The 106,021-nt window shown below is 60.3% G+C and overlaps 13 protein-coding genes across 23 annotated transcripts; 5 read left to right on the top strand and 8 right to left on the bottom strand.

The window, feature by feature from the left end:
- The first annotated feature begins 7,573 nt into the window (after nucleotides 1–7,573).
- LOC115337810 lies at nucleotides 7,574–12,654 on the top strand. 7 transcript variants are annotated; one of them, XM_041121769.1, is made up of 6 exons: nucleotides 7,574–8,222; nucleotides 8,691–8,867; nucleotides 9,593–9,748; nucleotides 11,241–11,300; nucleotides 11,901–11,984; nucleotides 12,223–12,654. In XM_041121769.1, exons 1-6 carry the CDS (start codon nucleotides 7,997–7,999, stop codon nucleotides 12,267–12,269), a joined length of 750 nt encoding a protein of 249 aa, XP_040977703.1. In that variant the 5' UTR covers nucleotides 7,574–7,996; the 3' UTR covers nucleotides 12,270–12,654. The 7 variants fall into 7 exon arrangements, with proteins under 7 accessions (XP_040977703.1, XP_029862078.2, XP_029862077.2 ...); XM_030006217.2 differs by having other exon boundaries at nucleotides 7,583–8,222; nucleotides 9,593–9,886; XM_030006219.2 differs by having other exon boundaries at nucleotides 7,734–8,222; nucleotides 8,829–8,867; nucleotides 9,593–9,886.
- A 1,482-nt stretch (nucleotides 12,655–14,136) lies between these two features.
- LOC115337813 lies at nucleotides 14,137–16,691 on the bottom strand. The gene is made up of 2 exons (XM_030006227.2): nucleotides 14,876–16,691; nucleotides 14,137–14,690 (listed from the first exon to the last, which is right to left on the bottom strand). Exons 1-2 carry the CDS (start codon nucleotides 14,965–14,967, stop codon nucleotides 14,237–14,239), a joined length of 546 nt encoding a protein of 181 aa, XP_029862087.1. The 5' UTR covers nucleotides 14,968–16,691; the 3' UTR covers nucleotides 14,137–14,236.
- Nucleotides 16,692–18,109: 1,418 nt separating this feature from the next.
- LOC115337806 lies at nucleotides 18,110–21,487 on the bottom strand. Its single transcript, XM_030006210.2, has 2 exons — nucleotides 21,267–21,487; nucleotides 18,110–20,058 (listed from the first exon to the last, which is right to left on the bottom strand). The coding sequence occupies exon 2, from the start codon at nucleotides 20,032–20,034 to the stop codon at nucleotides 18,328–18,330; it is 1,707 nt and encodes a 568-aa protein (XP_029862070.1). The 5' UTR covers nucleotides 20,035–20,058; nucleotides 21,267–21,487; the 3' UTR covers nucleotides 18,110–18,327.
- Nucleotides 21,488–22,267: 780 nt separating this feature from the next.
- Nucleotides 22,268–27,954, top strand: LOC115337807 (zinc finger protein 696-like). Of its 2 annotated transcripts, none has more exons than XM_030006211.2 (4): nucleotides 22,268–22,384; nucleotides 24,033–24,640; nucleotides 24,872–25,061; nucleotides 26,012–27,954. In XM_030006211.2, exons 2-4 carry the CDS (start codon nucleotides 24,140–24,142, stop codon nucleotides 26,788–26,790), a joined length of 1,470 nt encoding a protein of 489 aa, XP_029862071.1. In that variant the 5' UTR covers nucleotides 22,268–22,384; nucleotides 24,033–24,139; the 3' UTR covers nucleotides 26,791–27,954. The 2 variants fall into 2 exon arrangements, with proteins under 2 accessions (XP_029862071.1, XP_029862073.1); XM_030006213.2 differs by having other exon boundaries at nucleotides 22,269–22,384; nucleotides 26,015–27,954.
- A 2,080-nt stretch (nucleotides 27,955–30,034) lies between these two features.
- Nucleotides 30,035–35,065, bottom strand: LOC115337809 (natterin-4-like). Its single transcript, XM_030006216.2, has 4 exons — nucleotides 33,761–35,065; nucleotides 33,447–33,482; nucleotides 32,959–33,070; nucleotides 30,035–31,683 (listed from the first exon to the last, which is right to left on the bottom strand). The coding sequence occupies exons 2-4, from the start codon at nucleotides 33,459–33,461 to the stop codon at nucleotides 30,674–30,676; spliced, it is 1,137 nt and encodes a 378-aa protein (XP_029862076.1). The 5' UTR covers nucleotides 33,462–33,482; nucleotides 33,761–35,065; the 3' UTR covers nucleotides 30,035–30,673.
- A 171-nt stretch (nucleotides 35,066–35,236) lies between these two features.
- Nucleotides 35,237–41,968, bottom strand: CHMP2A (charged multivesicular body protein 2A). 2 transcript variants are annotated; one of them, XM_030006224.2, is made up of 6 exons: nucleotides 41,838–41,968; nucleotides 39,124–39,305; nucleotides 38,304–38,483; nucleotides 37,692–37,822; nucleotides 36,857–36,918; nucleotides 35,237–36,456 (listed from the first exon to the last, which is right to left on the bottom strand). In XM_030006224.2, the coding sequence occupies exons 2-6, from the start codon at nucleotides 39,289–39,291 to the stop codon at nucleotides 36,335–36,337; spliced, it is 663 nt and encodes a 220-aa protein (XP_029862084.1). In that variant the 5' UTR covers nucleotides 39,292–39,305; nucleotides 41,838–41,968; the 3' UTR covers nucleotides 35,237–36,334. The 2 variants fall into 2 exon arrangements, with proteins under 2 accessions (XP_029862084.1, XP_029862085.1); XM_030006225.2 differs by lacking the exon at nucleotides 41,838–41,968 and adding an exon at nucleotides 41,777–41,812.
- A 941-nt stretch (nucleotides 41,969–42,909) lies between these two features.
- Nucleotides 42,910–49,055, bottom strand: UBE2M (ubiquitin conjugating enzyme E2 M). The gene is made up of 6 exons (XM_030006226.2): nucleotides 48,293–49,055; nucleotides 47,141–47,235; nucleotides 46,637–46,675; nucleotides 45,722–45,825; nucleotides 45,410–45,473; nucleotides 42,910–43,240 (listed from the first exon to the last, which is right to left on the bottom strand). The coding sequence occupies exons 1-6, from the start codon at nucleotides 48,399–48,401 to the stop codon at nucleotides 43,100–43,102; spliced, it is 552 nt and encodes a 183-aa protein (XP_029862086.1). The 5' UTR covers nucleotides 48,402–49,055; the 3' UTR covers nucleotides 42,910–43,099.
- A 565-nt stretch (nucleotides 49,056–49,620) lies between these two features.
- On the bottom strand, nucleotides 49,621–59,698 carry TRIM28 (tripartite motif containing 28). The gene is given in 18 exon segments (XM_041121773.1): nucleotides 49,621–49,983; nucleotides 50,080–50,214; nucleotides 50,336–50,410; nucleotides 50,507–50,615; nucleotides 51,994–52,247; nucleotides 52,319–52,520; nucleotides 53,201–53,263; nucleotides 53,778–53,820; nucleotides 53,922–54,186; nucleotides 54,284–54,384; nucleotides 54,457–54,571; nucleotides 55,807–55,953; nucleotides 56,041–56,155; nucleotides 56,248–56,364; nucleotides 57,432–57,567; nucleotides 57,766–57,898; nucleotides 58,001–58,113; nucleotides 59,416–59,698. Coding segments are annotated over 18 exon segments (2,508 nt in total). The 5' UTR covers nucleotides 59,630–59,698; the 3' UTR covers nucleotides 49,621–49,812.
- Nucleotides 59,628–68,119, top strand: LOC115337805 (zinc finger protein 271-like). Its single transcript, XM_030006209.2, has 6 exons — nucleotides 59,628–59,684; nucleotides 62,916–63,375; nucleotides 64,815–65,425; nucleotides 65,604–65,960; nucleotides 66,723–66,795; nucleotides 67,312–68,119. Exons 1-6 carry the CDS (start codon nucleotides 59,628–59,630, stop codon nucleotides 67,893–67,895), a joined length of 2,142 nt encoding a protein of 713 aa, XP_029862069.1. The 3' UTR covers nucleotides 67,896–68,119.
- A 926-nt stretch (nucleotides 68,120–69,045) lies between these two features.
- ZBTB45 (zinc finger and BTB domain containing 45) lies at nucleotides 69,046–73,650 on the bottom strand. Of its 2 annotated transcripts, XM_030006215.2 has the most exons (4): nucleotides 73,346–73,650; nucleotides 72,241–72,539; nucleotides 71,466–72,159; nucleotides 69,046–69,709 (listed from the first exon to the last, which is right to left on the bottom strand). In XM_030006215.2, exons 2-4 carry the CDS (start codon nucleotides 72,481–72,483, stop codon nucleotides 69,354–69,356), a joined length of 1,293 nt encoding a protein of 430 aa, XP_029862075.1. In that variant the 5' UTR covers nucleotides 72,484–72,539; nucleotides 73,346–73,650; the 3' UTR covers nucleotides 69,046–69,353. The 2 variants fall into 2 exon arrangements, with proteins under 2 accessions (XP_029862075.1, XP_029862074.1); XM_030006214.2 differs by having other exon boundaries at nucleotides 71,466–72,538; nucleotides 73,344–73,648.
- Nucleotides 73,651–77,741: 4,091 nt separating this feature from the next.
- On the top strand, nucleotides 77,742–90,174 carry LOC115337821 (myosin heavy chain, embryonic smooth muscle isoform-like). Of its 2 annotated transcripts, none has more exons than XM_030006231.1 (11): nucleotides 77,742–77,846; nucleotides 78,038–78,113; nucleotides 78,765–78,815; nucleotides 79,435–79,596; nucleotides 79,920–80,045; nucleotides 80,317–80,405; nucleotides 81,235–81,331; nucleotides 83,685–83,881; nucleotides 85,595–85,703; nucleotides 88,334–88,506; nucleotides 89,895–90,174. In XM_030006231.1, exons 2-11 carry the CDS (start codon nucleotides 78,063–78,065, stop codon nucleotides 90,133–90,135), a joined length of 1,296 nt encoding a protein of 431 aa, XP_029862091.1. In that variant the 5' UTR covers nucleotides 77,742–77,846; nucleotides 78,038–78,062; the 3' UTR covers nucleotides 90,136–90,174. The 2 variants fall into 2 exon arrangements, with proteins under 2 accessions (XP_029862091.1, XP_029862090.1); XM_030006230.1 differs by having other exon boundaries at nucleotides 77,746–77,846; nucleotides 79,917–80,045.
- Nucleotides 90,175–91,073: 899 nt separating this feature from the next.
- On the top strand, nucleotides 91,074–95,541 carry LOC115337803 (THAP domain-containing protein 7-like). The gene is given in 6 exon segments (XM_030006208.2): nucleotides 91,074–91,183; nucleotides 91,901–91,980; nucleotides 93,715–93,870; nucleotides 94,651–94,791; nucleotides 94,902–94,929; nucleotides 94,931–95,541. Coding segments are annotated over 5 exon segments (918 nt in total). The 5' UTR covers nucleotides 91,074–91,183; the 3' UTR covers nucleotides 95,444–95,541.
- Nucleotides 95,542–96,079: 538 nt separating this feature from the next.
- SLC27A5 (solute carrier family 27 member 5) lies at nucleotides 96,080–104,943 on the bottom strand. Its single transcript, XM_030006207.2, has 10 exons — nucleotides 104,340–104,943; nucleotides 101,317–101,526; nucleotides 100,621–100,779; nucleotides 99,888–100,012; nucleotides 99,590–99,784; nucleotides 98,783–98,873; nucleotides 98,343–98,541; nucleotides 98,155–98,252; nucleotides 97,077–97,207; nucleotides 96,080–96,484 (listed from the first exon to the last, which is right to left on the bottom strand). The coding sequence occupies exons 1-10, from the start codon at nucleotides 104,830–104,832 to the stop codon at nucleotides 96,308–96,310; spliced, it is 1,878 nt and encodes a 625-aa protein (XP_029862067.1). The 5' UTR covers nucleotides 104,833–104,943; the 3' UTR covers nucleotides 96,080–96,307.
- Between the last annotated feature and the right edge of the window lie 1,078 nt (nucleotides 104,944–106,021).

Here is a 106,021-nt window from a genome sequence, read left to right as displayed (position 1 = left end):
TGCAAGCGAGGACAGCACAGCAGAAAGACATTGCTTCTGGTGCCAAGAGGGGAAGGGTGCAGGGAGAATTGGCACTTAGAGTAACTCCAGTTGTCAGCAGAAGAGTCCTCAGCACTACCAGCACCACCGAGCAGTGTGGAGACAGCAGGGAGAAAAGGTGTTGAAGGTCTGCGGCCCCACTTCCACCCTGCAGCAATAGGGCCTTTTGAGTCATTCCCATGGATGATGCTTTCTGGCATTGGGATGCATTTGGTCTCTCCCTCCCCAGTTTGGCATTCAAGTGCAATCACCCTGGAGGTAAAGTTGTCCCCATCTCAGCACCTTTGCTCCCCCCACGGTGATGTTCAGCAGCACAAAGTAGCTCAGCTTCCCCCGTTGGGCTTTCAGGCTGTAATTCTCCACCACATCCTTGCAGAAGACGATTCAGGTAGCAGGTGACCCCGTCAGGATGGAGCACCAGGCCAGAACTGCATCACCAGGCTGAGCAGAAGGTAAGTCGAGGCTCAGATGAGGAGCCCAGAGGGAAGGCAGTGATGCAGGGATGCTATGGGCCATAATTAGTGATGGCTGGGCTGCAAAATGACAAGGATTGAGGAAGGAAGAGTCTATCCTCCAAGGGTTTGTACCTGGGAAACAAAACCCCTCTCCTTTGTCATCTCCACCTGCTGCACACCTCCATTTCTGGACCCATCCCTGTGCTCAACATCACCTGGGGAGCTGCAGATGCCCTGGGCAGTCAGGCTGGCACCTGCACCATGGGGCACGGAGGGTTTTGGTTAGACGGGCCGCAATCTGGCTCGTCTAGATGCCGCTGCCCAGGTCCCCACTGCTGGGTCCTTGCTGGGTGAGCACCTTCCCACCCATGCCTCTCCATCCTGCATCTCCTCGGTCTTCTTGACAACCCCCCAAGCCCATTTTGGGTGGGATTGTCATTCCAGGTGGGTGACCCTGGCTCACCCACAACCCCACATTCTCACAGTGTCAGGCAGGGCATCTCTTCTGGACTCTCCCCAGATTCACCAGGTGTCTTTGCCGCTTTGCCCCACCTTACCCATTTCAGAGCTCAGCATCCCAGCAGTGAAGGGCTCTCACTGAAAAGCCACCCAAGGTCCCAAGTGCCACCTCTCTGTCTGCACCACTTGCAGAGCACCGCAGGCAGAAAGCTTCTTTGCAGCCAACATGACAGTTGCCATCACCACAAGGAAAGGAATTTTCATTTCAATGACCGATGATAAAAATGACAAAGCTCTCTTTGTCCCGCTTTCCCACCCACGTGTTCCACAAGACTGTTTCTCTGGGTGCTCAATAGAGAACATGAGCAGTAATTCAGTAAAAATAAAATGGAGACAAAGCAGCCATACATCCCCGTTCATCTGTTGCAACGTAGGGGATGTGAATATGGGATTTGGGTCTGCTAAAAGGGAATGTGGAGCCGGTGGTCTTTTCAAGCTGGTTATCTACCCCAAAAGGGGTAAACGCACAAGGGTTTTATGCACAGCTTCTCTGCATCAAATTAAGGTTAGACAGGTCTGTGCACAGATCTTCCTGTGACTTCCCATTAGAGGACAGTGGATCCCTCCGTGTAGGATGAGCTCAGCTAGGTTCAGCACCATCTCAGCTCAGCCCACCCACTGCTCCTTGCTGCAGCTGCTGGCCCTCGAGCAACCTTGCTCTAAAAAAAGCCTTCTCTTCCCCATATCTGCTCTCTCAGCAGCGAGGTATTCGCCTCCTGCTCACTCTGCATGCTTACAAGTCAACCACGCAACTGCTTGGCGTGACAACCCCTTCGTGTGTGCAGCAGTGGCTCTTATATTTAGAAATGAGATTTCCCTCCCACTCACCAACATCAACCCAACCGCTCCTTCAGAAAGACGTGTCCCCATGATGCTTTTCTGGGGTCGTGCTGGGCTTGAAGCAAAATTGAAAACAGCAGCAGCAGCAGCTGCAAATCTCTAAGCCAGGGGCCAAAAAAAGGTGGTGGGGGGTAGAGGACTGGAGGTCTAGAAACTGGACCAGCTCTTTGCATGGCTATGACCCCAGTTGCCTGTGTTCTGGACTGGATGATGAAGAAGACAAACTGCATCTTTCCACCCTGCTTAGGAAGGCATTTTCAGCACAGCCTATGAGGCTTTGGAGTGCCAGCACCCAAATTAGCGCATCTCAATCACCAAGCCCTGTGGACACCCTGCATGGATGAGATGCAGGTGAAGGTGGCCACACCGCTCACCCATACCATCCCCTCGGGCTTCTCTGCTAGTGAGGGATGCCACAGCAGGATTTGTTGTGCCTGGAGACCTCCTTGCCCTACATCAGCACCCTGGGACGTTTGCTGAAGCCTTACATGCAATAGCTCTGCTCAGACTGATGTTCCTTGGGGCTTTACATCGGTGGAAGAGGTCTGCCCTTGCTCTTCTCCACCTCTTGCCTGGTTTTGTGATGAAGGGTGCTGAAATGGTGTCTGGCCAGCCAATCCAACAGTGGCTTTTCTCACGGGCAAGGTTTTGCTCCTCTGAGTGCCCCCACTGCCTGCATGCACCTCCAAGATGCAGGCAGGAGGCATCAAATCCAGCCCTGCCTCTAAGCTTCTGATCATGAGGTTGGCTCCAACCCTCCTTCCCCCTTTCCTGACCTGACCATGGAGCCATGATGCCTTGTGCCTCTTCGCTTGACATCACCCCAAGCCCATTTTGGGTGGGTTTGTTGTTCCAGGTGGGTGACCCTGGAAGTGCTGAACTTCTCCTAAATCTCACATATTGATCCAAAGCCAATTAGGAGAGCACTGTGGCCCAAGGCCACCTGCTCAAGTTTGAAAATCAATCACTACTCCATCCTCTTTTTATTTCTCCCCATTATTTTGACTCCTTCAATCCAGGAGTCCTTCTCCATCCTTTCCACCCATGCCCTAAGTGTTCGCACGTCTCTGGGGCCAGCATAGTGATGATTCACCCCACCCTTCCCACCTTCCTCCTGGATCTCTGTGTCCAACCCCCCCCCCCCTTCTCCAGACTTACAAAGCACCCACAACAGGATGGTGGGGATGTCAGGACAGGAGCTTTGACGCCCCCACACATTGTCCCAAAGCAGCTTCATCCTCATGCACAAATCCTCCATCCCTGACAGGGAGGCAGTCCAGCTAACCACTCATCCCCCTGCCAGGTAAGGCAAGGATTGATGGGGTCAACAGCACCCTCTGGAGAGAGGGATGGAGCCAGAAGAGAACAAATTACAGTTGAGGTGCCTGCACCCCACCAGGTTCCACCTTCCCAGCTAAGCCCCAAGCTGCAATGATCCCCCAAACTCCTCCCTAAAAGAGGGGGACGCCCCCTTCAAGCACCACGAGAGCACAGGGGCTTTAAGGTTGCATCACTAAACCCTCCTCAAGCCCTGAGACACTGGAGGTGCGTGACTCCACAGCAAACCCCAGCCCACTGTTACGCTACTTCTAGAAGACAGACAAGCCCTGGCCTTTCTTCTTTGGTTTTACTGGGTTGAAAAAAAAAATAGCTGTGGTAGGAAACAAGCCACCCCTTCATAATGCAGTGTTTGAGTGGGCTGCTCTGCTCCCCTCAAATGCTCTCTCTTGAATCAGTTTGGGTGCATCTAGGGAAAATTAGCTTAAAAATTATTCTGGCTTATTGTTGATGGCATTTTTCTTTCAAGCTGCCATGTTTTCCCACATCAACTATGCTCTGGGATGAACTGTAGCTGTTTTCTGTTGTTTAAAGCCTTTTATTTTAATTTTCTCTCTGACATTCCACACTTTACTCAAGGCTAGAGAAGATGCAGACCACTGGAAAGCCTTGCAGAAGCTCTGGGACCTCACTCCATGCTCTACCCAACATCAAGCCTAAGCCCTCCCCAGTTCATGTTTCACCTTTGGCTTACCAGAGAAGAAAAACATCACAGACCAGGAAATACAAATGTATATTTGAAAAGGAAACTGAAAAGTGAGCAGCATGCAGAAGAAACATGCAGGAGAGGAGAGAAAGGGGAGAAAGAAGTTTATTTCTGTTGATTTTCCAGCAGGTGCACTCCTTTGGCTTCAGAGCCAAAGATGCTTCTCCTTATAGAATCATAGAATCATTTAGGTTGGAAAAGACCTTTAAGATCATCGACTCCAACCATCAGCCATGCCCACTAAACCATGTCCTGGGGTACCTTGTCTACCTCCAGGGATGGTGACTCAACCACTTCCCTGGGCAGCCTATTCCAATGTCTGACAACCCTCTCAGTAAAGAAATTTTTCCTAATATCTAACCTAAATCTCCCTTGCCTCAACTTGAGACCATTTCCTCTTGTCCTATCTCCAGCCACCTGACAGAAGAGACCAACACCCACCTCACTACAATCCCCTTCAGGTAGTTGTAGAGAGCTAGAAGGTCTCCCCTCAGCCTCCTCGTTTCTAGACTGAACAGCCCCAGCTCCCTCAGCCGCTCCTCATAAGACTTGTGCTCCAGGCCCCTCACCAACGTGGTTGCCCTTCTCTGGACACGCTCCAGCAACTCAATGTCTTTCCTGTAGTGAGGGGCCCAAAACTGAACACAGGACTCGAGGTGCGGCCTCACCAGTGCCGAGTACAGGGGAACAACCACCACCCTGCTCCTGCTGGCCACAACACTATTTCTGATACAGGCCAGGATGCCGTTGGCCGCCTTGGCCACCTGGGCACACTGCTGGCTCATATTCAACTGGCTGTCAACCAGCACCCCCAGGTCTTTCTCTGCCAGGCAGCTTTCCAGCCACTCTTCCCCAAGCCTGTAGCGCTGCATGGGGTTGCCGTGACCGAAGTGCAGGACCCGGCACTTGGCCTTGTTGAACTTCATACGATTGGCCTCAGCCCATCGATCCAGCCTGTCCAGATCCCTCTGTAGAGCCTCCCTACCCTCAAGCAGATCAACCCTCCCTCCCAACTTGGTGTCATCTGCAAACTTACTGAGGGTGCACTCGATCCCCTTGTCCAGATCATTAAAAAAGATACTAAACAGAACTGGCCCCCATATAGAGCCCTAGGGAACACCACTTGTGACCCGCCGCCAATTGGATTTAACCCCATTCACCACAACCCTTTGGGCTCATCCAGCCAGCTAGTTTTTCACCCAGTGAAGAGTACACTTGTCTAAGCCATGAGCTGCCAGCTTCTCAAGGAGTATGCCATGAGAGACAGTGTCAAAGGCCTTGCTGAAGTCAGGGTAGACAACATCCACAGCCTTTTCCTCATCCACTAGGCGGGTCACCTGGTCGTAGAAGGAGATCAGGTTGGTCAAGCAGGACCTGCCTTTCATAAACCCATGCTGACTGGGCCCGATCCCCTGCTTATCCTGGACTTGCCATGTGAGTGCACTCAAGACAAACCGTTCCATAATCTTCCCCAGTACCGAGGTCAAGCTGACAGGCCTGTAGATCCCCAGATTCTCCCTCCGACCCTTCTTGTAAATGGGCGTCACATTGGCAAGCCTCCAGTTGTCTGGGACCTCCCCTGTTGACCAGGATTACTGATAAATGATGGAGAGTGGCTTGGCAAGCTCCTCTGCCAGTTCCCTCAATACTCTTGGATGGATCCCATCTGGTCCCATAGATTTGTGAGTGTCCAGATGGCATAGTAGGTCACTAATTACTTCCTCCTGGGTTAAGGGGGGTATATTCTGCTCTCCGTCCTTGCCTTCCAGCTCAGGGGGCGGAGTACTCTGAAGATAACTGGTCTCCCTATTAAAGACTGAAGCAAAGAAGGCATTAAGTACCTCAGCCTTTTCCTCATCTCTGGTGGCAATGTTCCCTTCTGTATCCATTAAAGGATAAATATTCTCCTTGGGCTTCTTTTTGCTGTTAACATATTTGTGAAAACATTTTTTGTTGTCTCTTACAATAGTGGCCAGATTGAGTTCTAGATGAGCTTTTGCCTTTCTAATTTCCTCTCTGCATGACCTAACAAGATCCCTGTACTCCTCCAGAGTTGCCTGCCCTTTCTTCCAAAGATGATAAACTCTCCTTTTTTTCTTGACTCCTAGCAAAAGCTCCCTATTCAGCCAGGCCGGTTGTCTTCCTCAGCGGTTCATCTTGCGGCGCATGGGAATAGCCTGGTCCTGAGCCATTAAGATTTCCTTCTTGAAGAATCTCCAGCCTTCCTGGACCCCTTTGCCCTTCAGGACTGTCTCCCAAGGGACTCTCAACCAGTGTCCTGAAAAGGCCAAAGTTTGCCCTCCGCAAGTCCATAGTGGTGGTTTTGCTGACCACCTTCCTTGCCTCACCAAAAATTGAGAATTCTATCATTTCACGGTCGCTAAGCCCAAGACGGCCTCCAACCATCACACCTCCCACCAGTCCTTCCTTGTTTGTAAACAGTAGGTCTAGCAAGGCTCCTCCCCTGTTTGGCTCACCTACCAGCTGTGTCAAGAAGTTATCTTCCACACACTCCAGGAACCTCCTAGACTGCTTGCTCTCTGCCATGTTGTATTTCCAGCAGACGTCTAGAAAGTTAAAGTCCCCCATGAGAACAAGGGCACACGATTCTGAGACTACTGCCAGCCGCTTGTAGAATGATTCATCTGTCTCTTCAACCTGGTCGGGTGGTCTGTAACAGACTCCCAGCACCAGATCTGCCTCGTTGGCCTTCCCTCTCATCCTCACCCATAAGCACTCCACCTTGTCATCACACTCCTGTAGCTCTGTACAATCCAAACACTCCCTAACACAGAGAGCCACCCCACCGCCTCTCCTTCCTTGCCCATCCCTTCTGAAGAGCTTATAGCCATCCATTGCAGCACTCCAGTCATGGGAGTCGTCCCACCATGTTTCCGTGATGGCGACTAAGTCATATCTATCCTGCTGCACGATGGCTTCCAGCTCCTTCTGTTTATTGCCCGTGCTGCGTGCATTGGCATAGATGCACTTGAGCTGGGCTATTGAATCCACCCCCAGCATCGGCATGCTGCCCCCAGGCTCCTCTCTGGTGAGCCTAGTTTTATCCCATTCCCCCTTCAAACCTAGTTTAAAGCCCTCTCTGCGATCCCCGCCATCTCATGAGCAACAATCCTTTGCTCCCTTTGAGATAGCTGGACTCCATCTGTCGCCAGCAAGCCTGGTGCCATGTAAACCTCCCCATGATCAAAAACCCCAAAATTCCACTGATGGCACCAGCCTCTGAGCCACATATTAATCAGGTGTGTTTTCCTGTTCCTTTCAGTATGTTTCCCTGACACTGAAGGGATTGTCCTTGGTGGACATCATCTCCATGCCCACCCCACAGAGATGGCTTGACCCACCAGGAAATGATGGATCCCAACGAGGTGAATCCAGCACCCCTGGAGTTGGAGCACAGGCACTAATCCCAGTGATTGTGGAGATAACTGGGAGGATATACAGGGACCAAGGAAGGATGCGCACAGGATGACGTAGACACATTTCCACCCATGCAAGCTCAGAGAAGACTGGACTGAAGACCCTTCTCCCACTGCACAGTGGGCAGATGGGGGTTTTACAAGCCTCAGCTCCACGCTAGCCAAGTCTCTGAGCTCCTGCCAGTGGAGTTCCAAGGTTGGTTTAATCAGGCAAAGGTATCTAGTAACTCTGGAGATCCCCTCGGTTTCCCTCAGAAGCCCAGGGCATTTGAAACAGCACGTCCGCAGCAGCAGCTGGGTTGCATGTCAGTCTAGTGTCTGAGAGACACACAAAAAAGGAGAAATTAGGAAACTCTTCTTCCCAGTGACGTTGAAAGGATATTGCATATTTGTATTGCACGGCACGGGAACTTCAGGGCTGAGGCTGTAGAGAAAACTGCAGGGAGCTGTTTTTGCCCCGGGGATGCTGGAAACCTGCTGGGAGATGGTGTGTCCCACTGGGGACAGTTGTGACATACCCCTAGCCACCCAAAAACAGGCTCCCACAAACATGGCGCAAAACACTATGATGAAGCAGCCACTTTTGGGGTCCTTTTTGGGGTGGGGGAGGAAGGCACCAGGTGCTGCTGCATGGTTTGCAAGTCCATGTGCGTGCACCCAACATGGCAATACCCATCCTGCCTGTCCCATCCTCTCGCTCTCTCCTCCCCGAGAAGATGCTGTGTCATGCACTGGGGGATGTGTCACAGGGAGGAAACCAGCCTCAGCTTCCCCCTTCCCCTGAGGCTTGGTCCTGGGGAGCTCAGAACTGCCCGCAGATGAGCATGGTGAGAAGAAGCTGGCTGGCCAAGGCTGCAGGTACCCTGCTCTTGCTGGGGTGGCTGGCAGGTAGGTGGCCGGGCAGGGTGTTTGGGGAGCAATTTGGAGTCACACGGGAGGGGGGGAAAAGGGGAGTGGAAGGATGGATTGACGTGGGTTGGATTTTAAGTGGTTCCCTTGGGAAATCTCCAGAGGGAGAATAGGTCAAAGCCAAAATTGTGAGTTTCTGGAGTGATTTCTACGGAGTCCAACTGCCTGAAAACACAGGATGGGCTTTCTAGAGGGTGTAAAGGTCCATCTCTGCTGTGGCAGGTTGCAGACAACCCTTGCCCAATGACTTATTTTGCTGAGAGAGACATAAGGTTGCAGCTCCCACAGAGGGAATCGCATCCTTGCACTGATCCATGAGCATGGGGTTGGTCCCTCTTGGGGTCCAGGCGTGGTGTGGCTGTCCCTGGCTGGGCAGGAAAGGACAAGGCATCACCCAAAAGTCCCTTTTGCTCCTCACTGGTGATTTCTGACCTCCTTTGTGCTGAGGTCTGCAGGAAACTCTCCCCACCTTCTGCAAGCTTTCCCAAGGTTGCATCTCCAAACTCAAAGAGATGTCCTCTGCAAGGTGTCCTCTTCTAGACCAGCAGACCATCTCAGACCAGCCCCTTCTGCTGTCCCACACAGGTGCTGGTGGGATGAAGCCAGAGACCTGCAGGTCCCCAGGTGAGTGCAGACAAAAGGGGTATTTGGAGAAACCCTCCAGGTCCTTGTTGTAATGTTGCTTATGTCCTTTGGATTGTGTCTCCTGATCCTGGGGTGTCCAAAAAGGCAGCTTTGATCCTGGGACTGGTGTTTCCTTTCAAGGTGGAAGGCAAACCAAAAGGAGGAAAAAGAAATCCACCATATGTATGGTCTTTTGGTAGGGTGCGGTATGAAACATATCAGTTTGGCTAGGGTGGATTTTGGCAGAGGAAGCTGCAATTTTTAATTTTATGATGGAGTGGGAAATATTGGCTTGAAATTAAAGAAAATGAAAACATTCCCCTTTTGAAATACCAGAGTGAAGCCCTTTGTTGTCCCAGAATTTAGGTATTTCGTCTGAGTCTTTTCTGAAATACTCAGCTTGGATGGAAAAAATCATTTTGGTCACTAGAAACAGTACTTTTCAGTGTATTTACCCTCCTGTTTTTCTCCCACTGTGTTTACCTGTATCAGTGCCAGCTCCTGAAATGAGCAGAGCTTTTGCTTTCCTATAGTCAAAGTATTCTGAGTCATCAGATGACTGAAAAGCAGGCTCTTCCAATCTCTTCACCTTTTTTTCCTTTTGCTATTTCCACCAAAAAAGCAGCTACAAGGTCAACGCTGCGGTTGGAGAGCTGAAAATCCATTACACACCAGTGCTCATCTCCGCATCATCACACCACTACTGCGTCTCTTTACTCTTCCAGGTGATTTTCCCCCACCAGCACTCTTCCCAAACTTCTCCTCAGCTCAGGAAGGTGACTTGATTCTTGCCCGGTGCCTCGTTTTTTCCCATGTCCCCATCACCCACATCTTCTTCTGCAAGAATGGGGTGGAGCTGGCAAACCACCTGGTGGGAAAAGGCGAGTTCACCTCCACGCTCACTATCCAGCTCTCTGCAAAGACCAGCGGCACCTACTCCTGTGGGTACCAGCGCCGGAGCAGACTCGGACAGGTCGTGCTTTCAAGGCTGAGTATCCCTTGGCTCCTGACCACTGGAGGTGAGTGGAGAAGGGCATGGGAAGGTTGATCCTGCCCTATATCAGGGACAGCCCTTGAGAAACCCCAGAAGTGATTGCCCCTGCTTGCATGGACTCAAGGTCCCTGCAGTGCCAACACAGCTGGGTCTTGACCAGCAAGGCCAGTCCACTGCAGAGATGGTCCCAGTTAACCCCAGGTCCCTGCAGTGCCAACACAGTTGGGTCTTGACCAGCAAGACCCGTTCAGTGAAGGGATGCTCGCAGTTAACCCCACCAGAGTGTCCTGGTTTCGGCTGGGATAGAGCTAATTTTCTTCCTAATAGCTGGTATAGTGTTATGTTTTGGATTTACGATCAGAGTAATCTTGATAACACACTGATGTTTCAGTTGTTGCTAAGTAATGTTTACACCAAGTCAAGGATTTTCCAGCTTCTCATGCCCAGCCAGCAAGTAGGCTGGAGGGGCACAAGAAGTTGGGAGGGGACACAGCCAAGGCAGCTGACCCAAACTGGCCAAAATTATATTCCATACCATATGACATCATACCTACTACATAAACTGGGGGGAGTTGGCCTGGGGCGTGGGGGATCATTGCTCGGGAACTAACTGGGCATCGGTCAGCAAGTGGTGAGCAATTGCATTGTGCATCACTTGTTTTGTATATTCTAATTCTATTATCATTATTATTGTTGTTGTTATTATTTTCCCTTCCTTTTCTGTCCTGTTAAACGGTCTTTATCTCAGCCCATGAATTTTACTTTTTTTTTCCTTCCGATTCTCTCCCCCATCCCACTGTCGAGCAGGGCAGGGAGCGAGCGAGCAGCTGTGTGGTGTTTAGCTGCCTGCCAGGTTAAACCACGACAGTCCTTTTTGGCACCTAGCATGGGGTACAAAGGGTTGAGATAGCAACAGATGTGACCAGAGCATGTTAAAATGAATTTGTTATAAGCATTCACTATATTAGTTTAATAGTTGCTGGTCACAATGTTGATTTATTTGCTCACAGAGTTGTTGCACTCTTTCTCAGCATTGTGCTATGTAACGTCTCGCTTGCTGTGTATGTTCCCTGTTGTGCTGTTTATCACCTCTGGGGGCTGGGTCAAGGTTATCATTTTGTTGTACTTTGTAATACAGGCTTATGGTATGATAAAATTACTGGTCATGAGACTAATCTGGTACTTGTACTCAGCATTGCCATCATCTCCATACTTCAGGAGCCATCTATTGGAAACTATTAATAATTACACCTTTTACCTTCTCGGTAAAGAACGCCACCCAAAAGCACCACTGCTTGGCCACGCTTTGACAACCCCCACAGCATGGGAAGGAATGGGCAGATTTGGGGTGACCCTTTCTCCACGTATTTCTTGCCTAGGTGGGAAGGATGATCTGAGGAACAGCAGCATTGCTACCAGCCCGGAGCTGCCATTTGGAGGTAAGCATCCCTGGTCTTGTGGAGGGAGTTCAGCCAAACCTCCTGGTTTCCAAGCTCCAAGGTGCCACCAATGATGCTACCAAATTCAGCTTGGCCAGACCCTGCAAATGGAAATTCCTAATTTTTCCTTCCTGGGGCAGCATAGACCTTTACCACAAAGCAGATGAGATATTTGCTGCAGTTCACTTCACCTTCCCATCACTCCCTGATGTGTGCTTGGAGCAAACCAGCTGAGAAAGGGACCAATATTCCCAATCGTCTCCCAAGACCTGGAGGTCCCTGGATTGACTGTATCCCAAGACCTGGAGGTCCCTGGGTTCAGTACAAGCAGCCGTGAGGTCTCCTTGCAGGGAAAGGAAAGTGAATATGAGGCTTCATAAGGAGGAGCGTGGCCAGGAGATTAAGGGGAGCTTTTATGTCAGTGCTCTGCAGATCCCTTCCCACTGACACAGAGGTGGCTCTGCAGGTTTCCTAACACGACCAAAAATGAACCATGCAGCCCAGGATGTGGTGGGGATGGTCTGGGTCCTGGCTTTAACCCCCCTTGGCCCTGTGGGACCCAGTGCTCCTCCTTACCACCATCTGCTTGCTTTCCCCCAGGGCTGGGAGTCTCCATCAGCCTGGCTTTTGCACTCCTCTCCCTCCTCGCACTGGCTTTGGGCATCCATCTTCTCCTCCAGATCGGTAAGAGAACCACTGGCCCCATTGCGTGGTGCCCATTAACCATGCTGCTGATTGGGGATTCATGGGTGCACGTGCTAAAATCAAGCAAGATTAGGAAGCACTAAGTGAGCTTTGGGCCATCTAGGGGACCTTTGGAAGCCCCCATCAAGGCCTGGAGCTGTGTGCATGACATGGAGGCTCCTCTCTGCAGAGGTGGTCCAACAACACCTATTGATCCATCACTATGTCTTGCCTGCAGGAAAGCGAGTCCAGCTGGCCAGGCTGAAGAGCTTCATGCCCCAGTAGAAGACCTCAGCATTTCACAAGTGCTGCGAAGGAAGAGATGTCCAGGAGCCCTCACAGTTTGAGGACCTGTTGGCAGACCAGAGAAATACTCCAAGGTGCTGGGGGGTCCGTGGCAAGGACCACAGTGAATTGTCAGTTCCCCATGGCCGTGGAAGGGGGGAATTGGACCAAGATGGTGTCCCTTGACTCAATGCCACCTGTACTGCATCTCCAGCCACTGAAAGCTCTCCAGCACCCTGGGGACCCAACTTCTTCATCTGCAGCCCCAGAGATACACCCCTCGGCTAAAACACGCTGTCCAAGTGAGTTGCAGAACACTTTGCCCCAGCTGTGAACATCATGGTGGCTCTTGGGCATAAGTTAATTAAAAGGTCCATTAATTAAACAGGTGTTTTGTCCCTGATTGTTGGCCCTTTGCATTGGTCTCTGAAGGTCTCATAGATGCTTAATCCTCCACCAAATGGAGGTAGGAGCCTGAGTCTCGTGCAAGCCTTGGCTGTAGACCTCATCTCACAGGGTTGGAGCCCATCAAGATGTTGCCCAAAGGCACGTCCAGCACCAGAACCTGAGGCCAGCAGCTCCCAAATATGAGGATAAATCTGGCAGGTCTTCCCATCAGGAAGGTCCACCAAAGGTCCCATCTGATCCACCAGACATTCAAGAAGGGCCAAGGGGCAAAGGGAAAGGGGACAGTTTGTGTTTGGTCTTGTGTCACCCACCCCCTGCCTGGAGGGAGGGAGGGAGGCAGAGGGGGTGTTAGGTCATTGGAGAGGGGTGATGGAGACATCTCCACATGGCTTTGCCCCGTCCCACCTCTCAGCTGCACCTAACCCTTCAGCCAGCAACCAAAAAGGCTTCAATTTGCATTTCAAGGCTCCCTTATATCCTTCTTCCCCACATAACCCAGCAGACCTCATCCTGCCCTCATCACTGCCTCAGCTAAAGTACAGCCCCAGTGACCCCCCCATCCACTTCTGCTACCCCACCACATTGATTTTTTATTGCTGGTTTGACTGCTGCTGCCACTTCCAGCCACAAAGCAGAACAAATTAAAAGAAAAAAAAGCCCCAAGTGAAATCTGTTCACTTGCAGTGAAACGTGACACAGCTCATGGGTAACCACCAACCTCTCATCAGATAATATGGCACATGAAGAAGCCCAGAGCTGTTTTCTCCTCCTTCACTGCATAGGAAGGAAAGCAGAACAAAATAAAAGAGATTTTTTTGGCCCAGAAGAGATCTGCCCCACTAATTCAGTGCTTGGCTAGAGGTGGTCCAGCTACACCAGGTTTTATCTCCAAAACTGTACCCCTCTAGATGGAGGGACAGAGAGGCAGATGGATGGAGGGTGCAGAGATAAGTTGCATTAGGAGAGAGATGACTCATAGACTGGCACGATCACCATAGGAACATAGGGAATGGAAATGGAGGGATAGATACAGGGTCTGATAGATGTAGGGTTAGGTTAGATGTTTTGAACCCAACCTCCAGGTAGAAAATGGAGTCCAAGGGGCTGGAGAAGAGGATGGCCAACAGGAAGGTGTCTGCCCCCTACACTAGGACCGCCAGGTGGATACCAGCTGGACAAACATCAAAACTAAACCCAAGCTAAAATTCAAATCAGAAAGAGTACCTTCAGGAGAGCAGGTTTGCACCAAGCATTGCACCCAAGCAAGCTCCCAACCCCCAGGTGCAGCACAACCCACCCACAAGGACCTTCAAACCATGCTCCCCTTCCTTACTGCTCAACAGGGAGTCCTCCAAGCTGATAAGAAGGGGGATTAGGATATAAAAGCACCATCTTCGATCCTACCTGGGCTTTTTCCTCTCCTGTCTTAGGACAACACAGCACAAGTTTAGATGCACAATTGCTTTGCTCAACCATTTATTGAAGGCAGCAGATTCTGCCTGATGTTTACAGCAACACGGACAAGGTTTGTCCATCCCTCCAGCTGATGCTGCCCAAGGCTAATACGTGGTGCCACCTTTGAATTCAGAGGAGAAACTATCTTGATACTCCACAATTATTTTGATGACTGACTTTGCAGCACTGGACATGGTGGCCGTGACCCTCACATGGCCAGCAAAGACCACGGCAGCCTCCTGGCACGCGCCTAGCTTGACTCGGTGGAACACAGTGTCTTTGCCGGTGCTGGCGGATTGACTCCTAGACATCCTGGTGTAGATGTTCTCCAAGTTGCCAAGGTGGGCTTTGCGGAAGGAGATCTCCATGGCAAGCTCCACAGAGAAAATATTGTAGTCGAAGGGGTTGGAGAAGAGGATGGCCAAGGTGAAGGCGTCTGCCTCGTACACCAGGAGTCCCATGCTATCCCGAAAACAGATCACGGAGTTGGTGAATTCGCAACTCTCCGTGACACCCAGTGGGATCCGCATGGAGCTATAGCCGCTGTAGCAGTAGCTCCTGGAAGGAGAGCACAGGAGAGGAGGAAAAGGGATGGGGAGACCACTTGGGCTTACAAGGGAGATGGTCCCACCACTGGGAGATGGTCCGACCACTGGGAGATGGTCCATCTTGGACCTTCTGCCTGAATCCTGCAGGCATCCCCTCCGGCAAGGGGTCTTCCACCCCCCTCCTCGTGGCATTACCTGGGGTTGTACAAAGTGACATCCTCAGGTTCACTGGTGATCTGGATCTCCACACTCTGCTTAAAGGATTTCCACATGAAATTCCCATTCATCTCCGCAGCTCCAGGCAGGTCTCCAGTTGGAAGGGTTTGGAGCAGAAAAATCAAGGGGCTGTCAAGAAAAACAACTTTCTGATAACAACTGTGCAAAGTCCTTGGCCTTGATGATCCTTGTGGGTCCAAAGTCCTTGCCTGGGCAGGGCACGCTTGTGTCAGGATTACAATGTGACAGTGCTGGATCTAAGGGAAAGGCATTTTTGGGGTATCCAGTGCTGCTCTTCCGATCACAGGAGGAAAACTCCAAGGGAGGAGGACACACGTGTGGACATTGACAAAATACTTGGGCAGGAGGTGAATATTAATGCAAATGTTTATTTTCTGCCAACTGGGCACCTTATCTCTGCTGCATCTCCTGGCACAGGCAATAAATGCCTCAAGGTGCTGTGAGATAAATCCTCTTGCGGATGATGGGGTGGTGGGGAGCATCAGGAGGAGGGTAGGACTCTCTTCATGGCAGTTTCTTCCTGATGGTCAGCCTTGGCAGGGCCCTTCACACATTCCAAAGGAGATATAGGGCCATCAGTCTTACTTCAGTCCCTGGGAAAGTTACGGAACGAATCCTCCTGGGGGGCTATCACAAGTCAAATGAAGCACATGACTGGGAAAAGCCAGCACAGATTCACCACAGGCAAATCATGCTTGACAAACCTGATCACCTTCTACGACAAAGTAAACTGCTCGGTTGATGTGGGACGAGTGGTGGACATCGTCTACCTGGATTTCTCCAAGGTTTCCAATATGGTTTCCCACAGCCTCCTCCTACAGAAACTGATGCATTACGGTCTAGACAACCAGTCGGTGCGTTGGGTGGGGAACTGGCTGACAGGTTGCACCCAGAGGGTGGTAGTGAATAGCTCCTTCTCAAAATGGCAACCTGGCACAAGTGGGGTCCCCCAGGGATCAATATTTGGCCCAACGCTGTTTAATATCTTCAGAAGTGATCTCGATGATGGGATCAAGTGTACCCTGATGGAAGTTTGTCGATGATACCAAACTGAGCAGGGAAGTGGACACTTCGGAAGGGAGAGCCACCCTGCAGGGAGACCTGGATAGGATGGAACAGTGGGCTAACAAGAATCTTACGAAGTTCAACAAATGTACAAATGTTTGTAGGGTCTTACACCTACATTATTATGGGAAAACATAATGCAGGAGTGCAGCATAGGCTGGGAGCAGCTCTGTGGAAAGGGACCTGGGGGGTCCTGCTGGACAACAAGCTCAGTATGCACGAACAGTGTGCTGCTGCGGCAAAGCAAGCCAACAGGGTGCTGGGTTGCATCAACGAGGGCATCACTAGCAGAGATAAAGAAGTCATTATCCCACTCTACTCAGCGCTCGTCAGGCCACACCTGGAATACTGTGTTCAGTTGTGGTCCCCGCGGTACAAAAAAGGCTGGAGAAGGTCCAGAGATGGGTCACAAAGATGATTAAAGGACTGAGAAGTTTGCCATCTGAGGAAAGGCTGAGAACTGGGTTTGTTCAGACTTGAGAAAAGAGGGCTCAGGGGAGACCTTATCACCATGTTGCAGTATTGAAAGGGTGCTTACAAAGAAGATTTTACAAGGCAACACATGGAAAAGATGAGGGATACTGGGTACAAGTTATTCCTGGGGAGATTCCGATTGGACACAAGAGGAAAACTTCTCACAATTAGAACAATCAGCCACTGGAATAATCTCCCCAGGAAAGTGGTGGATTCCCCAACACTGGACACTTTTAAGATTGAGTTGGACAGGGTGCTGGGCCATCTTTGCTAGACCATGCTTTTGCCAAGAAAGGTTGGACCAGATGATCCTTGAGATCCCTTCCAACCTGATATTCTATGATTCCATGATCCCTGGGGAATTTGAGAGGGGCAGGCAGGTGACAAAACCTCCCCAGCTGGAAAAGCTCAGGCATCTCCAGGTGCCTCCATGATGCTGCAAGAGCTTTCTCCACCCCTTAGCTAGAGCCAGGGCAGGTGGGTGCACAAGCTTGAGGACTGGTTTTGAGGTCCAAGCTTGGAGACCCCTAGTGCATGGACAAAACCTCACATTCCCTCTCTCCAACCCAAGAAAGAAGTCCATTGAATCCTAGTTGACTTTCACACCTGTTTTAGGTTTGTGTGGTGGGGTTTTTGGTAGCAGGGGAGGGGCTGCAGGGGCGGCTCCTGTGAGAAGCTGCTAGAAGCTTCCCCGGCTCCAAGCTGGACCCACCTTTGGCCAAGGCTGAGCTCATCAGCAATGGCGGTAGCACCTCTGGGAGAACATATTTAAGAAGGGGAAACCTGCAGCGGGGGAGGAGATTGGAATGTGAGAGGAACCCCTATGCAGATACCGAGGTCAGTGAAGAAGGAGGGGGAGGAGGTGCGTCGGAGGAGGGGATGCCCCTGCAGTCCATGGTGAGACGGCAGGCTGTCCCCCCCAGCCCATGGAGGTGAGCGGGGGAGCAGATGCCCACCTGCAGCCTGGGGAGGAGCCCACACCGGAGCAGGGGGATGCCCCCAAAGATGGCCATGACTCCATCGGAAAGCCCACGCTAGAGCAGCCTGTGCCTGAAGGACTGCAGCATCTGGAAAGGACCCACGCTGAAGCAGTTTGTGAAGGACTGCAGCCCATGGAAAGGACTAACGTTGGAGAAGATCGTGAAGGACTGTCTCCCGTGGGAGGGACCCCACGCCGGAGCAGGGGAAGAGTGAGGCGTCCTCCCCCTGAGGAGGAAGGAGCAGCAGAGACAATGTGTGATGAACTGACCGTAAACCCCATTCCCCATCCCCCTGCACTGCTAGGGGGGAGGAGGTGGAGAATTCGGGAGTGAAGCTGTGCCCAGGAAGAAGGGAGGGGTGGGGGGAAGGTATTTTAAGATTTGGTTTTATTTCTCAGTATCCTTGTTTTGATTTGAGTGGTAGTAAATTAAATTGATTTTGTTTCTTCCCCAAGTTGAGCCTGCCTTTTCCCTGTGACCATAAGTGGTGAGTGATCCCTCCCTGTCCTTGTCTCAGCCCATCAGCTTTTCTTTATATTTTGTCCTCATCCCACCGCAGCTGTGGGGGGAAGAGGGAGCAAGCGGCTTCGTGCTGCTTTGTTACTGGCTGGTTTTAAACCATGACAACCCCAAAAGCCATCTGACCCCCAACTATCCCTCCAGTACCCACAGATGACCAGAGCCCGTAGTGGTATTTATTTGCACAAGAGCAAGCCACCTCTCCTGCAGACAGCGTACAGCCCTTAAAAATCCCATTAACAAATCCTCCCCGGTGGGCTGATGTACAAAAATAGGAATCAATAGGTCTATCATTGCAAAAAAGAAGTCTTGAAATGCCGCATGTTTCGTGGTAGCCTGGCCACGACGAATCCACACCTGATCCCACTGGCTTCACATCAGGAAAAGCCCCCTTGGAAAATCGGCCCCGCAGGAGGGGATGGCAAAGAAAACCTGAGCCATTCTGAGAAGCTCTGAGTGGCCGGCCAAGCTGCGGGAGCTGCCAAAGAAACGCACCCATTTCTGGTGCGTCTGCAGGGCGCCGAAGTCGCTGTCGCTCCTGCAGTCCTTCAAGAAGGTGGTCAGCTGGCAGAACTGGTCAAAGCACTTGCTGTCATCCACCATGACCCCGTGGCCCGCCAGGTACTTGATGCATGCCTCCACCTCCGCCCACATTGGTGGTACCCGTAGCTGCATCCACTGGAAACGGAAAAGCTCCCCAAACGGCCTCATCCGGGCATCCAGGTAGTCGAGGAACGCCACGTAGAGGGTCTGGACGTGGCGGCAGAAGGTGTCGCACTCACCAACCCTCCCAGCCGCCCGCTGCTCCGCCAGCAGCTCCTTCACCCGCAGCGACATGAAGCCATGGGCTTTGCGCTCCAGGAGGGTGCGGCGGACGGAGGAGAGGACGCCCAGCACCTCACAGGGCGAGTTGTCCTCCCTCGCCAAGGTCCTGAGGTGCATGTCGAAGACAGCCACCTGCGAAGCCATGTGCTGCAGGTAGATCTCGCTGAAGTCATCCTCAAAAAAGGTCCGGATGGCAAAGGGGGGGTGGCTGAGGGAGAGGAAGAAGGACTTCAAGGCTGGGAAGACTTGCAGCAAGCGGGTGATGGCCGGCAGCAGGAGTAACCAGGGTATCCTGGTGTGGTGGAGCAGCCGCCGGTACTCCCTCTTGGCAAACTCCAAGAAGTCCTTGAGCGGTTCGGCGCAGACGGCGTAGACAGAGATGTAGGCGTAAATCTTCCAGACGAGGGACTGCAGGTCTACCTCCAGGCTGTCCGCCCCGTGCTGGATGCAGTTGCTGAGGAGGTGCGCAGGGCAGTCGGTGGCAACGAAGACCCCTTCCAGCAGCTCCCGCAAGCCGGACACCTCAGCCGGACCCTGGGTACAGCACCCCAGCCCTCCCAGCATGGCATTAGGGCTTTCACCTACAACGGCCACGCACCGCTGCCGCAGCCCGTGATTCTCCAAGGCCTCCCACACCAGCGCAGCGGCACCAGGGGACAGTTCAGCCGGTGGGGGTTCCACACCGATCACCCTGCTCTGCACACCACCCCGCTTCCAGTCAAAATAGCGGATCTGGATGGGGAAGGGGGTCCCCGCCTCGCCCGCACCCAGGGCCACCCCACAATAGGGGACACCATCGAGTGGGTCCATCCCATGGTCCAACGCAAAGGGGGCCAGCGCCTCATCCAGCCTCACCTCCGTCTTGATTTGCAAGCCCAAGACGTCTAAGACGGGGTCAGGAGTTTTGGGCAAGCCAGCCAGGGGCTCACAGCAGTCCTTGAGAACGGCAGCATGGAAGCCCAAAGGTGTTTCGGCGGCGGCGGCGGTGGTGGCGGCGGCAGCATCGAAAGGCTGGCAGTCGGCAGGGAGGAAGCAGCCCGGCAGCTTGGCCACCGAGGCATCCCCCAGCACGTTCCTCTTGTGTTTCATGGACTGCACGTGGGCCTCCAGGTCGAGAGAGCCCTTGTTGGCCACAGAGACGTAGGTGCCCTCCTGGCAGACCAAGCATTCGGCCTCCCATCTCTCCCGGCCCACGCGGAAGCAGGGGTACTTTGCCTGGAGCTCGTCGGTGAATTTGCATTTCCGTTTCGGCATGGTACAGGGCAGATGGGGCTCGGCCTGTGGGGGAAAACAGAGGGGAGAGGAAATTTGAACAATTTTTATGCCGTGCCAAAGATGCAGATCTCCCACAAGAGCTCCTTTCCTGTCTTCTACTTGTTGCCCAGGTGGGGATTCTCGGATGCCCAGCAGCACCGCAAATGCACCCCAGATCCTGAAAAATCCCGAACATAAGAGGCTGTCCCGCAAGAGCCGTCCCTGAACATACACGGGGTGCGCGAAGCTGGGGTGAAATAGGGAGCGCAGCACAGTGTTCGCAATATTCCCCCTGAAACGAGCAGCATGGCTCAGAGCTCATAACATTGCTTCCCAAATGAGGAGCAAGGCTCAGTGGTCATGATATTCCCACGAAAATGGGGAGCACAGCTCAGTGGCCATGCTATTCCCCCCAAAATGGGGATCACGGTTCAGAGCTCACAATATTCCCCCCAAAATGGGCAGCATGGTTCAGAGCTCGCAATATTCTCCCCAAAATGGGGAGCACAGCAACATTCCCCTCAAAACGGAGCATGGCTCAGCGCTCAGGATAAAAGAAGAAAAGAGGGGGGGGAATGAAAATAGTGGGAAAAGAAGGAAAGAAAGGGGAAAGGAAGAAGAAAGGGGGGAAAGATGGAAGGAAGGAAAGAAGGAAGGGGGGAAGACAGAAGGAAGGAAGGAAGGGGAAGAAGGAAGGAATGGGGGGAAGAAGGAAGGAATGGGGGGAAGAAAGAGAGAATGGGGGGAGAAGGAAGAGAATGGGGGGAAGAAGGAAGGAATGGGGGGAGAAGGAAGGAATGGGGGGAAAGAAGGAAGGAATGGGGGGAAAGAAGGAAGGAATGCGGGGAAGAAGGACAGAATGGAGGGGGGAAGAAGGAATGGAGGAAGGGGAAAGAAAGAAAATAGGGGGAAAAGAAATAAAATGGGAGAAAGATGGAAGGAAGGGGGAAAAGAAGGGGGAAAAAGAGAAAATGGGGGGAAAGGAGGAGGAGGAAAAGAAAGAAAATAGGGGGAAAGATGGAAGGACGGGGAAAAGAAGGGGGGAAAAGAGAAAACGGGGGAAAAGGAGGAGGATGAAAAGAAAGAAAATAGGGGGAAAGACGGAAGGAAGGGGGGAAAGACGGAAAATCCGGGGAAAAAAGAAGGGAAGTAAGGAGGGAAAGAGAGGAGCAAAGAGGAACGGGAGCCAGGGCGGAGGAAGCCGCGGCGCTGCCGCCCCCGTCCCCACGCACCTCTGGGGGCCGCCGGCGGTGCCGGGGTGAGGCCCCGTTCCCCGTTCCCCGTTCCCGTTCCCGTTCCCGTTCCCGTTCCCCGTTCCCCGGCAGCCCGGGTGCTGGCGGTGCCGCCGGGCCCGGCCTAGGCCCGGCCCCGCCATTGGCCCGCCGCGCTGTCACTCCCGCCCCCCTCCCGCTGCCAGAAGGCGAGCGGGGAGGGCGGTGTTCCAAAAGGGGCGGGGAGTTCCCGCCCTCCTTCACCCAAGCCTCGCTGCCGTTGGCCCGCTGCGCTGTCACTCTCCTCCACCCCGCCGCAGGGGAGGGGGTTCCCCCGGCTCCAGCTTGGCGGTGGGGCGGGGCGGTCTCATCATGATTGACAGCGCGTTCGCCCAATGGAGCGCTACGAAGGGGTTTCCCTCGCTGCCTCCCCCCCTCCCCTCACTGTACGGCGGCTGAAAGGGGCCATGGGGGGGTTGCGGGGGGGGGGGGGGGCAGCAAGGGGGGGGGGTCGGACCCCGAAGAGGGGTGCACAGGGCTGGGGGTGCAATGAGGGGGTGCATGGGGGGGGTGCAATGGAAAAGGGAGGGGAATGCAATGGAAAAGGGGGGTGCAAAAGTGTGGGGGGGTGCAAAAGTGTGGGGGGTGCAAAAGTGTGGGGGGGTGCAAAAGTGTGGGGGGGTCCATGGGGTGCAGAGTTTTGGGGGGGGGGTGTGCGATGGGGTGCACAGAGCTGGAGCGCGCAGTTTGGGGGGGTGCAATGGAAAGGGGGGGGCAATGGGGGGCAATGGGGGAAGGGGGGCACTGGGCACCCGCACGGGGGGGGGGGCATTTTGCGGGGGGGGGTGCACAGGGAGGGGGAGGGGGAGGAGTTTGGGGGTGTCAAGGCTTGCCCCCCCCCCCGTGTTAACCCTTTCCCCTCCGCCACCGGCTCCGGGCAGCGGAGGGTTAAAGCCGGTCCCGGCGCTGAGTGACGGCGGCGACGGCCATCGGGGGGGGGGGGGGCGAGGACAAGGGGAGGAGGTTGGGGGGGGGGGGACACCGGGTTGGGGGGGGGGGGCGGTGGGGCCGGGCCCGGCCGCTCCGGCCCTTTGTGTCGGCGAGAGGGGAGCGGCGGGGCTGCAGCGCCGGGACCCCAGGTCCGGGGGGGGGGGGGCAAGACTCGGGGGGGGGGGGTGGTAAAAGGTTGGGGGGGGGGCGCAGGAACATATTGGAAGGTTGGCGGGGGGGGGGGGGGGTGTTTGCATGGTCCTGGGGGGGTTGCATGGCCGAGGGAGGGTGCTTTGTATTGTCCTGGGGGGGGGTTGAATGGCCGGGGGGGGGGGTCTTTGCATGGTCCTGGGGGGGGTTGAATGGCCGGGGGGGGTCTTGCTTTGCTTGGTCCTGGGGGCGTTGAATGGCTGGGAGGGTTGAATGGCCGGGGGGGGGGGGGGTCTTTGCATGGTCCTGGGGGGGGTTGAATGGCTGGGGGGGGGGGGTCTTTGCATGGTCCTGGGGGGGTTGAATGGCCGGGGGGGGTCTTTGCATGGTTCTGGGGGGGGGTTGAATGGGGGGGGTCTTTGCATGGTCCTGGGGGGGTTGATGGGGGGGGGGTCTTTGCATGGTCCTGGGGGGTGGGGGGGGTTCCTTTGCATTGTCCTGGGGGGGATTGCTTGGCCGGGGGGGGGGGGGGGCGTTGCATGGCTGGGGGGGGGCTTGCAAAGCTCCCAGGGCTTTTGCAAAGATATAAGGCGGGGGGGGGGGGGGGGGATCATTGCATGGGGGGGTTGCAAGTTGGGGGAAGATGGAGGGGGGTATTGCAGGGTCCGGGGGGGGGGGGGGGTTGTAAGGCTCCCGGAGCTTCTGCAGAGAGGAAAAGGGGGGGGGGGGGCTTTGCACGATTCTGGGGGTGATTGCAAGGCTGGGGGGGGGGGGGGGTGGAGCGGCGGGGGGGGGTTGCAAGGTTCCCGGAGCTTTTGCAAGGCTGGAGGGAGGGGGCTTGGCAAGATTGGGAGGGGGGCGACATTGCAAGGGCCTGGGGGCTTTGTAAACTGGGTGATGGCGGGGGGGGGGGGCATCTTGCATGGGTGGGGGGGGGTTGCAAGGCTGGGGAGTCTTTGCGAGCTTCTCAGAGCTTTGCCGGGGGGGGGGCACATTGCATGGTCCTGGGGGCTTGGAAAGGCCCGGAGTTGGGGGGAGGCATGTGGCAAGACCTGGGGGGCTTTGCAAGGACCTGGGGGGGGAGGAAGGGGTGTTGCAAGGCGGGGGCATATTACATGATGCTGGGGGCAGTTTGCAAAGCTGGGGGGGGGCACATTGCAAGGGGGGGCTTTGCAAGCTGGGGGATGGGATATTGCATGGGCTGGGGGGGGGATAGGCTGGGGGGGCACGTGGGATTGCAAGATTTGCGGGACTTTTGCAAGGTTGGGAGTCAATTGGGGGGGGGGGGGGGGGGGGGGGGGGGGATGACATGTTGCAGTACCCAGGGGCTTTGCAAAAGCCTGGGGGCTTTGAAAGCTGGGGGGGGGGGGGGAATATTGCATGGTCCTGGGGGGCGGATTTGCAAAGCTGGGGGGCTGGGTGAGGGTCTTTGCAAGCTTTGCACAGCTCTTGCAAGGGTAGGGGTTGGGGCGGGGGGGGTCACATTGCAGGGTCCTGGGGGGCTCTGCAAGGTGGGGGGCACATTGCATGGTCCTGGGGGGCTCTGCAAGGCTAGGGGGTGGGGGGGGGCACATTGTATAGTTCTTGGGGGGGGGGGGTGTCTTTGCAAAGCCATGCCCTGCTCTCTCCCCCCCCCCCCACCTGCAGAGCCCACCCCACCGGCTGCTTTGCAAAGCCCCCCCCCCAACATCACAACCCCCCCCCCCCCCGGGAGAGTCGTGGGGGGACGCACAGCAACAACGGAGCCCGGCAGCATGGAGACCCCGACGACGCGACCTCGCTGGCGGCTACAACCGGAGGGGGGCCGCCGGCGTCCCCCGGCCCCTCGCCCCCCCTCGCCGTGCCCGGAGGAGGACACGGAGGGGTCCCCGATGTCCTTGGAACGGGTGACCGAGAGACGTCGCTGGCCCCGGGGGGAGTGGGCGCGACGGTTGGTACCGGCGCTGCACGGCGGCGGTGCCGGCACGGAGATGCGTCGCTTGCGTTTCCGGCAATTCCGGTACCAGGAGGCATCGGGCCCGCGGGACGTTTGCCGGCGGTTGCGGGAACTGTCGCAGGGTTGGTTACGGCCGGAGGTGCGGAGTAAGGAGCAGATCATGGAGTTGCTGGTGCTGGAGCAATTCCTCAGCATCCTTCCCGAGGAAATCCAGAGCTGGGTCTGGGTACGACATCCCGAATCCTGCGCCCAAGCCGTCGCCTTGGCCGAGAGCTTCCAGTTGGGACAGGGAGATCCCGATGGGATTTGGGAGCAGCAGGTGAGAGCAGCGGCCGGATCCTGCCCTGGGGTGGAGGTTTGCGAGGAGCTTCTACCCTCCTGTTCCCCAAAACTGGGTATAACCCCCCCCCCGCTCCAGCAGTTGCTTCCGAGCTCGTTCCCACGGGACGCCCCCAAAATTGACCCTGGAAAAGCAGGAGGGATGGGGGTCCCCGGCACCCAACTCCCCTCTGCAGCCCTTTGGGTGCCTCTTTTTCCTTGGGTCCCACAGGTGACGGTGCGCGTGAAGGTGGAGGAGGTGGCCCCGGGGGACGCAGAGGACCCTGAAGTGTCAGGGGACCCACCGAGCCCCCCGTCGGTGTCACCCCAGTTCCCCTCTGGGGACGACTGGCGGGAGGAGGTGGCCCGGGGCAAGGTCAAGTTTGTCCCCGAGGAAGAGGAGCGGCGCCTGCAGGAAGCAGGTAATGCGTTCGAGGAAAAAGACCCTTCACCCCCCTCAAAAAAAAAAAAAAAAAAAAGAAAAAGGGGGTGAAGAAGCTGCTGTAGGAGCCAGGGGAGCTCGGTGGTGGTAGGGTGTCTCCTGCGATGGGCTTGGTCCGGTCTGGTCCTCCCCACAAATGTCCCCATGGTGTCATTGTTCTTTTTTGGGGTGGTTTTGTTGCTCTCGAGGGAGGACGCGTGAGAGCGAAGGAGGGGAAAGGGTCAAAAATGAGGTCCTGGTGCTGGGAAAACTCTTGGGGTATTGAGGAAGGAGATGGACGTGACCCCAAGAAGAATCCAGACAGAGACTCTCACAGCGGTGCCACCACCTGTGATCTTGAGCCCTCTTGCGGTGTGAGAAGAAAGGTCTTGGGCTCAAAAGCCAAACTGAAGCGAGAAGAAGGGCTGGGAGACGTAACTGAGATGTCCACGCCAGTGTGGGAAGCTGGAAGACGGCCGTCTCCTCCCGAGTTGTGGAGAAGGATGGAGATCTTGGAGTGAAGCTCATGAGCATCCGTAGAGAGCCCTTGTTCTCCCCGTTTGTCCTCTGGAAACTATGAGCCCCAAAATCTTGTTCCCTTCCTTCAGCATCAGCTTCTCCTTCATGGTGACGCTGGAAACACTGCTTTGAGGAGTTGTGGTGTTTTGGGGATGATGGCTGGAGCATGGTGGCCTTCTCTCCGAGTCGTCCTGCAGCCGTCCTTGCCCCTCGGACCGGCTGGGCTGTTCTGCTGAGGTGGCTTCAACTTCATCCCTCTCCTGGCATGGCCTGATGGCCATCGTGGATGGATTTGGGGTTTCGCTCAACGGTGGGAGCTGGACCATCTCCGCCGTTGCTGGAGGAGATCGAGGGTGGTGGGGTCAGAGGAGAAGGGTGGTGTCCTCCATTGAGAACCAAGTCATGAAGCATCTTCTCCTTCCCCCTCCCCAGCAGGTCCCACCATGGCGAGCAGAGACCCGGAGGCGTCCGTTTTGCAACGGCAAGACCCCCCGCACCCAGCCAGCACCCTTCAGGGTGTCCCGACAGCCAGGACCGCTGCCCAGAGGGGGACGCACCGGCGACAGATCCCACGGGATCCCACCACCTTCCCACAGCCCCTCACCCAAGGTCCGCCCAGACCGGCAGAGGACAACAGGAGCCCGGAGAAGCCCTGGGTGAAGCGGGAGCCATCGGTGCAGGGGAAGGACCGCCCATACCCCTGCGGCGAGTGCGGCAAGAGCTTCGGCCGGTTGACCCACCTGAAGACCCACCAGCGAACCCACACGGGAGTGAAGCCCTACGCCTGCGGGGCTTGCGGCAAGAGCTTCGGCCACCTCTCCACCCTCACCACGCACCAACGGCTTCACACAGGCGAGCGTCCCTACGCCTGCGGCTCCTGCGGCAAGACCTTCACCAACCCGTCGGACCTCAACAAGCACCAACGGTCGCACACGGGCGAGCGACCCTACCCTTGCGCCGCCTGCGGCAAGCGCTTCAGCCAGCAGTCCAACCTCACCATGCACCAACGGAGCCACACCGAGGAGCGACCTTACCCCTGCGGCGCCTGCGGCAAGAGCTTCAAGTACTTAGCGGACCTGACGGTGCACGAGCGCTCGCACACGGGCGAGAGACCCTTCCCCTGTCCCCACTGCGGAAAGAGCTTCAGCAACAAGTCCTCCCTCGCCCGGCACACGCGCATCCACGCCCGGGCGGCCGCCAGGGACAAGTGATGGGGTTTGGCGGTGGGGAGGATGAGGAAGGTGACGCCACTTCATCCCGGTGGAGGAGGTGGTGATGGGTGGGGGACGGTTGAGGTTGGGTGGGTGGGGTGGACCTGGTGGATGCCCCGGATGGCCGGTGCTGGTTTCCTTGCCGGCCGGTGCCATACGGCTGCTGCGGATGGACTGGTTTGCCCGGAGGAGATGCGACATGGATGGGGGGGATGATGAGCCGATGCTTGATGTCCCCCACAAACCCAGCGGCTCCAAGACTTGGCTCCCTGATCCCAGAGATGTGACACAGATAGGGGTGAAGTTGAGCGGATGACTGATGTCCCCCACGAGCCTGGTGGCTCCAGGACGCTGCGTCCCAGAGATGTAACACGGCCGGGGGTGAAGACAAGTTGATGATTGATGACCGCCCCCCATGAGCCTGGTGGCTCCATGATACGGCTCCCTGGGCCCAGAGGAGATGCAACACGGATGGTGGGATGAGGAGCTGGTGACTGATGTCCTCCACAAGCCTGGTGGCTCCAGGATGTGTCTCCCTGGTCCTGGAGGAGATGCAACACAGTCGGGGGTGAAGACGACCTGATGATTGATGTCCCCCATGAACCTGGTGGCTCCAGGACATGTCTCCCTGGTCCTGGAGAAGATGCGACATGGCTGGGGGTGAAGACCAGCTGATGACTGATGTCCCGCATGAGCCTGGTGACTCCAGGACAGTGTCCCAAAGGAGATGTAACACAGATGGGGGATGAAGACGAACTGATGATTGATGTCCCCCATGAGCTTGGTGCCTCCCTGGTCCCTCACTCATCTCCTCAGGGCACTTCCATCTCCCCTCCACCCTAACCCCACCACCGGGACGCCCCCTTCTTCCCTTTCAATTGCAACTCACCTTTCCCCCCACCCTCCGCCCCCTTTTTGGTATTTATTCATCGCAGCGAGCGCCGTCCCCCTCCCTCAAGCCCCGCGCGTGCCGGGCCTTAAATTTCGAGAGATCGACCTACCTCACCAGCCGCTTGCCTGGTTGCCCACGGCTCAAAATGGGTGCCGGGGTGGCTTGGGCAAACCTTCGCGGTTCTGCTTCCCTCCTCCGGGCCGGTTCGCGCAAACACACCCCCCCCCCCAATTTTTGCCCCCCCTTTTGCTGTAACGATGGTTTTAGCCACCTCTCTGCGCTGCTTTGTGGTTTTTTTATTGCGGCGTGCGAGCGCATTTGAGATGGGAGGTTGCAACCGAAACGCATCCCGGGGCTGTCGAGCAGCCTGGCATGCGTGGTGCAGCGCAGCGGTGGCAGCGCCGAGCGACGGGGTGTCGCGCTTGCAGAGGAGCCCCGGGGAATGCGGCGCTGCGGCGGTGGGACCTCGCAGTGCTGCTTGCAGCTGTGCCCTGCGGCGTCGCACGTTGCGCTTGCGGCGATGCAAGGCGGTTCGTGCGGTGCGGCGCGTTCGCGGCGCGCCGCCGTGCGACGTGGCTTTTTGCCACGCGCGGCGAAGGTTGTGCTGCATCCGCAACGGGGCGCTGCAGCCGCGGCGGTGCCTCCAGTGCGGCGTTGCGCTTGCGCTGCCTGCAGCCTCGCGCTGCATTTTGTTATCCACGGCCCAGTGCATGGTGCTCGCGCTGCGGCGTTGCATGTGCACTGCAGTGTAGCGCTTGCACTGCAGCATTGCAAGTGCATTGCAGTGTAGCACCTGCACTGCAGCGTTGCGTTTGCATTGCAGCGCCAGGCTTGCGCTGCAGCGTTGCATTGGCATTGCCGTGCCAGGCTTGCACTGCAGCGTTGCATTTGCATTGCAGTGCTGCACATATTGCACTGCAGCGTGTTGCAGTGCAGCGTGTTGCGTCGCAGTGCAGTGCTTGCAATCCCCAAGATTTGGGGAGACCCCCCCCAACCCTCTAGGGGACCACCCCCTGCCCCCCCAGGCCATCTGGGGTCTCCCCAAATCTCTGCCCCTCCCAGCCCCCTGGACACCCCCCCCAAGCTTTTTGCCCCCCCCCCCAGCCCGCATTCCAGGACCCCCAACCCCTCTGTAGCCCCCCCCAGCTCTTCTGGACTCCCCCAACTCTCAGCTCCCCCCCCAGACCCCCGGGACCCCCAAAGTCCTCCGGGCTCCCCCCCCCCCCCCGTCGGTGCCCGGTGGGCGGAGCGGCCGCCCTAGCCGAGCATCGATTGGTCGGCTTCGCTGTCGCTCCTGCCTTGGCGGGAAGTGGGGGGGGGGGGGGAGGCGACGAGGGGGTTAACCCCTTGGGCGCCGAGGGGGCGGCTTTGGTCCACCATCACCCCGAGATGGTGCCACCTCCATGAGCGTCCTCCAAGGACACAGCCTCCACCATCACACCAAGATGGTACCTCATCCAAGGACACAGCCTCCACCATCACCCCGAGATGGTGCCACCTCCATGAGCGTCCTCCAAGGACACAGCCTCCACCATCACACCAAGATGGTACCTCATCCAAGGACACAGCCTCCACCATCACCCCGAGATGGTGTCACCTCCATCAGCGTCCTCCAAGGACACAGCCTCCACCATCACCCTGAGATGGTACCTCGTCCAAGGACACAGCCTCCACCATCACCCCGAGATGGTGTCACCTCCATCAGCATCCTCCAAGGACACAGCCTCCACCATCACACCAAGATGGTGTCACCTCCATGAGCATCCTCCAAGGACACAACCTCCACCATCACCCTGAGATGGTGCCACCTCCATGAGTGTCCTCCAAGGGCACAATCTCTACCATCACCCCAAGATGGTGTCACCTCCATCAGCATCCTCCAAGGACACAGCCTCCACCATCACACCAAGGTGGTGCCACCTCCATGAGTGTCCTCCAAGGACACAATCTCTACCATCACCCTGAGATGGTACCTCGTCCAAGGACACAGCCTCCACCATCACACCAAGATGGTGTCACCTCCATGAGTGTCTTCCAAGGACACAACCTCCATCGTCATCCCGAGATGGTGCCACCTCCATCCCGAGATGGTGCCACCTCCATGAGTGTCCTCCAAGGACACAATCTCTACCATCACCCTGAGATGGTACCTCCTCCACGGACACAACCTCCACCATCACCCCAAGATGGTGCCACCTCCATGAGCGTCCTCCAAGGACACAGCCTCCACCGTCACCCTGAGATGAGTGGTTGCCTTTGTATCCCTTATTTTGGCTTTTTTTTCCTTCTTTGTCACCCCTTTGCTTACAAAATTACTTTTTGGGGAGCATTCTAATGAACCACACACCTGAATTTGTTTGCCTTGCAAGCATTTTTCATCAAACGCAAGAGGAAAAGATAACGCAGGTGTCGCAGCAGGAAATTATGTCCATCCAGCTCTGGGTGGAGAGAGGTTCCTCAACAGGCGGCTGCTCTGCCGGGTTGGAGAGAGACGATTGATGAAATTTATGGTGGAAAAAAGGAAAAATAGAGACCGTAAGAAATGCATTTTTCTGCATCCTATGCTGGTACCGTCCTGTTTCAGGGAGAGATGGAGGTTATTAGGGAAAAAAATAGAAAATGCAGACTGCAAAATCCAGCATTTTTCTATATTCCACATTGTTGCTGTGTCTTTTTGGGGAGAGATGGAGCTTATTTTGGAGAAAATAGAAAATAAAGACGGAAAACCCCACGTTTTTCTGCATTCTGTGTTGTTGCTGTGTCGTTTCAGAGAGGGATGAAGGTTATGCCATGAAAATGAAAAATATGGAAGGCCAAAAAAAATACATTTTTCTGCATTCCAAGTTGCTGCCATCCTGTTTTGGGGTGAGATGGTAGTTATGGGGGGAAAAACAAACAAACCCAGAAAAAAGATTGCAAAAAAAATCACATGGCATTGCATTCTGTGTCACAGTAGAACGTGCCAGATGCACCAACCCACCTCACCATCCTCTATGCCCGGCATGGTGAGACATCAGTGATGGGCCAGCACTGCTTGACACTGGCCCTGACACCCACCACCGCCCGGCTGCGAGCCCACCCCGTCACAGCCACATGGTGCACTTGACCGTCGCCAAAATTACGGGTCAGCTGCGCGGTGAAAGGGACACGGACGTCCAACTGGCGTCCCTCCAGGGCCACCGTGCACACCATCCGGGGCTGCACCTCCTCCTCAACCACACGGGTATGGACAACATACTCGCTGGTGCTGGCTCCCCCCACCCAGGGGATGTTGTTGACATTGGTGACCTCCCAGCCCGTCCCATTGAAGGCCAAGACGGCGGCTCGCAACACCCCACGGATGGTGGCGAAGACCCTCTGGTCTATCTCCCAGTCGTGCTCCATCTCAGTGGCCTCCTCCAAGGTGACAGCTTTCCGCACCACTTGGCAGCCCTCATTCTTCAACGTGGTCTTCGTCAGGGTGACGTCCTCCCCGTGCTCCACTGCCCCACTGAAGTTGTAGCGGACATCGGAGATGGTGATGTCTGCTGGGCCCTTCTTGACCACCAAGACTTGGTACCACTTGTACCAAACCTCCTCACCATCCACCACTACGAAGATAGCCCTCTGCTCTTTGGTGACCTTGCCCAAGCCGTAGCGGTTCCTCCCAACGAAGACATCAACGGATGGGCAGCCCTCCACGGCGTTTTTGGGCACGCTGCCGAAGGAGGCGTCCACCCAGTCCAGCGCCTCAAAGTCTCCCACGTTGACTAACACCTTGAACATGGGGGTGCTCTGCTCCTCTTCTGCAAACGGGAAGAAGCAGAAGGGACCTCGGTCGGGGACGTAGGCACCAGTGTTGCAGCCGAGCACTCCTGTTGAGCAGACATACTCCATCCTCTTGGCATAGTCGTTCCAGTTGGAGACGGCATTGGCGGGCAGCTTGCCTTCAAAAGCCACCCACTTCAGGTATGAAGGTGGCTCCACATCTCGCTTCCTCCGGGGAAAGCTCCAGCTGGCGGCTGCGGGGAGGAAATGGGGGATTTGGGTGAAATGAGATGCCTCCATCCTGCCCCACCGGCTCAAAGCTGCTGGAGCAATGTCCTGCAGAGATCCACCCCATTGGGGAAGGTGCTGACAACGCAACACCTCACACTTGCCCGAGCATGGATGGCCAAGAAAACCGTAAGTAAGACATCTCAACAAACCCTTCTTAAATTTTGGGGGGCAAAGCAGGGGGCAATCCTGCTAAAAATCAGAAGAGCAGAGACCTTCACACATTGGAGGACAGAGGGATGGATGAGACCATGTACTGGATTTACATGGCAAGGTTTTGGGCGGGAGGGGGCTGCAGCAGTGACCTCTGTGACAAGAGTCATTGGGCTGCCCCACATTGGACACAGGTAGGTCCAGCTGGCTTCAAAATGGAAACACCGCTGGCCAAATCTGAGCCCATCAGTGATGCTGGTGGTGCCTCTCTGGTAACGTATTTAAGAAAGGCTAAAAAATGCTGTGAGAGAGAGGAATGAAGAAAAATGTGAGAGAAACAACCCTGCAGACACCAAGGTCAGTGAAGAAGGAGGGCGAGGAGGTACTTCAGGGGCTGGAGAAGAGGTTTCCCTTACAGCCCATGGAGAGTCCATGCTGAAACAGGTTGAACCTGAAGGACTCCAGCCCATGGGAAGGACCCACGCTGGAGCAGGTTCATCCCGAAGGACTCCAGCCCGTGGAGAGCCCACGCTGGAGCAGGTTCATCCCGAAGGACTCCAGCCCATGGAGACCCACCCTGGAGCAGGTTCATCCCGAAGGACTCCAGCCCATGGAGAGCCCACCCTGGAGCAGGTTCATCCCGAAGGACTCCAGCCCGTGGAGAGCCCACGCTGGAGCAGGTTCATCCCAAAGGACTCCAGCCCATGGGAAGAACCCAGTTCACGAAGGACTAGATCCCATAGTTGTTATGAACTGACCACAGCCCCCATTCCCCTACGCCTTCTCAGGGGAGAAGAAGGTAGAAGAGTCAGGAGTGAAGCTGAGGCTGGGGAGGAAGGTGTTTCTAGTTTTCTCTGTTTCTCTCCATCCTACTCTATTTTTAATTACCAATAAATTTAATTAATCGCCTCCAAGTCGCGTCTGCTTTGCCCACGACAGTAAAGGGTCCGTGATCTCCCTGACTTTATCTCAACCCACGAGCTTTTTTCATCTTATTTTCTCCCCCTTCCAGCCAAGGAAGGGGAGAGAGCAGCTGGGTGGGCGTCTGCCAGCCAGCCAAGGTCAACCCACCAGAGAGCAAGACTCACCCGGGGGCTGCAGAAGTCTCCTTCCCATCACTCCCACCGACGAGATTTTGGCAGGTCCATCAGCCCCGCTGCTTCCACGGCCGAGGAAGAGGAGGGTGGCGGCGAGGAATAACTGTGGAGGAGACCAGGGGAGCTGTGACCCCTTCAAGCACCACCTCACCATCCCGCACCCCAACGGCAACTCCTGACTAGGAGATGGGTCATGGCTGTATCCTGACATCCCTTTGTCCATCCGGTTTTTGGGGTGAAATCCTGTCTGGTCACAGGACACAGCTTTAATTTTTAACCAGCCCAGGGGGAAAAAGGAGAGGCTGGTTAATGCTACATGGCACCCACTCATAATAACTCTTTTTCTTTTATTTCTTTTTTTATTTCATTTAAATTTTTAAATAATTCTTTTCTAGGAGTTAGGAAGTATCCCTTTTTTCCCCTGAAGCAGTTAAAAATCCCCTAAATAACCCAAAACAGTGCCCCGCAAAGCGCCATACCTCACACCTCAGCATCCTGCCGGCCACCTCCGGAGGCTGCGATTTAAATATACATTTTTAATACAGAAACATATTCATTTCAGCAGCCCCACAGTCACATCGTCCTCCCGACCCAACAAACCATCCGCAACTGTCCCATCTTTGCTGGGAACAAGCGCTTCCTCCTGTGGGCTCCCAAATGCCCAGCTCCACATTTTGGGGCTAAAACCAACCGTTTTGGGTTCTGCTGGATATTTTGCCCATGAGCCGCAGGCTCGATGCAAATCCCAACCGGCGCTCGCCCCTGTTTTGCTGCCCCATGCCGCACTCCCTACCTCGCCTCTGCTCCCGCTTTGATGTAAATCCCTTTTTTTGGGGTGGTTTTAGTCCTTTTTGGGTCACTTCTAGCCCTGAGCGGTGTTTTCCTGCACGGCTTGAGCTCGCCTGGAGACACACGAGCCCTGGGAAAGGCCAAAGTCTGAACAGGAAAAGAAGTGCAAATAAATGCAAAAAAAAAAAAGGGGGGGGGGGGGGGGGGGGGGACTATTATTAGAAATTTGGCAATTTGTCTGCGTTTTGCAGAAAGTTAGCACTTCTTCTTTTTTTTTTTTGCCATCAGGGAAAATGCGTTAGTGATGCACAAAAAGCACCCACAAGCAGCACAAAACGCCCATGGTCAGGCGCCCGGGATGTTTCATGTCCTCAAAGCAGTTCCTCTCACCCCAAAACATCGCTCTCAGAAATCAGTATTTCTGGAAAAATCACATAAACCCCTATTTTTCCCCATGCTGGGGAAAAAAAAAAATCCCTTTTTAAAAAAATAATCTACATTTCCTGCTTCGAACCTGTAAATCAAAGGGAATTCAAGCCACCTTGGATCACGCACACATCTCTAGGACACAAAAAAATCAGCCAACAGACCCAAAATCCGCATGGGTGCTAAAAATGGGGATTTTCCGCCAAAAAGAGAAGTTTTTGCAGTGAGGACACAGCAATTTGGGGAGTTTTTGCCCCAAAAGATGGTGGTGGCTGCCGGGCCCATGCGGTGTTTTCTCATCTGCCCCAAAATGCCGTTTTTTTAGCGCAGAAATGGGATGTCGTCTGGTTTGGTGTCGAACCGAGCCTCGGTGGTGGGGAAGGGGAGGGGAGAGGCAGTTGGGAGGGTCCCAGGTGTCCGGGCACCCAAACCAGCCCCCCCAGCTCCCACCCCAAACTGGGGAGGGTCCCAGGTGTCCTGCACCCCAAACCAACCCCCACCCCCTTCCCAGTATCCAGAGCCCTGAACCAGACCCCAAAATGGGGAGGAACCCAGGCATCTGGGATGCCCACCCAGGAAGGACCCAGAAGTCCGGGACCCCCACCCGGGAAGGACCCGGGCGTCCCGGACCCCCACCAGGAAGATCCCAGAAGTCTGGGACCCCCACCTGGGAAGGACCCAGAAGTCCAGGACCCCCACCCAGGCAGGACCTGGGTGTCCTGGACCCCCACCCAGGAAGATCCCAGATGTCCGGGACCCCCACCCGGGAAGGACCCAGGTGTCCTGGACCCCCACCCAGGAAGGACCCAGAAGTCCGGGACCCCCACCCGGGAAGGTCCCGGGTGTCCCTGACCCCCACCCGGGAAGGACCCAGAAGTCCGGGACCCCCACCCAGGAAGGTCCCCGGTGCCCGGGACCACCCTCCCCTACCAGCACCCCAACCCTATAGCAGCCGCCAGTGAACACCCCCCCCTTCACCCTCCCCCAGTGCTCCCAGTCCCATACTGGGTGGCACTGGGCACCCCCCAGGAAGAAGCCGGGGGGAGGCAGCAAATACCAACGTGCGGCCTTTATTGCCCCGGTTCAACTGCCCCGGGGGGGGGGGGCAAATACCCCCAAAAGGGGCAAATACCCCGGGGGGGGGGAGTGCAAATACCCCAAGAGGGGGCAAATAATGGAAAGATGGAGGCAAATACCCCCGGGGGGGGATAAATACCCCAAGAGAGAGTCAATAACACAGATAAAGGGGGCAAATACCCCCCGGGGGGGGGGGCAAATATCCCCAGGGGGGGCAAATACCCCAAAAGAGAGTCAATGACCCAGATAAAGGGGGCAAATATGCTGGGGGGGGGGGGGGGCAAATACCCCAAGAGTCAATAACCCAGATAAAGGGGGCAAATATGCTGGGGGGGGGGGGGGGGGGGGGCAAATACCCCAAGAGTCAATAACCCAGATAAAGGGGGCAAATATGCTGGGGGGGGGGGGCAAATACCCCAAGAGTCAATGACCCAGATAAAGGGGGCAAATACCGCCGGGGGGGGGAAAAATACCCCAAGAGAGAGTCAATAACACAGATAAAGGGGGTAAATACCCCCGGGGGGGGGGGGCAAATATCTCGGGGGGGGGGGGCAAATACCCCAATAAAGGGTCAATAATCCAGATTAAAGGGGCAAATACCCCCGGGGGGGATGGTTCCAGGGGGGGGCCAAGGTCCTGTAGTGTGTCTGAGAGACCCCCCCCAGGCCACGGAGGGTGGGGCAAGGGTCAAAGGTCACCGGGGTTTATCCCCGGGAGGGGTCATAGGTCACCAGAGGTCAACGCCAGAGGTCAAGGGTCAGCCCTAGGGGCAAGAGTCACCACACAGGGATCGGGGGCAGGCGGGGTCACTGTTGGCCAAGTTCAAAGGTCACCGCAGGGGTCACGGCGGTGACCGTGGGTCGCACGGGGTCAGAGGTCACCACGGGGCAGCTCCAGGGTCGCGGGTTCGCTGAGGTCAACCCCGGGGGGTCGTGGGGTCAACCCCGGGGTCGCGGAGCAGCAGGGGTCAACCCCGGAGTCTGAGGGGTGGCGAAAAAGGGGGGGTGGGGGTGGGGGGGTTGGGGGGGTGTCGGGTCATCCAGCTTTGGGGGGGTCAGGGGTCGGAGGTCAAGGGTCAGTCCCGGCGCAGGTTCTTGAGCCGCTCCTCCAGGTCGGCGTCGGCGTCGGCCAGCGCGGCCGCGGCCTCGGGCGCCCGGCCCTCCCCCGCCGCCAGCGACCCCCCCGGCGGGGGCAGGGCTGGGGGGGGCAAAGGGCAGAGGTCAGGGGGTCACCACCTTCCAGCACCCCTCCCCTCAAACACCCCCCAAGCCGCTGAAATAACCCCCCCCAGACCCTCATCTGCCCCCCAAACATCCCTCCAAATAGCCCCCAGACTCCCTAAATACCCCCGTGCCCCCCTAAATGCCCCCCCCCAGACCTGTATCTACCACCCAATGCCCCCCCCGATCCCCCAAATCTCCCCCCAGACCCCTCAAATACCCCTTACCTCCAAAATGCACCCCCTCCCCTGCTCCCCGGTGCCCCTCACGGCCCCTTAAATACCCCCCAAAATGCCCCCCCCTCCGTGGATGTTCAACTACACCCCCCCCCAAATACCCCCCTAGCCCCCCCAAAATGCCCCCCCCCCCCCACTCACTGGCCAGCTCGTCGGTCAGGTTCAGCCCCAGCTCATCCAGCACCTGTGACACCACCGCGTCGCTGCGGGGGACAAGGGGGGTCAGCGGTGACACCAGGGGGGACCCCCCCATGCCCCCCCAAGTGTCCCCTGACCCGCTCTGTCCCCACCCAAGGTGTCCTCAACCTTCCCGGCATTCCATATCTGTCCCCCCCCCTTCCTCCGCCATGTCCCCTCCATGTCCCCAACCCTTCCCGGGCGTCCCCAAGTGTCCCCCCCATGTCCTCAGCCCTGCGTCCCCCCACTGCCATGTCCCTGTCTTCCAGTTCTCCGTGTCCCCCATATCCCCGTTCCACCACCATGTCCCCTCCATCTCCCCCAAATCTCCGTCTCCACGAACCCAATGTCCCCTCCACGTCCCCCAAATCCCCGTCTCCACGACCCCAATGTCCCCTCCACGTCCCCCAAATCCCCGCCTCCACGACCCCAATGTCCCCTCCACGTCCCCCAAATCCCCGTCTCCACGACCCCAATGTCCCCTCCATCTCCCCCAAATCCCCGTCTCCACGACCCCAATGTCCCCTCCATCTCCCCCAAATCCCCGTCTCCACGACCCCTATGTCCCCTCCATCTCCCCCAAATCCCCGTCTCCACGACCCCAATGTCCCCTCCACGTCCCCCAAATCCCCATCTCCATGACCCCAATGTCCCCTCCACGTCCCCCAAATCCCCCCGTCTCCACGACCCCCAATTCCCCTCCACGTCCCCCAAATCCCCGTCTCCACGTCCCCAATGTCCCCTCCACGTCCCCCAAATCCCCGTCTCCACGACCCCAATGTCCCCTCCACGTCCCCACCTCTCCTCCTCATCGTCCTCGTCCCCCATGGCGTCATCGATGGCGTCGTTCATCAGCTCCTCTTTCATGTCCATAATCTCCGCCTGCTTCTCAAACTCCATCATGATCTTCTGGATCTGGGGCAGCTTCAGCTGCGGGGGGGGACACAGGAACACAGCACGTGGCACACAGGGACACGGGGATGTCCCCGCAGCCGTGTCGGTGGCAGTTCATGGTGGCTACAGCCTTGGGTAGGTCCCCAGGACCATTTTGGGTGGTTTGTGGTGGCTACGGTCTTGGGGATGTCCCCATGGCCACCTCGAGGGGTTTTTGGTGGCCGTGGCCTTGGGCACATCCCCTGAGGAAGCTCACGGTTGCCACAGTCTTACGGACATCCTCACAAGCAGCTTGTGGTGGCCGTGGCCCACAGGGACGTCCCCCTGAAGCAGCTGGTGATAGCCATGGTCTTGGGGACATCTTCGCGGGCAGCCCAGGGCAACCTGTGGTGGCCACAGCCTTGGGGATCTCCCCTGGGGCAGCTTGTGGTGGCCACATTCTCAAGGACATCCCCGTGGCCACCCCAGGGCAGCTTACGGTGGTCACAGCCTTACGGACGTCCCCACGGGCACCCACCTGCCGGTTCATAGTGGCCATGGCCTTGGTGACACCCTTCATGGCCTGGGCCATGGAGTTGTTGGACTTGAGGGTCTGGATCTTGAGGGACACAGCCTGGACGTTGGCCCTCATGGTGATGAACTTCTTCACGTAACGCCGCGTCCGCACCAAGTCCTTCGCCATAATCTTCACCGCATCCTGAAGGCCACAGGGGGAACATCGAGTGGCCACGAGGTCCCCCAAGAAGGGGTCCCCCAAGATCTCCAGGGATCCCTCTGTGTCCCTCAGGGCCCACCATGGTCCCCACCGCCATCTCAACGGTCTCCTGGTCCCCTTGCACCCACTTTGGTCACGTGGGGACTTCCATGGTGTCCCCCCCTCCAATCCCCACCGTGTCACCTCGTCCTCTCCATGCACCCATGTCCCAGCCGCATCCCCTAGTCCCACCATGGTCCCCGGTCACCCCCCCAGCATTCAAGTCCCCTCCATGGTCCCCTGGTCACCACTATGGTCCACCACTGTCCCCCAGGTCCCCTCCACGATCCCCTGGTCTCCCCCCGAGTGTCCCAACACCCTCCATGTCCCCACCCGTGGTCCCCTCCAAGAGTCCTGGATCCCTCCATGTCCCCTGGTCCCCTCCGTGTCCCCTAGTCCCGTCTACATCCCCATGTCCCCACTGCAGTCCCTTGGTCCCCTCCGTGTCCTCGTGTCCCCTCTGCGTTCACCCGTCCCCACCATGTCCCCCACAACAGTCCCGTGGTCCCCTCCGTATTGTCCCATCCCCTCTGCAGTCTCCCGGTGCTCTCCATGTCCCCCCCCCGCCGTGGTGTCCCCTCACCATCTGGCCCTGCTTGGCCATCTTCTTGATGTCGACGATGATCTTCTTCTCCTGCGCCTCGAGCTTCTGGCGCTCGCGGTCGAGTTCCCGCATGGCGCGGGCCAGCGCCCGCTGGTTCTGCCGCAGCAACTCTTCCGGCGTTTTCCGGCGCCCGAACAGCAGGTCCATGGTGGCAGCGGCGCCTGGGGAGACGGACGGGGGGACATGGGACATGGGGGACACGGATGGGGCACAGATGGGAGGGCAAGGACACGGGGGGACACGGAAATGGGGGACACGGGGACATGGATATGGAGGATACGGGGGACGCGGGGACATGGTGGGACACAGGGATGCGATGGGACATGGATATGGGGCACATGGGGACATGTGGGACATGGGGACGCGGTGGGAGATGGATATGGGGCACATGGGGACATGGTGGGACACGGGGACGTGGTGGGAGATGGATATGGGGCACATGGGGACATGGTGGGACACGGGGACGCGGTGGGAGATGGATATGGGGCACATGGGGACATGGTGGGACACGGGGACGCAATGGGACATGGATATGGGGCACATGGGGACATGGTGGGACATGGGGACGTGGTGGGAGATGGATATGGGGCACATGGGGACATGGTGGGACACGGGGACGTGGTGGGAGATGGATATGGGGCACATGGGGACATGGTGGGGACATGGGGACGTGGTGGGAGATGGATATGGGGCACACAGGGACATGGTGGGACACGGGGACGCAATGGGACATGGATATGGGGCACATGGGGACATGGTGGGACACGGGGACGTGGTGGGACACGGGGACGTGGATATGGAGGGTATGGGGGGCACGGATAGGGTGACGTGGACATGGGGGATGCGGACATTATGGGGACACAGATATGGGGGACATGGGGGACAGATGTGGGGGACATGGGTGTTTGGGGCACATGGACGTGGAGGGGACACGGGCATGGGGGACGTGATTATTGGGGTACACGGACATTGGGGACATGGAGGGGACGGGGGGGGACGGGACACAGTCATGGGAGACATGGACACGAGGGACAGAGGCCAAAGACACGGGGACCATGAACACGGTGGGGACACCGACACGGGGGGACACGGAGGTGGCAGGGACCCACAGGGGACATGGGGGGGGACAGATGGGGGGGGGGGGACACACACAGAAAACAGGGGGGAACACGGGGGGGGTGGGGACAGAAAGAAACAGGGGTGGAGAATGGGGGGACGTGGCGGGTGGGGACAGGGGACACAAATAGGGGGGCAGAGATAGGACAAGGGGGGGGACACACGAAGCTCTGTTGGGTCTGTCCCAGGCACCCCACTGCCCCCCAAAGCCACTGACACCCCCCAGGGGCATTTATTACCCCCTATGGAGCATTTATTACACCCCCTGGGGCATTTATTCCCCCCCCCCAAAGCCACTGACAACCCCCAGGGGCATTTATTACCCCCCCAGGGTATTATTACCCCCCGGGGCATTTATTACCCCCCTAAAGCCACTGATAACCCCAAGGGCATTTATTACCCCCCTATGGGGCATTTATTACCCCCCCAAAGCCACTGACACCCCCCAGGGGCATTTATTACCCCCCCAAGGGCATTTATTACCCCCTGAAGAGCATTTATTATCTCCTATGGAATATTTCTGACCCACCCAGGGGCACTTATTACCCCCCCCCCAAACCACTGACACCCCCCAGGGGCACTTAGTACCCCCTATGGGGCATTTATTACCCCCCCCCAAAGCCACTGACACCCCTCCCAAGGGCATTTATTACCCCCATGTGGTATTTATTACACCCCCCCGGGGCATTTATTACCCCTCCAAAGCCACTGACACCCCCCAGGGGTATTTATTACCCCCCACCAAGGGCATTAATTACCCCCCTAAAGCCACTGACACCCCCAAGGGCATTTATTACTCGCTATGGGGCATTTATTAACCCCCCCAAAGCCACTGACACCCCCCAGGGGCATTTATTACCCCCTATGGGGCATTTATTACCCCCCCAAGGGCAGTTATTACCCCCCCAAGGGCAGTTATTACCCGCCCTGGGCCCAGCTGCCCCCCAATACCCCCTCCAGCTGATTTAGGCCCCCCCCAGGTCCCGCCCCTTCACCATGGCAACAGGAAGCGCAGCCAATCAGCAGGAGAGGAGGACACCGCCCCCCCCGCCCCATTCCTCTCTGTGGTTCGTCTCCTCCCAGAGTGTCCCCACGAGTCCTCCCGCCTCCAACTCTATGTTGCAGGCCTAGAGCGGCCCCCGCCGGGCTTTCTGCACGGTTTAAGCCGCTCTCTATGGTCTCGGGGGGCCTCTCCCGCTCCCGGAGGACCCATGACTCTATGGTCTCCCCCCCCCCGGCGCCGACGGCGGCCCCTCCACGGGAGTCCCTTCTAGCCCCCTCCCGGAGGGGCTTCTCTATGGTCCCGAGCCCCGCTCACTCCCCCATGTCACCCCGGTACCGGCCGCTCTGGCCCGCTCCTCTCTGTGGTATTACCGGTACCGGACCCCTCTAGCCCACCCGACACACCCCCCTGAGCTCTATGATCCCCGGGTCCCTCTGCTCCCGCCCCCCGCTCTATGGTTCCCCGGTACTGGGCCCCTCTAGCCCACTCCCCCGTCTCTATGACCCCCGGTACCGGGCCCCTCTGTCCCCCCGCCGCTCTCTATGACCCCCGGTGGCCTGTCCGGGCCCCTCACCCGGGATCCTTCCGCGTCTCCCGGTCTCTCCCGCGCACTTCCGCAAACCTCGTGACGTCGCCCGGGTTTCGGTCACGTGACGGTGGGAAAACCACGCGCGCCGGGCGCCACGGCCCCGCCCTCCCGGTGGTAAACCATCGAGATGAAGCGGCTGGAGCGGCCACTTCCTTTACGGTGGGAGGGGAATCGAGAGGGGACGGCCAGAGCGTCGGCTCCGGCGGTGATGGCGACCCCTGGCGGCGCGGGTGTACTGGGACAGAGTGGGGTCAACTGGGAGGCAGTGGGGGAGCTGATACTGGGCATACTGGGGAGTACGGGGGACAGGAGAAACCGTGCACACAGGGAGCCCTGGGACCAGGAGCTGGGTATACTGGGCACACTGGGATTAGGAACTGGGCATAGTGGGAGGCCTGGGAGAGGGAGCTGATTGTACTGGGCACACTGGGATTAGGAACTGGGCATAGTGGGAGCCCTGGGGCAGGCAACTGGGCATACTGGGAGTGAGACCTGGCCATACTGGAAGCCATGAGGAAGGGAACTGGGCAAACTGGGAACTGAGCACACTGGGAGCCCTAGGGAGGGGAGCCAGGCATACTGGGCACACTGGGACTGGGAACCGGGCACACTGGGAGCCCTAAGGCAGGCAACTGGGCATACTGGGAGCCCTAGAAAAGGGAACTGGGCATACTGGGCACACTGGAGACTGGGAACTGGGCATACTAGGCACACTGGGACTGGGAACTGAGCACACTGGGAGCCCCAGGGAAGGCAACCAGTCATACTGAGCACACTGGGATTGGGAACTGGGCATAGTGGGAGCCCTACAGCAGGCAACTGGGCACACTGGGGCCCTAAGGAAGGGAACTGGGGATACTGGGCACACTGGGATTAGGAATTGGCCATACTGGGAACCATGACACCAGTAACTGGAAACACCAACCTCCCTGGAGCAGGAATGGGGCGCACCAGCCAAACTGGGCCCAACTGGAAACACCCCCCCCATCCCAGTTTAACCAGTAAGACCACCCCCCCCACACAGAGAAGTAATGAGGGGGGGGGGGGGTCTCCACCGCTCGTTACCGTCGCCCTTTAATCACCCGCAAGAGCAGCTCGGGGGGGGGGGGGGGGGGGGGGGCCAGAAAAAGGAGGGGGGGGGCCCCCCCCGCCCCCGGGGGGGGCAATAAATAGGGGGGGGCGGGGAAGGAAAAAGGGGGAGGGGGGGTCAGGGTGGGGGGGGGGTCAGGGTGGGGGTCAGGGTGGGGCTACTTGAGGCAACGCTCGAAGTAGGTGGCCCCCACGTAGCCCCCCCGCAGGGAACGCTGGACGTTCTGCTCGAAGAGACGCCGGTTGCTCTGCAGCACCTCCGCCGCCTCCTTGTTCAGGGGGTCCTCGGGGTTCGGCTCCTGGGGGGGGGGGAATGACACAGGACCCCCCCAATTTATTATTTTGGGGGGGGGCGGGTGCTATTATCCTTTAAGTGTCGCCCGCCCCCCCCAGTGTCGGAAGTTTTCGGGCATTTCCAGGGGGGGAGATTAGTAGCGACCACGCTGGGATGGGGATTTGGGGGCTTCCTGGGTGGTGCTGGGGGGCCTTAGTTTGCCCCCCCCCCCCCCCCCCAAACTTCCTGGGACTCCTTAGTGCCCCCCCCCGTACTCCTAAGTGCCCCCCCCCATACTCCTAAGTGCCCCCCCCAATATCCCTGGGACTCCTTAATGCCCCCCGAATACTCTCTGGGACTCCTTTCTGCCCCCCCCATATCCCTTAATGCCCCCCCCCCAACACCCCCCAGGACTCCTTTCTGCCCCCCCAGGACTCCTTTCTGCCCCCCCCATATCCCTTAATGCCTCCCCCAACACCCCCCAGGACTCCTTTCTGCCCCCCATATCCCTTAATGCCCCCCCCCAACACCCCCCAGGACTCCTTTCTGCCCCCCCAGGACTCCTTTCTGCCCCCCCATATCCCTTAATGCCCCCCCCAATACCCCCCAGGACTCCTTTCTGCCCCCCCATATCCCTTAATGCCCCCCCCAACACCCCCCAGGACTCCTTTCTGCCCCCCCCTACACCTTAACACCCCCCCAATACCCCCCTGGGGCTCTTTACCTGCCCCGGGGTCTCCCCAACAGCCCCCTGGTACCCCTTGGGGCTCCTTAATGCCCCCCCCCAGCACCCCAATACCCCCCCCAGCACAAATTAACCCCCCAACAACTGCCCCGATACCCCCCCCAATACCTCCTGATGCCCCCCCGGACCCCTAAGCCCCCCCCATATCCCCTTTGACACCCCCACATACCCCCCCAGGGCAGAAAACCGCCCCCTTATCCCACCCCCTCTGGGGTATTAAAGGCGGGGGGGGGGGGGGGGGTCCCCATGGTGGCACTGGGGTTGGGGACAGTCTGGGATGACCTAGAACCACCCGGTGTCCCCGTGAAGTGACCAAGTGTCCTCATGGGACAGGCCATGGGGGGGCCACCATGGGCCACCTCAGGGTGTGCCTGGACCACAGGGTGCCACCTCGGGGTGTCATCAGGTCACTGGGGGCCCCTTTGGGGTGATTAAGCATCACTGGGTGCCCCCAAAAGGTGTCCCAAGGCCACCGGGTGCGCCCAGGAGGTGTCCCAAGGTCACCAGGTGCCACCTTGGGTTCTCCCAAGGCCACCAAGGGCACCCAGGACATGTCCCAAGGCCACTGGGTGCCTCCTCAGGGTGTCCCAAGGCCACCGGGTGCCTTGGACGTGTCCCAAGGCCACCGGGTTCCTCCTCAGATTGTCCCAGGGCCACCAAAGGTGCCTTGGACGTGTCCCAAGGCCACCGGGTGCACCCAGGACATGTCCCAAGGCCACTGGGTGCCCCCTCAGGTTGTCCCAAGGCCACCAGGTGGACCCAGGACATGTCCCAAGGCCACCGGGTGCCCCCTCAGGTTGTCCCAAGGCCACCGGGTGCACCCAGGACATGTCCCAAGGCCACTGGGTGCCTCCTCAGATTGTCCCAGGGCCACCAAAGGTGCCTTGGACGTGTCCCAAGGCCACCGGGTGCACCCAGGACATGTCCCAAGGCCACCGGGTGCTTCCTCAGGTTGTCCCAAGGCCACTGGGTGCACCCAGGACATGTCCCAAGGCCACTGGGTGCCTCCTCAGGTTGTCCCAGGGCCACCAAAGGTGCCTTGGATGTGTCCCAAGGCCACCGGGTGCACCCAGGACATGTCCCAAGGCCACCGGGTGCCCCCTCAGGTTGTCCCAAAGCCACCGGGTGCACCCAGGACATGTCCCAAGGCCACCAGGTGCCTCCTCAGATTGTCCCAGGGCCACCAAAGGTGCCTTGGACGTGTCCCAAGGCCACCGGGTGCACCCAGGACATGTCCCAAGGCCACCAGGTGCTTCCTCAGGTTGTCCCAAGGCCACCGGGTGCACCCAGGACATGTCCCAAGGCCACCGGGTGCCTTCTCAGGGTGTCCCAAGGCCACCAAGGGCCCCCAGGATGTGTCCCAAGGCCACCGGCTGCCCCCCAAGGGCCACCCCAGAGCCACGATGGGTGCCCCCCACCCACAGGGGCTTGTACCCCAGCGGTACTCACCAGGAAGAGGTACTGCAGGCCGTAGATGATGGAGTTTATCGTCAGGACGGGCTTCCAGTCCTCTCTGGGGACAGAGCCGGGTGTCAGGGGGGACACTGGGGACACCACAGCAGTGGCCGTGGCCACCCCAAGGTGACTGGGGCCACCCTGTGCCCACACTCAAGGTGCACAGGGCAACCGTTTGCCCCCTTGTCCCACCCTGCCGGGTATCCGGGGGCAGATGGGGACCTAGATCCAACTGTGGCCACCCCAGATACGGCAGTGGCCACCTTGGATGGGGCAGTGGCCACCTCGGAGGTGGCAGTGGCCCACCTGAGGATGTTGAGGCAGACGTTGCCCTCCAGGTCGATGTTGGGGTGATAAACCATCGTCTCACACTTCACCTTCGGTGGGTCGTGGGGGTAGCCCTGGCCGACCTGGGAAGGGGTGGGGGGAGTGGGGACAGTGTCACGGCTCGGCCCCCCCCCCTTGTGGCCACCGGCCACGTCTTGGTGGCCACTAGCCCCCACCCCAATCCACAGTGTGGACACCTGGTTTCTAGTCATGTCTTGGTGGTCACTGGTTTCACGGTGCTGGCCTGTGGCCACCAGCCTCTAGACCCTGCCCCCAACCCTCAATGAGGACACATGGCTGCTTGTCACGTCTCGGTGGCCACAGGTCACATCTTGGTGGCCACCAGTTTCTTGTCCCTACCTCAAATCACACAACAGATGCAGCCAACAGTCACATCTTAGTGGTCACCAACCCCCAGGTCCCATCATCAAGCCACAGAGACAGACATGCAGCCTGGTCATGTCTTGGTGGCCAAGTCCCCCCACCCCACCTCCAATACAGAGCAGACACATGGCCACTAGTCATGTCTTGGTGGCCACCAGCCCCTACCCCAACCCACAGGGTGGACACTTGGCTACCGGTCACATCTTGGTGGCCACCAACCCCTGATCCCAATCCCAACCCATATGGTGGCCACAAGTCATGGCTGGTCATCTTCTAGTGGCCACAGGTCAGGTTTCAGCGGCCGCCTGCCTCCTGCTCCCACCCATAAGACAAGTTCATGACTGTGGGTCCCACCCTGGTGGCTGCATGTCCCACCTTGGTGGCCACCACCCCACTGCTGCCACCCCCAGCCCCGGGAGCAGCCACGTGGCCATCGGTCCCATCTCGGTGGCCCCAGGATGGGTGTCAGTGGCCACGGAATTCCCCCCCTACTCCAGGTGCAGGACTGACCTTAAAACTGAAGACGAATTTCCCTCCCTTGTAGAAGCCCTGTGGGAGAGACAGACGTCACCAGGGGTGGGGACACGGAGGGGACACAAGGGACATCGGGGGGACCCCAAGGGACAAGTAGGGACAAAGAGGGGGACAGGGGAAGGATGGGGAAATGGGCAAGACCCGTAGGGAAAGAGGGGGGGGGGCACAGGGGAACCCCAAAGGACACGAAGGTCTTCGGAGGGGACACAGGGGTGACAGAGGGGAACGGGAGGCCCCAGTGGGGACACGAGGACAGCGCAGGGATGGGTAGGGACCCCGAAATGACATGAGGGGACAGGGAGAAGAGACAGGGAGCAGGTGGGGGATGCGGAGAGCCAGGAGGACACACGGGGACAGGAGGGGACAAAAGGAACGGGGGATTCCAGGGTGGGACATAGGCCCCTGGGGGCAGGATTTGGGAAGTGGGGGGGACACCCAAGAGGGTGACAAGGGGACAGGGGGGGTGACAGGGGACCCCACCTCGTCAGGGCAGATGAGGAGGCGGAAGTGCAGCAGGTCGTCCTGGTCGGAGAAGTCGATCTCACACGTCTTGGGCAGGTTCAGCTCGTTGATGTCTGGGGGGGGGGACACACACGGGTGACACCCGGGGACACAGAGGTGAGTTAGAGGGGGACACGGACACGGGGCTGGGGCCACCCCGAGCCCACACTCCAGGCTGGGTCATCCCAGACCCAGTGTGGCCCTACTGGGGGCCAGTACAATGCCCCCCACCAGAGCCCTACTGGGACCAGTACATTCCCCCCACCAGGGCCTTACTGGGACCAGTACACTGCCCCCCACCGCGGCCTTACTGGGACCAGTACATTCCCCCCCACCAGGGCTTTACTGGGACCAGTATGTAGCCCTACTAGGACCAGTACACTGCCCCCCACCAGGGCCTTACTGGGACCAGTACATTCCCCCCCACCGGGGCTTTACTGGGATCAGTATGTAGCCCTACTAGGACCAGTACATTCCCCCCCACTGGGGCCTTACTGGGACCAGTACATTCCCCCCCCACCGGGGCTTTACTGGGACCAGTATGTAGCCCTACTAGGACCAGTACATCGCCCCCCACCGGGGCTTTACTGGGACCAGTACATGGCCCCCCACCGGGGCTTTACTGGGACCAGTACATGGCCCCCCACACCGGGGCTTTACTGGGACCAGTACATGGCCCCCCACCGGGGCTTTACTGGGACCAGTACATGGCCCCCCACCGGGGCTTTACTGGGACCAGTACATGGCCCCCCACCGGGGCTTTACTGGGACCAGTACATTGCCCCCCACCGGGGCCTTACTGGGACCAGTACATTGCCCCCCACCGGGGCCTTACTGGGACCAGTACCTTGCCCCCCACCGGGGCCTTACTGGGACCAGTACCTTGCCCCCCACCGGGGCCTTACTGGGACCAGTACCTTGCCCCCCACTGGGGCCTTACTGGGACCAGTACATTCCCCCCCACCGGGGCCATACCGGGACCAGTACGTGCTCCCCGCTTAGGCCCCACCGGGCCCCGCTCCCCTCCCGTTGGGCCTCATTAGGCCCAGCCCCCCCCCCCCCCCCAAACGGCCGGTCCGGTCCCGACGGGTACCGGGGAAGGCTGGGGGGTGTTGGGGGGGGGCCGGTCACCTTTCTGGATGCGGAGCTGGGCGGCCGAGGCCTTTTTGCTGGTGCCCTTGGTGCCGCCCGCCGATTCCTCCTCCTTCTTCTGTTGCTTCAGCGAGAAGAGCTTGATCATCCTGCCGGGCCGAACCGGGCCGGGGGCCGGCGGGGAGGGGGCCGGACCGGGCCCGGCGGCGGCGGGAGCCGGGCTGGGCCCCCCCCCGGCGGGGAAAAGGGGGGGCGGACGGCGGGGGAGCCGGAGAACGACGGAGGTTCTGAGGCGACGGAGGATCGGCGACGACCGGCGCCGCTCGGCAACTTCCGGAAATGCTTCGGGACTCTCCGGAAGGAGCTTCGGGGCTCTCCGGAAGGGGGCGGGGGATTCGGAGACGCTTCGGGGTTTTTCGGAGAGGGCTCGGGCGGGAGCCGAACAGCGCTTCGGCTTTTTCCGGGAAGAAGAACGACTCGTTCCGGGGAGGCGGTCGTCCGCCGCCGCTTCGGCTCTTTCCGGAAGAGCTTTCGGCTCTTTCCGGAGACGCTTCGGGTTCTTCCGGAAAGGGGGTGGGTTCGATGAGTCCCGCCCCGCCTCGGGTCTCTCCGGAAAGCGCCGACTGCTGCTAAGTTCTTTCCCGAACAGCGTCGGCTCTTTCCGGAAAAAAAAAACCGCCGGTTCGGCTTTTTCCGGAGAGAGGCCTCGGGTTTCTCCGGAAGGAGAGGGGGTTGGCCGCCTTCGGCTCCCCTTCGGAGGGCTTTCGGCTCCTTTCGGAAACGGTTCGGCTCTTTCCGGCACCGCCCTCTCCTCCCCTCCCCGCTCCCTTCGGGTCTCACCAGAAAGCGTCGGCTATTCCCGGAAGTCCCGCCCCACACCCTCCTCCTCGAAACTCGGCTCTTTCCGGAAGTCTTCGGCTCTTTCCGGATTCCTCCCCACTTCCACCAACCAATCCTGGCAAGGGGGAGGAGCTTGAGCCAGTGGCCCAGCCCTGCGGTACGGGTGCCGGTGAGAGGGCCTTTACTATCCCCCAGTGGGCGCCGCCATCTTTCTCGTGGGCGCCGCCATCTTTATCGGGGGCGTTGTTCCCTTATCAGCCACGGGGTGGGGGCGGAAGGAGGGGCCCTATTGGGACCAGTTTCCCCCTCTCCCCCGCCAAAACCTCCAGCGGGACCATACTGGGACCGGTCTCTCCCCTCGCAGGACCCAGTATGACCAGCAACAACCCTCCCAGCAGCTCCCAGTCTAGCTTCAGCCCCTCTCCAGCCTCACAGGGGAAGGGGGGGGGGGGGCCATCAGGAGAAGGCAAAAATGGGGGGGCTGAGGGGCTGGATCCAGCCCCGAGACAAGGGAGGAGATCCAGGAGGCCGAGACCATGGCTTTATTTCTCTGCTAGATGGGGACACCCCCACGGGGGGGGGACGGGGACAGCCGCTGTGGGTGGGGGGTGAGGTAGGGACAGGGACACCCCCCACCCCGTCCCTCCTCACGGTCTTTGGGGGCACCGGGGCAGGATCCAGCCCCGCTATCCTCCCCCCCCCCCCACCCAGGGAGGGCATCAGGGCCCCAGAGGGCCGGCGGGGGGGGCTGGGGAGCCTTCGGCCTCATCCAGGGGGATGACGGGTTTGAGGAGGAGGGCAGAAGAGAACTTGCGGTCACCGAAGGCGGCGCTGAGCCGGGCCTCGAAGAACCGCTGCAAGCCCAGGATGGACTGAACGTCCGCCTTGTCCTGGGGAGACGAGGCGGTGGGGGGAAATAGGGATGAGGGGGGGGCTGGATACGCACCCCCGGCCCCCCAGAAACCCACCCGGGGGGCACCCGGCACCTCGGTGAGGCGGCTGAATTGCCGGATCATCCTCCAGACGTCGTGGGCGAACTCCTCGGGGCAGCGGTAGTAGGGGGTGAGCTTCTGCTGCAGCTTGGCACGGATGAGGGTCAGGTCGATGGCGTCGTGGTGCTCCTGGGGAGAGGGGTGTGAGGGATCCCCGGGGGGTGCGAGGGATCCCCAGGGGGGTGCGAGGGATTCCTACCCCCCCCCCCCACCTTCCTTGGATCCCCTGCCCCTGCGCCACGGGACTCACCGGGGAGCTGGAGAGGCGGTGGAGGGGCCGGCAGGGCTCGTGGCAAAGCAGCTCCAGCAGCACGTACTCACATTTCTGCAGGGATGTAAAGAGATCCCTCGATCCCTTCATGCACCACCGGATCCCCTGATCTCCCCCCAAAACACACACACACACACCCCCCATACATACCTGCTGGTCCTGGGGGCAGAGTTTGTGGGGCAGCCCCTCCTCAAAGCCGTCGGCGACGTCCTCGCTGGGGGGTGGCAGGTCCTGGCACAGCAAACATCTCCACTCGGGGCTGTGGGATCGAGCAAAGGGATCGGGTTGAGGGATCAGGTGTCTCCCGCTCAGCTTGTTCCCCATGGTGTGGGCAGAGCCCCCCCCCCCCGCCCCCGGGACTGGGGCCCAGAGGTCCCCAGGTGTCTGGGATCAAGGAGATGGGCAGCCACGGGGATCAGGGACAGTGGATCCCACAAGATTTTGGATCAGCAGGGCAATTCCCACACGGATCAGGGCCAAGCAGCCAAGGTTCATGGGGTGGGGTCCGCAATGGAGAGGGGGATACCAGCTCCCCGGGGATCAAAGAGGTCCCAACTGGTCCAAGATCAATGCTCAGAGGAGTAGATCCCCAAGGGATCCGAGTTGCTGTGTAGGTCCCCAGGTGGACTGAGGACCTACAAGGGATCCAGGAGGGTCAGGGATGGAGGAGTAGAGCCCCATGGGGCTCAGACACCACGGGTTCCCACAGGATTTGGGATTAACAGGTAGATCCTAATGCAGATGAGAGCCAGGAGATCCCAGAGGATCTGGGCTTGAGAGATGGATCCCTCCCTCTATGGATAGCTGAAAGCAGCCCCCCAGGGCTCTGTGGTCAACAGCCGGACCTCCACAAGGATCAAGACCGGATCTCCAGGGATCATGAGGTGGTCCCTGTGTGGATCTGAGAGAGCTGGCCTGGTCCATGGGGATGGAAGATCCCAAGGAAAAAAAAAGAAAAAACAAAAAACAACCCAAACAGCAAATCCTGGGGATCCAGTAGCAACCAGGGACCAGAAAACCTGGGTGGCAGCAACTCCTTCAGAAGAGGGATCAGTGGATCCCAAAAGACATCAGCAGATCCCAAACGAGAGACGTGGACTAGGGTCAAGCAGCTCCCAAAGCTCCAGCAGTAGCCAAGGACCTCTGGGTTGGGGAAGAACTGGATCTGAAGTGGGAGAGCAGGTGGATCCCAGAGGCCAGTGATCACTCAAGGAATCTAGTGGCACCAAAGGATCCCCCACCAAGGAATCAGGAGGGGTGGCAGCAATTCCACCCCTGCCCTGGGACAAGGAAGCAGTAGATTCAACGGGAGACAAGTAGATCCTGCGAGAGATCAACCGACCCCAAAGTTCTGGTGGCTCTGGGTGATCCCTGAAGATCCGGGGAGCAGCAGATCCCCAAGATCCTCCCCATGCCCACGATGCCAAGGGGCAGTAACCCCCAGCAAGGGGGATCCCAGGGGACAGCAGCAGATCCTGGGGGATCAAGCAGTGCCAGAGGATCCCCAAGGGGACAGGGGGAGCAGCGACCCTCGGGGACAAGAGATCAGTGGATCCCAGGGACGTAGGGGGACCCGGGGAGGTGACATGGGGCAGCAGATCCCAGGCTGCCCAGTGGATCCCAGGGACCAGACGTACCTGGGGACCTCCTGGAGGGCAGGGAGGTGACAATCGAGGTGGTAGCAGCGCTCGCAGAGGTCACACATCACCACGGCACCGGCCTGGCAGCAGACACGGCAACAGGAGACCCCGGGGATAGGGGGGGCTCCTGGGGGGGCTGATCCCAGCCCCAACGAGGCTCCAGGGGGTCCCAGCACCCCAGGGTGCTCGGGAAGCAGCCCCACCGGCTTGGTGTCCTGGGTATCCCCGATGGCCGCCTCCTGCTGCTCCACCTGCAAGGGGAGAGAAAGGGGTGAGACAGACAGATGGGGAGAGCAGTGGGGACAGACAGAGGGACACCCACCTTGACAGTGAAGGGGACGGGGAGCCGCGGCTGCGCCCCCCGCTCGATGACGATGAGGCTGAAATCCTCGGCCGAAGTGCCGGGGAAGACGCGGAAGACGGGGGGCTGCGCCGCCCCCGACAGATCCAGGTCCAGCCGCTCCAGGCTGACCCGCGGCACCTTGCGGAGGAGGGTGCTCACCGGGCCCCCGGGGGGGCGGCTCCTGGGGGGCATGGGGGGGTGTCAGGATTTTGGGGAGCCCCCTCAACTCTCCTGGGTAGATTTCCTTGGGGTTTGGGGTGTTGGCAGTCCCTGGTCCCTTCAGGAGGGGGGTGCCAACAGGGAGGGCCCCCAGTGACCCCACACTACAAAGGGAACAAGGGATGGGGGGACCCTGGCCAGCCCCTGGCACAGGGGGACAAGATGGGGGGGACCCCAGGAACAGAGTGACAAGGGTCAGAGGAGCATTGGGTACAGGGTGACAAGGGACAGGGGGGTCCTGGCCACCCCCTGGCACACAGGGACCCAGCCATTCCCTGGTACAGGGGACAAGAAGGGGGGGACAGACCCCAGAAACAGAGTGACAGGGGACAAGGACATCCCAGACAAGGGACCCTCAGGAAAGGGGGTGACAAGGGATGGGGGGGGGGGGGGGGGGAGCTCACAGTTGCCCCTGGACAGAGGTGACAAGGGTCAGGGGAGCGTGGGGTACAGGGTGACAAGGAAGTCCTGGTCACCTGTGGGTACCGGAGGACAAGGGTAAGGGCTGTCCTGGTTGTCCCCAGGCACAAGGGACAGGGTCACCCCAGGCCGGGGGCTCCATCTTCCACCCCCTCAACTCGCTGTCAGAATGGAGGTGCCTTAACTCCCCCCTCACCCCCACCACCAAGCCCTCATCATTACCGCTTAATGACCAGCTTCTTAACGAACTTCTCCTCCTCCTCAGGAGGATTAACATGTGCTCTCCTGTATAATGAGGGTCGTCAGAACACCTTGGGGGGCCCCAAGCAGCCTCCCAAGCCCCAAAATTGGGTTCCTCCCAGCTAGGAGACCTCCTGGGATGGAGCCCCACTACTCAGGGACGATGGACAGGGACACGGTGGCCCTGTCCCCTGTCCTCCATGCCTGGGTATGGAGTGACAGGAGACACGGGGGATTGTGGCCACCTCTGGGTATGAGGTGACAAGGGCATGGGGAACCCCAAGTACGGGGTGAGAGGGTGTCCCTGCCACCCCCGGACATGGGGTGACAAGGGACAGGGTCCCTGGTGTGGGGTGACAAGGAAAGGAGGTCCCAGGTAGGGGGTGACAACGGACAGTGCTGTCCAAGTCACCCCTGGGGACAGTGTGACAGGGGTCCTGGGTATGGGGTGACACAGGACAGCTACGTGGGGGGGGGGGGGGTCCAAAGCCACCCCCCAAGGCACAGGGTGACAAGGGCCAGCAGATCCCTAGGGACAAGGGGTTCCCCCCACGCTCACCTCTTCACTCCTGTGACAGCAGCTTCAGGGGGGCCGTTGGCTGCTGAGAAAAACCCACATCAGGGGCCTTCCTCCCCACCTCATCCTCCTCCTCTTCCTCCCTCCCCACCAGGGCCCCCCCGCCCCGTGTCACCCCCCACTCACCAAGCTCTGTGACTGCAGCCATGTCCTCGGGGCCCTCGGCCGTCTGCGGGTAAAGGTGCGGGGGGGACAGTTCGGGGCAGCCCAGCCCCTCTGTCCCCAGGGGAAACTGAGGCAGGGTGGGCATCCCCAGCCCCAACCCACCGCTCTGTGGGACGCCGGGGGTCCCCTGCCCCTCCTCAGCTCCTATTTGGGGTCCTGTGGGGGGCTGCAGGAGGGGACTGGGAGCGTATTGCCCTTTGCTCACCACTGTGGCTTGCAGGGGCCCCTGGAGAAGAGAGATGGGGGGGGTGTCCATTACTACGGGGCACCCATGGGTGCGGGACCCCTCAAAAAAACACACCCCTCTGCCCCCCTGGAGGTACCTGCAAGGCACCTGCTGCAGGGCTGGGGCCACGGGGGCTGGCAGCCGGTAGCTGGGGGCTGAGGGATGGCGGGGGGAGGCTCCGCTCTGAGATGATGGTGCCTGCGAGGGAGGCGAGGCGTGTCGGAGGGGGGCCCTGGTGTCCCCAGGGGTGTCCCCTCCCCGAGGCCTCACCAAAGCTCTCAGCACTCTTGGTCCAGGCGTTAAGGTCCCACTGGAACTTCATGTCACCCTGCGGCTCCACGGGGTCCACGATCATCTTGAGGGCACGGTGGAGCTGGAAGCAGATCTGGGAGGGGGATTGCAGGGGGGTGCTTGTCACAACGCAGGGACCTTGGGGTGGATGCGTGTGACAGCATCCCAGAGGTGGGTGTCACAACGTGGGGAGCCCAAGGGGATACGTGGCAGCATCCCAGAGACACCCATCATATCGTGGGGACCCTGACAGGATGCATGACAGCACCCCAGGGACACTTGTCACATCACAGGGACCCCAAGGGGACACGCGGCAGTGCCCCAGGGACAGCTATCACAATGCAGGGACTCCAAGGGGACACGTGGCAGCACCCCAGAGACACCCATCATATCACAGGGACCCCAAGAAGACACATGGCAGTGCCCCATGGACAGCTGTCACAACTCAGGGACCCCAAGGAGACACATGGCAGCACCCTGGGGACACTTGTCACATCACAGGGACCCCGAGGGGACATGTGGCAGTGCCCCAGGGGCAGCTGTCACATCGAGGGGTCCCCAAGGAGACATGTTTCAGCACCACAAGGGCATTCACCACACCATAGGGACCCTGAAGAGACATGTGGCAGCACCCCGAGGGCACCCATCACATCACGGTGACCTTGAGGGGACAGGGGACAGCACCCTGGTGCACCCACTGTGTCCCAGGGACCCTGAGGGGACACGTGGCACCACCCTGGGGCAGCCACCATGCTACAGGGACCCCAAGGGGACCTGCTGCAGGACCCATAACACCACGGGGACTGCAATGGGACCTACTGCAGGACCCCAAGGGAACCTGATGTGGCACCCTGGTGGCACCCGTCACATCACAGGGACTCTGAGGGGACCTGCTGCGGATAACCCCCTGGCTGGCGGGCTCCCATTACAGCATGGGAACCCCCAGAGGACCCAGCATATCCTAGGGACCCCACTAAAGCACCCTGGGGACAACGATGGGGAGGCAGCAGGGGACACGGGGCACTCCGGGGAAGCTGAGGGGGAGTTGGGGGCAAACCAACCCTCAGAAGACCGTCTTCTGACCCCACTTCACCTGATGTCCCTCCAAAACAGGGAACCTAGAGGAAGCCAGACCCCAGGCCAAGACACAGCACAGCCTGGGGCTTGGCTTCACTCTCCAGCACCCGCTTCCCCGCCAGTCCAAGACAGCAGAGTCACAGTGACAGGGGAACCAATGGCCCCCAACTATCCGTCCCAGGGGGTTCCCTGCCCAAGGTGATGGGTTTAGGGGGGGGTCTGAGAGGGGGGTTGGGCCCCTTGGCAGCTCACCAGCTTCTTGGAGAGCAGCAGAGCAGTGCTGTTGTCGCTCTCCAGGGCCCAGGAGGCGAAGCGGAGGATGTGTTCCTGGTGCCGCTGCAGCTTGGTCATGGCCCAGTGCTGCCGCTCCAGCTTCTCCTGCTGCCCCTCCGTCACCCTCTGCGAGGAGAGGGACAACGCCACCTCAGGGCAGAGGGACGGTGACAGGGAAAACGCTGGCTGGCACCGCATCACCACCCGGCTCACCTGGGCATCGCTCACCAGCACCTTGCCACGCTTGTTGAGCTCCTTCATGATCTGGAGGATGGCCATCTTCACATCCACCTGCACCCGCTTCTGTACGTCCGTCACCTGGCGAATGCTGCCGGCAGAGAAGGGAAGGGGTGAGGGGGGGTAAATGCCCCTGTCAGGGGCAGATAATTCCCCCCGGGGGGGGGCAGATGGGGCACGTACAAGTTGCGCACTTCCTTGGTGGAGCGCTGCAGGTTAGCGTGTTTGTCGCCCAGGCGCTTCACCAGCGTCGCCAGCATCTTGCGCTGGTTCCTCACCGCATCCTCCAGAAACTGGTACCTGTGGGGGCAGGGGGGAAAGGGGGTTGCAGTGGGGCTGGGGGGGGCTGCAAGCCCCAAAACACCCCGACGGGTGCAGCCCCCTACACCAGCGACCCATGGCGCGAGGCCCAAAATAGCCCCCCCAACTCCTGGAGCCACTGGAGAAAGGAACCAACCTGAATGAGTTAACCTGCTCAATACTTATCTAACTTCCTCATTAGCCATTAATAATCAAATTAATTTGGGTCAAATTGCTGGCTGAGCTAACAAACTCATCAGCCACAAAACTTTAATTTCAGTAGTTACTTACACTAACTGAATTAGATCTTATGCATCAAAAATGCCTTTAATATAACCAATCAATCAGGTAAGTAATCTGACTAGGTACCTACTCAGATAATCAGATAACAAATCAAATTAATTATCGATTCAACTAAGAAATTTAACCAGTCTGACAGCAAAAACAGGCTATTTAAAAAAACCACAACAATTAAAAATCAATTAAAAAAAAATCAAGCTAATTGAAATAACTGAGAATGTAATTAAATTGACTTTTCGTGACTAGCAAATTATATATTTCCAATTCCTTAAAAACTAAAAGTAATTTAAGCCCTTCAAACCAACCAGTCCGCTAATTAACAAAGGAAATAATCACATAACATGCCTATTTGGTTAAAAATAAAAATTACCCAAAATTAACGCCCTACTTGGTCAATCCCTTCAGTAGTTGGCCAACTAATAACTAATAAGCTTCATTTTTAAAATCAATAACTAATTGACAAGAATAATTAGCCTGCAGGCTAATTTCAGTTCTTTTTCAATAACTTGTTAATCAGTTTAATTAGTTATGTACCTTCTTAGATATTCACTAAAAGCACATTTAAGATACCGCAGGGCCTCACTGATGAGGTGCCCAGACGACCTTTTCAGTCGATAAATAAATTTGTTTAGTTATCTAACTTGCCCCAAACCACTGTTTTTAAGGGCTACCGAGCAGGATAACCGATTCAAGCGATAATTAGCCATAAAAAAAAAAAAAAAAAAAAAATCAATTTTTATCGTAGTTTACTGCCGATGCTCACTCACTTGTGGTCCTTGTGGGCGTTGAGCTGGCAGTCACGGCAGGTGAGCGTGTCGCACGTGTCACAGAAGAGCACCAGCGGCTCGTGCTTGTGCACGGAGCAGTACACGGCGCGCTCCCCCTCCTTCGCCTTGCCGCTGCCTGCAGGAAATGCAGTGCGAGATCACCGTGATGTCACCATGACATCACCGGCACCCAATGGGACCCGCTGGCAGAGTAGGTGTCCCTGTGGGACAGGCACAGCCACCGTAGCGGCACCTCCAGACGCGCCCAGGGATGCGCCGGCCACAAGGTCATCGCGTCGGAAAGGGTGGTGACAGCGCGGTGACAAGGACGGACCTGTGGCCCGGACCGTGTGGTCCTTGGTGTACTTGACCCGCTGGTGGGCCTCCACGCAGGTCTCGCAGAGCGGCTCCGAGCACTCCACGCAGTAACTGGTGGCCGGCGCATTGTCCTCGCAGCTGGTGCAGCACTGGGGGACAAGAGACATGGCGTGGGGACACCGGGCTCACCCAGCCACCAGGAGCTCACTTCACCCTAATTAATCGTTAATTAAGCATTAACGATGTGTTACCTGACTCGACTCCTGGCTGGTGGCAGCTGCCTCGGCCCCTCTGTCCCTCAGAAAGTAGTTCTCCACGACATCCTTCAGGTGACATTGGTGTTTGCAGATGGGGCAGTCGATCACTGCAGGGAGGGGAGTGGTGGAGGGTGTCAGGGGGGGCCCAGGGTCACCCCAAACCCCGGTTACTACCATTTGTCACTAGAGTCCCCTCATGGACCCGCACGGTGCCTTATGCCTGGCAAAAACAGGGTAGCTCGTTAGCAGGGTGGGCTGCTAAAGCGCTCCAGAGGAGAAGGAAGAAACCAGAAGATCCTGGGTACTGACAGTGATGTGCAGATCTTGGAGACCTCCAAAACTGGAGCCCCACCATGGCCCTGGGGCTGTCCCCGATGTCATCGCAGCACCTCGGGGGGGGGGGGGGGGGGTCCCTGCTCTTGAAGCAGGTCCAGCATCGACTCGGGTCACTGATGGCTTTTTCCAGCCAAAACGCCAGTTAAGGAAATTTCTCCCAATATCCACCGTGAACCTCCACAGCCACTGTCTCTTGCTCAGCTCCATCATCCACCTTCACAACAGCCGCTGACTTAGCCTTCCTCCTCCTCCTCGTCACCACGGGAGGCAGCGCAGCGACGGTTGAGATGCCATCTCCCGCAGGCGGTGACGAGAGGATGTGGCGCTTTTGATCTCCCCAGAAGCCTCCCCGCAGAGGTGCAGGGGTGCGGAGATGGCGACGAGGAGCCGCAGCAGAGACAACTGCCGGCAACGGGGTCAGAGTGCGTCCCCCGGGATGGGACAACCCCGTGGCAGGAAGGACCCAGACGTCCAGGTGGGGTCAGAGCAGCCGTGGGGCAGTTGGGGGCTGCCCAGTATGACAAACTGGAGAAGGGGAGGAGGCCACCAAGCACAGGAAGCTTGGGGAGACCCCATGGGCTACTCCACATGCAGCTAAAGCCCCACACATGATAACCCATTTAGGGAGCCCCTGGAGAAGCCAAGGGTGTCAACAGCACCCCAGCTTCTTCACACGGGTCCACTCGCACCCCTCAGCACGGCTCCCATCCCACATCACCCTCAAAACGCCCTCACAGGCGCCCAAGCCCACCCTGATCCCTCTTCACACCCTCATAGGGCCGTTTGTGCCGCCCTACCTGTCCGTACACCCTCCCCAACCTTGCACACACACTCTTCCCCTTCCCCTCTCCTTGCACGGCTCCCGGTCCCGTTGCCGCAGTTGACCACCCTCCCACCCCTCTACAGCCTTGCACGACCCTCCCGACCACGGCTGTGCACGGTCCCCGCTTTAGCTAGGCCTCACACTGTCCTTTCTCCCCCCCCCCCCCGCCTCCCCGACCCCATAGGGCTCCCTCGCCCCCGGTTAACACACCTCCCTCCCCCCCGTTAAGGTGCCCCAGTCCCCTCTTCACCTCACCTAGCCCATCGGGGGGGTGGGGGGGCGGCAGCGGGGCCCGGCGCGGCCCTCAGGCACTCCCGGCAAACGGAGTGGAGGCAGGGCAGCAGTCGCGGTTCTCTCTCGGCCCTCAGCCGCTCCCGGCAGACACCGCAACGCTCCAGCAAATCTAACGAGTCCGGTCGTTTCCCGACGGGGCCGTCCACCGATTCCACCACCAGGCCCGACATGGCGGCCACTGCCCCCCTTCAGCCCCCTCACCGGGCGGCTGGCAAGCCCCCCCCGGTTGCGCGCGCAAGATCCACCTCCTCTTCCGGGAGCGGCCAATCAGCGCCCGCTGCGCGCCGAGGGGGGCGGGACTGAGCTGGGATTGACAGGGAGGAAAGGCAATGGGAGGCGAAGGCGGGACGGCAGCGAGAGAGGGGCGGGAAGGAGCCGCCGGCACGTGAGCGGCGCGGGGGCCAAGTAAAAGGGGAATGGGCCAATCAGCTCACTCAGTGGGTGGAGGCTACAGCTCTTTAAGCCAATAGACATCTGGAGAGCGCGGACTGACAGCACATGGATCCAATCCGCTTCTTTCAAGCGCTCCAACCCCCCCTGGACTGGGAGGGCGCATGTTGTCTTGGAGCGAAGAGGGCGGGCAGGCGCTGGACCAACCAGCGGTCGAATCACCTCAGGGACGGAGGTGCCTTTTAAAGATGGACGTTGCGCTCAGCCAATCGGCATCCGCAGTCCGTGGGAAGGCGGGGCAGAGGCTCTGACCGACAGCTCAGCAAACCAATCACCTTTGCAAGTACCTCAGCATCTCCCTCCCCCCAGAGGCGGTCCGGAGTCACTCCGGTTCGGCTGCGGTGGGCTGGAGCTCCCTCCCTCCCGCGGGGCAAAGGTGTCTCAGGGCACGAGTGGGATGGGGAAAGGACGCAGACCGGGTATCGATGACCGTGCAGGGGTGGGCCTGGATGTGGGTCCAGAGCAGGACGTGGGTCTGGCCTTGGGCTGGGCCTGGGTGTAGGCCTGGGGCAAGGCTCGGGCATCTGCTTAGGCCAAGTCCCAACCCTGAGCATGGTTGTGCCAGGGCTTGGCCGTCAGCCTGGGCCTGGGGCCTGAGCTCAGCCCTGGCTCTGGGCAAGGAGCTGCTCAAGGGCTGGTCTTTGGGCCTGGGTTGAGGCCCAGGGTTAGGGCTGGTTGTGGATAAGGGCCTAAGGCCAGAATCTGGCTCTAGGTTGTGGTGCGTGAGCCAGGCCTGGGCCCAGGTCCCTGGCGTCACCTTGAAATCACCGCCCTCCCTCAGAGCTAGACCTCAACCATGCCAGGACTAGCCCAGACAGCCCCGATTTGGCTCCCTCAGCCATCCATCCTGCCCCAGCGACCCCAGCTGGCACCCTCTGTGCTACCCGCAAGCCTCCTGCGCTTTCCTCATCCCACCCATCTCATTCCGCCCCATCTTTTTGCTTCTCAGTCAGTTTAATGCCCGATTTCACCCCCAGAGGACAAGCCTGAGAGTCTCCAAAGGGGCTTTGAGGTCCCCAGAGCCATGTGCAAGTGAGTAAAAACACCTTGAAAATACTTAGCCTTGCCGCTGGAGAGGTTGATTTAAAGCCGATGCTGGGTGAAAGTTGCTGGGGGGTCATACAGGTGTTTGGTGGTGGACTGGAGCAAACTGGGCCAAACTGGGACTAAATGTCTCCCATCCCACCCCAAAGCACCCAAATTTTGACCTGTCTAATGACCCGCTAGTAGGACTGGGGGGAGCCTGCCTACCCCGACACAAGATGGGGTCTGTCTGAATCCCTTCCCCTGTTCCCACTTCGGGGTGGTTTCCCACTCCCCAATTCCCAGTTTGGGTGCTTCTCCCCTCCCCCCTTCCCAGTTTGGGTGCTTTTCCCCTCCCCTATTCCCAGTTTGGGGGCGAATCCCAATTCCCCATTCCCGGTCTGTGGGTTTATTTTCCTCCCCTATTCACAGTTTGGGGGGGTGCACACACGTCCTCTCCCCAATTCCCAGTTTGAGGAGGGCTTTCCTCTCTTCCATTCCCAGTTTGGGAAGGGTTTCCCCTTCCCCCACTCCCAGTTTGGGGGTGGGTGGGGTGTCCCTGTTCAGCCCCTCCTCCTCTGTTCCCAGTTTGGGAGCCTCTCTCCCAGTTTGGGGGCTCCCTTCCCGTCCCCCATTCCCAGCCCATGGAGGGGGAGGGGGTGTCCTCCCCCTCCCCACCCCACTGTGGGTGCCCAGTGGGGCCTCTCAGGTGTCCCCAGGGCCTATGTCACCCGTGGGTGTCCCCACCCCACACCAATGGGGATGTGGCACCCAACTGGGAGCTACTGGGGGAGGATGGGGGACACCTATGGGTGCTGAGCCACCGCGTCACCTCCCACCCTGGGGTGGGGATGCCTACGTGGGTGTCCTCGGCATGGTGACACCCCTCCTAGGTGTCCCCAGGGTGGTGACACGTCCCGGGGAGGGGGACATCCCTCCTGGGTGTCCCTGGGGTGCTGGCACCCACGTGGAGTGGGGACACCCACGACAGGGCCCTGGTACCGACCCCGCTGGGGGGGCGGGGCCCCCCCCAGTACCGCCCCTCCGGTACCTCCCGTCCCCCCCACCCCGCCCCGTTCGTGTGTGTCCCCCCCCCCAGTGCCACCCTCTGCTCCCCCCGAGTCCACCCCGGTCCCTCCACGGTCGTCCCCCCCCACCTCGGTGCCTCCCGCCCCCCCGGTCCCCCCGCTGCGGGCGGGGCGCGCGCCCCCCCCCCCCCCCCATCCCCTTTTTCCCGCCGCTGCCGCCAGCTCGGCCCGACTCGGGGCCGGGCCCGCCCGAGGTACTGGGAGCGGGGTGGGGTGGGGGGAGCACTGGGAGCACTGGGGAGGGACTGGGAGCACTAAGGGGGGACTGGGAGGGGCTCGGGGAGGCTGACGGGATAGACACTGGGGGTCACTGGGAGTGCTGGGGGGCAGAACTGGGAGCACTGGGGAGGGACTGGGAGTGCTAAGGGGGGACTGAGAGGCTGGGGGGGGTAGACGCTGGGGGTCACTGGGGAGTGCCAGGGGGGCAGAACTGGGAGCACTAAGGGGGGACTGGGAGGGGCTGGGGGAGGCTGAAGGGGTAGACATTGGGGGGCACTGGGAGTGCTGGGGGGCAGAACTGGGAGCACTGGGGAGGGACTGGGAGTGCTAAGGGGGGACTGGGAGGACTGGGGAGGCTGGGGGGGTAGACGCTGGGGATCACTGGGAGTGCCGGGGGGCAGAATTGGGAGTGCTAAGGGGGGACTGGGAGTGCTAAGAGGGGACTGGGAGGACTGGGGAGGCTGAGGGGGTAGACACTGAGGGGCACTGGGAGTGCTGGGGGGGCAGAACTGAGAGCACTGGGGAGGGACTGGGAGTGCTAAGGGGGGACTGGGAGGACTGGGGGAGGCTGGGGGGGTAGACACTGGGGGTCACTGGGAGTGCTGGGGGCCAGAACTGGGAGCACTGGGGGGGGGTACTGGGAGCACTGGGGAGGCTGGGCAGGTGAACACTGGAGGGCACCAAGAAGTTACCGGGTGCGCTGGGGGGGGTACTGGGAGTGCTGGGGGGGGACTGGGATTGCTGTGGGGGAGAACTGGGAGCGCTGAGGAGGCCAGCAAGGGGGTTACTGGGATCACTGGGCATTACTGGGAGTGCTGCAGGAGGGTTGCTGGGAGCACTAGGAGCCCCGGGACAGAGTTACTGGGAGCGCTGGGAAGGTCGACTGGGGGAAAGCAGAAGTGCTGGGGGTTACTGGGAACACTGGGGGGAGTCACAGGAAGCACTGGGAGTTACTGGGAGCACTGGCAGGGGGTGGTCCTGGGAGAGCACGGAGGTTTACTGGGAGCACTGTGAGGGCACTGGGGGTTACTGGGAGCACTGGCTGAGGGTGGTGTCCCCGCAGGCACCATGTTCCTGGCCGAGGACCCCTGGGGGCTGGTGGCCCTGGGACAGCGTCCCCCCCCACGTCCCCCCTGGTGAGCACCCCTGTCCCCCCCCGGTCCCCCGGGTCCCCTCCTGTCCCCCTCCATGTCCCCAGGTCCCTCAGTGTCCCCTGGGTCCCCCCCCATGTCCCCTGCAGGTCCTCGGATCCCCCTCGGTGTCGTCCCCCCCCCGCTGTGTCCCTCGGTGTCCCCCCACGTGCCCTCGTGTCCCACCACATCCCTCGGGGATCCCCTTGTGTCCCCACCACCTCTCTGTGTGTCCCCAGGTCCCTCCACATGCCCTGGTGTCCCCTTGTGTCCCCACCGTGTCCCCCGTGTGTCCTCGGGTCTCTCAAAGTCCCTTCGTGTCCCCGTATGTCCTCACGTCCCCACCTTGTCTCTCCCCAGATCCCCCGTGTCCCCGTGTCCTCTCGTGTGTCCCCCTCACGTCACGCCACATCCCCCTGTGACTCCGTGTGTCCCTCCGTGTCCCCATGCGTCACACCACGTGTCCCCTCACATTGCGCTGTGTCCTCTGTGTCCCCGTGTATCTCCCCCATGTTCCTCCATGTGTCCCCCTTCTCACACCACATGTCCCCCCACGTCACTTCAAATGTCCCCCATGTTCCTTCACGTGTGTCCCCATGTCACTCCAAATGTCTCTCCACCTGTCCCCATGTTACTTTGTCTTTGTCCCCGCATCCTCATGTCACTCCACGTCCCCCATGTCTCACCACGTGTCCCTCTACATCCCCATGTCACTCCAAATGTCCCCCATGTCCCTTCATGTGTCCCCCATGTCACACCGCGTGTCCCCCCATGTCCCCATCTCACTCCGAATGTCCCCCATGTCACTCTGCATATGTCCCAGTGTCACTTTGAATGTCCTCATCTCCGTGTGTCCCCCATGTCCCTCCATGTGTCCCCATGTCACACCGCGTTCCCCACATCACATTGTGTGTCCCTCTGTGTGTCCCCGTGTCACGCTGCGTGTCCATGTGTCCCCCACGTCACACTGTGTGTCCCTCCGTGTCCCCCATGTCCCTCCGTGTGCCCCTCTGCATGTCCCCCACGTCACATGGTGTGTCCCTCCATGTGTGCCCCATGTCACACCACGTCCCCCACGTCACACTGTGTGTCCCTCCGTGTGGCCCCCATGTCACCACCACGTCCCCCATGTCCCTCTGCATGTCCCCCACATCACATCACGTGTCCCCCATGTCACACTGTGTCCCTCCGTGTGTCCCCCATGTCCCTCCATGTGTCCCTATGCATGTCCCCCATGTCACACCACGTGTCCCCATGTCCCTCTGCGTGTCCCCTTGTCCCTCCACGTCCCCCACATCACACCGCGTCCTCCACGTTACACCATGTGTCCCTCCACGTGTCCCCCATGTCCCTTTGCGTGTCCCTCCATGTGTCCCCCACGTCACACCGCGTGTCCCCAGCGTCCCCACAGCCCGTCCCCCCCTCACCCTCCCCTCTCTCCACAGCTCCCGGCCCCGCCAACCCTCCTCAACCACCCCCGGTGCCGACGCCACCCACCCGCGACGCCACCGACGCCGCCTGCCACCAGCGTGGCGTCCCCACGTCCCCGCCGGCGCCGGAGGGCCACCGCTGCGGCGACTGCGGTAAGACCTTCGGCGCCCGCTCCCGGCTGGCGGTGCACCGGCGGGTGCACACCGGCGAGCGACCCTTCGCCTGCGCCCACTGCGGCAAACGCTTCAGCCAGAGCTCGGCGCTTGGCCTTCACCGGCGCCTGCACACCGGCGAGCGGCCCCACGCCTGCGCCGACTGCGGCAAAGCCTTCGCCGTGCCCTCGCACCTGGCGGTGCATCGGCGGGTGCACACCGGCGAGCGACCCTTCGCCTGCGCCCACTGCGGCAAACGCTTCAGCCAGAGCTCGGCGCTGGCTCTGCACCGGCGCGGTCACACTGGCGAGCGGCCCCATGCCTGCGCCGAGTGCGGCAAAGCCTTCGCCGTCGCCTCTCATCTGGCCGCCCACCGCCGCATCCACACCGGGGAGAAGCCCTTCCCCTGCCCGCGCTGCGGCAAGCGTTTCCGCCAACGCTCCGGCCTCGTCACCCACCAGCGGGGACACAAGTAGCCCTTGGGGACACCGAAACGGGCGCCGGGTGTCACCGAATCCACTGCCAGGAACCCCAAAGGACCCCAAAACACGGACATCGGGAATCCCCTTCACTCTGCCCGTCGCCACAGGGACCTCAGGGAGCCACCACCAGCGCTCTGGCCTCGTCACACACCAGCGGGGACACAAGTAGCCCTTGGGGACACCGAAACGGGCGCCGGGTGTCACCGAATCCACTGCCAGGAACCCCAAAGGACCCCAAAACACGGACATCGGGAATCCCCTTCACTCTGCCCGTCGCCACAGGGACCTCAGGGAGCCACCACCAGCGCTCTGGCCTCGTCACACACACGTGGGGACACGAGTCACCTCGGGCACCCCCCGAATTCAGCTCCGGACCCCTCGCTCCGGCTCTGGACCCCCTCTTCTGTCTCCCCAAATTCGGCTCTGGACGCCCCCGTGCAGCCTCGGGGACCTGGAGACACCCCCCCTACCCTGTCCCCTTAACTCTGCCCCTCGGGACCCCCCACAGCCCTTGGGGGACAGAAGGGTGAGGCCCCAAAATGGCGCAAAAACCTGCCGAAATGGGGAAAACGTCCCGCACCCCAAAATATACCGCAGGGCCCCTCCCGGGCTGGAAGGGGTTTGGGCAAGGCGGCGCGGAGGGGGTTAACACCATCGAGTCGCGGTCCTCCGAGCGGTGCGGAGCGGCCCCTAGCGGTTCCCGAGCGCTTCCGGGGACGCGGGGCAGAGGCGGCTCCGCGGCTGTTAGGTGAGGGGGTAGGGGTGGGGGGGGGCACCCCGGGGAAAGACACCCCGGGACCGGCCCGGAGCCCCCCCTGCACCGCCCCACTGCTGCCCGTCTCCCTCCAAGTCCTGCCCCCCACCCTCCGGGTGCCCCCCACCCCCCCCGGTGCCCTTCTCACGTCCTGTGCCCCCTCCCCGCAGTGAGCCCCCGATGCCGCCCCGGTCCCCCCCCCCCCCCCCCGTTTTGGGCCCCCCCCCCCTTCCCGGTGCAGAGGTCCCTCACGCCCCCCCTTCACCTTCGGTGCACCCCCATAGCCAGTGCCCCCCCCCCAAATCCCCCTTGTCCCACCTCCACCTGTGCCCACCCCCCCCAGGACCCCTCCCGGTTGCCCCCCCCCCCCCCCAGCCCATCCAGGGCTCCCCCAGTCTCTCCAGCCCTAGCAGAGGGTGCCCCCCCCCCCCCCGCCCCGTTCCCACTCTGGATGCCTGGGTCCTCTTTTAGCGGAGGTGGGTGCTGACACCCCCCCCCAAATCTCTCCCCCACCCACCCTGTGTCTCCCCACAGACCATGGAGCAGCCAGAAGAGCCGCCCGATGCCTGGGACGGGGATGGGGGGACAGTACCCGGCACCCATGGAGGTGAGCCCAGCTGGGGAGGGGGTACGGGGGGGGGGGGCACCGCAAAGCATGATGGGACAGCGGAGGGGTCCGACACTGATCAAGGCAGGACCATCTCATCCAGGTTCCTCATGGCTCCTCCCAGTGAAGTCTGAGAACCTTCAAGGATGGAGTCCCACCACGTCCCTGGGTCTCTTCCCCAGCTCCATCCCACCAGGGTGGGGGGACACACAGGGCCTCTGAGGGGTCCTTGCTCCAACCCAGGTCCGTCCCTGACCTCCATGTTTCTCCTGGCCATCTCCAAATGAGATATGGGTCTGAGAGGGCACCATATGGCTTGGGAAGTAATTTGGGAGATCCAGCGGGGGGGTCAGTGAGGGAGATCGAGGGGTGATTTGGGAGATCAAGGGGTGATTTGGGAGCTCAGGGGCGATTTGGGCATTCCAGGGATCAATTTGGGATACTGGGGGCAATTAAGAAGCTCAGGGAGGGCAATTAGGGATCCCCATGGCGATGCCCATCTCCATGTCCCCACAGGCACCGTGAAGTCCCCAGAGACGGATGCCCCCAAGAGCCCGGTTACATCACCACCACTGCCCCCATCACCCGGCCTGGCCTGGCCCTGGGGGCTGCCCCCCACGCCCCCCCCGAGTACCCAGAAACCCTACAAGTGCACCGAGTGCGGCAAGGCCTTTGGGCAGAGCTCGCACCTGATGCGGCATTTGGGCACCCACACCGGCGAGAAGCCCTACAAGTGCGGCGCCTGCGCCAAGAGCTTCACCCAGAACTCCAACCTCCTGCAGCACCAGCGCACCCACACCGGCGAGAAACCCTACGAGTGCAGCGCCTGCGGCAAACGTTTCGGCTGGAGCTCCAACCTCAGCCAACACCGCCGTCTCCACAGCGGCCAGAAGCCCTTCCAGTGCGGCCAGTGCGGCAAATGCTTTGGTGAGAGCGCCCGTCTGCTCGAGCACCAGCGCACCCACACCGGTGAGAAGCCCTACCGCTGCCCCGACTGCCCCAAGACCTTCAGCCGCGGCTCCCACCTCGCTCGCCACCGCCGCCTCCACGCAGCTGAGCGGGGGCCCGGTCCGGCCCTGGCAATGCACCGGGGGCTCTGAGGGGCTCCCCAAGGAGAGAGGAGGAGGTGGTGGAGCAGATGATGGTGCTTCTGTGGTGACTGACCACGGGGATGTGGTTTGACCTGCTGATGCCCATCGTCAACAGAAAGATTCACGGAGGATCCATAACATGGTCAATGGCTGCTACAGCCCTTCTGTGGTGGCCATGGGGACGTGGTTTGTCCCTGTTGGCACCCATCGTCAATACAAAGACTTCAGGAAGATCCATGATGTGGTCAGTGGTTATTACAGCTGTTCTGTGATGGCCGCGTGCCCATGGGTTGGCCCTGTTGGCACCCATCATCAACATAAAGACTTAAGTAGGAGCCATGATGTGGCCAATGGCTGCTACAACCCTTCCGTGGTGGCCACGGGGATGTAGTTTGGCCCCATGGGTGCTCATTGTGAAAGTAAAGCCTTGGGGAGGACCCATGATGAGGCCAGTGACCCTATGGTCCTTCTGTGGTGGCCATGGGGACATGGTTTGGCTCCATCAATGCCCATTGTTGGCTTGTGGGGAACCCATGTAGGTAAAAAGCCACGGGACTGGGGACAAACGTGGACACAAAGACTTGGGGAGGACTCAGGACGTGGCCGACAGCTACCGCAGCTGTTCTGTGGTAGCCACGGAGATGTGGTTTGGCCCTTTTGGTGCCCATCACCAATGCAAAGACTTGGGAAGGGTCCATGACACAGCCAATGGCTACTACAGCCCTTCTGTGGTGGCCACAGAGACTGGCGCCTATTGTCAACACAAAGACTTGGGAAGGGCCCATGATGTGGCCAATGGGCATGTGGTTTTGCTCCACTGGTGCCTCCCGTTGGCTCGTGGAGAAGCCACGTGGGCAAAAAGAGGTGGCATTGGGGCTGAAGGTGGACACAAAGACTCAGGGAGGACCCATGACATGGCCCAGTGGCTACTACAGCTCGTCTGTGGTGGCCATGGGGATGTAGTTTGGTCCTGTTGGCACCCGTCATCATCACAAAGACTTGGGGAGGTCACATGATGTGGCCAGTGGCTACTGTGGCCCTTCCATGGTGGCCACATGCCCATGGTTGGCATGCACCATTCAGGAAGTGAGATGTCATGTGGGCAAGCAGTGGGGAGGGGGGGAAGTTTTAGGGAAAAAAATTGCAATAACAGCACTAAAACGGTCCTTAAAACCCGCGTGTTGATTTTCACCACCCGCCGGCTCCACCAAGTCTGTTTAACCGCCCCCACCACCGCGGTTTGGGGGGATGGAAACCACGTTGCTGGGAGGGGACGAGTGGGATGGACCCCACCTCCCTCCGTCTGTCCATCTAATGTATCAAGTCCATGGCTGGGGTGGGGTCAAAGTCCTCCAGGTTTCACCCTGGGGTGCTCAGACAGGCCCGGGGGCTTGTCCATGGGCACAGGGGAGCCCCAAAGCCCACCCCCGAGGCAGTTCAGGGGTGACAGACCCCCCCGGGGCACCCTCACGCCGTGTGAGTGGGGCCAGCACCCGCAGCCTCAGCGCCTGGCCACGTTGCCAGCCCGGCTTCAGGTGGTGGCGGCCCCGGCGGTGGCCCTGGCGGTGGCACAGGGTGGGTGGCAGCGGCGTGGCGCTCGAGGAGGGTACGGTGGGAGAAGCCCTTGGTGCAGAGGCGGCACTGGAAGCGCTCGGGGCGGTGGGTGCGCATGTGGACATTGAGGGAGCTCTTCTGGGTGAAGCGTTTGCAGCAGACACCGCACTGGAAGGCGCGGACGCCCGTGTGGGTCACCATGTGCTTCAGCAGGTAGTCACGGAGTGAGAAGGAGCGCCAACAGATGGAGCACTGGTGGGGCTTCTCGCCTACAGAGAGACAACCGTCGGTCAACTTGGATCAATATGGGTCAACACGGATCGATATGGGTCAACACGGATCAAGGTGGGTCAACATGGATCAACACGGAGCAACACAGGTTGACAAAGGTCAACATGGGTCAACATGGATCAATACAGGTCAACATGGAGGAACACGCAGCAACACAGGTTGACGGGGTCAACACGGGTCAACATGGAGCAACAGAAGTTAATGGGTCAGCATGGGTCAACACATAGATCAACACAAGTCAATGGATCAACATGGGTCAACATGAGTCAACATAGATCGACACACAAGTCAATGGATCAACATGGGTCAAAAGGGAGTGACGTGCATTAATGAGGGTCAACACAGGTAACATGGAGCAACATAGGTCAACACAGATCAAGATGGGTCAACAGATCTACAGGTGAACATGGATTAACAAGGGTCAACACAGGTCAACATGGGTCAGCAGATCAATGTGGGTCAACACAGATCAACACAGGTCAACATGGTTTCACAGGTGAACATGGATCAACACAGGTCAGCACAGGTCAACGTGGGTCAATAGATCAACACAGGTTGACATGGAGCAACACAGAGCAACATGGGTCACCAGATTAACAAAGCAACACGGATCAACATCCGTCAACACAGATTGGCATGGGTTAACACTGATCAACACGGGTCAAAATGGATCAACACAGGTCAACATGGGTGAACACAGGTCAACACTGGATCAACATGGGTCAACACAGAATGACATGGGACAGCATAGATCAAAACAGGTCCACATGGGTCAAAATGGAGCACCACAGAGTGACATGGGTCAACATAGATCAGCAGGGGTCAACGTGGATCAACACAGGTCAACATGGGTCAACATTGGTCAGCACGGGTCAACACAGGTTAGCACCAATCAACATGGGTCAACACAGGTCTACATGGGTCAAAATGGAGCAACAGAGAGTGACATGGGTCAACATAATCAACATAGATCAACATGGGTCACCGGATTAAGAAAGCAACATGGATCAACATGGGTCAACACTGACCAACATGGGTCAAAATGGGTCAACACAGGTCAGCATGGGTGAACACAGGTCAACACTGGATCAACATGGGTCAACATAGATTGACATGGGTCGACGTAGATTGACACGGGTCAACATGGATCAACACAGGTCTACATGGGTCAAAATGGAGCAACAGAGAGTGACATGGGTCAACATAGATCAGCAGGGGTCAATGTGGATCAACACAGATCAACATGGATCAACACTAGATCAACATGGGTCACCACAGACTGACGTGAATCACCACAGAGTGACATGGGTCAACACAGAGTGACAGAAGTCAACACTGACCAACGTGGAGCAACGCACATCAACGTGGAGCAACGCGGAGCAACGTGTGTCAACATGGATTGACGTGGAGCGACACGGGTCAACACAGGTCAACGTGGGTCCCCGTTACGTCCCCGTCCCCATCCCTCCACGCCCCCATCCCCCAACGTCACCATCCCCATCCCAATGTCCCCGTCCCCCCATCTCCCCGCTCCCCCACTGCACCGTCCTTGTCCCCGCAACGTCCTCCCACCCTCCCATGTCCCCACCTCTCCCTCACCGTCCCCATTGCGTCCCCCCGCACGGAACCTGCTCCGGCCCCGCAGTCCCCTGGGGAGCCGGGTGAGCCCCGTGTCGTGTGTCCCCCCCCCGCCCCGTCTGTCCCCACCGTGTCCCCCCTGCCGTGTCCCCTCACCGGAGTGGATGAACATGTGTTTGGTGTAGTTCTTCCGGGAGCTAAAGGTCTTCTGGCAGTGGCCGCACTGGTAGGAGGGCTCGGGACAGCGTGAGGGGCCGGGCTGGGCCACCTCGGGGGCCGGGGGGACACCCCCACCGCTTAGCCCCGCCTCCGCGCCCCCCTCGTAGAGCGGCGGCGGCGGTGGCGGCGGCGGCGGCGCAAAACCAAAACCGTTGCCACCCGGTGCCGCCTTGGCCCCAAACGCCGGCGCCCGGCCCGGCGCCTCCAGGCTGCAATCGGGCCCGAACTTGCCCCCGTCCTCGCCGGGCCAGGGAGGGAGGAAGGCGTCGGCGAAGACCTCGGGAGCGCCGAAAAACGGGGGCTCCTCGGCGGCGAAGGGCGGTGGGGCGAAACCTTCCTCACCGGCGCTGGCGGCGCCTCCCCCTTCCTCCTCCTCCTCTTCCTCCTCCTTAACCGGCAACTGGAGCCGCAGCGGTTGCCGCTGCTTGCGGCTGTGGCAGCTCGGCGTCGGCTCGCTCGGACCGAATCGAACGTCGGGTTCCGACGGTACCGGCGGTACCGGCAGCGGTTTGTGACGGGGATCGGCGGGCGGCGGGATGGGTTCGGGGCGGGGCGGGCGGGCGGGGGGCAACGCCTTGGGACCGCGGCTCTGGGAGATGATTTGGGTGCACTCGTCGATGACCGTCTTGATCTGGAGGATGGAGGCGGCGGTGAGGATCTGCAGAGCTTCCGACTGGGCCACCACCAAGCAACCGCTGTACATGAACTCTACCAGCTGCCGTACGGCTCCGCTGGGGACGACGGGTGGCACCTCGATGGCCGAGTGACCCAAGAGGAGCTTGTCGTGGAAGAAGGGGCTACCGGCGGCCAAGACGCAGCGGTGGGCTCGTAGGGTGGCCTCGCGGATACGAACCGTCACGTCGCAGAAGTGGCCGCCCAAACGTTGGCCGTTGAGGGTCTCCAGTAGCGAACGGCTGAAGTTCTGGAGATGGATGTAGTGGACGGCCTCTGCCATGGCGGCGGGGACGGGCGCCGGCGGGGACCGGGGTCGTCGGTGAGGTCTGGAGATACCTGAGGGAAGAGCAACGGGGTTTGGGGACATGCTATGGGATGTCACCATGGGCTGGGGACATCGATGTGGTGTGGAGATGCCACCAGGGGTGGGGGACACCCTATGGGATGCCACCAGGGCATCACCAAGGGTTGGGGACACCCTAAGGGATGTCACCATGGGCTGGTGACATCAATGTGGTGCGGAAATGCCACCAAGATGTCACCGGTGGCTGGGGACACCCTAAGGGATGTCACCATGGGCTGGTGACATCAATGTGGTGCGGAGATGCCACCAGGGCATCACCGAGGGTTGGGGACACCCAGTGTGGTGTCACCATGGGCTGGTGACATCAATGTGGTGCGGAGATGCCACCAGGGCATCACCGAGGGTTGGGGACACCCAGTGTGGTGTCACCATGGGCTGGTGACATCAATGTGGTGCGGAGATGCCACCAGGGCATCACCGAGGGTTGGGGACACCCAGTGTGGTGTCACCATGGGCTGGTGACATCAATGTGGTGCGGAGATGCCACCAGGGCATCACCAAGGGTTGGGGACACCTGATGTGATGTCACCATGGGCCGGTGACATCAACGTGGTGCGGAGATGCCACCACCAGGAGCTGGGGACACCCGATGTGATGTCACCATGGGCCGGTGACATCAGCATGCTGTGGAGATGCCACCAGGACGTCACCGGTGGCCCAGGGGACACCTCGCGGGACGTCACCGGGGGGTGTGGCGAACCCCCGGGGACATCCCCCACCCCTCCCCCCCCAAAAAGGACACCGGGGGGGGGCGGGGCGGGGGCGGGGCCGCACTCACCTCCGCGCCCGCCGGAACCGCCGCCGGCCCCGACACCCGGAAGCGCCTCCGCCGCCGCTTCCGGTAGCCCGCCTCCGTCTTTCTTTCTCCCACGCGTCACTTCCGGAGGGGGGCCAAGAGAGGAAGTGAGCCGGGATCATAGAGAGGGACACGGGCGCGGTCCTCCCGCCGCTCCCGCACCATAGAGACGGGGCGGGATTGGCCACGCCCCTCGCGGGGACCCGTAGGGGGGTCGCGGGGTGTCCGCAGGGCCGCGGTCACCTGTGGACCGCTATAGGGACCCCCGTAGGGTTGGGACCCCCCATAGACCCCATAAGGACCCCCGTAGTGTACAAATGCCTGTAGATGCGCATAGGGACCCCCGTAGGATTGGGATCCCCTGTAGACCCCCTAGGGACCCCTGTAGGGTTGGGATCCCATATAGACCCCCATACGGGCCCCCTGTAGTGTACAAATGCCTATAGGGACCCCCGTAGGGTTGGGATCCACTGTAGACCCCATAGAGATCCCCATAGAGACCCCTGCAGTGTACCAATGCCTATAGGGACCTCCTGTAGGATTGGGATCCCCTATAGACCCCCATACGGGCCCCCTGTAGGGTTGGGATCCCCTATGGACCCCATAGAGATCCCCATAGGATTGGGATTCCCTATAGACCCCGTAGGGACCACTGTAGTGTGCCAATGCCTATAGGGACCCCCTGTAGGGTTGGGATCCCCCATAGACCCCCATAAGGACCCCCGTAGTGTACAAATGCCTATAGATGCCCATAGGGACTCCCATAGGATTGGGATCCCCTATAGACCCCCTAGGGACCCCTGTAGGGTTGGGATCCCCTATAGACCCCATAGAGATCCCCATAGGATTGGGATCCCCTATAGACCCCGTAGGGACCCCTGTAGTGTACAAATGCCTATAAGGACCCCTGTAGGGTTGGGATCCTGTATAGACCCCATAGAGACCCCTGTAGTGTACCAATGCCTATAGGGACCCCTGTAGGATTGGGATCCCCCATAGGGACCCCTGTAGGGTTGGGATCCCCTATAGACCCCATAGAGATCCCCATAGGATTGGGATCCCCTGTAGACTCTGAAGGGACCCCAGTAGGTTTGGGTTCCCCTATAGACCCCATAGGGACCCCTGTAGTGTACCAATGCCTATAGGGACCCCCTGTAGGGTTGGGATCCCCCATAGACACCATAGGGACCCCTGTAGTGTACAAATGCCTATAGACCCCATAGGGACCCCCATAGGATTAGGTTCCTCTATAGACCCCATAGGGACACCTCTAGGGTTGGAATCCCCTATAGACCCCCATAGGGACCCCTGTAGTATACAAATACCTATAGATGCCCATAGGGACCCCCATAGGATTGCAATCCCCTGTGGACCTCCATAGGGACCCCCATAGTGTATGAATGTCTATAGGGACCCATAGGGACTCCCGTAGGGCTGGGATCCCTATAGACGCCCATCAGGACCGCCATTGGGCTGCGGTCCCCTATAGACCTGCATCAGGACCCCTGTTGGGCTTCAGTCCCCTTTAGACACCCATAGGGACCGCCATATGGCTGCAGACCCCTATAGACCCTCTTAGGAACCCCCATAGGTTCTGAAGCCCTGTAGACCTCCATAGGGACCCCCATAGGACTGGGATCCCCTATAGAGCTCTGTAGCTCTCAGTAAGGCCAGGATCCCCCATAGACTCCCACAGGTACCCGTTAAGGCTGCAGTGCCCTATAGACTCCCATAGGGCCATGATCCTCTATAGACCACCAGCAAGACTTCTGTAGGGTCACAGTCCTCTATAGACCCCCAGAGGGGTCTCCACAGGGCTGGGATCCCCTAAGACCCCTATAGATCCTAGGTGCCTTATAGGTCCCTATGGGGTTCCCTATAGGTCTGGGATCCCCTATGGAGTCCCATAGGGATCCCTGTAGAGCCTTGTCCTCCTATAGACCTATATAGGGGCCTTCATGCCTTATAGACACCTCCCGCCCCCCAAACTATCCCCCATAGGGCCTGGATCCCCCCTATAGACCCCCATACGGCCGTGATTCCCTCTAGAGCCCTACAGATCCTGGATGACTTATAGATCCCCATAGGGATCTCTATAGGGCCCAGATGCCCTGTAGATCCCCATAGGGATCCCCAGAGGGCCTGGACCCTCTGTAGAGCCTCGATCACTTATAGATCCCTATGTTGATCCATATAGACCCCCATAGGGCCTGGATCCCCTACAGACCCCCCTGGGGACCCCCACAGGATCCGGAGGACCTATAAATGCCCATAGGGATCACCAGGGGGCTGTGATTCCCTGGAGATCTCCACAGGGATCCCCATAAGGTCTGGGCTCCCTATAGATTGCGTAGGGATGATCTGGGGATCCCTATAGGAATCCTTATAGGGCCAGGATCCCCTATAGACAGCCCCCCCCCCCCCCCCCGGGGATCCCTATAGGGTTAGCATCCTCTATAGACCCCTATAGGGATCTCTATGGGCTCAGGGATCCCCTATAGACCCCATAGGGCCAAACTGGCCCAGCCCCTATGGCCCCTATAGCACCCCCATAGGGACAGTTGGTCTGCTGGTGATGTCACAGCCTGTTGGGAATGTGGCAGTGGCACCTCCTGGCCTGCCCCAATGGTCACTTCACGGCCTGCGTCCGGCACTGACATCACTTCCTCATCTAGTGATGACCTCACTGCTTGGGCTGGGCCTGTCACACATCCTGGTGAGTTGATGATGTCATTTCCTGGGCCCTTGGTGACATCAGAGATTGGTCCAGGTCAGGCATAATCCTCCTGCTCTATGAGGGATGTCACCTCTTGCCCACTGGTGACGTCACTTCCTGGCCCTGGCATGGCGTGACTTCTCATGTTGACTCCTTTCTGTCTCTGACATCATTCATTGCCCTGTAGTGACATCACAGCTGTGTCAGAGCCCCACCCGCCACAATCCAGTGGCTGTTTAATGTGATGGGGTGATGTTGGCTGATGAGGACCCATGTTGACCCGTGTCTGTCTGTGTTGACCCATGTTTGGTGACCCATGGTGACCCATGGTGACCTCCGTTGGCCAATGTTGACCCATGTTGGCCAAAGTTGATTCATGTTGGCCCGTGTCAGTCTGTGTTGACCCATCTTTGGTGACCCATGGTGACCCATGTGTTGAACCACATTGATCCATGTTGATCTACGCTGACCCGTGTCACTTTGTGTTGCTCCATTTTGACCCGTGTTGCCCTGTGTTGACCAGTATAGGCCTGCGCTGATCCATGTTGACCTCTGTCACTCCATGTTGACGCCTGTCAATCTGTGTTGGCCCATGTTGATGCAGTCTTGAACCTTGTCGACCCATGTTTGTTGACCTGTATTGAACCACGTTGATCCGTGTTGACCCCTGTTGACCCATGTTGCTCTGTACTGATCCATGTTGACCCATGTCACTCTGTGGTGCTCCATTTTGACCCATGTAGACCTGTGTTGATCTGTGTTGGCCCGTGTCAATCTATGTCGACCTCTGTCAACCTATGTTGACCCATGTTGATCCAGTGTTGACCTGTGTTCACCCATGTTGACCTGTGTTGACCCATTTTGACCCGTGTTGGTTAGTGTTGACCCATGCCAATCTGTGTTGACCCATGTTGATCCGTGTTGCTTTCTTAATCCGGTGACCCATGTTGATCTATGTTGACCCATGTCACTCTCTGTTGCTCCATTTTGACCCGCGTGGACCTGTGTTGACCCATGTTGATTGGTGCTAACCTGTGTTGACCTGCGTTGACCTGCGTCACCTCGTATTTCTCCATTTTGACCCACGCTGACATCACTCTGTACAGATTACCTCAGGGATGGCCATTTGTATGACACAATGACCCCGCTGGTGCAGCTGTGTACCCACCATGAAGGTCCCCCTGACCTCCCTGGGCCTTCCCCCCCCCCCATGGTGGCATTGGTCAGTCGTAGAAACCCAGCAGTGACATCACTGCTGTGCCCTCCGCTCCCTGCGATGCCATACCCAGCACCGTGACATCACAGCTGCTCCCACAGCCTCACCCGGCCCCCCGGCCCCTCCCTGCCTGGCCTTTCCCTCTATGGCATCACAGCTGGCACCGTGACATCACATATGATGGTATGACATCACCGCGGTTCGCACATTTCAGGGAATATCCCAACACCTTCTTCGGGGGGTGCCCGGCCGTTTGCGTCCCCTAGGGAGGTGCCCGGCCGCCCGGATCCCTCCGGCAAGGGCGGGTGGCGATGCCCAAAGGTTGGAACTGGTGGAGCCGAACTGATCTCCCCAAAAATTTGGGTGCCCATCTGGGTGCCCTGGGGGGTGGGCGGGCTCTGGGCCCCGTGGGTAGAGCCTGGGGGAAGGAGGTGCCTGGATGCCTGAGTCCTCCCGTGCCCGCGGCGTGGGTGGCACAGGGAGTTCCCGGCCCCCGGACGCCTTGGTCCCACGGTTCCACGTTCGGCATCGCGGGGACGGATTCGCAGCAGGTGAGGGGACCCAGGCATCTAGGGACCCCCACCCCATCTGCCCCGCTCCCCCCTCCCCTCCCCAAAAAAGGGACCCAGGCATCCGAGTCCATCCAGAGCTGTCGGGGGGGGACCCAGGCGTCCGGTGCTGCTGCTGCTGCTGGGGGGGGGGGGGGGGTGGGTGTGTTATTGTAGGGTCTCTGTTGTTCCAGGACCCCCCCCCCCCCAGTTTGTGCCATGGTAGACGAGGGTGACAGGGGACGATGTGGCCCCACCAGGCTGGCGCAGGTGAGTGGGACCCAGGTGTCCCGGGTGGGGGGCACCCAGGCATCCGAGGGGGGCACCCAGGCATCTGGGGGGGGAACCCAGGTGTCCAGGGGGGGCACCCAGGCATCTGGGGAAGCTTCAATCCCAATGAGGGGGACCCAGGGGTCTGGGGGGGGGGGGGGATGCAGGCATTTGGGGGACCCCCCCACCCAGAGGACCCAGGCATCCAGGCTCCCAGCTGCCCCCCCCCCCCGCCGCCCCCCCCCCCCCCCCCCCCCAACTTGGCTGGGGGACCCAGGCGTCCGGGTGCCCCCTCCCCTGGCCCCACTGGCCCCACTGGCCCCAGGCCAGACCCTGGACTGGAATTAGGGCACGGGGCGGGGGAAGAGAACCCAGGCGCCCGTTCCCCTCCCCCTCCCCGTGGGAAGGGACCCAGGCGTCTTCCCTCCCCCCCCCCCCCCCCCCAATGAGGGGACCCAGGTGTCACCCCCCCCCCACCCATGGGACCCTAAGGCGTGGGGCCTGGATGTCGGGGTCCCCCCGGACTTGGGGTCCCAGGGGAGCAGGGAGGGGCATGGAACTGGGTGTCCCCCCCCCAGTCCCTGGACCCCTGGGTCCCCTGCGCTGCCACCCCCCCCCCCGTCCCCGTCCCCTTCGTGTCCCCCCCCCCAGGCACAGTACCGCCGGGACCTGGAGGAGGAGCTCCGTGACCTCAGCAGCCAGGTGGGCGGGGCTTTGCTGGGAGGGGTGTGGCCAGCACCTGTCAGTCACAGCCTAGCCCCTGCCCCTCGCTATGGATCTGGGGCAGGCCTGGTGGGGGGCGGGGCATGGGGCTGTCCATCACCTTGGGGGGGTGGGACATGGGGCTGTCCATCACTTTGGTGGGCGGGACATAGGGCTGTCCATCACCCTGGTGGGTGGGACATGGGGCTGTCCATCACCCTGGTGGGCGGGACATAGGGCTGTCCATCACCCTGGTGGGTGGGACATGGGGCTGTCCATCACCCTGGTGGGCAGGACATGGGGCTGTCTGTCACTCTGGTGGGCGGGACATGTGGTTGCCCATCACCCTTGTGGGTGGGACATGGAGTTGCCCATCACCTTGGTGGGGGAGACATGGGGCTGTCCATCACCCTGGTGGGTGGGACATGAGGGGTGTTCATCACTCTGGTGGGCGGAGCATGGAGCTGTCCATCACCCTCGAGGCGGGATTTGGGCCATCCATCACCATGGGGGTGGAGCGTGGGGCTGTCAGTCATCCTTGAGGTGGGACCTGGGACTATCTGTCACCTGGAGGCGGGGCATGGAGCTGTCACTCACAGCCTGTCCCTGCCCCCAGCAGGTGGCGGCGCTGGGGCGGAGCCTGGCGGAGGAGCGGGGGCGGAGCCTGGCAGCAGGCGGGGCCCTGCGGGCGCTGGAGATAGCGGTGGGCGGAGCCCAGGCCCGGGTGGGCGGAGCCTGTCGGGCACGAGACCGGGCCTGTGAGCGCCTGCGCCAGCAGCAGGTGGGCGGGGCCAGGGCGGGGGCGGGCCCTGACAGGGGGCGGGGCCTCTGGCAGGGTCAGTGTCAGGGCAGGGGGCGTGGCTGAGGTGGAGTCTGAGAGGGATGGATGCTAAAGAGGGGCGTGGTTAGAGGGGGTGTGGCCTAGGAAGAAGGTGGAGGCTTAGGAGAGTGGGTGGGGCATCCAGGGGTGGGCGGGGCTTCATCCTGTATGGGGGCAGGATCTGTGAGAGGGGTTGGTGCCTGGGCTGGGGGCGGGGCCTGCTGGGTGGGTGTGGCCTTTCCACTCTAAGGGGCGTCACCCTGACAGAGCCCCTCCCCCAGGAGGCGGGGCATCTGTTGTGGGCAGAGCTGGAGGCAGCACGTGCCGCCCGGGCAGGGGCGGAGCTCCGGGCACAGGAGGCGGAGTCACAGCGTCGTGCCAGGGAGGCGGAGCTGGAGCAGCTGCGGCAGGTGGGCGGGGCTAAGGGAGTGGGCGGGGTGAGGGCAGGGCCAAGGGATGCTGGGGTGGGGCTATGCTACTTCAGGGGCGGGGCTATGTGAGACTAGGGGCAGGGCTAAGAGCCAGAGGGGCGGGGCTAATTGACATGGGTGTGGGGCTAATGGACATGGGGGTGGGGCTAGGGAACAAAGGGGTGGGGCTATGGCAGTGTGTCGGGGATGCTGGGATGAGGTGGGCGGGGCTTCCCGGTGGGGGGCGTGTCCATCCCGACCCCACCCCCAGGCAGTGGCGGCGGCCCAGCATGCCCGGCGGCGGGCGGAGCAGGAGCGCGATGACATGGCTGCCCACGTGCCCCACCCACCCAGCCCCACGTGAGTGCCCGCCTCCCTGGCCACGCCCACTCCCTGGCCACGCCCACAGGCCTATATATGTCCTCTATAGGGCACCCTCATAGTGCATCCCCTATAGCCCCTATGGTCTGTCCCCTATAGCCCCTATGGTGTGCCACCTACAGCCCCATTGGCACATCCCCTATAGCCCCCAGGGTGTGTCCCCCCTACCCCTCACAGCACAGAACCTATAGCCGCCGTGGTGTGTCCCCTATAGACCCCACGGTACATCCCTTATAGCCCCCATGGCCTGTCCCCTATAGACCCCATGGTACATCCCATATAGCCCCCACAGCATGTCCCCTATAGCCCCCATGGCCTGTCCCCTATAGATCCCACGGTACATCCCTTATAGCCCCCATGGCATGTCCCCTATAGACCCCACAGTACATCCCCTATAGCCCTCATGACCTGTCCCTTATAGACCCCATGGTACATCCCATATAGCCCCCATGGCCTGTCCCCTATAGACCCCACGGTACATCCCTTATAGCCCCCATGACCTGTCCCTTATAGACCCCATGGTACATCCCCTATAGCCCTCATGGCATGTCCCCTATAGACCCCACAGTACATCCCCTATAGCCCCCGCAGCATGTCCCCTATAGACCCCGTAGCATGTCCCCTATAGACCCCACGGTACATGCCCTATACCCCCCACAACCTGTCCCCTATAGCCCCCCAGAGTGTCCCCCCTATAGTCCCTACAACACAGCCCCTATAGCCCCTCTGGCACATTCCCCCCATAGCCCCCCCTCCCACCTCCCCCCGCCCCCCCTCCCCGCAGCCCCTATAGCGGCTATGGGTGCAGGCGGGGCCGAGACCCCGGGGGGCTGCAGACGGCGCTGGCGGAACTGCGGGAGCACAACCGGGCGCTGCAGCAACGCCTGCACCAGCGACAAGGCCAGGTCAGGGGCACCTATGGGTGACATAGGGGGGGGAGCACCTATGGGGGGGGGGGGGTGGGCACCTATAGGGAGCACCTGTGGGGGATGTATGGGGGGATGCGGGGGGGAGGTGTGAGGGAGAGAAAGGCACCTATGAGAGATCTAAGGGGGGATGTATGGCGGCACCTATGGGCACGGGGGGGGGCATGTGGGCGATGTGAGGGTGCCTATAGGGGATATGGGGGGGGGACGGGGACGTATGGAGGGATGTGTAGGCGAATGTGTGGGGAGGGCACGGGGGCACCTATGGGGGACGTACGGCGGGACGGGTGGGGGACGTGGGGTACCTATGGGGGCACGGGGAGCACCTGTGGGTGCTGCTGTGGGGGCACTGGTGGGTGCAGGTGTGGGTGCTGGGGGTGCAGTTGCGGGTGCTGGGGGTGCTGGGGGAGCACTGGTGGGTGCTGGGGGTGCTGGTGTGGTTGCTGTGGGTGCTGTGGGTGCAGTTGCGGGTACTGTGGGTGCTGTGGGTGCACTTGTGGGTGCTGTGGGGGCAGGTGTGGGTGCTGGGGGGGCACTTGTGGGTGCTGTGGGTGCTGGTGTGGGTGCAGCTGTGGGTGCTGTGGATGCTGTGTGGGTGTCATGGGTGCAGGTGTGGGTGCCGTGGGTGCACTTGTGGGTGCTGTGGGTGCAGGTGTGGGTGCTGGGGGGGGCATTTGCAAGTGCTGGGCGTGCTGGTGTGGGTGCAGCTGTGGGTGCTGTGGGTGCAGTTGCGGGTACTGTGGGTGCTGTGGGTGCACTTGTGGGTGCTGTGGGGGCAGGTGTGGGTGCTGGGGGGGCACTTGTGGGTGCTGTGGGTGCTGGTGTGGGTGCAGCTGTGGGTGCTGTGGATGCTGTGTGGGTGTCATGGGTGCAGGTGTGGGTGCCGTGGGTGCACTTGTGGGTGCTGTGGGTGCAGGTGTGGGTGCTGGGGGGGCATTTGCAAGTGCTGGGCGTGCTGGTGTGGGTGCAGCTGTGGGTGCTGTGGGTGCAGTTGCGGGTACTGTGGGTGCTGTGGGTGCACTTGTGGGTGCTGTGGGGGCAGGTGTGGGTGCTGGGGGTGTACTTGTGGTTGCTGTGGGTGCTGGTGTGGGTGCACTTGTGGGTGCTGCGGGTGCTGTGTGGGTGCTGTGGGTGCTGGTGTGGGTGCACTTGTGGGTGCTGCGGGTGCACTTGTGGGTGCTGTGGGGGCAGGTGTGGGTGCTGGGGGTGTACTTGTGGTTGCTGTGGGTGCTGGTGTGGGTGCACTTGTGGGTGCTGCGGGTGCTGTGTGGGTGCTGTGGGTGCTGGTGTGGGTGCACTTGTGGGTGCTGCGGGTGCTGTGTGGGTGCTGTGGGTGCTGGTGTGGGTGCACTTGTGGGTGCTGCGGGTGCACTTGTGGGTGCTGTGGATGCTGTGGGTGCAGGTGTGGGTGCAGCTGTGGGTGCTGTGGGTGCAGTTGCGGATGCTGTGGGTGCACTTGTGGGTGCCATGGGTGCTGTGTGGGTGCTGTGGGTGCACTTGTGGGTGCTGTGGGTGCAGGTGTGGGTGCTGGGGGGGCATTTGCAAGTGCTGGGCGTGCTGGTGTGGGTGCAGCTGTGGGTGCTGTGGGTGCAGTTGCGGGTACTGTGGGTGCCGTGGCTGCGCTTGTGGGTGCTGCAGGTGCTGTGTGGGTGCTGTGGGTGCTGGGAGGGCACTTGTGGGTGCTGTGGGTGCAGGTGTGGGTGCTGGGGGTGTACTTGTGGGTGCTGTGGGTGCTGGTGTGGGTGCACTTGTGGGTGCTGTGGATGCTGTGTGGGTGCTGTGGGTGCAGGTGTGGGTGCAGCTGTGGGTGCTGTGGGTGCAGTTGCGGATGCTGTGGGTGCACTTGTGGGTGCCATGGGTGCTGTGTGGGTGCTGTGGGTGCACTTGTGGGTGCTGTGTGGGTGCTGTGTGGGTGCTGTGGGTGCTGTGGGTGCTGTGTGGGTGCTGTGGGTGCCATGGGTGCACTTGTGGGTGCTGTGGGTGCAGGTGTGGGTGCACTTGTGGGTGCTGTGGGTGCAGGTGTGGGTGCTGTGGGTGCACTTTTGGGTGCTGCGGGTGCACTTGTGGGTGCTGTGGGTGCTGTGTGGGTGCTGTGGGTGCCATGGGTGCACTTGTGGGTGCTGTGGGTGCAGGTGTGGGTGCACTTGTGGGTGCTGTGGGTGCAGTTGCGGATGCTGTGGGTGCACTTTTGGGTGCCGCGGGTGCTGTGTGGGTGCTGTGGGTGCCATGGTGCACTTGTGGGTGCCGTGGGTGCTGTGTGGGTGCACTTGTGGGTGCCGCGGGCGCTGTGTGGGCGCTGCTGACCCCCCACGGGTGCCACCGTCGGGTGCAGGCGGAGGAACTGCGGCGGGCGCTGGCGGCGGCGGGGGCACGGGCGCGGGAAGCGGCGGGGGCTCGGGCCCGGCTGGAGCAGGAGCAGCGGGTGCTGCGGGGGCGGCTGCAGCACCCCGGGGTGCTCCCGGGACCCGCCGAGGCCGCCCTGCGCGCCCGCTGCCTCCACCTCCAGGAGCTCCTGCACCGCGAGGCCGGGTGAGCCGGGGGATCCGGGGTGCTCTTGGGTGGTCCCAGGGTGGTCCAGGGTGACTCAGGGTGGCCCAGGGTGGTCCAGCGTGGTCCCAGAGTGATCCAAGGTGGTCCCAGGGTGGTCCAGGGTGACCCAGGGTGGTCCCAGGGTGGTCCCAGCATGGTCCCAGCATGGCTCAGGTTGACTCAGGGTGGTCTTGGGTGGTCCCAGATTGGTCCCAGGGTGACCCAGGGTGGTCCCAAGGTGGTCCAGGGTGACTCAGGGTGGTCCCAGGGTGATCCAGGGTGGTCTTGGGTGGTCTAGGGTGACCCAGGGTGGTCCCAGGGTGGTCCCGGGTGACTCAGGGTGGTCTTGGGTGGTCCCAGATTGGTCCCAGGGTGGCCCATGGTGACCCCAGGGTGATCCAAGATCGTCCCAGGATGGCATCAGGGTGGCCCAGGGTGATCCAGGGTGGTCTTGCGTGGTCCCAGGGTGGTCCAGGGTGGTCCAGGGTGGTCCAGGGTGACTCAGGGTGGTCTTGGGTGGTCCCAGATTGGTCCCAGGGTGGCCCATGGTGACCCCAGGGTGGTCCAAGATGGTCCCAGGATGGCATCAGGGTGGCCCAGGGTGACCCCAGGGTGACCCAGATTGGTCCCAGGGTGGTCCCAGGGTGACCCAGGGTGGTCTCAGGGTGGTCCAGGGTGACTCAGGGTGATCCAGGGTGGTCTTGGGTGGTCTAGGGTGACCCAGGGTGGTCCCGGGTGACTCAGGGTGGTCTTGGGTGGTCCCAGATTGGTCCCAGGGTGGCCCATGGTGATCCCAGGGTGGTCCAAGATGGTCCCAGGATGGCATCAGGGTGGCCCAGGGTGATCCAGGGTGGTCTTGGGTGGTCCAGGGTGGTCCAGGGTGACCCAGGGTGGTCCCAGGGTGGTCCAGGGTGACTCAGGGTGGTCTTGGGTGGTCCCAGATTGGTCCCAGGGTGGCCCATGGTGACCCCAGGGTGGTCCAAGATGGTCCCAGGATGGCATCAGGGTGGTCCCAGGGTGATCCAGGGTGGTCTTGGGTGGTCCAGGGTGACCCAGGGTGGTCCCAGGGTGGTCCCGGGTGACTCAGGGTGGTCTTGGGTGGTCCCAGATTGGTCCCAGGGTGGCCCATGGTGATCCCAGGGTGGTCCAAGATGGTCCCAGGATGGCATCAGGGTGGTCCCAGGGTGACCCCAGGGTGATCCAGGGTAGTCTTGGGTGGTCCAGGGTGACCCAGGGTGGTCCCAGGGTGGTCCCAGGGTGGTCCAGGGGGATCCAGGGTGGTCTTGGGTGGTCCCAGGGTGGCCCACAGTGACCCCAGTTTGATCCACGGTGGCCCAGGATGGTCCAAGATGGCTGCAGGGTGACCCAGGGTGTCTTGGGGTGGCCCCAGCGTGGTCCAACGTGGTCCCAGGGTGGTCTTGGGTGGTCCCAGGATGGCTCAGGGCGGCCCAAGGGTGTCTCCAAGTTTGTCCCAGTGTTCCCACAGCGTCCCCAAGGTACCCCCACGGGTGCTGCTGGATGCCGTGGGGCACCCTATGGACGCCGTGGGGCGACACGGGTCCCCCACAGGTGCCGTGGGGTGACAGCAGGTCCCATGGGACCCCCCCCAGGGTGTCCACGGGCGCAGGGTGTGGGTGGCGCTGGGCCGGGTGGCGGGTGCCGTGGGTCACCCCGCGGGTGCCGTGGGGTGACGTGGGGCACCCGTGGGCGCAGGGCGCGGGCAGCGCTGACCCGGGCGGCGCGGGCAGCGGGGCGACGCCTGCGGGTGCTGCTGGCGGAGGTGGAAGAGGAGCGGCTGCGGGGGGAGCGCTACCGCCTGCAGGTGGGGTGACGTCACCCGCGGGTGACATCACGGGGGGGGGGGGGGGGGGGGCGGTGACATCACATGTGTGGGCACCCATGGGTTTCCCTAGCCGGGTGGGGGGGGGGGCAGTGGGGAGACGGGTCGCCCTATGTCACCACGTGTCACCCTGTGACCCCATAGTCTCCATGTCCCCATGTGTCATAGCATAACACATGTCCCCATGTCCTTGTGTCCCCATGTCCCCATGTCCCCACAACACATGTCCCCATGTCCTTGTGTCCCCATGTCCCCATGTCCTCGTGTCTCATGTCCCCACACCCCATGTGTCTGTGTCCCCAAGTCCTCATGTCCCCATATCCCTGTGTCCTCGTGTCCCCATGTCCTCGTGTCCCGTGTCCCATGTTCCCACACCCCACGTCTGTGTCCCCACGCCCTGTGTCCCCATGGCCTCGTGTCCCCACACCACGTGTCCCCATGTCCCAATGTCACCACGTCCTCATGTCCCCATGCCCCATGTCCCCACACCATGTGTTCCCATGTCCTTGTGTCCCCATCTCCCCAAGTCCTCATGTCCCCAAGTCCCCATGTCCCCCCCACGTGTCCCCATGTCCTCGTATCCCCACGTCCCTGTGTCCCTACTCCACGTGTCCCCATGTCCTCATGTCCCCATCTCCCCATGTCCTCATGTCCCATGTCCCCACGCCCCACATCTCTGTGTCCCCAAGTCCCCATGTCCTCGTATCCCCACGTCCCCATGTCCCCATGCCCTGTGTCCCCATGTCCTCATGTCCCCATCTCCCCATGTCCTTGTGTCCCATGTCCCCACACCCCACGTCTCTGTGTCCCCACGTCCCTGTGTCCCCACGTCCCCATGCCCCCACACCACGTGTCCCCACGTCCCTGTGTCCCCACGTCCCCGTGCTCCCCCCGTCCCGCCGTGTCCCCATGCCCCGTGTCCCCATGTCCTTGTGTCCCCATCTCCCCATGTCCTCATGTCCCATGTCCCCACGCCCCACGTCTCTGTGTCCCCATGTCCCCATGTCCTCGTATCCCCACGTCTCCGTGTCCCCATGCCCGTGTCCCCATGTCCTTGTGTCCCCATCTCCCCATGTCCTCGTGTCCCATGTCCCCACGCCCCACGTCTCTGTGTCCCCACGTCCCCGCGTCCCCACATCCCCATGCCCCCACACCACGTGTCCCCATGAAGTCCCCACGTCCCCATGTCCCCATGCCCCGTGTCCCCATGTCCCCATGTCCCCATCTCCCCATGTCCCCACGTCCCCACATCCCCATGCCCCCCCACCACGTGTCCCCATGTCCTCGTATCCCCACGTCTCCGTGTCCCCATGCCCGTGTCCCCATGTCCTTGTGTCCCCATCTCCCCATGTCCTCGTGTCTCATGTCCCCACGCCCCATGTCTCTGTGTCCCCAAGTCCCCGTGTCCCCCCACCACATGTCCCCAAGTCCCCATGTCCCCATGTCCCCATGCCCTTTGTCCCCATGTCCTTGTGTCCCCATCTCCCCATGTCCTCGTGTCCCATGTCCCCACGCCCCACGTCTCTGTGTCCCCACGTCCCCGCGTCCCCACATCCCCATGTCCCCACACCACGTGTCCCCATGAAGTCCCCACGTCCCCATGTCCCCATGCCCCGTGTCCCCATGTCCCCATGTCCCCATCTCCCCATGTCCCCACGTCCCCACATCCCCATGCCCCCCACCACGTGTCCCCATGTCCTCGTATCCCCACGTCCCCATGTCCCCATGCCCCGTGTCCCCATGTCCCCGTGTCCCCATCTCCCCATGTCCTCGTGTCCCATGTCCCCACGCCCCACATCCCCGTGCTGTCCCGCCGCGCCCCCCCGTCCCGCCGCGCCCCCACGTCCCCGTGTCCCCCGTCCTCATGTCCCATATCCCCACACCCCACATCTCTGTGTCCCCAAGTCCTCATGTCCCCATGTCCCTGTGTCCTCATGTCCCCGTGTCCCCACGCCCCGTGTCCCCATGTCCTCATGTCCCCATGTCCCCATGTCCTCGTGTCTCATGTCCCCATGCCCCACGTCCCCGTGCCCCCTGCCCCGTGCCCCCCCGTCCCGCTGTGCCCCCACGTCCCTGTGCCCCCACGTCCCCGTGTCCCCACGTCCCCATGCCCCCACACCCCGTGCCCCCCGTCCCGCCGTGTCCCCATGTCCCCTTGTCCCCACGTCCCTATGTCCCCACGTCCCCGCGTCCCCACATCCCCATGCCCCCCCCACCACGTGTCCCCATGTCCCCAAGTCCCCATGTCCCCATGCCCCGTGTCCCCATGTCCCCATGTCCCCGTGTCCCCATCTCCCCATGTCCTCGTGTCCCGCGTCCCCGCGCCCCACGTCCCCGTGCCCCCCGCCCCATGCCCCCCGTCCCGCCGTGTCCCCATGTCCCCGTGCCCCCACGTCCCTGTGTCCCCACGTCCCCGTGTCCCCACGTCCCCGTGCCCCCCTGTCCCGCCGTGCCCCCACGTCCCCATGTCCCCATGCCCCGTGTCCCCATGTCCCCATGTCCCCATCTCCCCATGTCCTCGTGTCCCACGTCCCCGCGCCCCACGTCCCCACGCCCCACGTCCCCGTGCCGTCCCGCCGCGCCCCACGTCCCCGTGCCCCCTGTCCCCGCAGACGCAGGCCAGCGAGGCGTCGGGGCGGGCGCTGGGGGAGCGGGTGGCCGCGGTGGCCGCCGGCGCGGCCCGTGAGCGGGCCCAGGGCCACCGCCTGCGCCGGGCGCTCGAGGACGTCGGGGACGGGGCCGCGGACGCCGCGCGCCGCGTGGCCGCCCTGCGGGCTCGCCTCAGGTGGGGGCCGGCGCCTGCACCCCCGCGGCACCCCGGGGGTCCCTGTACCACCCTCTGGGCTCCCTATAGCCCCCGTGGGCCCCTGCGGCGCTCTGTGGGGCCCTATAGCACCCTATAGATCCCCATAGCCTCCCCCCAGCCCTCCTGTGGGCCCCTATAGCTCCCTACGTGTCCCCATAGCACCTTATGGCTTCCTATAGTTTACTTGCAGCTTCCCCTATAGCCCCCCATGGGCCCCTGTAGCTCCCTATGGGTCCCTATAGCACCCTATAGATCCCTATAGCCTCCTTATAGCCTCTCCCCAGCCCTCCTGTGGGCCCCTATAGCTCCCTATGTGTCCCTATAGCACCCTATAGCTTACTTACAGCTTCCCCTATAGCCCCCCATGGGCCCCTATAGCTCCCTATATGTCCCCATAGCACCTTATGGCTTCCTATAGTTTACTTGCAGCTTCCCCTATAGCCCCCCATGGGCCCCGATAGCTCCCTATGGGTCCCTATAGCACCCTATAGATCCCCATAGCCTCCCCCCAGCCCTCCTGTGGGCCCCTATAGCTCCCTACGTGTCCCCATAGCACCTTATGGCTTCCTATAGTTTACTAGCAGCTTCCCCTATACCCCGCCACAGGTCCCTATAGCTCCCTATATGTCCCCATAGCACCTTATAGCTTCCTATAGTTTACTTGCAGCTTCCCCTATAGCCCCCCATGGGCCCCTGTAGCTCCCTATGGGTCCCTATAGCACCCTATAGATCCCTATAGCCTCCCCCCAGCCCTCCTGTGGGCCCCTATAGCTCCCTACATGTCCCCATAGCACCTTATGGCTTCCTATAGTTTACTTGCAGCTTCCCCTATAGCCCCCCATGGGCCCCTGTAGCTCCCTATGGGTCCCTATAGCACCCTATAGATCCCTGTAGCCTCCTTATAGCCCCTCCCCAGCCCTCCACGGGTCCCTATAGCTCCCTATATGTCCCCATAGCACCTTATGGCTTCCTATAGTTTACTTGCAGCTTCCCCTATAGCCCCCCATGGGCCCCTGTAGCTCCCTATGGGTCCCTATAGTACCCTATAGCCCCCCCCAGCCCCTAATAGTACCCTATAGCCCCCATAGGTTCCTAGGGGTCTGGGAGGGGCTGTATGGGGCCAGAGGGATTATGGGATAGTGGGGGGGTTTGGGGGGTGTGTGTATGGGGCTGAGGGGCTTATGGGATAGTGGGGGGCTGTATGGAGGCTGTATGGGGGATCATGGGATAGTGGGGGTCTGTATGGGGGCTGTATGGGGGATTATGGGATAGTGGGGGACTCTGGGGAGCTGTATGGGGCTGGGGGGATTCTGGGATAGTGGGGGGCTCTGGGGGGGTCACCCCAAATCCTCCCTGGCTGCCCCCAGGTGCGACCCGCTGACGCTGTCCCGCACGGTGCGCCGCATGCTGCGAGAGGAGGACGAGGAGAGCGAGGAGAGCGAGGACAGCGAGGACAGCGGGTCCCCGCCCTGGACCCTCGGGGAGCTCCTCGAAACCGCCCCCGCCTCATGGGGGGGCCTCGAAACTGCCCCCAAGGAGCCCCACCAAAAGGCTGCTGGCCCCGGGGATGGCCTCGAAACCGGCCCCAGTGCTGGGGGGGACCCTTGAAACCACCCTCAGTCTGGGGGGGGGGGGGGAACCCTTGAAACCACTCCCAGCCCATGGGTGGGGGGATGACAGGGACCCTTGAAACCACCCCCAACACTGGGGGCACCCTTGAAACAGCCCCTAATCTGGGGGGTACCCTCGAAACCACCCCTGGGGACTAGCCCTGAAAGTGCCTTTGGGTCCAAGGAGCCCCTAGAAACTGTCCCCAGGGCCCCCCCCCTACCTCTAGCAGTAGGGGTGGGGCTTATTTGGGGGCAGGGCTTGTTGGGGGCGGGGCTTGGCCATACTCATTAAAGTGCCTTTAAGATGGATCCACCCCTGAGTGGCCTTGAGGGACCCAGGTGTCTGGATGTGAGGGGGGGGCTGCAAAAAGAGGGGGGGGGTCAAAACACCCCCAGAGCTTATTGTGGTGGGGAGCCTTGAAACTCTCCCCAAAACGCGATTGGGGGGGGGAGCCTTGAAAGCCCGGCCCCTTTTTGGGGAGACCCCACCCTCCCGAACCACATTTTGGGGTTGGGTGTCAAAATACTCCCGAGCCTCAGATTTGGGGGGGGGCTTGAAACACCCCAAAACGTTATCGAGGGGACCTCGAAACCCTTTTTACCCCAATTTGGTAAATTTTTACCCCCCAATACAGTCGCTCTGCGGGGGGGGGGGCTTGAAACTCCCCGAAACCCTGGGGGGGGGGGGGGGGGCCTTGAAACGCCCGCAGCGGAGGGGCGGGGCTCGCATGGCTAATAAGGACGTGGCGGGGAGGGGGCGAGCGTGGCCAATGACAACGCAGCATGCAAATGAAGGCGAGGGCGGGGGAAGGGCGCTCCTCCCCCCACCGCGCCGCAGCCCGTGAAGGAGAAAAGGGGCGGGGCGCGGCCTTCGGTACGCCACGCCCCCTCGGCCCAGGGCGCAGCCAATGGAAAGGGGGGGGGCAAGCTCTCGCGAGATTTGGGAGGCCGGCGAACTCTCGCGAGAGTTGGGGCGGTTGAAGGAAGAAGGCGGCGGGGGGGGGGGGGGGGGGCCGCGGTGGCGGCGGCGGGATGGGAGCGCTGAGGTGAGGCCGGGCCCGGGGGGGGAAACCGGTACCGGGGGGGGGAAAACCGATCCCGGGAACCGGCCCCGAGGGGTGGGGAACGTGGGAGGGGGTGTCCGGCCCCTGGGGGGGGGGGGTCTAGGGCCCTCCCCTTCCGGCTCTTCCCCCCCCCCCCCCCCCCCTTAGCAACCGCGGCCTACGCGAAGGCCCCTTAGCAACGGCCCGGGGGTGTCCTTGCTTCCTCGTGACGTCATCTGTGCCCCCCCCCCTCCCCAAATTCCGGGTTTTAATGATCGGGGGGTGGTGGAGCTTTGAGGGGCACCAAGGGCTTGGGGGGGGGGGGGGTACTGGGGCTTCTGGGTGGCACCAGTGGGTGTGTGGGAGCTCTGGGGGGGGGGGCACTTGTGGCTCTGAGGGGGCTTGAGGGTCTTTATGGTGGTTGGGGGGGGGGAAGCTGGGGGTCTGGGGTATCTCGGGGGGCAAGGGCTGGTTTGGGGGGGGGCATCTAGGGGTCAGCATGGGATTTGGGGGGTTATGGGGGGTCTCTGGGGCTGGGGGGGGAAGCACAGGGACTTGGGGGGCTTCTGGGGGTCTGGGCTGGTTGGGGGGGCAATTGGGGGTCTAAGTATCTGGCTGTTAGGGTGGCATATGGGGGGTAGGGACCACATGTAATTTGGGGGGGGGGGGGGGGTTCTGTGGAAGAATCTTCTCACCTCCGCTCCTGGTCCCCCTCCCCAGATGCCCCGTCACTGCTCTGCTGCCGGCTGTTGCACCCGCGACACTCGGGAGACCCGCAACCGAGGCATCTCCTTCCACCGGTGGGTACCCCCGCACCCCCTGAGGGGAGGGGGGGTTGGACCCCCCCATTACCCTCCTCATTGTGTGTCGTCCCCCCCGAGTGATCTGCCCAAGGGAGCTTTCCCTGTTCCTGCCTTAAGATGATTTATTTGGGTGGTTTTTCACAATTCATGTTTTATTTGCTCCCCACCCTTTAGCAATGGGCTGTCCCAGGTGTGTTTCCCCCCTCCTTAGCAATGGGCTGTCCCAGGTGCGTGTCCCCCCCCCCCCCGCCCTTAGCAATGGGCTGTGCCAGGTGCGTGTGTGTCCCCCCCCCGCCCTTAGCAATGGGCTGTGCCAGGTGCGTGTGTGTCCCCCCCCCCGCCCTTAGCAATGGGCTGTGCCAGGTGCGTGTCCCCCCCCCCGCCCTTAGCAATGGGCTGTGCCAGGTGCGTGTCCCCCCCCCCCCGCCCTTAGCAATGGGCTGTGCCAGGGGCGTGTCCCCCCCCCCCCGCCCTTAGCAATGGGCTGTGCCAGGTGCGTGTCCCCCCCCCCGCCCTTAGCAATGGGCTGTGCCAGGGGCGTGTCCCCCCCCCCCTGCCCTTAGCAATGGGCTGTGCCAGGTGCGTGTCCCCCCCCCCCGCCCTTAGCAATGGGCTGTGCCAGGTGCGTGTCCCCCCCCCCCCGCCCTTAGCAATGGGCTGTGCCAGGTGCGTGTCCCCCCCCCCCCGCCCTTAGCAATGGGCTGTGCCAGGTGCGTGTCCCCCCCCCCCCCGCCCTTAGCAATGGGCTGTGCCAGGTGCGTGTCCCCCCCCCCCCGCCCTTAGCAATGGGCTGTGCCAGGTGCGTGTCCCCCCCCCCCCCGCCCTTAGCAATGGGCTGTGCCAGGTGCGTGTCCCCCCCCCCCCGCCCTTAGCAATGGGCTGTGCCAGGTGCGTGTCCCCCCCCCCCGCCCTTAGCAATGGGCTGTGCCAGGTGCGTGTCCCCCCCCCCCGCCCTTAGCAATGGGCTGTGCCAGGTGCGTGTCCCCCCCCCCGCCCTTAGCAATGGGCTGTGCCAGGTGCGTGTCCCCCCCCCCCCCGCCCTTAGCAATGGGCTGTGCCAGGTGCGTGTCCCCCCCCCCCGCCCTTAGCAATGGGCTGTGCCAGGTGCGTGTCCCCCCCCCCCGCCCTTAGCAATGGGCTGTGCCAGGTGCGTGTGTCCCCCCCCCCCGCCCTTAGCAATGGGCTGTGCCAGGTGCGTGTGTCCCCCCCCCCGCCCTTAGCAATGGGCTGTGCCAGGTGCGTGTGTGTCCCCCCCCCCGCCCTTAGCAATGGGCTGTGCCAGGTGCGTGTGTCCCCCCCCCCCGCCCTTAGCAATGGGCTGTGCCAGGTGCGTGTCCGTCCCCTGCCGCCCTTAGCAATGGGCTGTGCCAGGTGTGTGTGTGTGTGTCCCCCTTTAGCAATGGGCTGTCCCAGGTGTGTTCCCCCCTCCTTTACCAATGGGTTGGCCCAGCTGTGCACCCCCCCCCCTCACCCTTACCAATGGATTGCACCAGGTGTGCCCACCCTGACTCCCCTTTCTAGGAATGGTTTAGCCCCATCCCCTTTAAGTGGAGTTCCCTGGACCGTTCCATTTTCAGGAGCGGGGCGGGGGGGGGGTGAGCATCCTTCCAACCTTGCACAAAACGAGCTGGGGGCGGGGGGATTCGAGCCCACCGCCTCACAGCTGACTTGTGTGTCATGTGTGTGTCCCCCATGTTTCATGTGTTTGTCCCCACCCCCCCAAAATCCCAGGCTGCCCAAAAAGGACAACCCGCGGCGGGCGCTGTGGCTGGAGAACAGCCGGCGGCGGGATGCGAGCGGGGAAGGCCGCTGGGACCCAGCCTCCAAGTACATCTACTTCTGCTCCCAGCACTTCGAGAAGAGCTGCTTCGAGATAGTCGGCTTCAGGTAGCTAACGAGATGCTTAACGAGGCACCTAACGAGGAGTCCCCTCCTTCCCCTGCAGAAAATGGGGTGGTCTAATGAATGACACCCACTTTGATTTTTAAATGGATTCCTCCTGGTTGGGGCTTAACGTGGTCTGTCTCTCCCCCACCATCAGTGGAAATAGTTTGCTCTAAATGCCCCCCCCCACCACTTTCCCAGTTGGGGGTCCCAACCCTCCCAGTGCTTCTGGGGGGTCCCCAGGACTTTGGGGGTTATGGATCACCCTGAAATTGCCCCCGCCAAGGCTTTTAGAAGGACTTTTTTCCCCCCCAGTGCTTTTTTCGGGGCTCACGGACCTTCCCCTAGACCTTTGGGGTACCCCAGGGACACCCCCCCAAGATCTTGGGGAGGGTCCCCCCCCAGGGATCTGGGGGTTATGGAGCACCCAAGGGCTTTTGCAAGACCCCCGTCCTGTTTCCCCTCAGGACTTTAGGGCACCCAAGAGACCTCGCAGGCTGTAAATCCCCCTAGGGACCCCCCCCCAAGGCATTTTGGGGACCCCCCCCAAGGCTTTTGAGATTTCCCCAAAGTCTTCCCTAGAGCTTGGGGGCACCCCAGGACTTTTGGGGACCCCCCAGGGCTGCAGAGCACCCCGAGGACTCTGCAACCTTTGGGACCTCCATGAGTTTTGGGACACCCCGAGGACACCCTGATTTTATTATCTTTGGGACCCCCCCACCCCAGGTGCCCCATGCCACCCACTGACCCCCTCCCCTTTTTTTCCCCCCCCCCCGACCGCAGCGGCTACCACCGTCTCAAGGAAGGGGCCGTGCCCACCGTCTTCGAGTCAGCCTCTCCCAAACCCCCCCGGGCCACCAAGCCGAAGCCCCCCACGCCTGAGAGTGACGCCCCAAAACCCCCTCGGGCCACCAGGAGGTGGAGGTGAGTCCCAGGGTGGGGGGCAGGCAGGGAGCGACGCAGGATGCCGCTGGGTGTCCGTCCGTCCCCCCCCCCCCCCCCCCCCCAATTTAATTTCCTCTTTCCCTGCGCAGGCAGGACCCCACTCCTTCCCCACCGGACCCCCCCCTTCACCGCCGACGTCTCCTGCTTCCCCCGAGAAGGCGAAGACCCCGCTGCCCCCCCCGCCGGTGATCACGGTGGTGTCCCGGCCCTTCCCGGCCCCTCGGGTGCCCGCGGTCCCCTCCCGGATGGCCTTTTGGTGGCCACAGGGGACGAGGAAGCCACAGCCACCCCGGCTCTCCCCGAGGGTGACCCCCCGGCACCCCCCCGTCCCGTTTCCCCTTCCCTCTACATGCTGCGGCTACCGCCGCCGGCCGGGGCGTACATCCAGAGCGAGCACAGCTACCAGGTGGGCAGCGCCCTGCTCTGGAAACGTCGGGCCGAAGCGGCCCTCGACGCCCTCGATAAAGCCCAACGGCAGCTCCAAGCCTGCAAACGTCGGGAGCAGCGGCTGCGGCTCCGCGTGGGCGAGCTGCAACGGGAACGTCGGGTTCCCCTCGAGGCTCGCCGACCTCCCAAGGAGCCCCCGCCGCGGCTGGTGGAGCTGCAGCTGCTCGGTGATGGCGGCGAGTGAAGGCTTCCTGGCGGACACCCCGCTCTTCTCCTCCTCTTCCCCGCCCCGGTGCCGCTGGGAAGGTTTGTAAATAAAGATTTTGCCTTTTCTATGAAAAACGGAGGGGGTTGGCTCACGTCTGGGAGAAGGGGGAGCCGGGACAGCGTCCCCGAGCCGGTTCTGCTCACCAACGCGGCAGAAAGTGGCTGCGGGGAGAAATAAGCTCCTTTTGTTTCGGTTAAATGGGCTCGGCTGCTGCTGGGGAAGGGAAGGAAGAAGCTGATGCTGTCGTGGAGGCTTGGTGTGTGCCGTGTGGGTCTGACATCCATGGGGGAGCCCGGGCTGCCTTCTCAAGCTGGTTTAGGTCACCGATCGGGCAGAAAATTGGGTCAAGGAGAAATAAATCGGTTTTGTTCCAGATCAGTGAGCTAAAACGGCTCAATGAGCCCTGGGTACGAAGACAAGAGTGTTTTGGGGCCCGATACATCTCCGGGGCCGGCCTTGTGGGCAAGCAAGAGGCCAGCGCTGAGCAAATATTCCCTCCCCAACAGCCGGGAGGATTTTTGGCGCTATCTGCCCCCTCCAGAAGGATAAACGAGTGTGTCAGTCCCCCAAAAATGGCCCTCATCGACCCGGCGCCCACCTGGACCCAAATAATTGGAATTAAGCCTTTAATTTCCGCAGCCAGCATGGCATGGAGGCACTGGGGCAGGATAACGAGCACCAAGACCAGCCCGTCACCCTCGTCATGCTGCGACACCATTAAAAACTCCCTGAAGGAAGCGAAAAAAAAAAATATGCCTGATATTAGCCCCAAATTGGCCTTGCCAATCACCCCGAGGTAATCGCCATCATGGAGACCCTGGCCTGGCGTGGCTCCTTCTTCTACAGGTTGAGCTTCATATCCAGGATGGCGGCGTAGATGTCGGGGTTCAGGGGCACGTAGGACTTCTTCTTGTCGTCACGGAAGAAGAGGGGGTCTTTGATGACGTTGGGGTCAAAGCCTTCTTTGACAAGGTTGCCTTTGCACTGCTTGAAGGTGCCCGTGATCTCCAGGGCATCCTGCGGAGATGGGACAGTGTCATCAGAAATGGGAGGATGGACGGCGTTACCAGTTTGGGGTGACTGGCACCGTCATCAGAAATGGGGGACCCCGGTGCTGTCATCGGCAATGTGGGGGACCAACGCCGTCATCACTGGAATTGGGGGGGACCTGTATGATGTCACTGGCACAGGGTGACCACTGCTGTCATGGAAAAGGAGGGACCATCATCAGGAAGGTGGACCGACGTCATCATCAACACGGGGTGACCCTGATGTTGTCATTGATACTGGGAGACCGTCACCATCTCCAGAAATGGACGGAGAGTGCCATAACAGGGTGACCGTGGCACTGACATCATCTGGGGGGGACAGGCGCTGTCACCGGTAATGGGGGACCCCAGCACCGTTACAGGCACCATCATCGGAAACTGGGGGGACACCGACATAGTCACTGGAAACGGGCGCTGGTGCCTGCGCTGCCCAATTGCCCTTCGTCCGAAGGACTAATTTGGCAGAGGACTTAAAAAAAACCCAAAAAACCCAAAACCTGTCCCCCAGAAGCCCCCCCCCCCCCCCCCCCACCGTCTAGGGTGAAGCTGGGACCGCTGACCTGGATCCGCACGAAACGGGGCGCGGCGTAACTGGGCAGCGTGTCCCCGGTGAAGGTGTAAAGGCTCTCGCCCTCAAAGCTCGTCCCGGCCTTCAGGCAGATGGCCGCCATGCCGCACCTCCCTTCGCACCCTGCAAACAACGCCGGAGGGTTATTTTGGGCGACCAAGTCTTGTTTTATTCTTGGTGGCCACCTGGACTGTTATGGGAGACCTGTTGCATGCTCAAAACAATGTTGCATGTTTTGGGTGGATGTGTCCCACTTTAGCCTTCTCGGTGGCCGCTGGGACCACGATGGAGGCACGTCATGGTCAAAACAACACAGGATGCTTATTTTGGGTGAACGTTTGCCATTTTTGCCTCCTTTGTGGCCATATTTGGACCATTATGGTGGCATACGGTGTGCCCAAACCAGCAACTGATGCTCGCTTTGAGCAACTGAGTCCCCTTTTACTCTTCCTGGTGGCCGCTTGGACCATCACGGAGACATGTCAGTTGACCAAAACATCACCAGATGCTTATTTTCGCAACCGAGTCCCATTTGACTTCTCTTGGTGGCTACTCGGACCATTGCAGGGGTAGGTTGCATGCCCAAAACATTGCTGGACGCTTGGTTTGGGCAACCAAGTCCCCTTTTAACCTTCCTGGTGGTCACTCAGGCCTTTACAGGCACCCATTGTGTGCTAAAGCCATGCCAGAAACTTATTTTGGGTCAGTAAGTCCTACTTTAGCCTTCTCAGTGGTCAGTTGGACCATTATGTGGACATATTACTTGCCCTAAACAAGACTAGATGCTGTTTGGGGGCAACCCAGTCCTGTTTTACTCTTCTTGGTGGCTGTTTGGACTGTTGTGGCAGTAATCACGAGACCAAAACAATACTGGACTCTTACTTTGGGTCAATGAGTCCCGAAGTGGTCGGGCAGTTGGACTAGATGATCGTTGTAGGTCCCTTCCATTCTATTCTACTTTAGGCTTCTCGGTGGCTGCTCAGACCATTCAGGGACACATCACACGGCTGAAACATCACCAGATTCTTATTTTGGTCCGACTCGCTCCCCCCGCACCACCCAGTACTCACCTGGCACGGACACTCCGTAGACATTGACCTCCTGGATGAAGTTTACCAGGGCAAGAGTGGCCTCCACCTCTGTCGTGGCCACATTCTCACCTTTCCAACTAAAGAAGAGAAGGGATGAAGCTGTGAGGGGGGGGGATTTGGACATGGTATTGCCCAGGCAGATGTGGGTGTGAGAGCATCAGAGTTACCGGAAAGTGTCTCCCACGCGGTCCTGGAAGTAGATGAATCTTTCATGGTCCATCATGAGGAGATCACCGCTGTTGAAGAAGGTGTCGCCTTTGACCAAGACGTCCCTCAAGACCTTCTTCTCTGTCATCCGGGAATCACCCGCGTAGCCATAGAAAGGGGCATTCTTGGTGATTTTCATGACCAGCAGCCCCGTCTCGCCTTCGGGGAAGGAAAGGAGAGTTGGAGGCTGGTCAGCAGCTGCCTTGGCACTGGGGAATGTCCCTCCGTGCCCCACTGGGTGCTCAGGGATGATGCTCCTATTTCTTTGGGGGGTTTCTGGTGGCTTCCAGCCACCACGATGATGATGATAAGGACCAAGAGGTGGCTTTGATGCAACTCAACCCTCTGTCTGCCCCCCTTTCCTCCCAAAAAGGCCCTCGTAAGGCTGATCTCTTCTTACCGGGGCGGACTCGGATGCAGAGACCTCGCTCATCACGTACGGGTTTGTCCTCCTCCACGTTGTACTTGATCAGCTCAAAGGGAGATAAACACTGGAGGGCAGAAGAGGGACAAAGAGAGAAACTGGTGGGTGGAAGAGAAACGTGGGATTAAAAAGAGCGAGACTTTCTTTCCAGTGCCAGGTCCGATCCTCTCTTATTTGTTCATTACAACCCACAGAAACACACCCTGCCCCCCTCCCCCAATCCCAACATCCTGGGTAGCCACTTGTTTTCCATCTGAGCTAATCGCCCTTTATCTTTAAATAAGATTAATATAATAGAGCCAGCCATTGACCAAACTCATCATGATATCTTTCCAATCAAAGATCTGTGGGAGAATGCTGGGCATTGCAACTGTGGGAAAAGGCTGGACAAAGCCTTATTTTTGCAGCTTTTGCTCAACACATGGGTGGTTGGGACCAAGAAGTGACACCGAAGTGGCCTTTCTCGGGGCTACAGAGATGTCCAGGTTGCCATGGACACTCCAAAACCAGACTTTGAGTCAACACTGTTGAGTCAACATTGGCCAACCACGTGGAGGAGACTCCTTTTGGACGTGAAGAGGAGATCTGGGAGATCCTGTTTTTGTATCAGCCCAACCTGATGGACAGTGTTGGTTTCCCCAAGGAGGTCACCGTTTGTGCCATCATGAAGAGGGTATCCTGGACTCCCTGCCCCAGTATCAGCCCAACTAGAGGTACAGTATTGATCTCCCCAAGGCAGTCAGCGTTTGCTCCCCCCTGCCGTCGTCATCACCAGCAGCTCACCCTGAGGAACACGTTGGCTCTGCCCACAGCCCCGATTTTGCCGGTGTAGTTGATGAAGCCGGCGTTCCCCTCGGTAGCTCCGTAAAACTCCCAGATGGAGATGGGTCCAAAGCGCTGGAGGAACTCCTTCCACACCTCTGCCCGCAGGCCGTTGCCCAACGCCAAGCGCACCCCGTGCTCCCGGTCATCGGCGCGCTGTGGGGTGACAAAAGGAGGGACCGTCTCAGGGTGCGCCCCACAGCGTCACGTTCCCCCCCCCCCCCCCCCGGGGTGGATTTCAGGCTGGTGGGGACCTTACCTTGGGCGTGTTGCAGAGGTAGCGCATGAGCTCGCCCACGTACTGGATGACAGAGACGTTGTAACGGCGGCAGTCGTCCCAGAACTGGGAAGCGGAGAACTTGGTCCGTAGGACGCAGGTGGCCCCTGTGGGGACATGGCAGGGTGATGGTTACCCCTCCCTTTTTCCTCTCTTTTTTTTACCTTTTCTCCACCCATCTCTCCATCCGTCCATCCCTCTATCCATCGCCATGAGTATCTGTCCTGTCCATTCACCCCGAGTCACCCATTATCTACATGGACACCCTTCTCCTGTCTTCTTTTTATCTGACTCTTTCCTTTTCCATCCCTACACTTATTGTCATCTCTCCGTCCATCTAGCCATCCATCCCCCCACTAATCCATTTATCGCTGTAGAGATCTTTCTGCTTTTCTCTCTCTTCTTTCCTTTTCTTCCCTCCATCCTCACATTTTTCCATCATCCTTCAGTCCATCTCCAGAAAAAGTCTGTCCAAGCCATCCATCCATCTCCATAAAACATCCATCTTCATAAAGCAGCTGTCCATCCATCTAAAATGTCCACCCATCCATCTATCCATCCCTCATCCATCTATGGACACAGGTCCCTCTCCCTTCTTCCTCTTCCTTCTCCCCACGCATTTCTCCATCCGTCCGTCTGTCTGCAAGACCTCTCTCTGCCTGTCCTTGCCTGCACCCCCCTCTGTCTGGGCTACATGGGACATGGGGGTACATACCGACCTCGAAGCACCCTCCTACCCCGATGAGCAGCCCGGCCGAGTGGTAGAGCGGCAGCGTTGTGTACATGACATCATCAGACCGCAGGCCACAGAGCTGGCCCAGGTTGGCCACCATCATCAGCTTCATCTCTGTGATCACTGCTGCCTTGGGCAGCCCTGGGGAATGGGAGCAGAGAGTGGGAAATGTCCTCCTTGGAGGTGCCCGTGTGGGTTGGGAGGTCCTGGGGATGAGGGATGGGATGGGAGGGCAAAACCTTTCCCTCAGGGTGGTGGGTTTCCATCCCTGGAGGTCTCCAGACCTCGCTGGGAGGAGCCATGAGGAACCTCATCCAGATGCGCCTGTGTTAATTGGCGTGGGATCTGGTTTGGGTTCAGGGACGTCCAATTCTCCACCCTGTCCCCACGAGGAAGACCCGGGTACCCGGTGAGTCTCCATTCTTGGAGATGCCCAACCCTCGCATGGACGCAGCCAGGAGAAACCTGGCCCAGGTGGACCTACGATGGTCGGGGTTGGCGAAGGGCCTCCACAAGACCCATCCAACGTCCCCAACATCACCTGCACCGCCTTGCCCATGCAACCCACGGGGGACAACCTCCTTTGGCTCTTCACCCATCACACCCAAACCCTCCCAGTTGCCATTCTCCAAGGAGCAGACCCTCCCGCCTTTGGGGTTTCTGTCCCCACGGCCTCACCGGTGGTGCCGGAGGTGTAGATGTAGATGGCCTTGGAGTTGGCGGTGATGCCGGCGCGGTGGTGGGCGGGCAGGGGCTCATCGGAGGCTGCCTCGATGGCGGGCAGCAGGGCCTCGATGCCCGGCGTGGGTGACGTGGAGCTCAGGTAGAAGACGCGGATGCCGTCGCGCCGCAGGGCCGGCAGGACCTCCTCCACGGCGGCCTGGAGATCTGCGGGGAAGGGGGGGGGGGGGGGGGGCCCAGATGGATGAGTATCCAAGAGGGGAACCCAACGGGTCAGGGATGGGCATCTGATGGGGCATCTGATGGCCCTGGATCTGATGGCCCTAGATCTGATGCCCCCCCCCCCCACCCCCGCAATCAGATGGGCACCCCAGGCATCCCAAACGGGCACCCAAAGGACCCCAGATGGGCACCGGTCGCACCCCAAATAGGGACCCCAATCGGGTGGGCACCCTGGGCATCCAGGATGGGTGCCCCAAGGATCCTGGGTGGACACCCTGTGTACCCCAAATGGGCTGCTGAATGAGATGGGCACCCCAGGCATCGTGGATGGGTGCCCCAAAGATCCCAGATGGGCACCCAGTGCACCCTTTGATAGGGTAGGGACCCCCGGCACCCCAAATGGGCACCCACAGGACCGCAGATGGGCGCCAGTCGCACGTCAAATAGGGACCCCAAATTGGGTGGGCATCCTGGACATCCAGGACGGGTGCCCCAAGGATCCCAGACAGGACTGGCACCTGGAGTATCCCATATGGGAGCTCCGAGGATCCCAGTTGGGTACTCAAAGCACCCAAAAAGGGGTCCCTGATCACCCAGACACCCGATACATCCCCGAGGGGCACCCTGAGCACCCCAAAGGGGTGTCCCCACCAGCCAGGCCCCCATGGAGATCCCAAACAGGGCCCCCAAGGATCCCAGCTGGGCACTCAAAGCACCCCAAAAAGGCTCCCCGATCACCCCAGAGAGGCACCTGGAGCATCCCCTAAGGGTGCCCCGATCTGCTGGGTGCCCCCAGCCCCCCAAGGGGCACCCTGACCCCCCCCCCAACAGGCACCCCAAGGATCCCAGTGGGTCCAGCCTCCTCCTGCCCTGATTTTTTTTTTTTTTTTCTACCTCCTTCCCCCAAAAACATGACGCAAAAAAAAAGAAAAGGACCTTTACCCCCCCGGGGAAAGGGCTAGTGATGATTAACCTGTGGCCCTTAGCACAGCCAGCGCACCCTGACACGCTTGCCGGGGCACTGGCGTGTTGCACATGCGTGTGCGAAGGACTGCACAAGCAGCCATGACCATGCCGTGCGAGGAGGGGGGGTGTGCAAATACAGCCCCAACACGAAAAACCTCTTGCACGCTCAGGGCAAACAGCCCCGCCGTACCTCACACCCACACGTGCGCCACAGATGTGTGTGCAGGAGCATGTATGGGTGCTGACACGCACGCACAGAGACTGACATGCGTGCAAATGCAACACACAGAAGCCAACACACGTGGAAATGCATGTATGCACACCGACACACATGCAGACACATGTATAGGTACTGACACCCATGCATATGCATGCACTGACACTGACATATGTGCCGATGCATGTATAGACACTGATACACATGCCAGCACACGCATGGATGCGGACACACATGGAAATGCATGGACAGACAGCAACACACGTGCAGACACATGCATGGACACTGACATGCATGCAGACACACATGCAGCCAGTGACACATGTGTAAACATGTGCACAGACACTGACACACATGCAAATACACAGGCACTGACATGCAGACACACACGCTGCCGTTGCCACACGTGCAGACACTGACACACATGCAAACACATGCACAGGTGCATGGACACTGAGATGTGTGCAGACACATGTAGAGGCAGAGACACCCGTATAAATCCATGGCCAGACACTGACACATGTGCAGACACATGTACAGGCACTGACACCCATGTAAATCCATGGACAGACACCGACACATGTGCAGACACATGTACAGGCACTGACACCCATGTAAATCCATGGACAGACACTGACACACATGCAGACACATGTACAGGCACTGACACCCGTGTAAATCCATGGACAGACACTGACACGCGTGCAGACACATGTACAGGCACTGACACCCATGTAAATCCATGGACAGACACTGACACGCGTGCAGACACATGTACAGGCACTGACACCCATGTAAATCCATGGACAGACACTGACACGCGTACAGACACATGTACAGGCACTGACACCCGTGTAAATCCATGGACAGACACTGACACGCGTGCAGACACATGTAGAGGCACAGACACCCGTGTAAATCCATGGACAGACACTGACATGCATGCAGACACATGTACAGGCACTGACACCCATGTAAATCCATGGACAGACACTGACACACATGCAGACACATGTAGAGGCACAGACACCCATGTAAATCCATGGACAGACACTGACACGCGTGCAGACACATGTACAGGCACTGACACCCATGTAAATCCATGGACAGACACTGACACGCGTGCAGACACATGTACAGGCACTGACACCCATGTAAATCCATGGACAGACACTGACACGCGTGCAGACACATGTACAGGCACTGACACCCGTGTAAATCCATGGACAGACACTGACATGCGTACAGACACATGTACAGGCACTGACACCCATGTAAATCCATGGACAGACACTGACACGCGTGCAGACACATGTACAGACACCCATGTAAATCCACGGACAGACACTGACACGCGTGCAGACACACGTGCTGCCACTCACACCCATGCAAACACACACACACAAGCATCGACACGCACAGACACCCTCCCGCCTCACTCCCCGCACACCCCCGCCAACCCCGCACACGCATGTGCACCGCACACCTGCAAGGAAAGACGCAACCAGCGGCGGGGGAGGACGGGACCCACCCGGATGCCTGGGTCCTCTCGGCACCCCAAATTTCCGCTCAGCCCCCTCCCCCCCCCCCAAAATTCCAGGTGGGAGCCACTCACCGGGGCTGGCGAGGATGAGGGTGGCCTGGGCAGCGGCGAGCGCGTGCTGCAGCGCCCGACCCCGCACGTTGCAGTTGAGACAAGCCATGGGGCAGCTCAGCTTGGCCAACGCCAACCAGGTCCATACGTAGGTGGGTTCGTTGGGGAGGAAGACGGCGACGGTCCGACCCGGCTGCAGCTCCAGGTGCCGGGAGAACACTCGGGCAGCCCGGTTGCTCCAGCGTTCCATGTCTTCGTAGGTGTAAACTTCATCCTGGAAGCGGAGCAAGGGCCAGCGGGGCCGGCGGCGAGCGTGCTCCTGGAAGACGTCGAGGAGGGTGACGGGGGGTCGGCGGTTCAAACGCCGCTGACATCGCACCGCTGACCGCACCAAGCCGGCGAAGGCCACCAGGTCAGCCCAGAAAAAGGGGAACAGGCGAGGGGCCGCCGCCGGCACCAGCAGCAGCAACAAGACCAGCCCGGCCGCCGCCGCGACGGCCCCCAGCGCCGGCATGGTCACGGGGGTGCCGGTCCCCGGCGGCACCCGCTGGGTGCCGTTGACCAAGGTCCGCCCCAAGTGCACCTTGCCCCAGCTGCCGGCGCCCGGCGGGGCTTTGCCGTGTTTGCCAGTGGTGCCACGATTAGGGTGGTTTGTTTTCTTATCTTCTTTTTTTTTTTTTTTTTTTTTTTTTTTTTCCCACTTTTCCCTGCGGTAGGAGGCCTTGCCCCGGCGTGTAGAGCAACACCTCGAGGGCGGCTCACGTCTCCCTGGCCGGCTAGCTGGCCAGCTGCCTGCCTGCCCATCCCTCCTGCCTCACCCCGTTCTTCTGTCCCTCCAGCCGGCAGAGGAAGGGCGCTCGTCCGTCTGTCCATCCTGCTGCCGTTTGGATCCTTCTGGCCGCCGAGGCCGGACAGTTGCCATCCAGCCAGGGGTCACTGGCACCTGCTCGTCTGTCTGCATCCGCCGAGCCTATCAGTATGGAGACATGAGCTGTCCATCAGTGTAGCTAGCCTCTGTCTGTCTGTCTGTCTGCCTATCCAGCTGTCTCGCCATCCTTCCACCTACCCGTCTACCTACCTCATCTATCGACCATATCTATTTATCCACCCACCCATCCATCCATCCTTCCACCCATCCATCCACCCGCTCTTGGCTTTGGGTTAGGGGTTGGGGTCTACACGGAGCCACCTCCGTGAGCAGACCCTGCTCCATCAGGTGCTTGATGCTGCGTGGAGAACACAAGCACGGCTGGGTCCTCTGTGGGATGGGTGGAGGTCCTTCTGCAGCCCCCCCATGTCTCCGTCCGACCCCAACATCTCCATCCAACTCCCCCATGTCTCCATCTGACCCCAACATCTCCGTTCAATCTACATCTCCATCCAACCTCAACGTCTCCATCCATCCACCATCTCCATCCATCCACCATCTCCATCCATCCACCTCCAAACATCTCCATCCATCCACCTCCAAACATCTCCATCCATCCACCATCTCCATCCAAACCCAGTGTCTCCATCCAAACCCAGTGTCTCCAGCTGACCCCAAACATCTCCAGCATCTTCAACTGACCCCAAACATCTCCAGCTGACCCCAAATATCTCCAGACAACCCCAAACATCTCCAGCTGACCCCAAATATCTCCAGACAACCCCAAACATCTCCAGCTGACCCCAAATATCTCCAGACAACCCCAAACATCTCC

The sequence above is a fragment of the Aquila chrysaetos genome, unplaced genomic scaffold (genome assembly GCF_900496995.4).
Source record: "Aquila chrysaetos chrysaetos unplaced genomic scaffold, bAquChr1.4, whole genome shotgun sequence".
Lineage (NCBI taxonomy): Eukaryota > Metazoa > Chordata > Aves > Accipitriformes > Accipitridae > Aquila > Aquila chrysaetos.
The sequence above is the reverse complement of the archived record's forward strand: the minus strand, read 5'-3'. Positions and strand labels throughout refer to the sequence as shown.

What these genes read in the sequence shown, in the direction of transcription:
- LOC115337810 (XM_030006217.2), top strand. Translation starts at nt 7,997, where the DNA reads ATGGCAATACCCATCCTGCCTGTCCCATCCTCTCGCTCTCTCCTCCCC. An exon ending in CTTGCTGGGGTGGCTGGCAG is followed by an intron (nt 8,223 to 8,690) that starts GTAGGTGGCCGG and finishes CTTTGTGCTGAG; the next exon opens with GTCTGCAGGAAACTCTCCCC. An exon ending in TTGGCTCCTGACCACTGGAG is followed by an intron (nt 9,887 to 11,240) that starts GTGAGTGGAGAA and finishes TTTCTTGCCTAG; the next exon opens with GTGGGAAGGATGATCTGAGG.
- LOC115337813 (XM_030006227.2), bottom strand. Translation starts at nt 14,967, where the DNA reads ATGAATGGGAATTTCATGTGGAAATCCTTTAAGCAGAGTGTGGAGATC. An exon ending in GTCACTTTGTACAACCCCAG is followed by an intron (nt 14,691 to 14,875) that starts GTAATGCCACGA and finishes CTCTCCTTCCAG; the next exon opens with GAGCTACTGCTACAGCGGCT.
- LOC115337806 (XM_030006210.2), bottom strand. Translation starts at nt 20,034, where the DNA reads ATGCCGAAACGGAAATGCAAATTCACCGACGAGCTCCAGGCAAAGTAC.
- LOC115337807 (XM_030006211.2), top strand. Translation starts at nt 24,140, where the DNA reads ATGGAGACCCCGACGACGCGACCTCGCTGGCGGCTACAACCGGAGGGG. An exon ending in ATGGGATTTGGGAGCAGCAG is followed by an intron (nt 24,641 to 24,871) that starts GTGAGAGCAGCG and finishes TGGGTCCCACAG; the next exon opens with GTGACGGTGCGCGTGAAGGT. An exon ending in GCGGCGCCTGCAGGAAGCAG is followed by an intron (nt 25,062 to 26,011) that starts GTAATGCGTTCG and finishes CCCCCTCCCCAG; the next exon opens with CAGGTCCCACCATGGCGAGC.
- LOC115337809 (XM_030006216.2), bottom strand. An exon ending in GAGACTTCTGCAGCCCCCGG is followed by an intron (nt 31,684 to 32,958) that starts GTGAGTCTTGCT and finishes TCCTCCCCGCAG; the next exon opens with CCGCCAGCTGGAGCTTTCCC.
- CHMP2A (XM_030006224.2), bottom strand. Translation starts at nt 39,291, where the DNA reads ATGGACCTGCTGTTCGGGCGCCGGAAAACGCCGGAAGAGTTGCTGCGG. An exon ending in GAGGACGATGAGGAGGAGAG is followed by an intron (nt 36,919 to 37,691) that starts GTGGGGACGTGG and finishes TGTCCCCCGCAG; the next exon opens with CGACGCGGTGGTGTCACAGG. An exon ending in CCTGACCGACGAGCTGGCCA is followed by an intron (nt 36,457 to 36,856) that starts GTGAGTGGGGGG and finishes TGCCCCCCCCAG; the next exon opens with CCCTGCCCCCGCCGGGGGGG.
- UBE2M (XM_030006226.2), bottom strand. Translation starts at nt 48,401, where the DNA reads ATGATCAAGCTCTTCTCGCTGAAGCAACAGAAGAAGGAGGAGGAATCG. An exon ending in TCCTCATCTGCCCTGACGAG is followed by an intron (nt 46,676 to 47,140) that starts GTGGGGTCCCCT and finishes TCTCTCCCACAG; the next exon opens with GGCTTCTACAAGGGAGGGAA. An exon ending in GCCTGCAGTACCTCTTCCTG is followed by an intron (nt 43,241 to 45,409) that starts GTGAGTACCGCT and finishes CCCCCCCCCCAG; the next exon opens with GAGCCGAACCCCGAGGACCC.
- LOC115337805 (XM_030006209.2), top strand. Translation starts at nt 59,628, where the DNA reads ATGGCGGCCACTGCCCCCCTTCAGCCCCCTCACCGGGCGGCTGGCAAG. An exon ending in CGGCTGGCAAGCCCCCCCCG is followed by an intron (nt 59,685 to 62,915) that starts GTTGCGCGCGCA and finishes TGAACACTGGAG; the next exon opens with GGCACCAAGAAGTTACCGGG. An exon ending in CCCACCAGCGGGGACACAAG is followed by an intron (nt 65,426 to 65,603) that starts TAGCCCTTGGGG and finishes GGACACAAGTAG; the next exon opens with CCCTTGGGGACACCGAAACG.
- ZBTB45 (XM_030006214.2), bottom strand. Translation starts at nt 72,483, where the DNA reads ATGGCAGAGGCCGTCCACTACATCCATCTCCAGAACTTCAGCCGTTCG. An exon ending in ACACATGTTCATCCACTCCG is followed by an intron (nt 69,710 to 71,465) that starts GTGAGGGGACAC and finishes GTCTCTCTGTAG; the next exon opens with GCGAGAAGCCCCACCAGTGC.
- LOC115337821 (XM_030006230.1), top strand. Translation starts at nt 78,063, where the DNA reads ATGGTAGACGAGGGTGACAGGGGACGATGTGGCCCCACCAGGCTGGCG. An exon ending in GGGAGCGCTACCGCCTGCAG is followed by an intron (nt 85,704 to 88,333) that starts GTGGGGTGACGT and finishes CTGTCCCCGCAG; the next exon opens with ACGCAGGCCAGCGAGGCGTC. An exon ending in GCCCTGCGGGCTCGCCTCAG is followed by an intron (nt 88,507 to 89,894) that starts GTGGGGGCCGGC and finishes GGCTGCCCCCAG; the next exon opens with GTGCGACCCGCTGACGCTGT.
- SLC27A5 (XM_030006207.2), bottom strand. Translation starts at nt 104,832, where the DNA reads ATGCCGGCGCTGGGGGCCGTCGCGGCGGCGGCCGGGCTGGTCTTGTTG. An exon ending in AGGAGGGTGCTTCGAGGTCG is followed by an intron (nt 100,013 to 100,620) that starts GTATGTACCCCC and finishes ATGTCCCCACAG; the next exon opens with GGGCCACCTGCGTCCTACGG. An exon ending in ACCTCTGCAACACGCCCAAG is followed by an intron (nt 99,785 to 99,887) that starts GTAAGGTCCCCA and finishes GTCACCCCACAG; the next exon opens with CGCGCCGATGACCGGGAGCA.